We start from the raw sequence: 127,773 nt of genomic DNA, 5'->3' as shown, positions 1-127,773 counted from the left end.
GAGGCAGTATGGATGACCAGGGATGTTCTCTGTTTAGTGAGTCCTCCAGATCAGAGGTAGTAGGGATGACCAGGGATGTTCTCTGTTTAGTGAGTCCACCAGATCAGAGGCAGTAGGGATGACCAGGGATGTTCTCTGTTTAGTGAGTCCTCCAGATCAGAGGCAGCAGGGATGACCAGGGATGTTCTCTGTTTAGTGAGTCCTCCAGATCAGAGGCAGTAGGAATGACCAGGGATGTTCTCTGTTTAGTGAGTCCTCCAGATCAGAGGCAGCAGGGATGACCAGGGATGTTCTCTGTTTAGTGAGTTCACCAGATCAGAGGCAGTAGGGATGACCAGGGATGTTCTCTGTTTAGTGAGTTCACCAGATCAGAGGCAGTAGGGATGACCAGGGATGTGCTCTTGATAAGTGTGAATTGGACTATTTTCCTGTCAAAATGTAACGAGTACTTTTGGATGTCAGGCTAAATGTATGGGGTAAAAAGTACATTGTTTTCTTTAGGAATGTAGTGAAGTAAAAGCAAAAGTTGTCAAAAATATAAATAGTAAAGTAAAGTACAGATACCCCAAAAAACTACTTAAGTAGTACTTTAAAGTATTTATACTTTAAAGTACTTTACACCACTGCTGATAGTATTTTTTATTTCACCTTTATTTAACCAGGTAGGCCAGTTGAGAACACCTTTATTTAACCAGGTGGGCCAGTTGAGAACAAGTTCTCATTTACAACTGCGACCTGGCCAAGATAAAGCAAAGCAGTGCGACACAAACAACAACACAGAGTTACACATAAACAACAACACAGAGTTACACATAAACAACAACACAGAGTTACACATAAACAACAACAGAGTTACACATAAACAACAACACAGAGTTACACATAAACAACAACACAGAGTTACACATAAACAACAACACAGAGTTACACATAAACAACAACACAGAGTTACACATAAACAACAACACAGAGTTACACATAAACAACAACACAGAGTTACACATAAACAACAACACAGAGTTACACATAAACAACAACAGAGTTACACATAAACAACAACAGAGTTACACATAAACAACAACACAGAGTTACACATAAACAACAACAGAGTTACACATAAACAACAACAGAGTTACACATAAACAACAACAGAGTTACACATAAACAACAACACAGAGTTACACAAACAACACAGAGTTACACATAAACAACAACAGAGTTACACATAAACAACAACACATAAACAACAACACATAGTTACACAGGGGATAAATGGGATATGGGATAAACAAGTGTGCAATAGAAACAAAGAAAGTCTATATACAGTGTGTGCAAATGGAGTAAGGAGGTAAAGGCAATATATAGGCCAATAGTAGCCAAGTAATTACAATTTAGCAAATTAACACTGGAGTGATAGATGTGCAGATGATGATGTGCAAGTGGAGATACTGATGTGCAAAAAAGTAAATAAAAACAATATGGGGATGAGCTAGGTATTTGGGTGGGCTATTTACAGATGGGCTGTGTACAGCTGCAGCAAGCAGTTTGCTGCTCAGATAGCTGATGTTTAAAGTTAGTGAGGGAAATGTAAGTCTCCAGCGATCATGACTCCATTTTATTGCTCCCCTGCTATAGGCAAAAACTAAAACAGGAAACGCCTGTGCTCAGGCCCATCCAACGCTGGTCTGAGCAATCGGATTCCAGGCTTCAAGATTGCTCCGAACACACGGACTGGAATATGTTCCGCGTAGCCTCGGACAATAACATTAACGTATACACTGACTTGGTGAGCGAGTTTATCAGGAAGTGCAGCGGAGATGTGGTACCCACTGTGACTATTAAAACATTTCCTAACCAGAAACTGTGGATTGATGGCAGCATTTGCGCTAATCTGAAAGTGCGAACCATCGCTTTTAAACATGGCATAGCAACCGGAAACATGACGAATACATCGAATACAAACAGTGTAGCTATTCCCTCCGCAAGGCAATCAAACAAGCTAAGCGTCAGTATAGAGTCAAAGTCGAGTCGCAATTCAAGGGCTCAAACACGAGATGTATGTGGCAGGGTCTACAGTCAATCACGGATCACAAAAATAATGAAATGGTCCACCCACACAGACAGCTAACCATGTGCTAACCATGTGCTAACCATGTGCTAACCATCTGCTAACCATCTGCTAACCATGTGTATGTGACCAATAACATTTGATTTGATAGTACTAACCCCCTCTATCTCTTGCTATTTCCCCCAGATACCTTTCTTTACCTTAAATATGACCTTACTCTGCTGTTTCCCCCAGACACCTGAGCATACATCTGACCTTACTCTGCTGTTTCCCCCAGACACCTGAGCATACATCTGACCTCACTCTGCTGTTTCCCCCACACACCTGAGCATACATCTGACCTCACTCTGCTGTTTCCCCCAGACACCTGACCATACATCTGACCTTAATCTGCTGTTTCCCCCAGATACCTTTTACATAAATATTACCCTATCCTGAATTTTTCTCTGACCATGGCTCCTTCAAATGCTCAGATACATTTTTTTTGTGCTTCTTACGCCACATATGGATGAAACTAAAAACTCTCCCTGTCTCGTCCCCCTCTCTCGCTCTCTTTCACCCCTCTCCCTCTTTTTCTCTCTCCCCCTCTCCCCCTTTCTCTCTTCCCACTCTCTCTTTCTCTCCCCTCTCTTTCTCCCCCTCTCTCTCTCTATTCCCTCCCTCTCTCTCTCTCTATTCTCTCTCTCTCTCTCTCTATTCCCTCCCTCTCTCTCTCTCGCTCTCTTTCTCCCCCTCTTTCTCTATTTCCCCCCTCACTCTCTCTTTCTCCCCCTCTCTCTCTCTCGCTTTATTTTCTAAATCTAAGATCTCTGAGCTGCATGTGCAAACACATTTAAAGATTGACACACAAAGACGCAAGGACACACGTACCCTAGTCCATGCTGGTCTGATCAGGGCCAACTCAGGGTGTGTGTTTACCTGAATGACACCTGAATCACCACACTTGAGTCCAGACAGGTGTGTACAAGACTGGTGATCACACACACCTGTGGCACACCTTACCTGGCCTTGTGGGGTTTCCAGTGGGTCTGATATTGAACTGAATGGTGTTTGCGCTCTCCCTAAACTCTGTGTGTCAGATAACAGCACAGCCGCTATTCACCCGAGAGTACTCTCTCACACACACACACACACACACACACACACACACACACACACACACACACACACACATTACTTGTTACTGTACAGGAAACTGTGTCAGTGTGAAGGATATGCCAGTGTCAGCAACGAAAGTATTTCACCAAACCAGTCATTCTTCATCACTTCCTCCCCACTCATCCTCAGACAGTTCACAATGTTATTTCACTGTCCGTCTACCTGAGCTGGCATAACCATGACGGTGTTAACACCATCAGGCAAGTAACACGTTAGCAGCCAGTAATGTTACTAGTTTGGAGAGAGGATAAGGATGATAAGTAACACTGCTCTGACTCACCCGGGATGAGTCCCTCTGGAAGACTGTGTTCATCCCTGATTAGATTGAAACTAGAATGATTCAAGGTTGGATGAATTGTGTGCGTGAGAGTGACTGACCAATGTTGCAATAGCAAGACTGACTCATCTATCCCTTTCTCTCTCTGACTCTAGAACAGTGGTCATGTCACGCTCTGGTCTTAGTATTCTGTGTTTTCTTTATTATTGTGGTTAGGCCAGGGTGTGACATGGGTGATTATGTGTTTGTCTTGTCTAGAGGGTTTTGTAGATTGATGGGGTTGTGTTCAGTGTAGTATTCTAGGTAAGTCTATGGTTGCCTAGAGTGGTTCTCAATCAGAGGCAGGTGTTTATCGTTGTCTCTGACTGGGAACCATATTTAGGCAGCCATATTCTTTCGGTATTTCATGGGTGATTGTTTCCTGTCTCTGTGTTTTTCACCAGTTAGGACTGTTTCGGGTTTTTCCACATTTTCTTATTTTGTATATGTACATTGTTCACGTTATCATCTTTATTAAATATGTTCAACCATAACCACGCTGAATTTTGGTCCTCCTCTCCTTCCCAGGAAGAAAACTGTAACAGGTCAGCGACCCACTTCCTGGAAAGCTATCATGTGGCTTTTTCTACTTTTCTAGTATAGAACGCTAGTAACCTGCTGTGCCATGCTAAATTGCGACTTAACTAAATAGAAGATGCAGAAAGGAAAAGAATGAAGCCCGGTGGAGTAAAAGAAAACATGCATTATTTCTAACCCTTAGTTTATATAGGCATGTACTTCATTCACAAAATAGGAACATGAAAACATCAGACAAGAGAAATAGATAGGTGGACATATTCTGAATTTTATTACATTATCAGTATAGTGTAGGCCAGCATCCCGGAGTTGCCTCTTCACTGTTGACGTTGAGACTGGTGTTTTGCGGGTACTATTTAATGAAGCTGCCAGTTGAGGAATTGTGAGGTGTCTGTTTCTCAAATCAAATCAAATTTTATTTGTCACATACACATGGTTAGCAGATGTTAATGCGAGTGTAGCGAAATGCTTGTGCTTCTAGTTCCGACAATGCAGTAATAACCAACAAGTAATCTAACTAACAATTCCAAAACTACTGTCTTATACACAGTGTAAGGGGATAAAGAATATGTACATAAGGATATATGAATGAGTGATGGTACAAAGCAGCATAGGCAAGATACAGTAGATGGTATTGAGTGCAGTATATACATATGAGATGAGTATGTAAACAAAGTGGCATAGTTAAAGTGGCTAGTGATACATGTATTACATAAGGATGCAGTCGATGATATAGAGTACAGTATATACGTATGCATATGAGATGAATAATGTAGGGTATGTAAACATTATATAAGGTAGCATTGTTTAAAGTGGCTAGTGATATATTTACATCATTTCCCATCAATTCCCATTATTAAAGTGGCTGGAGTTGAGTCAGTGTCAGTGTGTTGGCAGCAGCCACTCAATGTTAGTGGTGGCTGTTTAAATCCTGTTAAGCATGTTGAGTCCCAATTGGGAACCAGCCCTCCCACCGTCAGCTGGAATGTGGCGCATGGAACGCAAAAAATATTCTTAAAAATATTTAACCTCCACACATTAACAAGTCCAATAGCTCAAATGAAAGATAAACAACTTGTTTATCTAGCCAGCAAGTCAGATTTCTAAAATGTTTTACGGCGAAAACATAGCACATATTTATGTCAAACCACCACCGAAGACACACCGAAGATTAATTTCCATAGCCAAATTCCACAAAATATGCAATCACCAAACGCAGGATTAAAAGAAAAATAATTGCACTAACCTTTTGAAATCTTCATCAGATGACAGTAATATAACATGTTACACAGTACATTTTTTTTTTCAATAATATGCTATATATATCCATAAATCTGTTTACAATGACGGCATGTTCAAAAAAATGCTACTCAAATGTCCGGAGAAATGACGATAACTCCGCCATATGCCGTCAGCTAACATGGAATACACAACATAAACTTAGACTAAATATGCATGTTCTACATATGTATAGAAAGATACACTTCTTCTAAATGCAATCGCTGTGTTACTTTTATTTTTAACGTTACAGATTTCGTTCACTAGGCTATAATATGAGTCGGCGCTCAGGAATTAGCATTTTTACTCCTCTACTTCGGAGTCCACAGAAACCCATAATAAACACATAAATCTTCCCTTACCTTTGCTGTTCTTCCATCAGTAGACCTGGAAGGGTTTATACTTACCAAAAACAGCTTTAGTTTTGAAGTCTGTGTCTTTCGGTGATCAAACACGACACATTTCGGTTGAAATGCAGCCAAAAGTCAAGTGGGTGCGCACCAAAACGTCGAAATTACATATTATATGTCGACTAAACTTGTAAAACTATGTTCAGAACACAGCATTAGCATGTTATCTAGCTTCACAGCAATTCTCAGGACGAAGAGAAACACACGAGTCGTTTAATCAATCTTGGAACAAAGACAGAGCACGCGTGAGAGTAGCCTGTTTTCTCGCGTGACCGCAAGGTTTCGGCCCGCCAAAACCCTCGTGAGCTTGCGATTCTCGCAATGAGAAGCCCCATTGAAAGCTGACATCGCGCTGAAGAGATAGGAACTGTTCCCAGGACTGTAAGTGCTTGGGAAGGGTGGGGGCGATGACGTCAAAGTTGGGCCAACTTTTATGATGACAAGAGAGAGTTTGGGAGAATGAGTGCCCTGAGAGTTCTGCTTTACATAGAGACATAATTTAAACGGTTTTAGAAGCTTTAGAGTGTTTTCTATTCGATAATTTTTATATGCATATATTAGCAATTTTTGACAGATTTTTTTTCTGTTTACTATGGGCACCCAATCACCCCAAAGGGGGCAGCAATCAGCCCTATCCTTAAGAGGTTGCCTTGAGATAGAAGCTGTTTTTCAGTCTCTCGGTCCCAGCTTTGATGCACCTGTACTGACCTCGCCTTCTGGATGATAGCGGGGTGAACAGGCAGTGGCTCGGGTGGTTGATGTCCTTGATGATCTTTATGGCCTTCCTGTAACATCGGGTGGTGTAGGTGTCCTGGAGGGCAGGTAGTTTGCCCCCGGTGATGCGTTGTGCAGACCTCACTACCCTCTGGAGAGCCTTACGGTTGAGGGCGGAGCAGTTGCCGTACCAGGCGGTGATACAGCCCGCCAGGATGCTCTCGATTGTGCATCTGTAGAAGTTTGTGAGTGCTTTTGGTGACAAGCCGAATTTCTTCAGCCTCCTGAGGTTGAAGAGGCGCTGCTGCGCCTTCTTCACGATGCTGTCTGTGTGAGTGGACCCATTTAGTTTGTCTGTGATGTGTATGCCGAGGAACTTAAAACTTGCTACCCTCTCCACTACTGTTCCATCGATGTGGATAGGGGGGTGTTCCCTCTGCTGTTTCCTGAAGTCCACAATCATCTCCTTAGTTTTGTTGACGTTGAGTGTGAGGTTATTTTCCTGACACCACACTCCGAGGGCCCTCACCTCCTCCCTGTAGGCCGTCTCGTCGTTGTTGGTAATCAAGCCTACCACTGTTGTGTCGTCCGCAAACTTGATGATTGAGTTGGAGGCGTGCGTGGCCACGCAGTCATGGGTGAACAGGGAGTACAGGAGAGGGCTCAGAACGCACCCTTGTGGGGCCCCAGTGTTGAGGATCAGCGGGGAGGAGATGTTGTAGCCTACCCTCACCACCTGGGGGCGGCCCGTCAGGAAGTCCAGTACCCAGTTGCACAGGGCGGGGTCGAGACCCAGGGTCTCGAGCTTGATGACGAGCTTGGAGGGTACTATGGTGTTGAATGCCGAGCTGTAGTCGATGAACAGCATTCTCACATAGGTATTCCTCTTGTCCAGATGGGTTAGCGCAGTGTGCAGTGTGGTTGAGATTGCATCGTCTGTGGACCTATTTGGGCGGTAAGCAAATTGGAGTGGGTCTAGGGTGTCAGGTAGGGTGGAGGTGATATGGTCCTTGACTAGTCTCTCAAAGCACTTCATGATGATGAATGTGAGTGCTACGGGGCGGTAATCGTTTAGCTCAGTTACCTTAGCTTTCTTGGGAACAGGAACAATGGTGGCCCTCTTGAAGCATGTAGGAACAGCAGACTGGTATAGGGATTGATTGAATATGTCCGTAAACACACCGGCCAGCTGGTCTGCGCATGCTCTGAGGGCGCGGATGGGGATGCTGTCTGGGCCTGCAGCCTTGCGAGGGTTAACACGTTTAAATGTCTTACTCACCTCGGCTGCAGTGAAGGAGAGACCGCATGTTTTCATTGCAGGCCGTGTCAGTGGCACTGTATTGTCCTCAAAGCGGGCAAAAAAGTTATTTAGTCTGCCTGGGAGCAAGACATCCTGGTCCGTGATTGACTGTAGACCCTGCCACATGCCTCTTGTGTCTGAGCCGTTGAATTGAGATTCTACTTTGTCTCTGTACTGACGCTTAGCTTGTTTAATAGCCTTGCGGAGGGAATAGCTGCACTGTTTGTATTCAGTCATGTTACCAGACACCTTGCCCTGATTAAAAGCAGTGGTTCGTGCTTTCAGTTTCACACGAATGCTGCCATCAATCCACGGTTTCTGGTTAGGGAATGTTTTAATCGTTGCTATGGGAACGACATCTTCAACGCACGTTCTAATGAACTCGCACACCGAATCAGCGTATTCATCAATGTTGTTATCTGACGCAATACGAAACATCTCCCAGTCCACGTGATGGAAGCAGTCTTGGAGTGTGGAGTCAGCTTGGTCAGACCAGCGTTGAACAGACCTCAGCGTGGGAGCCTCTTGTTTTAGTTTCTGTCTGTAGGCAGGGATCAACAAAATGGAGTCGTGGTCAGCTTTTCCGAAAGGGGGGCGGGGCAGGGCCTTATATGCGTCGCGGAAGTTAGAGTAACAATGATCCAAGGTCTTTCCACCCCTTGTTGCGCAATCGATATGCTGATAAAATTTAGGGAGTCTTGTTTTCAGATTAGCCTTGTTAAAATCCCCAGCTACAATGAATGCAGCCTCCGGATAAATTGTTTCCAGTTTGCAGAGAGTTAAATAAAGTTCGTTCAGAGCCATCGATGTGTCTGCTTGGGGGATATATACGGCTGTGATTATAATCGAGGAGAATTCTCTTGGTAGATAATGCAGTCTACATTTGATTGTGAGGAGTTCTAAATCAGGTGAACAGAAGGATTTGAGTTCCTGTATGTTTCTTTCATCACACCATGTCACGTTAGTCATAAGGCATACGCCCCCGCCCCTCTTCTTACCAGAAAGATGTTTGTTTCTGTCGGCGCGATGCGTGGAGAAACCCGTTGGCTGCACCGCCTCGGATAGCGTCTCTCCAGTGAGCCATGTTTCCGTGAAACAAAGAACGTTACAGTCTCTGATGTCCCTCTGGAATGCTACCCTTGCTCGGATTTCATCAAACTTGTTGTCAAGAGACTGGACATTGGCAAGAAGAATGCTAGGGAGTGGTGCACGGTGTGCCCGTCTCCGGAGTCTGACCAGAAGACCGCCTCGTTTCCCTCTTTTTCGGAGTCGTTTTTTTGGGTTGCTGCATGGAATCCACTCCGTTGTCCTGTTTGTAAGGCAGAACACAGGATCCGCGTCGCGAAAAACATATTCTTGGTCGTACTGATGGTGAGTTGACGCTGATCTTATATTCAGTAGTTCTTCTCGACTGTATGTAATGAAACCTAAGATGACCTGGGGTACTAATGTAAGAAATAACAGGTAAAAAAACAAAAAACTGCATAGTTTCCTAGGAACGCGAAGCGAGGCGGCCATCTCTGTCGGCGCCGGAAGTGAAAACTGCTGAAAACTGTTGTGCTGATTAAAGAAGGGATAAAACAGGCCTTCTTTAGACTAGTTGACTAGACACTCTAATGTACTTGTCCTCTTGCTCAGTTGTGCACCAGGGCCTCCCACTCCCCTTTCTATTCTGGTTAGGGCCAGTTTGCGCTGTTCTGTGAAGGGAGTAGTACACAGCGTTGTACGAGATCTTAAGTTTCTTGGCAATTTCTCACATGGAATTGCCTTCATTTCTCAGAACAAGAATATATTGATGAGTTTCAGAAGAAAGGTCTTTGTTTCTGGCCATTTTGAGCCTGTAATCGAACCGACATGCTGATGCTCCAGATACTCAACTAGTCTAAAGAAGGCCTGTTTTATCCCTTCTTTAATCAGCACAACAGTTTTCAGCTGTGCTACCATAATTGCAAAAGGGTTTTCTAATGATCAATTAGCCTTTTAAAATGTTAAACTGGGATTAGCTAACACAACGGGCCATTGGAACACAAGAGTGATGGTTGCTGATAATGGGCCTCTGTACATCTATGTAGGTATTCCATTAAAAATCAGCCGTTTCCAGCTACAAAAGTAATTTACAGTATTAACAATGTCTACACTGTATTTCTGATCAATTTGAAGTTATTTATATGGACAAAAAAATAACTTTTCTTTCAATTTTTTTTATATTTCTCAGTAACCCCAAACTTTTGAACGGTGTATGTGTATATACAGTTGAAGTCGGAAGCTCACGTACACCTTAGCCAAATACATTGAAACTTTTCACAATTCTTGTATTTAATCCTAGCAAAAATTCCCTGTCTTAGGTCATTTAGGATCACCACTTTATTTTAAGAATGTGAAATGTCAGAATAATAGTAGAGAGATGTCACGCCCTGACTTAAGAGAGCCTTTTTTTATGTCTCTTTTTGGTTTGGTCAGGGTGTGATTTGGGTGGGCATTCTATGTCCTTTATTTCTATGTGTTGGCCGGGTATGGCACCCAATCAGGAACAGCTGTCTATCGTTGTCTCTGATTGGGAATCATACTTAGCCCTTTTTGCCCCTCCTTTCAGTGTGGGTAGTTATCTTTGTTAGCGGGACTAATGCCCCGTTAAGCGTCACGGTCATTTTGTATTGTTTATTGTTGGCGACATTATTCAAAGAAAATGTACACTCACCATGCTGCGCTTTGGTCTACTTCCTACGACCCCCGTGACAAGAGAATTATTAATTTCAGCTCTTATTTCTTTCATCACATTCCCAGTGGGTCAGAAGTTTACATACGCTCAATTAGTATTTGGTATCATTGCCTCAATTGTTTAACTTGGGTCAAACATTTCGGGTAGCCTTCCAGAAGCTTCCCACAACAAGTTGGGTGAATTTTGACCCATTCCTCCTGACAGCTGGTGTAACTGAGTCAGGTTTGTAGGCCTCTTTGCTCGCACATGTTTTTTTCAGTTCTGCCAACAAATTCTCTATGGGATTGAGGTCAGGGCTTTGTGATGGCCACTCCAATACCTTGACTTTGCTGTCCTTAAGCCATTTCTCCACAACTTTGGAAGTATGCTTGTCTATTTGGAAGACCCATTAGCGACCAAGCTTTAACTTCCTGACTGATGTCTTGAGATGTTGCTTTAATATATCCACATAATTTTCCTCCCTCATGACGCCATCTATTTGGTGAGGTGCACCAGTCCCTCTTGCAGCAAAGCACCCCCACAACATGATGCTACCACCCCTGTGCTTCATGGTTGGGATGGTGTACTTCGGCTTGCAAGCCTACCCGTTTTTAGTAGTCAGGCGGGGCGGGGGTGGGGGGTACAGGACGGCAGGCAGGCTCAGTGACAGGCAGAGTAGTCGGGGGGGTACAGGACGGCAGGCAGGCTCAGTGACAGGCAGAGTAGTCAGGGGGTACAGGATGGCAGGCAGGCTCAGTGACAGGCAGAGTAGTCGGGGGGGGGGTGGTACAGGACGGCAGGCAGGCTCAGTGACAGGCAGAGTAGTCGGGCGGGGGATGGTACAGGACGGCAGGCAGGCTCAGTGACAGGCAGAGTAGTCGGGGGGGGGGGTACAGGACGGCAGGCAGAATCAGTGACAGGCAGAGTAGTCGGGCGGGGGGGTACAGGACGGCAGGAAGGCTCAGTGACAGGCAGAGTAGTCAGGCGGGCGGGGTACAGGACGGCAGGCAGGCTCAGTGACAGGCAGAGTAGTCGGGCGGGGGGGGTGGTACAGGACGGCAGGCAGGCTCAGTGACAGGCAGAGTAGTCGGGCGGGGGGTGGTACAGGACGGAAGGCAGGCTCAGTGACAGGCAGAATAGTCAGGCTGGGGGTGGTAGAGGACGGCAGGCAGGCTCAGTGACAGGCAGAGTAGTCGGGCGGGCGGGGGGGTACAGGACGGCAGGCAGGCTCAGTGACAGGCAGAGTAGTCGGGCGGGGGAGGTACAGGACGGCAGGCAGGCTCAGTGACAGGCAGAGTAGTCAGGGGGGGGTACAGGACGGCAGGCAGGCTCAGTGACAGGCAGAGTAGTCAGGCGGGGGGGGTACAGGACAGCAGGCAGGCTCAGTGACAGGCAGAGTAGTCAGGCGGGGGGGTACAGGACGGCAGGCAGGCTCAGTGACAGGCAGAGTAGTCAGGCGGGAGGGGTACAGGACGGCAGGCAGGCTCAGTGGCAGGCAGAGTAGTCAGGCGGGGGGGGATACAGGACGGCAGGCAGGCTCAGTGACAGGCAAAGTAGTCAGGCGGGGGGGGTACAGGACGGCAGGCAGGCTCAGTGACAGGAAGAGTACTCAGGCGGGGGATGGGTTTACAGGACGGCAGGCAGGCTCAGTGACAGGCAGAGTAGTCAGGCGGGGGGGTACAGGACGGCATGCAGGCTCAGTGACAGGAAGAGTACTCAGGCGGGGGGGTACAGGACGGCAGGCAGGCTCTATGACAGCAGAGTAGTCAGGCGGGGGGGTAAAGGACGGCAGGCAGAATCAGTGACAGGCAGAGTAGTCGGGCGGGGGGGTACAGGACGGCAGGCAGGCTCAGTGACAGGCAGAGTAGTCAGGCGGGGGGTGGTACAGGACGGCAGGCAGGCTCAGTGACAGGCAGAGTAGTCGGGCGGGGGGGGTACAGGACGGCAGGCAGGCTCAGTGACAGGCAGAGTAGTCGGGCGGGGGGTGGTACAGGACGGCAGGCAGGCTCAGTGACAGGCAGAGTAGTCAGGCGGGGGGGGTACAGGACGGCAGGCAGAATCAGTGACAGGCAGAGTAGTCGGGCGGGGGGGTACAGGACGGCAGGCAGGCTCAGTGACAGGCAGAGTAGTCGGGCGGGGGTGGTACAGGATGGCAGGCAGGCTCAGTGACAGGCAGAGTAGTCGGGCGGGGGGGTACAGGACGGCAGGCAGGCTCAGTGACAGGCAGAGTAGTCAGGCGGGGGGATACAGGATGGCAGGCAGGCTCAGTGACAGGCAGAGTAGTCAGGCGGGGGGGATACAGGACAGCAGGCAGGCTCAGTGACAGGCAGAGTAGTCAGGCGGGGGGGGATACAGGATGGCAGGCAGGCTCAGTGACAGGCAGAGTAGTCAGGCGGGGGGGGATACAGGACGGCAGGCAGGCTCAGTGACAGGCAGAGTAGTCGGGCGGGGGGGGTAGTACAGGATGGCAGGCAGGCTCAGTGACAGGCAGAGTAGTCGGGCGGGGGGTACAGGACGGCAGGCAGGCTCAGTGACAGGCAGAGTAGTCGGGCGGGGGGGTGGTACAGGACGGCAGGCAGGCTCAGTGACAGGCAGAGTAGTCGGGCGGGGGGGGTACAGGACGGCAGGCAGAATCAGTGACAGGCAGAGTAGTCGGGCGGGGGGGTACAGGACGGCAGGCAGGCTCAGTGACAGGCAGAGTAGTCAGGCGGGGGGTGGTACAGGACGGCAGGCAGGCTCAGTGACAGGCAGAGTAGTCGGGCGTGGGGGGGTACAGGATGGCAGGCAGGCTCAGTGACAGGCAGAGTAGTCGGGCGGGGGGGGTACAGGATGGCAGGCAGGCTCAGTGACAGGCAGAGTAGTCGGGCGGGGGGTGGTACAGGACGGCAGGCAGGCTCAGTGACAGGCAGAGTAGTCGGGGGGGGTACAGGACGGCAGGCAGGCTCAGTGACAGGCAGAGTAGTCAGGCGGGGGTTGGTACAGGACGGCAGGCAGGCTTAGTGACAGGCAGAGTAGTCAGGCGCGGGGGGAACAGGACGGCAGGCAGGCTCAGTGACAGGCAGAGTAGTCAGGCGGGGGGGGGGGTACAGGACGGCAGGCAGGCTCAGTGACAGGCAGAGTAGTCAGTCGGGGGGGAGGGTACAGGACGGCAGGCTCAGTGACAGGGAGAGTAGTCAGGCGGGGGGGTACAGGACGGCAGGCAGGCTAAGTGACAGGCAGAGTAGTCGGGGGGGGTACAGGACGGCAGGCAGGCTCAGTGATGGGCAGAGTAGTCAGGCGGGGCGAGGGTGGGTACAGGTTCAAGACAGGCAAGGGTCAAAAACCAGGAGGATGAGAAAATGAGAGGCTGGGAAAGGTATACAAACACAGGTATAAAGAGGACCCCTGGAGGGGGTGGAGACGAGCACAAGACCAGGTGAAACAGATCAGGAAGGGACACAACCCCTTTCCCCCATACACTCAGATGCTCAACAGTTGTTCCAACCCAGAGGCCATCTCAAGAAAGGCCTTGATTTGGCAAAAATGGGGAGATTTGATTAACCATTGTCACGTCCTAGGTGGTGGAGATCAGAAATACCCCCTTCCTCTGAAACACCCACACGCGGTCCCCCGTTGACCATATTCCCAAGTATCTCTGCAGTCAGACCTTTGATGATTTTTGTGCCACCAGGGCCACAATAATATGCCCCCCCAGAATGTCTGAGTGTGACCCCCCTCCCCATGCGTTACTGCAGCCAGTGTTGCCAGCACTGCCACGGCCTGGGTGAGGGCACCTCACCGGAATCCCCACCCGGCTAGGTACAAGGTCATCAAGGTTCCCATTAGCAGTTTTGAGAATTTCCTTGTATATTATGCTCACCCATTAGGGTGCTTTGGCTTTGTAGGACCAACCCTGCCAGGCAGGCTCAGAATCTTGAGGTGGCCGTGCTGCTTTAGTTGGTCTCTGATCACATTCGTCTTTCTGATTTGGCTGCTTATACTTACAGTAGGCCCATAAAACAGACAAGGACTTCTCCTTAGTGTATGGGTCTTTCAGGTGGGTGTCTAGGGTACTGTGTAGGGTTCGGGGACCATTCCATCATGATAGAACAGTAAATAAATACATATTAATAATGTATTTTCAAATGTATATCCCATATCTGCACACAATTGAAGGCCTTCTCTCATAACCGCTGCTAACAAAGACACATGAGCTCTGGGATTTGCAACCATTATCCTTTCTCATTCACTTAACTTCAAACTTTTCCAAAAACACACACCCCACTTTCCATCCCAATACTGTCTTATTACTGTCTTATTAACTGATGAAATACTATACATGGAAAGCCTAAAAACAAATACTTTTTCAACATTCCCTATTTAGAATGGAATAGTGTAGTTGTAGTGTATTTCTTTAACAATTATTGTATTTTATTGCTTTTCTACATATATTTGTATTACAATCCCTACCATGTCCAGTATTGTGTGTTCTATTATATGACTCCTCTGTGAACTATCAATATACAGTTTATCGACTGCGAGAGCTACACGTTTCCCTTTCAATCTATTTTCCTTGAAGACTGGATTTAGGACTTTGAGCCGTTCTGCAATTACCTTCTGGAACTGATCATTCATGTCTTGTTTTCGTGTTTTTAACCCAGGCTATTAACCAGTATTAAGAAAGCAAATTTGGCAATGACTGGGCTTTCATATCTCTGCCCTCTCTGTCCGAAACGTAGTGTCAACCAATGAGCCAAATATGCGTGAGGGAGGGCCGAGCTAATTCACTTAGTCACACACTTAGCAGCCGTGGAGAGAGAGGAAGGACAGCTGTGAAAACAGCTGGAAAATGAGTCGGAAGCACAGAAGCATTTGGATGCATTTTAATAATGTAGACAATGTTAGAGCACAGTGTAGAATTTGCCAAAACAAAATCTCATATAAAGCCGGTTCTACGGACAACCTACACTGGCATATGCGAACTGTGCACCCAACTGTGAAGCTATCTGTAGGGGAGCTTCGAGAAACTAGCGGGCCTGCTAGTGATGGTGGTGGAGCCAGCACCTCCACACGGGAGATGTACCCACTCAGTCAAGTAGGCCTACTCCGCGACCCACAGCAACGCAGTCTTCTATGGACCAGTTTATGCCAAAGTCTGTCTGTAGCAAAACAAGGCCAAATTGATATTGCATTGGCTAAAATGATTGCCACCTATTTCCAGCCATTTTCGATCATAGGGGACAGAGGTTTTAGAAATTATAGCAATAGTCTAAATCCAATGTACACAATTCCAAGCAGGAAAACACTTTCAAAATCACTTATTCCACAACAGACAGGCTTCAGTCATTTAGTCATTTTAGTAATTTAATTAGAATTGTTTTGACACCAATCATAGTCAAACTATCGCTAAACTGTTTGACTTGAAAAAATACAAAACATTTTTTTTTTTTAAAGAGCCACTTGGGAGCCAAAAGAGCCGGCTCTTTTTGGTGAGCTGAGCCAAATCCCAGTTTCATCCCAACAATAAATCTAAATAAGAACGGTCACATGTGTGTGAGAGGGCAGCAACAACATTTCTAAAATAAGAAACAACTAAATAGGTTCTTAATATTGGGAATGATGATAAAGTTGGAGTCATGTTAAAATTGCCGACAGTTTGTCATTATATACATGATTTGTATGAATGACATATTATAAATTGGTTAACAATTTTGTATCAATACACATGATTGCTATTAATTACATATAATAAATAACATATTTCCTCTGTTTTTGTTCACCCCAAGACAATAACTTCAAACTTGGCCCATATATTTTCATAATCCTTTGACTTTACATTGGTAATAGTTTTCTAAAATTTGACAGTGTTCATTGACAGTTTGAGCCATTCTGCAAATGAGGGTGGCTGCTCCTCCTCCCAACGCCTTAAAATGATCCTTTTAGCAATTAGAGTTAGTGACCTGAGCATGGAAGCATGTGATTTATCTACTGGAAGGTTCATTCCGAACAAGATAAAGACTGCATTTTTGTGTACTCTATTTTCTATTGCTCCTTGAAATGGAGAAATATTATTTTCCAATATGCCTCCAATTTATGACCGTGTGGTGAAGAAGGCTCCACAGCACCTCTTCAATCTGAGGAGGGTGAAGAAATTTGGCTTGGCCCCTAAGACCCCTTCAACGGCATCCAGAAGGCAAGGTCAGTACAGCTACATCAAAGCTGGGACCAAGAAGCTGTTTTTCAGCCTATATCTCAAGGCCATCAGACTCTTTAAATAGCCATCACTTGCCGGCCTCCACCCAGTACCCTGTCCTGAACTTAGTCAGTGTCACGGCTACCACCTGGTTACTCAACCCTACACCTTAGAGGCTGCCCTATGTACATAGACATGGAACACTTTATTAATGAAACACTGGTCACTTTAATAATGTTTAGATACTGTTTCACCTATTTCATATGCATATACTGCATTCTAGTCAAGGACATCCTATTCAACTATTGCTTTACATACACTATTCTATCCTACGTACTCTACATATATGCTATATACTGTCCATAATGTCTATAATGTCTATACATCCCATCACATACAGTATATATTTATACTTCGGACTCTGACATTGCTCATCCTAATATTTCAATATCTCTTAATTCCATTCTTTAACTTTTAGATTTGTGTGTATTTTTAGATATTACTGCACTGTTGGAGCTAGGAACACAAGCATTTCGCTACAACTGCAATAACATCTGCTAAATATGTGCATGTGACCAATGAGATTTGTTTTGATTTGAAGTGTAACCAGTTTTGGATGAATTATGACCTATTTTGCCTGTACCTTTTTATAATAATACAAATAAATGAATAGAACAGGCTTATATATTTTTTGGACTGTTTAAAACTTGACTGTTATTTTTGCAAACACAATTATTTTGGATGTAGCAGTCAGGCTAGCTAGCATACTAGCTAACAATCATAATGGCAAAGACAGTACAGTATGAAGAACTGCTTCTCCAATAGCAATCCCCGATCACACATTTAGGGGATGTCATGGCAACGTTGGCTAGCTAAGCTCTGGTGCAGAAACGGGTCATCGGGTCTAACGGTTGTCTCACGCCAAACTGCGCATGTGCAGGCCGTCAAAGTCAAAGGCATTCTGTCGACATAAAGTTGATTTTGATGAAAAAGTATCATTTTGTCACTCATGTTGTTGTAGTAGCCTAATAACATATTCAACTTCTTATTGAGACATTGGTTCCCAGACGTATTGCGATGTTGCGCCTCTGGGTTTAGAATCTATATGATAATGGGTTTGGTTGGCAAGCTAACTAAGCTAGCTACTGTCGTCAGCCAGATTAGCATCTGAATTTGAATTAGTGTAATGCAGTTGTGTGGAGACAATGGTATGAACATACACTGAGTGTACAAAATATTAGGAACACTCTACTAATATTGAGTTACACCCCCTTTAAATCTCAGAACAGCCTCAATTCGTCGGGCCATGGACTCAAGGTGTTGAAGGCGTTCCACAGGGACGCTGGCCCATGTTGACTCCAATGCTTCCCACATCTGTGTCAAATTGGCTAGATGTCCTTTGGGCAGTGGACCATTCTTGATGGGGAAACTGTTGAGCGTGAAAAACCCAGCAGCATTGTAGTTCTTGACACCCTCAAACCGGTGCGCCTGGCACCTATTACTGTAACCCTTTCAAAGGCACTTAAATATTTTGTCTTGCCCATTCACCCTCTGAATGGCACACATATACAATCCATGTCTCAAGGCTTAAAAATCCTTCAGTAACCTGTCTCCTCCCCTTCATCTACACTGATTGAAGTGGATTTAACAAATGACATCAATAGATGGGTTTGCTGACGACATCACCAAAACGTTGCTCGTGCTTCATTGGGGCAGAAGTCCGTGTGTTGTTGTGATTCTGGATGGCCAGATGGCTAATAACAATTACAAAGGAACTGCCACGTGAGGAAACGTAAGGGGTTCGTTTCAGCTAGTTTCATCTTGTTCTTGATTTTGAGGTGTTTTGACTGATTTCATGTCAATGATAATATGGCTAAAATTCGCTAGCTAGCTAACCAACAACTGTAATTATGTATTTGAGAGACAAGTGCTCATTGTGCAAATGTATTTATGTTTTCAATAAACATTGGAGACAAAATATATGTTGTCAACATTCTAAGCCAACCGTCTTTCTTGCCCCATAGTTGGGCACGTGTAGGTTTTGTTGATAAACAACCAACCAGTCTATCATAGCTTTCACCTGGATTCACCAGGTCATGGAAAAATAATTGGTGTTCCTAATGTTTTGTACACTCAGTTTTGTAATCACGGTGCTTGCTTAGCAAGTACCACTAGTTTTTAATAGCAATAAGGCACCTCGGTGGTTTGTGGTATATGACCAACATACCACATTGTGCCTAAGAACAGCCCTTAGCCGTAGTTTATTGGCCATATACCGCAGCCCCTCATGCTTTATTGCGTAATTATGTGGTGGAAATTTTATTACTTGACCTCAGAATGCAATTAGCTGCTGTATGACGTGAACTCTGTGGTGATATAGCCTGTGTTCCACATACTTCAAAACTAGTTTAGTGTAATTTTCAAAGACTGAGCAGGACATTTTTATTGCTGTATCATAGCCTACTGATTCAATATTTCTATCAAAACGCACACACTAATTATACATTTATTCAATGCGATGCTTAGAGTATTCATTATTATGTATAGCCTATTGAAGGCAATTAGCTATGTTTGTATGATTTGTTGATCAGAAGTAACAAAGGGTAAATTGGCTCATCAGGCTAGGTTCACCAAGTGTCCAGTAGCTACTCCAGGAATCCACTGAGGTGAAGCGTCCTGGCTACACAACTCATGAAGCCAATGCAGTAAATGACACTAATCTGATCCTGTCCATTTTACATCTGTATCAGCAAATATCCCCTAGAAAACAACATATTAACGAAAACATAAACATATTAAGATATAAAATTGATTGTTGCAAAATGTGTCGGTTACACATTAATTTGTCAACTAATGTTGCTAGCATGCTTGTGGTTAGTGGACATTTGGATTGCTAGCTCACTACAGTACTTGTGACAGTGGCAGACATTTTGTGTGTAGCCTATACTGCATGTCTATAGCTAAGAGGCTTGTTGTTAACCTGTTATGTTATGAACTCATTGTGAATTTCATGACCAAATGTAGCTTCATATAGCTATAAGAGCTATTTTGGAGTTTGTAGCTACATTTAGCTAATCATTTTGCTAGCCCAATAATATCTAGCATTACGTCACTACAGGCCGCGCCCACTAGCATTACGTCACCCACTAGCATTACGTCACTGCAGGCCGCGCCCACTAGCATTACGTCACTGCATGCACACTAGCTAGCCCAGCTAGCAATGAGGAATCGGCCCAGAAACGGAACTGATTGAATCGCCCGGAATCGGGTGTCGGACAGGAATCACATTGAATGACTGCCCAGAATAGGTCCAAGTACATCGGTCCGTTTCCATCAACCGGAATTCAGCTGACTTTGCCGACATCTTACAAGAATCCACCCAAAAGTGTCCCGATGCTAATTTAAATAAATGTATACAAAAACGACCTGATTTAGTCATTTTAAATATTACTATTCTACATACAAATTATACGCATCCACAAAAATGTTTTTTTTTTATGTCAGAGGAAACACCATACACCTGGTGACCGTGTCAGTGTGCATGTGCCTGGTCCGCCACAGGAGTCGCTACAGCGCGATGGGACAAAGACATCCCGGCCGGCCAAACCCTCCCCTAACTCGGACAACGCTGGTCCAATTGTGCGTCGCCTCATGGGACTCCTGGTCACGGCCGGCACTGGTCTCGAACCAGCATCTGTAGAAAAGCATTTGCGATACAGTGTCTTACAAACTCAGGACCTCTGCCTTGCTAGCACACGTGACCGCCCTCCTGAGGCATCTTACCAGTCGGTGCCACGCAAAAAGCAAGCTGTTCGCTGGTGCAAGTGGGGACACTTCAGGCTGAGGCGTATGCTACACTAGCTAGCTAGTACACCACTTTATAGCTAGCAACACAACACTGTGCCCCACACCCTAGTCTGCCGGCCACAAATATCCCCTACTCAGCTAGCCTACTTATCTGTATTCCAGTCTGTCTATGTAGCCAGTTGGCACTTTGCTATGTTAAGTGTGTTATTTGTTCTAATGAATATCTCCAATTCATGAATCTTGAATGTCAAAACTTAATCTGATAAAGCACTGAAATGGCAGTTACCCACTCAATTCAACATGTATTTTTCCCTCACTAAAGTGGTTTGTCTTTATGGCTAGCTAGCCCACTATAATAACAACAACAAGCTGCGTGCACTACAGTCCGTGCCCAGTGCCATTGAGGATACTTCTAACAGCCAGACATGTGTTGACTCATACTGCAGTTTTTTTCTCCTTTCCATGGGAGAGCTGGATGAATGGATGAACACACCACTAACTCAAGCTGAAGTGAAAGAGGTGGCTGCAGCTGTGGTCTACAACAGTCTCCGCCATGACAAGAAAAGGCACGCACTGCTGTGAGGGATCCTGCCCAACCTAAATGCTTCTAAAGGCATAATTACACAAGAGGTTGTCTGTTTTGACAGATGTTTATCAAACGGGAATATTAACCCTCACGAGATAGACTAAAAAGTGAATAAAATGTGTTTGATTGAAACTGTTTTATCATAAACTAATGATTCATTACATGTTGGTTACATATTTTGTTTCCTGATATGATTTAATAAATGCTGTCTCCAGGCCAGTCTTGTCAGCCAGTCTTTCCATGCTGTTATATCACGTTTTTATTTTAACTATTGTTTTTTTATATAACCTTTATTTAACTAGGCAAGTCATTATGTATCTCATTCATCATTAACTTAACGTCTGTGTGTGCTACGTTGTCATATGTTTTCCTGTGTTGACAGTTGCAATGGTCCAAATGTTTTTTTCTTTGATTTTGGTCTAGGTGCCAGTTCCATAAGATGTGCACTCTGCAGGGTAGAAATATCGATGTAATATTACTTGATGAAAAGAAAATCATATCATGTAATAAACACACACACACACACACAGACATATATAGTTGTAGAGGGATGTGCTGATGACCTATGTGATCTATGCCAAGTGTGTTGATGATCAATGCCAATGCCACCCCAGGTTTAAACAAGAGATTGGGGAGCTCTGCCTAGTGATACAGCACAATACAGATTATTAGAAGAGATTGGGGAGCTCTGCCTAGTGATACAGCACAATACAGATTATTAGAAGAGATTGGGGAGCTCTGCCTAGTATTACAGCACAATACAGATTATTAGAAGAGATTGGGGAGCTCTGCCTAGTGATACAGCACAATACAGATTATTAGAAGAGATTGGGGAGCTCTGCCTAGTATTACAGCACAATACAGATTATTAGAAGAGATTGGGGAGCTCTGCCTAGTATTACAGCACAATACAGATTATTAGAAGAGATTGGGGAGCTCTGCCTAGTATTACAGCACAATACAGATTATTAGAAGAGATTGGGGAGCTCTGCCTAGTGATACAGATACAGCACAATACAGATTATTAGAAGAGATTGGGGAGCTCTGCCTAGTATTACAGCACAATACAGATTATTAGAAGAGATTGGGGAGCTCTGCCTAGTGATACAGCACAATACAGATTATTAGAAGAGATTGGGGAGCTCTGCCTAGTATTACAGCACAATACAGATTATTAGAAGAGATTGGGGAGCTCTGCCTAGTATTACAGCACAATACAGATTGTTAGAAGAGATTGGGGAGCTCTGCCTAGTGATACAGCACAATACAGATTATTAGAAGAGATTGGGGAGCTCTGCCTAGTGATTACAGCACAATACAGATTATTAGAAGAGATTGGGGAGCTCTGCCTAGTATTACAGCACAATACAGATTATTAGAAGAGATTGGGGAGCTCTGCCTAGTATTACAGCACAATACAGATTATTAGAAGAGATTGGGGAGCTCTGCCTAGTATTACAGCACAATACAGATTATTAGAAGAGATTGGGGAGCAGATTATTAGAAGAGATTGGGGAGCTACTGCCTAGTAGAAGAGATTGGGGAGCTCTGCCTAGTATTACAGCACAATACAGATTATTAGAAGAGATTGGGGAGCTCTGCCTAGTATTACAGCACAATACAGATTATTAGAAGAGATTGGGGAGCTCTGCCTAGTATTACAGCACAATACAGATTATTAGAAGAGATTGGGGAGCTCTGCCTAGTATTACAGCACAATACAGATTATTAGAAGAGATTGGGGAGCTCTGCCTAGTATTACAGCACAATACAGATTATTAGAAGAGATTGGGGAGCTCTGCCTAGTATTACAGCACAATACAGATTATTAGAAGAGATTGGGGAGCTCTGCCTAGTATTACAGCACAATACAGATTATTAGAAGAGATTGGGGAGCTCTGCCTAGTATTACAGCACAATACAGATTATTAGAAGAGATTGGGGAGCTCTGCCTAGTATTACAGCACAATACAGATTATTAGAAGAGATTGGGGAGCTCTGCCTAGTATTACAGCACAATACAGATTATTAGAAGAGATTGGGGAGCTGCCTAGTATTACAGCACAATACTGCCTAGTATTACAGCACAATGCAGATTATTAGAAGAGATTGGGGAGCTCTGCCTAGTATTACAGCACAATACAGATTATTAGAAGAGATTGGGGAGCTCTGCCTAGTATTACAGCACAATACAGATTATTAGAAGAGATTGGGGAGCTCTGCCTAGTATTACAGCACAATACAGATTATTAGAAGGGGCTTCAGTTGGGTAGGGCAGCTAGCTCAAGACCAAAAATGTAAAAGTAGGCTAGAAAAAAATGGACAAAACTCATTCCAATCCCGATTAAAATACAACGGCTCTTTAGTTGTCAATTAGACGTTCAGGCAGTGCGTGTTGCTTTGAATTGATGTTGACATTTGAACTCGGCCTTGTACACCTCACTGCCAGCTATTTTATGCTCTGGTTACCTTAACATTGATGTCGGCATAAGCGGCGAGGAGAAAACAAACTTCACCTAAAGTAAATTGAATTAAATCTGCGCCTCAAAAAGCCTACCAAATAGCTGATTGTTGAGTTGCAGCGGTCTGTGAAAAGCACTTAAATAGGTATTTTGCATTACTTCAAACCACAATCTTTGGAAAAACATAGTTCAGAAAGCAAATGGCTAATGCTGAATAGAGAAGACAAAGAAAATACTCATATGTTTCTAGTTAGCAAAATGCTCAACTCCCAATTAAGCGAACAGTAGACTATTTTATTGGTAACAGAAGAAATCATCGGTCAAATCCCTGGTGAAATTCAATATCTTTCTCATTGGATCAGTTCCACTAACCATGTTTTCATCGACAGTTTGAGTAAAGTCATACCATGTTTAAAATAAATAAATAAATAAAGATTGCTGTGATGGAAACAGGAAGTTATGATATAATTATTTTTTTTGTTCAGATCATATTAATTTGTTCAATTCAAGTCAAATGTTATTGATCGCATACACATATTTAGCAGATGTTATTGTGTGTGTGTGTGTAGCGAATGTTTGTGTTCCTTGCTCCAACAGTGCAGTAGTAGGGTAGTAGGGGGTAGCTAGCCCCCTGGGGTAAGTGATGCTTACCTTCATGTTGATGATTACCTTACACATAAGAAAAGTCACAACCAGGCTGATGGAAACATGAAATGCTGGTGTAATTTTAAATGCCAACAGACACGTTGTTTGTTCAACATGGTGAGATCTTTTTGTGTTTGTTAAAATACATTGTGAGAAATGGCTGTGGAAACATGCAGAAGAGTATTAAGGCCAAGGGATGAGAGACTATAATGGAGGGGTGGTGGTACTTGTGGCAATATTTAGAGAATAAAGTGGCAATATAATAAAGACACCATTTTGACAATGACGTTGCAGTTATATTTCAAGATTGTAGGTTGCAATGTCTCCTTGGCTCCCTGTTACTGAGCCCGCCACTGTTGAAATGTCTGAGTTAGATGACCTGGTGGAAGTACACCTTAGAATTGGCTTTGGTAACAAGGAAATCCTTGCTCTTTTAGCACCTATAAGTATTAGGACCAGGAAGAGGTTGTGCCACAGATCATTTTCAGATAGAGAGACCGTGGTTACATATAGGTAGAGATGGGTGGGTTGTGTGTGTATGCAGGTGTGCGTATGGAGGCGGTAACAAGTTGGGGCAAATCAAAAGAATGGCCATCAATCTAATGATCTGATACACTAGTTCAAACAGGCGTCACTGCGCGGTGCGCACTCACGATTGTCAATCATCTAATCAGGGGCGCAACTTTGGTTTTAGAAGTGGGGGGGACATAACTATTTTATTATAAAAAAAAAAAAAAGCCATTGGATAAACTCTCCAAACAGCCCACTCGACTGCTCGGAGGTGTCCACATGGTCCTAAAGCACACTGTTGCCTCATTTTGTATGACATGACAATGATAAAACTGGATAATGGCATCTATTAACGACCTTATCCATGATGCTTTACTAACAGTAGTGATTCCCCCTTAAAGGAAACTATCCTTCTAACGACTATAGGCTATTAGGCTATGGGAGCACATTGTCTTGGGATCCTTGTGGAGACCTGTGGCTCTGCCCGTGTCTCTCCAACACAACACTGTTCCAGGTCAAGTTGCTCTCCAAATCCGCTACAACACCATGATTTTTCAGTCCATTAGAGACCTATAGCTGCCCACCTGTAGGCTAATTTGCCGTTACAATGGGCAAGTGAAAGTAAACTATTGGCCTATCCCACGGCTGCAGGAGGAATAAACAACGAATCAGGAGGGTTGTAAGCAAACGTCTCTGTTGGAGGATAGGCAACTATAGGACCACTCCTGCATGTGCAAAACAGGGAATCTGAGGCACAGTTTAAATATATTCCCGGATGGATTCTCCCTTTCTTGAAATAATAATTGATCTAGGCCTATTAGATAAATGATGATAGGCTATGTAGGCTATAAAGAAATCATCCCTGATCTGACATGACTTGGTAGCCTGACTTGGTAGCCATAGTATATAATTTCACAATCCATTTATTGGTGATGTCTTCAAGGATGGGATGAATAAAGAAAGCTATTTGTCTCAGCTATGCCGCTAATTTAGGCTACCATTTGTTTACCTTATAGAGAGGCTTGTGGCTAGATCTGTTGGCTTTTAGTAATTTTACATTCAATTATTATAACTTTTCTAAAATGATGCTTTACCCAAACCCCTGCCCCGTGGCAATGCAAGGTCCATGACAGGGATTTCAGGGCAGCCTTTGAGATCGAGAGGGATGAGCAATCCAATCCTTTTCCGCGCAATCCGTGACTTACATTCACAAGATAAGCACATGGCTAGGAGGCTACTTCATAAGAACGGAAGTGTAGTCTATGTAAACAACAATGCCATTACGCTTGAACCGTATGTGTAAGTCCACAAGAATGCTTAAATCTGATTGGGTGAGCCTGTCAGGGCCCAGTCCCCGAGTGGATGGGCCTCTGTCCAACCAGGGCCATCCATGTCTATGCAAACAGCACATGATGTGTGATCATGATCATGCCCACAGTAGCCGATGTGAGTAAGACCTTTAAGCAGGTCAACATTCACAAGGCTACAGGGCCAGACGGACTACCAGGACGTGTACTCCGAGCATGCACTGACCAACTGGCAAGCGTCTTCACTATCATTTTCAACCTGTCCCTGGCCGAGTCTATAATACCAACATGTTTCAAGCAGACCACCATAGTCCCTGTGCCCAAGAACACCAAGGTAACCTTTCTAAATGACTACCGACCCGTAGCACTTACGTCTGTAGCCATGAAGTGCTTTGAAAGGCTGGTCATGGATCATATGAACACCATCATCCCAGAAACCACTCCAATTTGCATACCGCCCCAACAGATCCACAGATGACACAGTGCAATCTCTATAGCACTCAACACTGCTGTTTCCCAGCTTGACGACAGCTTAGCGTTCAACACCATAGTGCCCTCAAAGCTAAGGACCATGGGACTAAACAGCTCCCTCTTCAACTGGATCCTGGACTTCCTGACAGTCCGCCCCCAGGTTGTAAGGGTATGCAACAACACATCCGCCATGCTGATCCTCAACACATGAGCACTTCAGGGGTGCCTGCTCAGTCCCCTCCTGTACTCCCTGTTCACCCATGACTGCGTGGCCAGGCACAACTCCAACACCATCATTAAGTTTGCTGACAACACAGCGGTGGTTGGCCTGATCACCAACAACGATGAGACAGCCTATAGGGAGGAGTCAGAAAAGTGCCAGGACAACAACCTCTCCCTAAATGTGATCAAGACAAAGGAGATGATAGTGGACTAGATGAAAAGGAGGACCGAGCACGTCCCCATTCTCATCGACGGAGCTGCAGTGGAGCAGGTTGAGAGATTCAAGTTCCTTGGTGTCCACATCACCGACAAACTATCATGGTCCAAACACACTAAGACAGTCGTGAAAAGGGCACGACAATGCCTATTCCCCCTCAGTAGACTGAAAAAATGTGTCATGGTCCTCAGATCTTCAAAAAGTTCTACAGCTGCACCATCGAGAGCATCCTGACCAGTTGCATCACCACCTGGTATGGCAACTGCACCAGGCGGTATCAGAGGAAGGCCCTAAAAATTGCCAAAGACTCCAGCCACCCTAGTCATAGACTGTTCTCTCTGCAACCGCACAGCAAGCTGTACTGGTGCGCCAAGTCTAGGTCCAAATGGCTTCTTATCAGCTTCTACCCCCAAGCCAAAAGACTCCCGAACAGCTAATCAAATGGCTACCCGGACTATTTGCATTGACCCTCCCCCCTCTCTTTTTTTCTACGCTGCTGATACTCGCTGTTTATTATCTATGCATAGTCACTTTATCCCTACCTACATGTACAGCTCAATTACCTCGACTAACCTGTACCCAGCACAGTGACTCTACAGGTACCCCCTCTATATAGCCTTCTTATTGTTCTTTTATACTTTAGTTTATTTCGTAAATCTTTTAACTCTTATTTTTCTTAAAACTGCATTGTTGGTTAAGAACTTGTAAGTATGCATTTCACAGTAAGGTCTACATCTGTTGTATTCGGCGCATGTGACAAATCAAATTTGATTTGATGATGGCAATTGCTAACCAACACTTCAGACAAAACTTGGTTCAATACCTGGTTCGTATACCCATTGTTGCCTTAGTTAGCATTTACTGCTAGATATTATCAGTTAAAATGTCTTTGCTACCTACAGGCTAATTATTCTGTGAGCTGATCCATGCCAAAACCAGTTGAGAGCTGCATACTCTTGCTGCCTCTGCTGAAACTAGTCTGTGTGCTGCGCCCATGTGAATATATTTCACATGCTTTGCGATTGTGTAGGCTACTTTGTGTACTTTCTCTATTGTACTACATAACAGATAAATCATATAACTCCACTACACTACTTAGATACGCATCAGTAGGGATTAAGAAGTCAGTAAGCAATGCCCACGGATAAAGTGGGTATACAGCTTATACCTGCCCTACACTCCAGCACTGGCCCTTTGTGTTTAACAGAAAGAGAGAGTGTCTGGTATTCCAGTGGCTGTCCTTTCAGAATCACCAACCTGTCACACACTGAAGGCCTAGAAGTTTGACACTGCGCAAACATGTCTATAAAATATATAAAGGCTTTTAAGATATTGTTTCAAGAAGGAGTGTACTGTATATATTTGGCCTAGCGGTTTTAGGCTCTGACATTCAGTCAGTCAGTGGTTTTAGGTTCTGACATTCAGTCAGTGGTTTTAGGTGCTGATATTCAATCAGTCAGTGGTTTAAGGTGCTGATATTCAATCAGTCAGTGGTTTTAGGCTCTGACATTCAATCAGTCAGTGGTTTTAGGCTCTGACATTCAATCAGTCAGTGGTTTTAGGCTCTGACATTCAGTCAGTCAGTGGTTTTAGGCTCTGACATTCAGTCAGTCAGTGGTTTTAGGCTCTGACATTCAGTCAGTCAGTGGTTTTAGGCTCTGACATTCAGTCAGTCAGTGGTTTTAGGCTCTGACATTCAGTCAGTCAGTGGTTTTAGGCTCTGACATTCAGTCAGTGGTTTTAGGTTCTGACATTCAGTCAGTGGTTTTAGGTTCTGACATTCAGTCAGTGGTTTTAGGTGCTGATATTCAGTCAGTGGTTTTAGGTAATGATATTCAGTCAGTCAGTGGTTTTAGGTGCTGATATTCAGTCAGTCAGTGGTTTTAGGCTCTCACATCGTCAGTCAGTGGTTTTAGGCTCTGACATTCAGTCAGTCAGTGGTTTTAGGCTCTGACATTCAGTCAGTCAGTGGTTTTAGGCTCTGACATTGTCAGTCAGTGGTTTTAGGCTCTGACATTCAGTCAGTCAGTGGTTTTAGGCTCTGACATTCAGTCAGTCAGTGGTTTTAGGCTCTGACATTCAGTCAGTCAGTGGTTTTAGGTGCTGATATTCAGTCAGTCAGTGGTTTTAGGCTCTGACATTCAGTCAGTCAGTGGTTTTAGGCTCTGACATTCAGTCAGTCAGTGGTTTTAGGCTCTGACATTCAGTCAGTCAGTGGTTTTAGGCTCTGACATTCAGTCAGTCAGTGGTTTTAGGCTCTGACATTCAGTCAGTCAGTGGTTTTAGGCTCTGACATTCAGTCAGTCAGTGGTTTTAGGCTCTGACATTCAGTCAGTCAGTGGTTTTAGGCTCTGACATTCAGTCAGTCAGTGGTTTTAGGCTCTGACATTCAGTCAGTCAGTGGTTTTAGGCTCTGACATTCAGTCAGTCAGTGGTTTTAGGCTCTGACATTCAGTCAGTCAGTGGTTTTAGGCTCTGATATTCAGTCAGTCAGTGGTTTTAGGCTCTGACATTCAGTCAGTCAGTGGTTTTAGGCTCTGATATTCAGTCAGTCAGTGGTTTTAGGCGCTGACATTCAGTCAGTCAGTGGTTTTAGGCTCTGACATTCAGTCAGTCAGTGGTTTTAGGTGCTGATATTCAGTCAGTCAGTGGTTTTAGGCTCTGACATTCAGTCAGTCAGTGGTTTTAGGCTCTGACATTCAGTCAGTCAGTGGTTTTAGGCTCTGACATTCAGTCAGTCAGTGGTTTTAGGCTCTGACATTCAGTCAGTCAGTGGTTTTAGGCTCTGACATTCAGTCAGTCAGTGGTTTTAGGCTCTGACATTCAGTCAGTCAGTGGTTTTAGGCTCTGACATTCAGTCAGTCAGTGGTTTTAGGCTCTGACATTCAGTCAATCAGTGGTTTTAGGCTCTGACATTCAGTCAGTCAGTGGTTTTAGGCTCTGACATTCAGTCAGTCAGTGGTTTTAGGCTCTGACATTCAGTCAGTCAGTGGTTTTAGGCTCTGACATTCAGTCAGTCAGTGGTTTTAGGCTCTGACATTCAGTCAGTCAGTGGTTTTAGGCTCTGACATTCAGTCAGTCAGTGGTTTTAGGCTCTGACATTCAGTCAGTGGTTTTAGGTGCTGATATTCAATCAGTGGTTTTAGGCTCTGACATTCAGTCAGTCAGGGGTTTTAGGCTCTGACATTCAGTCAGTCAGTGGTTTTAGGCTCTGACATTCAGTCAGTGGTTTTAGGTTCTGACATTCAGTCAGTCAGTGGTTTTAGGCTCTGACATTCAGTCAGTCAGTGGTTTTAGGCTCTGACATTCAGTCAGTCAGTGGTTTTAGGCTCTGACATTCAGTCAGTCAGTGGTTTTAGGCTCTGACATTCAGTCAGTCAGTGGTTTTAGGCTCTGACATTCAGTCAGTCAGTGGTTTTAGGCTCTGACATTCAGTCAGTCAGTGGTTTTAGGCTCTGATATTCAGTCAGTCAGTGGTTTTAGGCTCTGACATTCAGTCAGTCAGTGGTTTTAGGCTCTGATATTCAGTCAGTCAGTGGTTTTAGGCGCTGACATTCAGTCAGTCAGTGGTTTTAGGCTCTGACATTCAGTCAGTCAGTGGTTTTAGGTGCTGATATTCAGTCAGTCAGTGGTTTTAGGCTCTGACATTCAGTCAGTCAGTGGTTTTAGGCTCTGACATTCAGTCAGTCAGTGGTTTTAGGCTCTGACATTCAGTCAGTCAGTGGTTTTAGGCTCTGACATTCAGTCAGTCAGTGGTTTTAGGCTCTGACATTCAGTCAGTCAGTGGTTTTAGGCTCTGACATTCAGTCAGTCAGTGGTTTTAGGCTCTGACATTCAGTCAGTCAGTGGTTTTAGGCTCTGACATTCAGTCAGTCAGTGGTTTTAGGCTCTGACATTCAGTCAGTCAGTGGTTTTAGGCTCTGACATTCAGTCAGTCAGTGGTTTTAGGCTCTGACATTCAGTCAGTCAGTGGTTTTAGGCTCTGACATTCAGTCAGTCAGTGGTTTTAGGCTCTGACATTCAGTCAGTCAGTGGTTTTAGGCTCTGACATTCAGTCAGTCAGTGGTTTTAGGCTCTGACATTCAGTCAGTCAGTGGTTTTAGGTGCTGATATTCAGTCAGTCAGTGGTTTTAGGCTCTGACATTCAGTCAGTCAGTGGTTTTAGGCTCTGACATTCAGTCAGTCAGTGGTTTTAGGCTCTGACATTCAGTCAGTCAGTGGTTTTAGGCTCTGACTGAATGGAAGCTGATAATTATGAGGTTTAATTATGAGGTTTTTACTCTGCAGGTCTCAGGAAGAAATGAAGAGTCTCACTGTCCGAGACTGATTCAAGACAGAGCACAAATGTATCAGACACCAAGACACTCAATATGTGTTCTCGGTCTCGACTACTACAACACCGGGGCCAGGGCCCCTAGGTACATACCCGTGTAACAGTACAGTATAACTTTAGACCGTCCCCTCGCCCATACCTGGGCGCGAACCAGGGACCCTCTGCACACATCAACAACAGCCACCCTCGAAGCATCGTTACCCATCACTCCACAAAAGCCACGGCTCTTGCAGAGCAAGGGGAACAACTCCTTCAAGGTCTCAGAGCAAGTGACATCACCGATTGAAACACTATTTAGCGCGCACCACCGCTAACTAGCTAGCCGTTTCACATCCGTTACACACGGTCGGTAATTTGGTGATGATTAGGCCTTCCACAAGTTTTAGATAGCTGGCTAAAATACCTTACCTAGCAATCAACATTTTTTTAGCTGACTTGGGCTAATTGAGTGACTGTCAGTGACTGGCATAACAAGTGGATACACTACACTATTCTTTGCTACATATTCGTGGCCTAAGTCTTTGAAAGGTAAAGCTCCGCCTTATCTCAGCTCACTGGTCACCATAACAACTCACACCCATAGCACGCGCTCCAGAAGGTATATCTCATCCCCAAAGCCAACACCCCCTTTGGTTGCCTTTCCTTCCAGTTCTCTGCTGCCAATGACTGGAACAAATTGCAAAAATCGCTGAAGTTGGAGACTTATATCTCCCTCACTAACTTTAAGCATCAGCTGTCAGAGCAGGTTACCGATCGCTGCAGCTGTACACAGCCCATCTGTAAATAGCCCACCCAACTACCTAGCTCATCCCCATATTGTTTTTATTTACTTTTTTGCACACCAGTATCTCCACTTGCACATCATCATCTGCACATCTATCACTCCAGTGTTAATTTGCTAAATTGTAATTACTTGGCTACTATTGGCCTATTTATTGCCTTTACCTCCTTACTCCATTTGCACACACTGTATATAGACTTTCTTTTTTTCTATTGCACACTTGTTTATCCCATATCCCATTTATCCCCTGTGTAACTCTGTTGTTGTTTATGTGTAACTCTGTTGTTGTTTATGTGTAACTCTGTGTTGTTGTTTGTGTCGCACTGCTTTGCTTTATCTTGGCCAGGTCGCAGTTGTAAATGAGAACTTGTTCTCAACTGGCCCACCAGGTTAAATAAAGGTGTTCTCAACTGGCCCACCAGGTTAAATAAAGGTGTTCTCAACTGTCCTACCAGGTTAAATAAAGGTGTTCTCAACTGGCCTACCAGGTTAAATAAAGGTGTTCTCAACTGGCCTACCAGGTTAAATAAAGGTGTTCTCAACTGGCCTACCAGGTTAAATAAAGGTGTTCTCAACTGGCCTACCAGGTTAAATAAAGGTGTTCTCAACTGGCCTACCAGGTTAAATAAAGGTGTTCTCAACTGGCCTACCAGGTTAAATAAAGGTGTTCTCAACTGGCCTACCAGGTTAAATAAAGGTGTTCTCAACTGGCCTACCAGGTTAAATAAAGGTGTTCTCAACTGGCCTACCAGGTTAAATAAAGGTGTTCTCAACTGGCCTACCAGGTTAAATAAAGGTGTTCTCAACTGGCCTACCAGGTTAAATAAAGGTGTTCTCAACTGGCCTACCAGGTTAAATAAAGGTGTTCTCAACTGGCCTACCAGGTTAAATAAAGGTGTTTTCAACTGGCCCACCAGGTTAAATAAAGGTGTTCTCAACTGGCCCACCAGGTTAAATAAAGGTGTTCTCAACTGGCCCACCAGGTTAAATAAAGGTGTTCTCAACTGGCCTACCTGGTTAAATAAAGGTGTTCTCAACTGGCCTACCTGGTTAAATAAAGGTGAAATAAAAAAATAATACAAAATAACACCTCATCATCAAAGGTCACACAAGCTGAGCCCCGCACACTTTTACATCACAGGGAATCCTACTGCATATGACACATACTGGTCCACTATAGACCTTAACTGTGAGGCACCTCATTTTCGAGAAAGAACAAGTACTGTACAACACAAAGAAGGCAGCTAGACAGGCTGGGAGGTTTCACCACCTGCTGGCCAGCACCAGTACTGCAAGGTGGCCCAGACACTTGGAACATGCAGGTAAACCTTAAACATCAAGTCACTTGGTTTCCATGACACTGCCCAATGATGTGAGAGCATTAAGGTATCAGGCATAGAATAAGAATGACTGCAATACTACAAGACATTCCCTTTCAATGGTCTATGATTCAGATTTTATGGGATTGCGCACGTGCTGGAAACACTTCCAGTTCAGAGGTCGGAGCAGCTGATTGGTCAGCCCTTTATTTGGCAACCAACGGTGACCTCAGACTGATCCCAATTGGCACTCTATTCCCCAGCCTGCACACTACTTTAACCCCTAAACCCTATGTGGCTCTGGTAGTGCACTCTATGGAGAAATAGGGTGTATTTTGAGACAACTCTCGTACAAGGTCATGTTCAAGCACAGTTGTGGTCAATTCCATTTCAATTCCAGTCAAATTAAAACAAACATTGATCAACGTGTAATAAACCCCTGACCATGAGGTGGAACTAGTTGAGGAGGAGCTTGAGGCCATACTGTATACTCTCACATGACATGACCTTCAGGGTCGACAAGCAGCTTGTGAATGCATGTAAGCCAAACTATCTAATCACCTTTCACTAAAACGTAAAGCTGGTCCTTGTAGGCTGTCAGGTACAGCAAACACCTGCCTTCCTGCACACTATCTATCTCTCTGTCCAAACAAATCTGCCCATATGCATGCAAGCAAACACACTTTCCCTCTCTTCACAAATCTGAAAACACAAACCTTTAGACAAACTAACTGTACCTGTCTTGAATCTATGTTTTTGGACATCAAGAATGCAGCACCTAATGTGATGGACATTAAAATGTAATATTGAAAGTGCAACCGTGTCATCTTGTGCTATGACATTATCAACCCCCGGTTGGAGTCCCCCCATTTCACTTCAGCAACGGTTTAGTCCGGCTTCCCCTCAATTGGGTCTTCTTTGCATAGTCCACCCATCCACCAATCCAAACACTCTGTTAAATGATGTGTAACACAATAATGTTTCTTCCATGTAGTCTTGGTGATATTTTCCAGATTCATACCATCAATTTGATAAATGTTGGGTGAACAATCTGTACAAAACCATTATGTTCCAGTACCTCCCAGCTCAGATATAGTCATCTTCTCCCAGTTCAGGTCCTTCCTCAGGCCTGGTCCATGTAACACTCAGCTTTTGGCACAGTTAGTCTCCACTCTGTAGTGTAAAGATGGATTACTATTCCTACTATTCCGTGTGATGCTGAGATCTATTAACTGTCCCGGGTGAACACTCAGGGTCACAGTCAACACAAATACATGTACAGAAGGCTGTGTGTGGTTCTTCCGTACAACTGCATGCATGGTTGTGTGTGTAACTTACTGATGATTAAAAAACAAGGCTGTAGGGTGCAACTATGGCGACGAGTGAAAGGAGTGCGTTTCCATGGTTATGCTGTGGGCCGTTTCTATAGCTACAGGTATGCATTGTGATGCTGTTTCTGTGGTGACAAACAAAAGTGTGGCGTTGCTTAAGGCATCATATTAGATGGCTGGTTTCTTCTCCTGAGACAATACGTTTAGTTTATGAAATCTAGTCACATAGAACACAGCTGTAATCAGGTGCAGAAATCTGGTTGGCTCACCTCGTTATGACTCGTTCTCCAACAGAGACCAAGGGTCAGGGGTTAAAGGTGCCTGAGCAGAATGTACATTCTAGATCTTATCAAGGGCTACTTACAGTAGTGAATGGATCTTTTTATTTTATTTTTAATTTAAACTTTTTCTCATACTGGTCCCACGTGGGAATCAAACCCACAACCCTGGTGTTGCAAGCGCCATGCTCTACCCACTGAGCCACTCAAGACGTACCAAATGTCATGGAGCCAAAGATTAACATTGACCAGACCAGATACCTACCAAACTTCAGGGTGTCATTCTCCAGGTGTTCTGTCACGTTGGCGTGTTGTTCGTTGCCTAGGAGACAGTTCTGAGACTCGCTGAGAGGACTGGGACGTCTTCAGTACTGGGAATAAAATAATAGATTTACAAACATCTGATTGATTGTGCATTACTGAACATATTTAGATAATAATATTTGACGTTACACTAGATAAAACAGTTTTAATCTCTCACGTTTCAGTTTATTCATCTACATCTGATAACTGTTTGTTGGTACTGTCACATTGATTGACCTTCTGATCGACTGATCAGTTTTGATGACCTTCTATTGGCCTTTGGCTGCGGGGGGATTGTGGGCTGTTCTGGGTCAATATTGACCAGCCGTGCTGGGAACATCAGTCCTTCTCCCTGACTGTAATACACCACACAGCACACCATTCACAACACATCACACAGTACCACACCACATCCAACACCACACCACAGTACCACACCACATCCAACATCACACCACACCTTAGTACCACACCCCACAGTATCACATCCCACAGTACTACACCACACAGTATCACATCCCACAGTACCACACCACACAGTACCACACCACACAGTACCACATCCCACAGTACCACACCACATCCAACATCACACCACACCACCACAGTACCACACCAGCACAGTACCACACCCACAGTACCACATCCCACAGTACCACACCACATCCAACATCACACCACATCCCACACCACACCACCACAGTACCACACCACACCAGCACAGTACCACACCACACAGTACCACATCCCACAGTACCACACCACATCCAACATCACATCACATCCCACAGTACCACATCCCACAGTACCACACTACACAGTACCACATCCCACAGTACCACATCCCACAGTACCACATCCCACAGTACCACACCACATCACACTACATCCCACATCACAGTACCACACCACACAGTACCACATCCCACAGTACCACACCACCACATCCCACAGTACCACATCCCACAGTTCCACACCACATCCCACACCACAGTATCACGTACCACATCCAACATCACACCACACCACAGAACCACACCACACAGTACCACACCACACAGTACCACATCCCACGGTACCACACCACACAGTACCACATCCCACAGTACCACACCACACCACAGTACCACACCACACAGTAACACGTCCCACAGTACCACACCACATCCAACATCACATCACACACCACCACACCACACAGTACCACACCACATCCCACAGTACCACACCGTACCACATCACATCCAACACCACACCACATCCCACACCACACCACAGTACCACACCACAGTACCACACCACACAGTACCACATCCAACATCACACCACACAGTACCACCCCACACCACAGTACAACAACACAGTACCAGTGTACTGTGGGTTGGCGCCCCCCTTTGGGTTGTGCCGTGGCGGAGATCTTTGTGGGCTATACTCGGCCTTGTCTCAGGATGGTAAGTTGGTGGTTGAAGATATCCCTCTAGTGGTGTGGGGGCTGTGCTTTGGCAAAGTGGGTGGGGCCACAGTGTCTCCTGACCCCTCCTGTCTCAGCCTCCAGTATTTATGCTGCAGTAGTTTATGTGTCGGGGGGCAAGGGTCAGTTTGTTATATCTGGAGTACTTCTCCTGTCCTATCCGGTGTCCTGTGTGAATTTAACTTCTTGGATATAGGGGGCGCTCTTTTAATTTATGGATAAAAAAACGTGCCCGTTTTGAGTGCAATATTTTGTCACGAAAAGATGCTCGACTATGAATATAATTGGCAGCTTTGGAAAGAAAACACTCTAACGTTTCCAAAACTGCAAAGATATTATCTGTGAGTGCCACAGAACTCATGCTACAGGCGAAACCAAGATGAAACTTCAACCAGGAAATGGGCAGAATTTTTGAGGCTCTGTTTTCCATTGTCTCCTTATATGGCTGTGAATGCGCCGGGAATGAGCCTGCCCTTTCTATCGTTTCTCCAAGGTGTCTGCAGCATTGTGACGTATTTGTAGGCATATCATTGGAAGATTGGCCATAAGAGACTACATTTGCCAGGGGTCCGCCCGGTGTCCTTTGTCTAAATTGGTGCGTAAACTTCAACTGGAGGCATTTTCCATTGAGATTCAGAGGAGAACGCACACTTCCACGAACGATATATCATCGAAGAGATATGTGAAAAACACGTTGAGGATTGATTCTAAACAACGTTTACCGTGTTTCAGTCGATATTATGGAGTTAATTTGGAAAAAAATTTGACGTTTTGATGACTGAATTTTCGGGTTTTTTTGGTAGCCAAACGTGACGCACCAAACGGAGCGATTTCTCCTAAACATATAATCTTTCAGGAAAAACTGAACATTTGCTATCTAACTGAGAGTCTCCTCATTGAAAACATCCGAAGTTCTTCAAAGGTAAATGATTTATTTGAATGTTTTTCTGGTTTTTGTGAAAATGTTGCCTGCTGATGCTAATGCTAAATGCTACGCTAGCTGCGCTAGCTATCAATACTGTAACACAAATGCTTGTTTTGCTATGGTTGAGAAGCATATTTTGAAAATCTGAGATGACAGTGTTGTTAACAAAAGGCTAAGCTTGAGAGCTAGCATATTAATTTCATTTCATTTGCGATTTTCATGAATAGTTAACGTTGTGTTATGCTAATGAGCTACGGGGATAATTACACTCCTGGATACAGGTTTTTTTTGTAGCTAAACGTGATGAACAAAACAGAGCGATTTGTCCTAAACAAATAATCTTTTTGGAAAAACTGAACATTTGCTATCTGAGAGTCTCCTCATTGAAAACATCTGAAGTTCTTCAAAGGTAAATGATTTTATTTGAATGCTTTTCTTGTTTGTGTGAAAATGTTGCATGCTGAATGCTACGTTAAATGCTACGCTAGCTATCAATAATCTTACACAAATGCTTGTTTTGCTATGGTTGAAAAGCATATTTTGAAAATCTGAGATGACAGTGTTGTTAACAAAAGGCTAAGCTTGAGAGCTAGCATATTAATTTCAGTTCTTTTGCGATTTTCATGAATAGTTAACGTTGTGTTATGCTAATGAGCTACGGGGATAATTACACTCCTGGATACAGGTTTTTTTTGTAGCTAAACGTGATGAACAAAACAGAGCGATTTGTCCTAAACAAATAATCTTTTTGGAAAAACTGAACATTTTCTATCTGAGAGTCTCCTCATTGAAAACATCTGAAGTTCTTCAAAGGTAAATGATTTTATTTGAATGCTTTTCTTGTTTGTGTGAAAATGTTGCATGCTGAATGCTACGCTAAATGCTACGCTAGCTATCAATAATCTTACACAAATGCTTGTTTTGCTATGGTTGAAAAGCATATTTTGAAAATCTGAGATGACAGTGTTGTTAACAAAAGGCTAAGCTTGAGAGCTAGCATATTAATTTCAGTTCATTTGCGATTTTCATGAATAGTTAACGTTGCGTTATGGTAATGAGCTTGAGGCTGTATTCACGATCCCGGATCCGGGATGGCTAGAATCAAGAGGTTTTTAAGTATGCTCTCTCTAATTCTCTTTTTCTCTCTTTCTTTCTCTCTCTCAGAGGACCTGAGCCCTAGGACCATGCCTCAGGACTACCTGGCATGATGACTCCTTGCTGTCCCCAGTCCACCTGGCCGTGCTGCTGCTCCAGTTTCAACTGTTCTGGCTGCGGCTATGGAATCCTGACCTGTTCACTGGACGTGCTACCTGTCCCTATTATTTGACCATGCTGGTCATTTATGAACATTTTAACATCTAGGCCATGTTCTGTTATAATATCCACCTGGCACAGACAGAAGAGGACTGGCCACCTTTCATAGCCTGGTTCCTCTCTAGGTTTCTTCCTAGGTTTTGGCCTTTCTAGGGAGTTCTTCCTAGCCACCGTGCTTCTACACCTGCATTGCTTGCTGTTTGGGGTTTTAGGCTGGGTTTCTGTACAGCACTTTGAGATCTCAGCTGATGTACGAAGGGCTATATAAATAAATTTGATTTGATTTTGATTTGATACCACACCACACCAAATCCCACACCACACAGTACCACAACACAGTACCACACCACACAGTACCACACCACACCATACAGTACCACACCACACCACACCACACCACACCATACAGTACCACACCACACCACACAGTACCACATCACACCACACAGTTCCACACAACACCACACACTCTGGTCTAGAGACTGGTTGTTACAAGTAGTGCACATCCATACATCTGATTCAGATTTCCTCCTTCCCACCACCTCATCCCTCCCTCCCTCCAACCTGGTGAAGATGGGTAGCTGCTAGAACTTTTTCCTGTGGAGCTTTGAATGCCTCTGAGGAAGGGGGAGAGAGGGGAAGAGAGCGAGAGAGCGAGAGAGAGAGCGAGAGCGAGAGGGGGAGAGCGAGAGGGGGAGAGCGAGAGCGAGAGGGGGGGCGAGATCGAGAGGGGGAGCGAGAGCGAGAGGGGGAGAGAGAGCGAGAGGGGGAGAGAGAGCGAGAGGGGGAGAGAGAGCGAGGGGAGAGAGAGCGAGGGGGAGAGAGAGCGAGGGGGAGAGAGAGCGAGAGGGGGAGAGAGAGCGAGAGGGGGGAGAGAGAGCGAGAGGGGGGAGAGAGAGCGAGAGGGGGAGAGAGAGCGAGAGGGGGGGAGAGAGAGCGAGAGGGGGAGAGAGAGCGAGAGGGGGGAGAGAGAGAGCGAGAGGGGGAGAGAGAGCGAGAGGGGGAGAGAGAGAGCGAGGGGGGAGAGAGAGGGAGAGAGAGAGGGGGGAGAGAGAGAGAGGGGGAGAGAGAGCGAGGGGGAGAGAGAGCGGGGGAGAGAGAGCGAGGGGGAGAGAGAGCGAGAGGGGGAGAGAGAGCGAGAGGGGGGGAGAGAGGGGGAGAGAGGGGGAGAGAGAGCGAGGGGGAGAGAGAGCGAGGGGGAGAGAGCGAGGGGGAGAGAGAGCGAGGGGGAGAGAGAGCGAGGGGGAGAGAGGGAAGGAGGGGGAGAGAGGGAAGGAGGGGGAGAGAGAGCGAGGGGAAGAGAGGGAAGGAGGGGGAGAGAGAGGGGAGGGGGGAGAGAGGGAGGGGGAGAGGAAAGGAGGGGGAGAGAGAGGGAGGGGGAGAGAGAGGGAGGGGGAGAGAGAGGGAGGGGGAGAGGAAAGGAGGGGGAGAGAGAGGGAGGGGGAGAGGAGGGATAGAGAGAGAGAGAGGGGAGAGGAGGGAGGGATGAGAGGGAGAGGAGAGAGGGAGGGACGGTGGTAGGATAGGGGAGAGAGACGTAGGGTAGAGCGAGAGAGCAAACGAATGAGACGGGGAAAGGTTGGAATTTGTTAGATTACTTGTTAGATATTACTGCACGGTCGGAATTAAACGCATAATCATTTCGCTCCACTCGCAATATCATCTGCTAACCATGTGTATGTGAGGGGGTGAAAGAGAGAAAGTGTGTTAACCCTGTCAGTCCCGAGACCCCTGCAAAAAAATCAGATTTTTGTCTGCATGTACAGCCCTTATATTTAGCCTCACAATTAAGTATTTTAAAGAAATGATTACCATTCAGACTCCACATTGGCGATCTGCCCTTGTCTCACAAACACCTCTCTATCTCAGCCCACATTAATTAAACACCGTGTTTAAAAGGGGTTAGACGTCCAAAACCCACTGGCTTCAGGGTGGGACTGTAGGTGAGGAGGACAGAGGAGAACAGAGCAGCAGGGAGGTGGCAAAGTCAGGGGTGGTGAAATGCCACAGACAGGAGGGCATGGTAGAAATGAACAGAGGGGAAGGAAGGGGGGGGACAGGAGGCCATGGTAGAAATGAACAGAGGGGAAGGAAGGGGGGGGACAGGAGGGCATGGTAGAAATGAACAGAGGGGAAGGAAGGGGGGACAGGAGGGCATGGTAGAAATGAACAGAGGGGAAGGAAGGGGGGACAGGAGGGCATGGTAGAAATGAACAGAGGGGAAGGAAGGGGGGACAGGAGGGCATGGTAGAAATGAACAGAGGGGAAGGAAGGGGGGACAGGAGGGCATGGTAGAAATGAACAGAGGGGAAGGAAGGGGGGACAGGAGGGCATGGTAGAAATGAACAGAGGGGAAGGAAGGGGGACAGGAGGGCATGGTAGAAATGAACAGAGGGGAAGGAAGGGGGGACAGGAGGGCATGGTAGAAATGAACAGAGGGGAAGGAAGGGGGGACAGGAGGGCATGGTAGAAATGAACAGAGGGGAAGAAGAGGGGGCAGGAGGGCATGGTAGACATGAACAGAGGGGAAGGAGAGGGGGCAGGAGGGCATGGTAGAAACGAACGGAGAGGAAGGAAGGGGGGACAGGAGGGCATGGATGACATGAACGGAGAAGAAGGAAGGGGGGACAGGAGGGCATGGATGACATGAACGGAGAAGAAGGAAGGGGGGACAGAGGAGGGCATGGTTGACATGAACGGAGAAGAAGGAAGGGGGGACAGGAGGGCATGGTAGAAATGAACAGAGAGGAAGGAGGGGGGACAGGAGGGCATGGTAGACATGAACGGAGAGGAAGGGGGGCAGGGCATGGTAGAAATGAACGGAGAGGAAGGAGGGGGAGGGGGACAGGAGGGCATGGTAGACATGAACGGATAGACCAGGGGACAATAATCATGTCTGTGTGTGATGGAGAGAGAGAGAAAGGGGGGGGGTCAGAGGGGAGGCTAAATGTGAACAGACTGAGGGATGGAGGAGATGGGAAATCATTACTCACTGTCCAGAACTTGATGGAATACTGCAGTACGTGGCTGCAATGAACAAACAGAAATATCCCACACAGTTGTTCACCCTGAAAGAAAGACTTTGATTAATCCAATTTTGATAAACTCTCATATCAATTGGGTGAAATACCACAGTCTGCCATCACAGCAGCAAGATTTGTGACAACCAGTGAAGAACAAACACCACTGTAAATACAACCCATATTTATGTTTACTGTTCATTTCACTTTTGTTTCGAGAGCGCGAGAGAGAGCGAGAGCGAAGTTGAGTTATGACCTTACTTCGTCTGAACATTAGAACAGTACACTTACACATCATTGGAGATGTTTCAGGGCAGGTATCTAAAGGAAAGGTACCTCTTTGGAGAGGTTGGCAGGACTGGTTAAGATGGTGTTCCAGTAGGACCACACAAACATGATGGTCAGGTGGAAGAACACCATGTAGAGGACTGCAAGAGGCACATACAGTCCCAGTCAGAGACACATTGCAGTAAACACAGTCAAAACATCCAGGACAAGTCTACGAAGGGTTGCATTTTGTAGTAGTTTCATAATTGACTCTGAACTGTGTGTGTGTGTTTGTGTGTACCACCGAGGTTCACCGCACTGCAAAAGCTGAATCTCTCCTTTGTTCTCATCCTCCTAGATCTATCCGCTGCCTTGGACATCGTGAACCATCAGATCCTCCTCTCGACCCTCTCAGGGGCATCTCAGGCTCTGCACACTTCTAGGACCTCTCCTCTCTATACACCAAGTCACTCGGATCCGTCATATCCTCACACGGTCTCTAATATCAACATATGACTAGGATGACAAAAACAACAGGTACCCAAGCTAAGCCCTGTTGACAGCATTGCAGTATGTGGGTGGGCGCCATCTTTACTCTCCCATCTGAAGGGTTTCCACTAGATGGCACCAGTGCTTCATTTGAGCTGGATCCTGCCAGAACAGGATCCGGAACATCTCGGATTTGACTTGGTTTGTTCCGGGACCTATTTGCCCAGATCCGGTACCACTCAGATTTGACTTGGTTTGTTCCGGGACCTATTTGCCCAGATCCCGTACCACTCAGATTTGACTTGGTTTGTTCCGGCATCTTGACCTCTCACAGCATGATTGATTAATTATTTCACTGCTCGCACGGTAGACATTCTAATAAAAGCAATCAGTGTTAAGGTCACAACGTAATCACTTCACGTAGCCTAGTCTAGTCATGTCCCTACTGAATCTGAAGCGTGGGAAAGCCAGATAAAAAATGTATAAGAAAAGGCAATCGAGTTTGACATTTTTCAAGCCAAAAATCCAGAGAAAGATGGTGAATTGAATCCAGAACGAGCCAGAGAACTGTCAGTGCCGGAGGAGAGGAGTGAGGGGGCAAACTGTTCCTGAGGTCGATGCTAATCCCGCCAGTTCAGCATGACCACTGGCACCTCCACTAGCTAATAGGCCTGCTAGTGAGTTAGACTCAGTGGGAGAGGGAGACGGGGAGCTGGGAGGAGGGGGGCAGTGCATCCACCTACAAAGCGAAGATTTAACCCCTGGCTTGTCATGGGGTTGGGCTGGACAACATGCAAAAAGGTATGGCGCTTGTGTCTACAAACAACTGGAGGGATTCCACTAGCAGAAGAGTGGGTGGAGTGTACAGTAAATGACTGTCCTATGCATCAGACTTACAAACAACTGGAGGGATTCCACTAGCAGAAGAGTGGGTGGAGTGTACAGTAAATGACTGTCCTATGCATCAGACTTACAAACAACAACAACAAAGAGCCCTCAGTAAAAAGATTTTGGAACATGCCTGAACCAAGGCGCATTTTGTGGCAGCAAGCCTTGTAGACAAGGCTAAAGAGGACACCCAGGTTAACACTCAAGACGAAGAAGAAGGAACAAAAGATAGAAACTACAGCCAAAGTCTTCAGAACAGCCTTAGAAGGAGGTTAAACATCAGCCACAGGCCCAGACAGTCTTCAGAACAGCCTTAGAAGGAGGTTAAACATCACAGCCACAGGCCCAGACAGTCTTCAGAACAGCCTTAGAAGGAGGTTAAACATCAGCCACAGGCCCAGACAGTCTTCAGAACAGCCTTAGAAGGAGGTTAAACATCACAGCCACAGGCCCAGACAGTCTTCAGAACAGCCTTAGAAGGAGGTTAAACATCACAGCCACAGGCCCAGACAGTCTTCAGAACAGCCTTAGAAGGAGATTAAACATCACAGCCACATGCCCGCTCATGGCTTTGAGCAAGAAGTTGACTCTCAGGAGTTAAATGGACTTGCAACGGGGAGAGTAATTGTGGGTGGTTTTGAAAACTAAGGCAGGACATTATTCCCTGTAACTTGTAATCTTGATGTGCTTCATATTACCACAGAGGCAGCAGGCCTATATATTCTCATGTGTGTGTTCTGCTGTAGCCTACATTGATTTATTTCATTTGAAGTTATATTCCGATATTGCGCTATATGTTTTACTGCTACATCGATGTCTTGAAAATGATATGAAATTCGGGTCTTGTGAACCCCACAGCGGGTGTTCTGCAGCGTCTTCTTAACAGTTTGTTGTACATTGATGTCTAGAAAATTGGGCTACATGAAATTCGGACTTGTGTAAACACCGCTATACTCAAGTATGTGGGCATACTGCAGTGAATTCTAAAATACTTTGAATAAATTAGCACCTTGGAGTGCTGTCCGTTTCACCTCCATAGATAGTAGGCTACTTGGAGAGTGCTGTCTACTATCTATGGAGGTGAAACGGACAGCACTCTCCAAGTAGCCTACTATCTATGGAGGTGAAACAGGACAGCACTCTTCAAGTAGGTAGTAGGCTACTTGGCTGCCATGGTGTTTTGGACACTTTTTTCCTCATTGTGTTCCGGTACCTCTGAGCCCCCGGATACCCCCACCCACCCCATCTCGCTCCGCTCACTGTGTTCCAGGCCTTGAGGTACAAATTAGCACTACTATAACGTAAAAATACATGTATATATATTTTTTGGGTGGTCTCAATTTAAGGTTAGCAGTGAGGTTAAAGTTAGGTTTAAAATCAAATTTTAAAGACATAAATAGTAGAAATGTGCGGCGATTATAACTTTGTAGCTGTGGTATCTGGTGACGATCCCACCCCATGGGAGAGTTTGCGTGACGTCACCGACCACACTCCCCTGTGCATTTCCCTTCGTCTCCCGGTAGAGTGTGCAAGTGTCCCACACTTATATATATAGTATATATGTAAGGTTTACATCCTGTTGTATTCGGCGCTAGTTCATCTGGGGTGTATTCATTACGCCGATTCTGTTGCAAAATATCCTCTCTGTTGCGCAACCGATTACATGCAATTGTAGGTCCCTTTCTGTTTGCTTCCGTCTGGTTGTTAAACGGTAACGAATAAGCCCTGGCCCGGAAATAAAATAAAAGGAGAAGCTTTGGAGTTCTGTTTTGCATGCTTTTGTTAATCTCTTGATTTCTAGTTTCGATTTTGGATGCCTTTGTTAAATTAACCTTAATCAGGTCCCTAGACATATTCTACTAATCTAGGCGTCTCTTTAATTAGGATTGTATATTGTATGAGTTTTAGACCTGGACCTACAATACCTGCTTGCTTTATTAGCGTTCAGTCTGCTTGGACTATTCTTTCCAAATCACTAATGATTGGTGTGTCCGCCAGGAGGCAGCACGTCCGCTTACCAGGGTAATATATAACCTTTGGCAGGACTGAAAGCAGACTGAAAGGAATATCCTACACACCACAGGAACTGCAGATTTCGCCTAATCTATTTTCAAAATCCCAGGCATAGCATATCTTCCCATCGACATTGTTATTAAAGATACATCGTATTTTGTATAAAGTGAACGAAATATTTTACTTTTTAAAAAACATTTTCGATTAGGAAGTTCTCGATTAGAAATGGATGTTCAGAAGTATTTTCTACGCATTGGGTATGAGGGACCAGCGTTGCCAACGCCGACCTTGGACGCGCTCCAGCGTGTACACCGCTGTCATCTGAGGACTCCCTTTCGAGAATCTCACCATCCACAGCGGGGGGCGCGTACGACTCGAACTCCCGCACCTCTATGATAAAATCGTTAACCACCGCCGCGGAGGGTTCTGCTTCGAGAACAACGGTCTGTTCTCCTGGCTTCTGTCGGAAATGGGATTCGAGGTCACCATCCTAGCGAGCCAAGTGAGAGACGCCATCACAGGGTGGTACGGCCCGCCGTTCGGCCACTTCATCTCCATGGTGATGCTCGAGGGGCATCGGTGGCTGTGCGACGTGGCATTTGGTGGATCAGGGTTCGAGCTCCCCATGTCCTTAGAGACGGAAGAACCTCAGAAGCAGGGCCACAGAGTGTACAGGATCAGACGAGCGGGAGAGATGCACTTTCTGGAGTGGCAAGATGAAGAGAGAGAAACTGGGCTCTGGACTGAGCTATACAAGTTCACTCTGGACACAAGACACAGAGGAGACTTCATAGAGATGTGTGACTACCATCAGAGCTCCCCTAGCTCCATCTTCTTCTGCAAGTCTCTCTGCTCCATGCTGAAGCCTACCGGGAGGCTCACCTACATGGGCCATAAACTCATCACCACCCAGTTTCCCTCAGATGAAGCTGGGACTGTGACTAAAGCCAGCAGAGAGCTGACTGATGAAGAGATACCTGACATACTAAAAGAGGAGTTTGGAATAATACTGGAATCTCAACTTGTCCCAAAGGATGAAACTATGACACCACCCCTCAACATTTTTTAAAATGTTTTTCTCTTCTTCTTCATGATAAACAAGACAGAAACAAATTGTGAGTTTGATTTAATAAATTAATATACATACACTTAAGATGTACAATGGTCATTGCATTAATCCAAATCTGTCCAATTTCAGACAAGTCTGCATCCAAAGTATTTACATATGTACAATCCTCAGGCTGCACTTAACACTTAGCAAGGCATGAACATGACAGGGAGAGGGGGGGAAGGAGAGAGAGGGAAAGGGAGGGGAGAGGAAGGGAGAGAGGGGGAGAGAGAGAGAGGAAGGGGAGAGGGGGAGAGAGAGAGGAAGGGAGAGGGGGGGGAGAGAGAGAGAGGAAGGGGAGGGGGGGAGAGAGAGAGGAAGGGAGAGAGGGGGAGAGAGAGAGGAAGGGAGAGAGAGAGAGAGGAAGGAGGAGAGAGGAGAGGAGGAGAGGGGGAGAGAGAGAGAGGAAGGGAGAGGGGAGAGAGAGAGGAAGGGAGAGAGGGGAGAGAGAGAGAAGGGAGAGAGGGAGAGAGAGAGAGGAAGGGAGAGAGAGAGGAGAGAGAGAGAGGAAGGAGAGAGGGAGAGAGAGAGGAAGGGGAGAGGGGGAGAGAGAGGAAGGGAGAGGAGAGAGAGAGAGGAAGGAGAGAGAGAGAGAGAGGGAGAGAGGAAGGGGAGAGGAGGGAGAGGGGGAGAGGGGGGAGGGAGGGGGAGAGAGGGGGAGAGAGGGGGAGGGGTGGAAGGAGGGTGAGGGAGGGATGGAGGGAGAGAGAGAGAGGGGGAGGGAGAGAGAGAGAGGGGGAGGGAGGACACGAGATGGGTGGTTTCCAAAAGCAAACTTGACTACTCTGGGATAGAGTTAGGGGGAGGAACAGAGCTGGTTCCCCTAGCCTTGCGTTCGTAGTTGACAAGCCGCTGGCCAACCAGGTACCTGCAGGAAGGCAAAGAGGACACGGGGTTAAAAAAACACAGTCACATGTCAATCACAATACTAGAGCATTTACCTAGTTTGTGTCAGCTGCAGATCAAGACCTTGAATAGTTAAAATCAGATGTGGAAGTGCTGGGCTGGAACAAAAGCCTGCATATCCTGAAACTCCCTGGGACCAGGGTTGTACTATCCCTATACAAGGAGCTGTTAAGGAACAGGCCAGGTATGGAGATAGGGGTGGGTGCTTACTTGTCGTTCTTGATGTGTTCGTAAAGACGCTTGAACTGTCGTATCTGGAAGGAGAGGATGCCGATGATGGACACCACCATCAGGAGGAACGGGTAGATCCTCCTCTGAATCAGAATCTGCATCTCTGGAGTCACACCTGACACACCTGACAGACCTGCCACACCAGGAGGGGAACAGATCTATTAGTAGTTATATCTGGAGTTACACCAGGAGGGGTACAGATCTATTAGTAGAGTTATATCTGGAGTCACACCAGGAGGGGTACAGATCTATTAGTAGAGTTATATCTGGAGTCACACCAGGAGGGGTACAGATCTATTAGTAGAGTTATATCTGGAGTCACACCAGGAGGGGTACAGATCTATTAGTAGAGTTATATCTGGAGTCACAGGAGGGGTACAGATCTATTAGTAGAGTTATATCTGGAGTCACACCAGGAGGGGTACAGATCTATTAGTAGAGTTATATCTGGAGTCACACCAGGAGGGGTACAGATCTATTAGTAGAGTTATATCTGGAGTCACACCAGGAGGGGTACAGATCTATTAGTAGAGTTATATCTGGAGTCACACCAGGAGGGGTACAGATCTATTAGTAGAGTTATATCTGGAGTCACACCAGGAGGGGTACAGATCTATTAGTAGAGTTAGAGCTGAACACTTCATACTCACCCACAAGTGTGTCACTTCCCATGAACATGCAAACAAACAAACACACACACACACACACACACACACACACACACACACACACCACACACTGATCTATTAGTGACTGACCACACAGTCACACCCCGGCTGATCTATTACACACACACACACACACACACACACACACACACTGTTGACTGACCACGGCATACTCACCCCGGCTGCTATGACGTAGGGGACACACACACACACACACACTGTTGACTGACCTACGGCAGGTACGACCCCGGCTGCTATGACGTAGGGGACACACACACACACACACACTGTTGACTGACCTACGGCAGGTACGACCCCGGCTGCTATGACGTAGGGGGGACACACACACACACACACTGTTGACTGACCTACGGCAGGTACGGCCCGGCTGCTATGACGTAGGGGACACACACACACACACTGTTGACTGACCTACGGCAGGTACGACCCCGGCTGCTATGACGTAGGGGACACACACACACACACACACACTGTTGACTGACCTACGGCAGGTACGACCCCGGCTGCTATGACGTAGGGGACACACACACACACTGTTGACTGACCTACGGCAGGTACGACCCCGGCTGCTATGACGTAGGGGACACACACACACTGTTGACTGACCTACGGCAGGTACGACCCCGGCTGCTATGACGTAGGGGACACACACACACTGTTGACTGACCTACGGCAGGTACGACCCCGGCTGCTATGACGTAGGGGACACACACACACACACACTGTTGACTGACCTACGGCAGGTACGACCCGGCTGCTATGACGTAGGGGACACACACACACACACTGTTGACTGACCTACGGCAGGTACGACCCGGCTGCTATGACGTAGGGGACACACACACACACACTGTTGACTGACCTACGGCAGGTACGACCCCGGCTGCTATGACGTAGGGGACACACACACACACTGTTGACTGACCTACGGCAGGTACGACCCGGCTGCTATGACGTAGGGGACACACACACACACACTGTTGACTGACCTACGGCAGGTACGACCCCGGCCGCTATGACGTAGGGGACACACACACACACACACACACACACTGTTGACTGACAGACGGCAGGTACGACCCCGGCTGCTATGACGTAGGGGACACACACACACACACTGTTGACTGACCTACGGCAGGTACGACCCCGGCTGCTATGACGTAGGGGACACACACACACACACTGTTGACTGACCTACGGCAGGTACGACCCCGGCTGCTATGACGTAGGGGGGACACACACACACTGTTGACTGACCTACGGCAGGTACGACCCCGGCTGCTATGACGTAGGGACACACACACACACTGTTGACTGACCTACGGCAGGTACGACCCCGGCTGCTATGACGTAGGACACACACACACACACACACTGTTGACTGACCTACGGCAGGTACGACCCGGCTGCTATGACGTAGGACACACACACACACACACACTGTTGACTGACCTGACGGCAGGTACGGCACCCCGGCTGCTATGACGTAGGACACACACACACACACTGTTGACTGACCTACGGCAGGTACGACCCCGGCTGCTATGACGTAGGGGACACACACACACACACTGTTGACTGACCTACGGCAGGTACGACCCCGGCTGCTATGACGTAGGGGACACACACACACACACACACTGTTGACTGACCTACGGCAGGTACGACCCGGCTGCTATGACGTAGGACACACACACACACACACTGTTGACTGACCTACGGCAGGTACGACCCCGGCTGCTATGACGTAGGACACACACACACACACTGTTGACTGACCTACGGCAGGTACGACCCCGGCTGCTATGACGTAGGGGACACACAGGGACAGCAGCAGCACCGAGATGACAGGGGCAGCCAGCTTACAGATGATGAAATGGAGGTCGATGTTCCTGATGCCGTTAGCATACACCTGACAGGAGGAGAGGTGGCAATGTTACCCCCTCGCCGGTCACTTTACACAGGGTCGAAATCTATTGTTCACGTAGGGGGAAAGTTATGTCACAAGCGCCGAATACAACAGGTGTAGTAGAGCTTACCGTGAAATGCCGAATACAACAGGTGTAGTAGACCTTACAGTGAAATACTGAATACAACAGGTGTAGTAGAGCTTACCGTGAAATGCCGAATACAACAGGTGTAGTAGACCTTACAGTGAAATGCTGAATACAACAGGTGTAGTAGACCTTACAGTGAAATGCTGAATACAACAGGTGTAGTAGACCTTACAGTGAAATGCTGAATACAACAGGTGTAGTAGAGCTTACCGTGAAATGCCGAATACAACAGGTGTAGTAGACCTTACAGTGAAATGCTGAATACAACAGGTGTAGTAGACCTTACAGTGAAATGCTGAATACAACAGGTGTAGTAGACCTTACAGTGAAATGCTGAATACAACAGGTGTAGTAGACCTTACAGTGAAATGCTGAATACAACAGGTGTAGACCTCACAGTGAAATGCTGAATACAACAGGTGTAGACCTCACAGTGAAATGCCGAATACAACAGGTGTAGTAGACCTTACAGTGAAATGCTGAATTACAACAGGTGTAGTAGACCTTACAGTGAAATGCTGAATTACAACAGGTGTAGTAGACCTTACAGTGAAATGCTGAATACAACAGGTGTAGTAGACCTTACAGTGAAATGCTGAATACAACAGGTGTAGTAGACCTTACAGTGAAATGCTGAATACAACAGGTGTAGTAGACCTTATAGTGAAATGCTGAATACAACAGGTGTAGTAGACCTTACAGTGAAATGCTGAATACAACAGGTGTAGTAGACCTTACAGTGAAATGATGAATTACAACAGGTGTAGTAGACCTTACAGTGAAATGCTGAATACAACAGGTGTAGGTAGACCTTACAGTGAAATGCTGAATACAACAGGTGTAGTAGAGCTTACAGTGAAATGCTGAATACAACAGGTGTAGTAGACCTTACAGTGAAATGCTGAATACAACAGGTGTAGACCTTACAGTGAAATGCTGAATACAACAGGTGTAGACCTTACAGTGAAATGCTGAATACAACAGGTGTAGTAGAGCTTACAGTGAAATGCTGAATTACAACAGGTGTAGTAGACCTTACAGTGAAATGCTGAATACAACAGGTGTAGTAGACCTTACAGTAAAATGCTGAATACAACAGGTGTAGTAGAGCTTACAGTGAAATGCTGAATACAACAGGTGTAGTAGACCTTACAGTGAAATGCTGAATACAACAGGTGTAGTAGACCTTACAGTGAAATGCTGAATACAACAGGTGTAGTAGACCTTACAGTGAAATGCTGACTTACAAGCCCTTAACCAACAATGCAGTTCAAGAAATAGAGTTAAGAAAATATTTACAAAACTAAACTAAAAGTGAAAACAATAAGTAACAGAAGAAAATGACATAACAATAACGAGGTTATATACAGGGGGCACCGGTACCGAGTCAGTGTGCAGGGGACAGGTTTGTCAGGGTCATTTGTAAAGTGACTATGCATAGATAATAAACAGTGAGTAGCAGCAGTGTAAAAACAAATGGAAATAGTCCGGGTGGCCATTTGACTAATTGTTCAGCAGTCTCATGGCTTGGGGGTAGAAGCTGTTAAGGAGTCTTTTGGTCCGAGACTTGGCACTCCGGTACCGCTTGCCGTGTGGTAGCAGAGAGAACAGTCTATGACTTGGGTAACTGGAGCCTTCGACTATTGTTTGGGCTTTCCTCTGACATCGCTTGGTATAGGAGGTCCTGGATGTCAGGAAGTTTGGCCCCAGTGATGAACTGAGCCCTATGCACTATCCACTAGCCTTACGGTCGGATGCCGAGCAGTTTAATTAGTAACAACGGAAAGAGTTGGTCAAACTTGGTGTGAGATTGATCATTGTATAAGTGATAGCGACGTGGTGCAGGGTAACACACCTGTTCTATGACCGTCTTCAGCCACCACTGTGGACCCATGAGGGTGATGGCAGCGATGATTTTGGCATGGAGCACCCCCAGAGCCCAGTCCTACACACACCAGATAAAACAGTGACCTTTACTATTACACACAAGATACCATAAAAAACCAGTGATGTTTACTACCACACACACGATACCATATAAAAACCAGTGATGTTTACTACTACACACACAGTACCTGCCAGGGGTAGAAGAGAGGCGTCTGGTCCAGAGGAACGCGTAGGGGAGCAACGATGACCAGCTCAAACAGCAGGCCCAATAGTAGAGGGATAACACCAGCCACCAGCAACGCTACGACCAGAGTCTTCAGAATCTACACACACACACACACACACACAACATTAAAGGTAAGACATGATTGGATGTTGAAATATAAATCATAATGGCATGAAGATATTAACCCTGGACATACAGCCATCTCCATAACTAGTACAACCTACTATACACACTTCCAGAAAAGTGGATTTGGTCATTATTAGGATCCCAATTAGCCCCTGCAAAAGCATTAGCTACTCTTCCTGGGGTCCACATGAAACATGACACATAGTACAGAATACAGTTAAGGACTGAAACACACATCTAAAAACATCAGTCTATACATCAGTACATACAAACAACATCTAGCTGTAACACATACAGCACTACAGCACAAATTACAATATAAGATACATAAAATGTATGTCTCTTCACAGTCCCTTTTGTGCAGTAAGGTGTTCTTTTGTCTGTGTTTTGAAACTGGTTTTATTGCTAGTTTGAGTTACCTGGGTTACCAGGGAGTTCCATGTAGTCATGGCTCTATTTAATACTGTGTGTTTCCCAGCCTCTGTTCTGGACCTGGGTACTGTAAAGAGACCTCTGGTTGCATGTCTTGTGTTGTACCGATGAGGGTCCGAACTGTGTTGCCAACTGCATGAACAGACCGTTCGGTACCTTCAACACATTAACACCAAGACCAAAAGTGATGCAGTCAATCTCTCCTCAACTTTGAGCCAGTAGAAACTGACATGCACGTTACTGACACATTCCCTCCGTGTACGTCTGTGAGATACGTGCTGTTTTGTTCTGGACCAACTGCAATTGACCTTTGTCCTTCTCTGCCGCACATGACCCCACAGCTGGGCAGTAGTCCAGGTGAAACTACACATGACCCCACAGCTGGGCAGTAGTCCAGGTGAAACTACACATGACCCCACAGCTGGGCAGTAGTCAAGGTGTGACAAAACTTAGGCCTGTTGGACATGTCTGGTCAACTGAGATGTCAAGGCAGAGCAACACCCTATCATGGACAGACCTCTTCCCATTTTTAGCAACCATTGAGTCGTTATGTTTTGACGATGAAAGCTTGCTATCTAGGGTTACACCTAGCAGTCGTCTCCTTAACTTGCTCAAATAGCCACATTATTCAACAATAGGTGTAAGCAAGGTTTAGCGTTGAGCGAGTGATTTGTCTCCAAAATGATGCTTTTAGTTGAGATACTTAGTGGCAGCCTATTGCTAGTTACCCATTCTAAAAGTGACTGGAGCTCTGTTTTATTTGACTGTTGAGTCGTCAGCGTACATAGACCCATTCTAAAAGTGACTGGAGCTGTTTTATTTGACTGTTGAGTCGTCAGCGTACATAGACCCATTCTAAAAGTGACTGGAGCTCTGTTTTATTTGACTGTTGAGTCGTCAGCGTACATAGACCCATTCTAAAAGTGACTGGAGCTCTGTTTTATTTGACTGTTGAGTCGTCAGCGTACATAGACCCATTCTAAAAGTGACTGGAGCTCTGTTTTATTTGACTGTTGAGTCGTCAGCGTACATAGACCCATTCTAAAAGTGACTGGAGCTCTGTTTTATTTGACTGTTGAGTCGTCAGCGTACATAGACCCATTCTAAAAGTGACTGGAGCTCTCTGTTTTATTTGACTGTTGAGTCGTCAGCGTACAGACACAACAGGATTCATTCAAGGCCGGCTGCCACACTTAACTGAATTTGCACGAGAGAGGCTTCCATTAAGGAAAACCCTCTGATTCTTACCATGAGGCTCCACTCCTGGACTTTGACCATGATGATGGTGGGTCCCTGGGGCATCCAGGCCAACAGCACGGTGGCACCGCGGATGGACAGCCAGCACACGTACAGACCACACGCTGCTGTATACAGCTCATGGATCTTCGAGCTGCCTGTCCAGAATGACATCAGCCAACGGCCCGCAAACACTTCAACACACACATTAAAAACAGAACCATGGCTTTTAGTGTCCTTTCGAAACATTCAGGTTAGTCATTCCAGGTGAGATTCCTGAAGAAGTTACTCCAGTATTGAGATGAAATAATAATAATTAGATTTAAAACAATACTAAGGTGTGTCGATAGATGAGAGGTCAGTTGGGGAAGCTACTCTGAAAATATAGTTTACCAAGCTACCAATTACTGACCACTGGAAGAAGTCTAGCTACCCTTAAGAAACATATAGTTTTACTGAACTAAATGTGAGAGTTCAGTGACCAGCCGGAGGAAGACGATGCGACAGCACCCTCCTCAGGGGACAGGTACTCAGTGTAAAGCCAATTAGTACACACCTGGGCCCACTAATTGCTTTGCGTCTTCCTCTATATCGGTATGCCAGGAGAGGAGCTGGGTGAGGATGGGGAGTAGAGGCGGGGACCTGTGAGAACGTCAAGTTTTTCCTACCTCAAAGAAAGCTTCTGTGACTGGTCTGTCTCTCTGTCAATCAAGGCAGGCTTTAGGTAGAGAGAAGTGTTCCCCCTGTAGCTGTTGTCTAGACGACAGTCTAAAGACAGGAGTAGCCATTGCGTTCCCTTTTCGGCCACGGCCTTTTGGTCAACGGATTAGTTTATGGGTTTTGTTACGCTGGTGTTTCAGCGTTGGACGTTGCCTGTACTGGAGTTATTTACTCGGGTGAAACAAGACCCGTTTAGTAAAGCATACAAAAGAAAAGGAACCCCAACCACTGCCTCTGGTCTGTTTCTGTTATACCTCGCACCGGTGTTAGGGTGCGTCAGACAAGTTCATTTGAAAACAAACTACTTTGTGATAAATCATCCTATCACTACGGAGTCAGATGTTAACAGAATGTGTAATTTAACCTATTGAAAAACAAAAACAAAAAAAATTCAAGTGAGAATTAGGCTAGGACATTCTTGACTATTTTACCCATATTTAATTTTTGCAAAAAAAAATCAACTTGTGTGTAGTTCCAGTAGTTAGCTACATGTAAAAAAAAAAGAAGAAAATAAGTAATTAAATTACTGAAAACACTACCAAGATTTTCGTGGAGGCTCGTGGGAGGAGCTATAGGAGGACGGGGTCATTGTAAAGGCTCCATATCTTTGCGGTTTGATACCGTTCCATTCCAGCCATTAGTGACCGCGTCCTCCTATAGCTCCTCCCACCAGCCTCTACTGTAAGATTTGAATTTAGTTCAACTTCCCACTGAGCTACTGCAAAATATAGTTAAATTACTCGTGGAACTACATGTTGTTCACGACTCCCCCAACAATGACTTAAGGTTGATGTCTCACCTGGTAACGTCAGACACACCAGACTGGAAACCAGCAGGGTGATACACATGAACCCTATCAGCAAGACGATCTACAGACAGGAGAGAGAGACATTCAAGTGGTACATTCAAGCTTCCTGAAGGGGAAGTGGAAGGATCGGTGATAGTGTGTAGTGTAACTGACCCTGAGGGAGAAGTGTAGGGGCCGATGGTAGTGTGTAGTATAACTGACCCTGAAGGGGAAGCGTAGGGGCCGATGGTAGTGTGTAGTGTGACTGACCCTGAAGGGGAAGCGTAGGGGCCGATGGTAGGGTTGGAAACCTATTGGTCCTCCCTGCTGTAGTATGGCCTGATGGGCTGCATGAAGCCCCTCCCCCACAGCAGGGGCGGGGTTAGCGTTGTTGTTGTTTTGGTGACCGGGAGCATGGTTGTTGTTGACAGGCTGGTTAGCATCGTCTTCCTGTTCTCCGAGCAAGTAAGAGTGGAGGTCTCTGAAAGGGGGGAGAGGAGGTGAAAAGGAGAAGGTAGAGAAAGTGAGCTAACAAATATATACTTCATGTTACGGGTCTGTAGCTATAATGAAAGACCACTTTGGGAGTGTGGGTATAAGTGTATAGGTGTAGTGTGTATAGGTGTAGTGTGTATAGGTGTAGTGTATAGTGTGTATAGGTGTAGTGTATATAGGTGTAGTGTATATAGGTGTAGTGTATAGGTGTAGTGTATAGTGTGTATAGGTGTAGTGTATAGTGTGTATAGGTGTAGTGTATAGTGTGTATAGGTGTAGTGTATAGTGTGTATAGGTGTAGTGTGTATAGGTGTAGTGTATAGTGTGTATAGGTGTAGTGTGTATAAGTGTAGTGTGTATAGGTGTAGTGTATATAGGTGTAGTGTATATAGGTGTAGTGTGTATAGGTGTAGTGTATATAGGTGTAGTGTATATAGGTGTAGTGTGTATAGGTGTAGTGTATAGTGTGTATAGGTGTAGTGTATAGTGTGTATAGGTGTAGTGTGTATAGGTGTAGTGTATAGTGTGTATAGGTGTAGTGTGTATAAGTGTAGTGTGTATAGGTGTAGTGTGTATAGGTGTAGTGTATATAGGTGTAGTGTATATAGGTGTAGTGTATATAGGTGTAGTGTATATAGGTGTAGTGTGTATAGGTGTAGTGTATATAGGTGTAGTGTGTATAGGTGTAGTGTGTATAAGTGTAGTGTGTATAGGTGTAGTGTGTATAGGTGTAGTGTGTATAGGTGTAGTGTATATAGGTGTAGTGTGTATAGGTGTAGTGTATAGTGTATATAGGTGTAGTGTATAGGTGTAGTGTATAGTGTGTATAGGTGTAGTGTATAGGTGTAGTGTATATAGGTGTAGTGTATAGTGTGTATAGGTGTAGTGTGTATAGGTGTAGTGTGTATAGGTGTAGTGTATAGTGTGTATAGGTGTAGTGTATAGTGTGTATAGGTGTAGTGTATAGGTGTAGTGTATATAGGTGTAGTGTATATAGGTGTATATAGGTGTAGTGTATAGTGTGTATAGGTGTAGTGTATATGTGTAGTGTATATAGGTGTAGTGTATAGTGTATATAGGTGTAGTGTATAGGTGTAGTATATAGGTGTAGTGTATAGGTGTAGTGTATATAGGTGTAGTGTATAGGTGTAGTGTATATAGGTGTAGTGTATATAGGTGTAGTGTATAGGTGTAGTGTATAGGTGTAGTGTATAGTGTGTATAGGTGTAGTGGATAGGTGTAGTGTATAGTGTGTATAGGTGTAGTGTATAGGTGTAGTGTATAGTGTGTATAGGTGTATAGTGTGTATAGGTGTAGTGTATAGTGTGTATAGGTGTAGTGTATAGTGTGTATAGGTATAGGTGTAGTGTGTATAAGTGTATAGGTGTGTGTATAGGTGTAGTGTATATAGGTGTAGTGTATAGTGTGTATAGGTGTAGTGTATAGTGTGTATAGGTGTAGTGTATAGTGTGTATAGGTGTAGTGTGTATAAGTGTAGTGTGTATAGGTGTAGTGTATATAGGTGTAGTGTATATAGGTGTAGTGTGTATAGGTGTAGTGTATAGTGTATATAGGTGTAGTGTATAGGTGTAGTGTATATAGGTGTAGTGTAGTGTGTATAGGTGTAGTGTGTATAGGTGTAGTGTGTATAGGTGTTGTGTGTATAGGTGTAGTGTGTATAGGTGTAGTGTATAGTGTGTATAGGTGTAGTGTATAGGTGTAGTGTATATAGGTGTAGTGTATATGTGTAGTGTATAGTGTATATAGGTGTAGTGTGTATAGTGTGTATAGGTGTAGTGTATATGTGTAGTGTATATAGGTGTAGTGTATAGTGTATATAGGTGTAGTGTATAGGTGTAGTAGGTATAGTGTATAGTGTGTATAGTGTGTATAGGTGTAGTGTATAGGTGTAGTAGTGTATAGTGTGTATAGGTGTAGTGTATAGTGTGTATAGGTGTAGTGTATAGTGTGTATAGGTGTAGTGTAGTGTGTATAGGTGTAGTGTATATAGGTGTAGTGTATAGTGTGTATATAGGTGTAGTGTGTATAGGTGTAGTGTATAGGTGTGTGTATAGGTGTAGTGTATAGGTGTAGTGTATAGTGTGTATAGGTGTAGTGTGTATAGGTGTAGTGTATATGTGTAGTGTATAGTGTGTATAGGTGTAGTGTGTATAGGTGTAGTGTATATAGGTAGTGTATATAGGTGTAGTGTATAGTGTATATAGGTGTAGTGTGTATAGGTGTAGTGTATAGGTGTAGTGTATAGTGTGTATAGGTGTAGGTGTATATAGGTGTAGTGTATAGTGTGTATATAGGTGTAGTGTATAGGTATAGTGTATATAGGTGTAGTGTGTATAGGTGTAGTGTATAGGTGTAGTGTATAGGTGTAGTGTGTATATAGTGTGTGTAGTGTATATAGGTGTAGTGTGTATAGGTGTAGTGTGTAGTAGGTGTAGTGTATAGTGTGTATAGGTGTAGTGTATATAGGTGTAGTGTATAGTGTGTAGTGTGTATAGTGTGTATAGGTGTAGTGTATAGTGTGTATAGGTGTAGTGTATATAGGTGTAGTGTATATAGGTGTAGTGTATAGGTGTAGTGTATAGGTGTAGTGTATAGGTGTAGTGTATAGTGTGTATAGGTGTAGTGTATAGGTGTAGTGTATAGTGTGTAGGTGTAGTGTATAGGTATAGTGTGTATAGGTGTAGTGTGTATAGGTGTAGTGTATAGGTGTAGTGTATAGTGTGTAGTGTATATAGGTGCAGTGTATATAGGTGTAGTGTGTATAGGTGTAGTGTATGTGTATAGGTGTAGTGTGTATAGTGTGTATAGTGTGTATAGGTGTAGTGTATATAGGTGTAGTGTATAGTGTGTATAGGTGTAGTGTATAGTGTGTATAGGTGTAGTGTATAGTGTGTATAGTGTGTATAGGTGTAGTGTATATAGTGTGTATAGGTGTAGTGTATATAGGTGTAGTGTATAGTGTGTATAGTGTGTATAGTGTGTATAGGTGTAGTGTGTATAGGTGTAGTGTATATAGGTGTAGTGTGTAGTGTATATAGGTGGTGTGTAAAGGTGTAATGTATATAGGTGTAGTGTATATAGGTGCAGTGTATATAGGTGGTGTGTAAAGGTGTAATGTATATAGGTGTAGTGTATATAGGTGCAGTGTATATAGGTGCAGTGTATAGGTGGAGTGTATATAGGTGTAGTGTATATAGGTGTAGTTTATAGTGTGTATAGGTATAGTGTGTATAGGTGTAGTGTATATAGGTGTATAGTGTATATAGGTGTAGTGTATATAGGTGTAGTGTATATAGGTGTAGTGTGTATAGGTGTAGTGTGTATAGGTGTAGTGTGTATAGGTGTAGTGTATATAGGTGTAGTGTATATAGGTGTAGTGTATAGGTGTAGTGTGTATAGTGTATATAGGTGTAGTGTGTATAGGTGTAGTGTATAGGTGTAGTGTGTATAGGTGTAGTGTGTATAGTGTGTATAGGTGTAGTGTATATAGGTGTAGTGTATAGGTGTAGTGTGTATAGGTGTAGTGTGTATAGGTGTAGTGTATATAGTGTGTATAGTGTATATAGGTGTAGTGTATATAGGTGTATAGGTGTAGTGTGTATAGGTGTAGTGTATATAGGTGTGTGTATAGGTGTAGTGTATATAGGTAGTGTATATAGGTGTAGTATGTATAGGTGTAGTGTATATAGGTGTAGTGTGTATAGGTGTAGTGTGTATAGGTGTAGTGTATATAGGTGTAGTGTGTATAGGTGTAGTGTATATAGGTGTAGTGTGTAGTGTATATAGGTGTAGTGTGTAAAGGTGTAATGTATATAGGTGTAGTGTATATAGGTGCAGTGTATATAGGTGTAGTGTATATAGGTGTAGTGTATATAGGTGTAGTGTATATAGGTGTAGTGTATATAGGTGTAGTGTATATAGGTGTAGTTTATAGTGTGTATAGGTATAGTGTGTATAGGTGTAGTGTATATAGGTGTAGTGTGTATAGGTGTAGTGTGTATAGGTGTAGTGTATATAGGTGCAGTGTATATAGGTGCAGTGTATATAGGTGCAGTGTATATAGGTGCAGTGTATATAGGTGCAGTGTATATAGGTGCAGTGTATATAGGTGCAGTGTATAGGTGGAGTGTATAGGTGGAGTGTATATAGGTGTAGGCTATATAGGTGTAGTGTATATTGTGTATAGGTGTAGTGTGTATAGGTGTAGTGTGTATAGGTGTAGTGTGTATAGGTGTAGTGTGTATAGGTGTAGTGTGTATAGGTGTAGTGTGTATAGGTGTAGTGTGTATAGGTGTAGTGTGTATAGGTGTAGTGTGTATAGGTGTAGTGTGTATAGGTGTAGTGTGTATAGGTGTAGTGTATATAGGTGTAGTGTGTATAGGTGTAGTGTATATAGGTGTAGTGTGTAGTGTATATAGGTGTAGTGTGTAAAGGTGTAATGTATATAGGTGTAGTGTATATAGGTGCAGTGTATATAGGTGTAGTGTATAGTGTGTATAGGTGTAGTGTATAGTGTAGTGTATATAGGTGTAGTGTATAGGTGTAGTGTGTATAGGTGTAGTGTGTATAGGTGTAGTGTATATAGGTGTAGTGTGTATAGGTGCAGTGTGTATAGGTGTAGTGTATATAGGTGCAGTGTGTATATAGGTGCAGTGTATAGGTGTATAGGTGTAGTGTAGGTAGGTGTAGTGTGTAGTGTATATAGGTGTAGTGTGTATAAGGTGTAATGTATATAGGTGTAGTGTGTATAGGTGTAGGTGCAGTGTATATAGGTGCAGTGTATAGGTGTAGTGTATATAGGTGTAGTGTATATAGGTGTAGTTTATAGTGTGTATAGGTATAGTGTGTATAGGTGTAGTGTATATAGGTAGTGTGTATAGGTGTAGTGTATATAGGTGTGCAGTGTATATAGGTGTAGTGTATATAGGTGCAGTGTATATAGGTGTAAAGTGTATATAGGTGCAGTGTATATAGGTGCAGTGTATATAGGTGTAGTGTGTGTATAGGTGTAGTATATAGGTGTAGTGTATATAGGTGTAGTGTATAGGTGTAGTGTGTATAGGTGTAGTGTGTATAGGTGTAGTGTGTATAGGTGTAGTGTGTATAGGTGTAGTGTGTATAGGTGTAGTGTGTATAGGTGTAGTGTGTATAGGTGTAGTGTGTATAGGTGTAGTGTGTATAGGTGTAGTGTGTATAGGTGTAGTGTATAGTGTATATAGGTGTAGTGTATAGTGTGTGTAGGTGTAGTGTGTATAGGTGTAGTGTATATAGGTGTAGTGTATATAGGTGTAGTGTATATTGTGTATAGGTATAGTGTGTATAGGTGCAGTGTATATAGGTGTAGTGTATATAGGTGTAGTGTATATAGGTGTAGTGTATATTGTGTATAGGTATAGTGTGTATAGGTGTAGTGTATATAGGTGTAGTGTGTATAGGTGTAGTGTATATAGGTGTAGTGTATATAGGTGTAGTGTATATAGGTGTAGTGTTTTTAGGTGTAGTGTATATAGGTGTAGTGTATATAGGTGTAGTGTATATAGGTGTAGTGTATATAGGTGTAGTGTATATAGGTGTAGTGTGTATAGGTATAGTGTGTATAGGTGTAGTGTGTATAGGTGTAGTGTGTATAGGTGTAGTGTGTATAGGTGTAGTGTGTATAGGTGTAGTGTGTATAGGTGGTGTATAGTGTGTATAGGTGTAGTGTATAGGTGTGTGTATAGGTGTAGTGTGTATAGGTGTAGTGTATATAGGTGTAGTGTATATAGGTGTAGTGTATAGTGTGTATAGGTGTAGTGTGTATAGGTGTAGTGTATATAGGTGTAGTGTATATAGGTGTAGTGTATATAGGTGTAGTGTATATTGTGTATAGGTATAGTGTGTATAGGTGTAGTGTATATAGGTGTAGTGTGTATAGGTGTAGTGTATATAGGTGTAGTGTATATAGGTGTAGTGTATATAGGTGTGTGTTTATAGGTGTAGTGTATATAGGTGTAGTGTATATAGGTGTAGTATATATAGGTGTAGTGTATATAGGTGTAGTGTATATAGGTGTAGTGTGTATGTATAGTAGGTATAGTGTAGTGTAGGTGTAGTGTATATAGGTGTAGTGTGTATAGGTGGTGTAGTGTATATAGGTGTAGTGTATATAGGTGTAGTGTGTATAGGTGTAGTGTGTATAGGTGTAGTGTATATAGGTGTAGTGTATATAGGTGTAGTGTATATAGGTGTAGTGTATAGTGTATATAGGTGTAGTGTATATAGGTGTAGTGTATATAGGTGTAGTGTATAGTGTATATAGGTGTAGTGTATAGTGTATATAGGTGTAGTGTATAGTGTGTGTAGGTGTAGTGTATATAGGTGTAGTGTATAGTGCATATAGGTGTAGTGTGTATAGGTGTAGTGTATAGGTGTAGTGTATATAGGTGTAGTGTATAGTGTATATAGGTGTAGTGTATAGTGTATATAGGTGTAGTGTATATAGGTGTAGTGTATATAGGTGTAGTGTATAGTGTGTATAGGTGTAGTGTATATAGGTGTAGTGTATATAGGTGTAGTGTAGTGTATAGGTGTAGTGTATAGTGTGTATAGGTGTAGTGTATAGGTATAGGTGTAGTGTATATAGGTATAGTGTGTATAGTGTGTATAGGTGTAGTGTATAGTGCATATAGGTGTAGTGTGTATAGGTGTAGTGTGTATAGGTGTAGTGTATATAGGTGTAGTGTATATAGGTGTAGTGTATAGTGTATATAGGTGTAGTGTATAGTGTATATAGGTGTAGTGTATAGTGTGTGTAGGTGTAGTGTATATAGGTGTAGTGTATATAGGTGTAGTGTATAGTGTATATAGGTGTAGTGTGTATAGGTGTAGTGTATAGTGCATATAGGTGTAGTGTATATAGGTGTAGTGTATATAGGTGTAGTGTATATAGGTGTAGTGTATATAGGTGTAGTGTATATAGGTGTAGTGTATATAGGTGTAGTGTGTATAGGTGTAGTGTGTATAGGTGTAGTGTGTATAGGTGTAGTGTATATAGGTGTAGTGTATAGTGTATATAGGTGTAGTGTATAGTTTGTATAGGTGTAGTGTATAGTGTATATAGGTGTAGTGTGTATAGGTGGTGTATAAGTGTAGTGTGTATAGGTGTAGTGTATAGTGTATATAGGTGTAGTGTATAGTTTGTATAGGTGTAGTGTATAGTGTATATAGGTGTAGTGTATATAGGTGTAGTGTATAGTTTGTATAGGTGTAGTGTATAGTTTGTATAGGTATAGTGTGTAGGTATAGTGTGTATAGGTGTAGTGTATAGGTAAAGGTGTAGTGTATATAGGTATAGTGTGTATAGTGTGTATAGGTGTAGTGTAGAGTGTGTATAGGTGTAGTGTATAGTGTGGATAGACCCACAGTAGGTATCCAGCGCTGACAGTCCAGGCCCTGACCAGACCTTTCAGCCACTGGCGTGTGTGACCTTGTTCCAGGAGAGCTGGCAGAACCACCTGCAGTAACAACAGCTCCAGAGACAGCTCACTGACTGGAGCATCACTGGAGGAGAGGAGAGAGGAGGGGGAAAGAGAGGATAGAGGAGGGGGATATAGGAGGGGAGAGAGGATAGAGGATGAGGGAAAGAGAGGATAGAGGAGGGGAAAGAGAGGATAGAGGAGGGGGAAACAGAGGATAGAGAGGGGAAGGGGATATAGGAGGGGAAGGGGGATATAGGAGGGGAAGGGGGATAGAGGATGAGGGGAGAGAGGATAGAGGAGGAGGAAGAGAGGATAGAGGAGGGGGAAGAGAGGATAGAGGAGGGGGAAGAGAGGAGAGGAGGGGGAAGAGAGGATAGAGGAGGGAGGAAAGAGGATAGAGGAGGGGGAAAGAGGATAGAGGAGGGGGAAGAGAGGAGAGAGGAGGGGGAAAGAGAGGATGAGGAGGAGAAAGAGAGGATAGAGGAGGGAGAAAGAGAGGATAGAGGAGGGGGGAAAGAGAGGATAGAGGAGGGGAAAGAGAGGATAGAGGAGGGGGGAAAGAGAGGATAGAGGAGGGGGAAAGAGAGGATAGAGGAGGGGGAAAGAGAGGATAGAGGAGGGGAAAGAGAGGATAGAGGAGGGGGAAAGAGGGATAGAGGGAGGGGGAAAGAGGGGATAGAGGAGGGGGAAAGAGAGGATAGAGGAGGGGGAAAGAGAGGATAGAGGAGGGGGAAAAAGAGAGGATAGGGGAGAGAGGGGGAAAGAGGGATGGGAAAGAGAGGAGAGGGGGAAAGAGAGGATAGAGAGGGGAGGGAAAGAGGATAGAGGAGGGGAAAGAGAGGATAGAGGAGGGGGGAAAAAGAGGATAGAGGAGGGGAAAAGAGAGGATAGAGGAGGGGGAAAGAGGATAGAGGAGGGGGAAAGAGGATAGAGGAGGGGGAAAGAGAGGATAGAGGAGGGGAAAGAGGATAGGAGGGGGGGAGAGAGGATAGAGGAGGGGAAAGAGAGGATAGAGGAGGGGAAAGAGAGGATAGAGGAGGGGAAAGAGAGGATAGAGGAGGGAAAGAGAGGATAGAGAGGGGGAAGAGAGGATAGAGGAGGGGGGAAGAGAGGATAGAGGGGGGGGAAGGATAGAGGAGGATAGAGGAGGGGGAAGAGAGAGGAAAGAGAGGAGGGGAAAGAGAGGATAGAGGAGGGGGAAAGAGGATAGAGGAGGGGGAAAGAGAGGATAGAGGAGGGGGAAAGAGAGGATAGAGGAGGGGCGGAAGAGAGGATAGAGGAGGGGGAAGAGAGGATAGAGGGGGAGGAGAGAGGATAGAGGAGGGGGAAAGAGAGGATAGAGGAGGGGGGAAAAAGAGAGGATAGAGGGGGAAAGAGAGGATAGAGAGGGGGAAAAGAGGATAGAGGAGGGGGATAGAGGAGGGTGGGGAGAGAGGAGGGGAGAGAGGAGGGCGGAAGAGAGGATAGAGGGGGGATAGAGGATAGAGGAGGGGGAAAGAGAGGACAGAGAGGATAGAGGAGGGGAAAAAGAGGATAGAGGAGGAAAAGGGAAGAGAGGAATAGAGGAAGAGGGGGGAAAGAGAGGATAGAGGAGGGAAAGAGAGGATAGGGGAGGGATAGAGAGGACAGAGGAAAGAGGATAGAGGAGGGGAAAAAGAGGATAGAGGAGGGGGAAAAAGAGGATAGAGGAGGGGGAAAAGAGGACAGAGGAGAGGGAAAAGAGGACAGAGAGGGGAAAAAAGAGGACAGAGGAGGGGGAAAGAGAGGACAGAGGAGGGGGAAAGAGAGGACAGAGGAGGGGGAAAGAGAGGACAGAGAAGAGGGGGAAAGAGAGGACAGAGAAGGGGGAAAGAGAGGATAGAGAAGGGGGAAAGAGAGGATAGAAGGGGGAAAGAGAGGATAGAGGAGGGGGAAAGAGAGGATAGAGTAGGGGGAAGGGGGATATAGGAGGGGGGATAGAGGAGGGCGGGATAGAGGAGGGGGAGAGAGGAGGGGAAGAGAGGATAGAGGGGGATAGAGGATAGAGGAGGGGGAAGAGGAGGGCGGGATAGAGGAGGGGAGGAGAGGATAGAGGGGAGAAGAGAGGATAGAGGAGGGATAGAGGAGGAAGAGAGGGATAGAGGAGGGGGGAAGAGAGGATAGAGGAGGCGGAAGAGAGAGGATAGAGGAGGGGGAAGAGAGGATAGAGAGGGGGAAAGAGAGGATAGAGGAGGGAAGAGAGGATAGAGGAGGGGGAAGAGAGGATAGAGGAGGGGGAAGAGAGGATAGAGAGGGGGAAGAGAGGATAGAGGGGGAAGAGAGGATAGAGGAGGGGAAGAGAGGATAGAGGGGGGGAAGAGAGGATAGAGGGGGAAGAGAGGATAGAGGGGGAAGAGAGGATAGAGGGGGAAAGAGGAGAGAGGGGGAAGAGAGGATAGAGGAAAGAAGGATAGAGGGGGGAAGAGAGAGGATAGAGGGGGAAGAGAGGATATAGAGGGGGAAGAGAGGATAGAGGGGAAGAGAGGATAGAGGAAGGGGAGAGAGAGGATAGAGGGGAAGAGGATAGAGGGGAGAGAGGATAGAGAGGGGAAGAGAGGATAGAGAGGGGAGAGGGGGGAGAGAGGATAGAGGAGGGGAAGAGAGGAGGGGGGAGAGAGGTGGGTGAAGGTACATCACTTACCGAGCATACATCTATATCTAGGCATTTTGATGCTGGGCTGGAACAAAAACCTGCACACACAGCAGTTCTCCAGGACCAGGGTTGCTGACCATTGCTGGCCACAATTGAGCCATGTGAGTGTCCCTGTAAAGCATGACGTTGTAGGGGAGGAAGGAGTGTACCTGTAAAGCATGACGTTGTAGGGGAGGAAGGAGTGTACCTGTAAAGCATGACGTTGTAGGGGAGGAAGGAGTGTACCTGTAAAGCATGACGTTGTAGGGGAGGAAGGAGTGTACCTGTAAAGCATGACGTTGTAGGGGAGGAAGGAGTGTACCTGTAAAGCATGACGTTGTAGGGGGAGGAAGGAGTGTACCTGTAAAGCATGACGTTGTAGGGGAGGAAGGAGGTACCTGTAAAGCACCGTTGTAGGGGAGGAAGCATACCTGTAAAGCATGACGTTGTAGGGGAGGAAGGAGTGTACCTGTAAAGCATGACGTTGTAGGGGAGGAAGGAGTGTACCTGTAAAGCATGACGTTGTAGGGGAGGAAGGAGTGTACCTGTAAAGCATGACGTTGTAGGGGAGGAAGGAGTGTACCTGTAAAGCATGACGTTGTAGGGGAGGAAGGAGTGTACCTGTAAAGCATGACGTTGTAGGGGAGGAAGGAGTGTACCTGTAAAGCATGATGTTGTAGGGGAGGAAGGAGTGTCCCTGTAAAGCATGATGTTGTAGGGGAGGAAGGAGTGTACCTGTAAAGCATGATGTTGTAGGGGAGGAAGGAGTGTCCCTGTAAAGCATGATGTTGTAGGGGAGGAAGGAGTGTCCCTGTAAAGCATGACGTTGTAGGGGAGGAAGGAGTGTACCTGTAAAGCATGACGTTGTAGGGGAGGAAGGAGTGTACCTGTAAAGCATGACGTTGTAGGGGAGGAAGGAGTGTACCTGTAAAGCATGACGTTGTAGGGGAGGAAGGAGTGTACCTGTAAAGCATGACGTTGTAGGGGAGGAAGGAGTGTACCTGTAAAGCATGACGTTGTAGGGGAGGAAGGAGTGTACCTGTAAAGCATGACGTTGTAGGGGAGAAGGAGTGTACCTGTAAAGCATGACGTTGTAGGGGAGGAAGGAGTGTACCTGTAAAGCATGACGTTGTAGGGGAAGAAGGAGTGTCCCTGTAAAGCATGACGTTGTAGGGGAGGAAGGAGTGTCCCTGTAAAGCATGACGTTGTAGGGGAAGAAGGAGTGTCCCTGTAAAGCATGACGTTGTAGGGGAGGAAGGAGTGTACCTGTAAAGCATGACGTTGTAGGGGAGGAAGGAGTGTACCTGTAAAGCATGACGTTATAGGGGAGGAAGGAGTGTCCCTGTAAAGCATGACGTTGTAGGGGAGGAAGGAGTGTCCCTGTAAAGCATGACGTTGTAGGGGAGGAAGGAGTGTCCCTGTAAAGCATGACGTTGTAGGGGAGGAAGGAGTGTCCCTGTAAAGCATGACGTTGTAGGGGAGGAAGGAGTGTACCTGTAAAGCATGACGTTGTAGGGGAGGAAGGAGTGTACCTGTAAAGCATGACGTTGTAGGGGAGGAAGGAGTGTACCTGTAAAGCATGACGTTGTAGGGGAGGAAGGAGTGTCCCTGTAAAGCATGACGTTGTAGGGGAGGAAGGAGTGTCCCTGTAAAGCATGACGTTGTAGGGGAGGAAGGAGTGTCCCTGTAAAGCATGACGTTGTAGGGGAGGAAGGAGTGTACCTGTAAAGCATGACGTTGTAGGGGAGGAAGGAGTGTCCCTGTAAAGCATGACGTTGTAGGGGAGGAAGGAGTGTACCTGTAAAGCATGATGTTGTAGGGGAGGAAGGAGTGTACCTGTAAAGCATGACGTTGTAGGGCAGGAAGGCAGGGAGGAGGAGCTTGATCATCCTGATGGGCAGCCACAACATCAGGAGAACGATAGAGCCAAACACCACCTAGGAGAGGACATACATCATACACCTTTAATGATCAGCACACAATCAAAGCAGAACCATAGCTGTATGTGACTACTTTCTACCAACAAATCTGTCTGTACATGGACAGAGCACAGACAGGGTGAACCTGCGGAGGCAGCATTTGGATTTGCTGGACAATTAAGAAATATACAGGAGCCATATGCATTGTTTGCGTAGCCTGATTAGGGCGGTCCACCCACGGTTCTCAGAATGACAGAAATCACATTTAGTTTATGGTAATTCATCTTCACAGAACATGCCAGTCGGATGCAACGGCGTGCATCATTCTTACCGAGTTCCGATGAGCCAATAGAATATATAGGTGGTGTATCCATAAGGCTCGGGGAAGCTGTCCTTAAAGTAGATTTCGTTCAAATTGCCAAAATTATATAGCCTAATTAGCTTATTCCTGTCTATACAGATTTTTGTATTTATTTTTAAATTCAAAATAGCCTACTACACCAAACAGCATGTTTTGGCCACAGAATATCATTAACTTGTATAATATGTAGATTGTTTTAAATCGCATAGCCCAGTCCGAAGGGCCTGCAATTTAAGCAGAGCGTGTGGTAAATACCAAAAAGATGTGTGATGAGTTTTGACAGTCAGTGAAAAGCAGAGAGACCCAGCCAGGCATATCGTAATATTTAAAAATACAATCGCGGAAAAACAGTTTAGAAAACAATTGGCTATTGCTGTAAAGAGAAGTCTCCAATCTGTCTTTTAGTTATCAAAATGATCAACTTAATTGAGCGAAAAGTAGCCTATCCTATTGGCACCAGTGGAGAACATGGGCCAGAAGCCCAGTGAGTGACTGTGCATATTAACTGTCTTTATCATTGGGTCACTGCCACTTGTGTTTGGACAATCATTTCCTCCTCCAGGTTAGATGGGACGTCATATTGAATTTGTATCTCCCCTTCTCATTGGCCTAATATATAGATCAGACAACGTTGTCTTTGTGTCAGCAGAGTAGGCTTCTCTGTCATATAAAAAAATATTTTTCTAATGTCTCCAGTCATATAAAGTGTAGCAGAATTGCATAAAATGTTTGTTTTTTTTTTTTTTAAAAGGCCAATATTTTCCTGTACAAAAGCAGATATGTAGCCTAGACCCACTAAGTCACTACACCCTGCATTCAACAGTATTTTTGCACACGGTGATTTAGTTATATTATTAGCCTAAATTATGACTATCCAATCTACTCTTCACATTATGAATAGTAGAATATCTTACACAAGTCTGCAAATGGAGGATGCATGAAATGCATTTTTATGGAGAAAATTAGCTTCCCCAAACTTGAAACCCACTTGCTGCATATGTTAGAATAACTGCCCACATTTACTTTTCCTCATCCAACAGGTAACGAACAGCAAAATTACTAGCCTACGTCAATCTACTATCCGCCATAGTAGAACAGTTGACCTATTCTATTGGTCAGCTTATCGTTCTGTGCGAGAAAGAAATAACCTGTCCAAAACAGACTCTGGGACAGTTGTGGGACGATAGATCCATAATTCATCCAACCAGTAGTCTTAGGCCACACCCCAAAATGTAAAAAAGCTCATGCAACAGATCAGAATGTTTAGCATAACACTTTGATAAGCTATTATTTCTTCACATTATACGCGTGGCAATGCACACAAGGCAGTAAGCTATGCACGAATGTTCGCCCCATAATGCAATTAGAGGAAAACACATTTTGACCAGTTTCATGTGGCGGCAGGTAGCCTAGTGGTTAGAAATGTAGAAAGAAGAGATCTAAAGATGCAACGACTAGCATTGGTTGCTAATATGACTATTGATGTAACAACTAGCATTGGTTGCTAATATGACTATTGATGTAACAACTAGCATTGGTTGCTAATATGACTAGGATTGTGCCTTTGGCTAAGCTACTTTAAGCAAGGTAAGATATGCCTCATAATATGTCGTAAAACGTTCAGGTTTCAAACAACTAAGTACGTTTTCAAAATGCATACTGCCTCCAGCTTATTGTAAAGTGCTGTGACACGCCGAAGCCTGTTAAGTTGCCTTTGTACTTGAATGGCAAATGGGAAATGCATTTTAATTACCAGTTCAGAAATACAAATCGCAGCTCTAATCTTGGTCATTGGTTAAAAAATAAAAATGTAAATTGAATTGTATTTTTTTTTTTTTTTACTACACATGTGATTGCTTGGTATTTCAATCATGGAATATGCTTTTCGGCCAAAAGTCGGCAATTACCGGCCAACGGAAACCCTGCTGCCGGAGGTGTCTGTAGATTCTCTAGACTGATGAAACCAAAATGAAACACTTTGGACTGAATGCCAAGCATCCCATCCGGAGGAAACCTGGCATTATCCCTATGTTGAAGCATGGGGGTGGCAGCATCATGCTGTGGGGATGTTTTTCAGAGGCAGGGACTGGGAGACTAGTCAGGATCAAGGGAAAGTACAGAGAGGTCCTTGATGCAAACCTGCTCCAGAGTGCTCAGGTCCCCAGACTGGGGCGAAGGTTTACCTTCCAACAGGACAACAACCCTAAGCATACAGCCAAGACAACACAGGAGTGGCTTCAGGACAAGACTTTGAATGTCCTTGAGTTGCCTAGCCAGAGCCCGGACTTGAACCCGATTGAACATCTCTGGAGAGACCTGAAAATAGCTGTGCAGCGACTCTCCCCATCCAACCTGACAGAGCTTGAGAGGATCTGCAGAGGAAAATGGGAGAAACTCCCCAAATACAGGTGTGCAAAGCTTGTAGCGTCATACCAAAGAAGACTCGAGGATGTGATGGCTGCCAAAGGTGCTTCAACAAAGTACTGAGTAAAGGGTCTGAATACTTATGGAAATGTGATATTGTAGTTGAAAAAATAATATTAACTAAATGTTCTCTACCTGTTTTTGCTTCGTCAATATGGGGTATTGTGATGTCATTATGGGGTATTGTGATGTCATTATGGGGTATTGTCTGTAGATACATTTTTGGTTTATTTAATCCATTTTAGAATAAGGCTGTAATGTAACAAAATGTGGAAAAAGTCAAGGGGTCGGAATACTTTCCGAATGCACTATATGTACCACAGACAGGATGAACCTGCGGAGGTGTCTGTAGATGTACGTACCACAGACAGGATGAACCTGCGGAGGTGTCTGTAGATAGGTAGGTGGATCATTTCCTGGACTGGGTTGAAGTCTGGATCGTTCAGGTTTCTCAGAAACCACAGGACCCCAGGCCTCAGCACCTGATTCAACACAGCACCACACTATAGTCAGGAATTAATCAATAGTACACTACAACAAACCAGTCAATGGCTACGCTTCCATCCAATTGGTAACAGATTTAAGTGAATATTCTAGAATCCGCATAAAGAAAGTATGCACATTTTCCGGGTAATAAGCAGTGCGTAATGACGTAGTGCACTGCACATAAGTTACTTTACCGCATACATTTTCATGTACCGAATAAAAGCCTAAAGTTTAATGCATTTTCCATCGCATTTCAAATAAAACTGTTACATCTCATTCCAAAATTCTGGGCATTAATATGGAGTTGGCCCCCCCCTTTCCTGCTGTAACAGCCTCCACTCATCTGGGAAGGCTTTAATATGGAGTTGGTCCCTCCTTTGCTGCTGTAACAGCCTCCACTCTTCTGGGAAGGCTTTCCACTACATGTTGGAACATTGCTGCAGGGATTTGCTTCCATTCAGCCACAAGAGCATTAGTGAGGTCGGGCACTGATGTTGGACGATTAGGCCTGGCTCGCAGTCGGCGTTCCAATTCATCCCAAAGGGGTTAGATGGGGTTGAGGTCAGTGCTCTGTTCAGGCCAGTCAAGTTCCTCCACACTGATCTCGACAAACCATTTGTGTATGGACCTTGCTTTGTGCACGGGGGCGTTGTCATGCTGAAACAGGAAAGGACCTTCCCCAAACTGTTGCTATAAAGTTGGAAGCACCGTATCGTCTAGAACATCATTGTTTGCTGTAGTGTTAAGATTTCCCATCACTGGAACTAAGGGGCCTGAACCATGAAAAACAGCCCCAGACAATTATCTTTGCAGTTGGCACTATGCAGTCGGGAAGGTAGCGTTCTCCTGACATCTGCCAAACACAGATTCATCGGTCGTACTGCCAGATGGTGAAACGTGATTCATCATTCCAGAGAACGCGTTTCCACTGCTCCAGAGTCTAATGGCGGCAAGCTTTACACCACTCCAGCCGACGCATGGCATTGCAGATGGTGATCATAGGCTTGTGTGAGGCTGCTCGGCCATGGAAACCCATTTCATGAAGCTCCCGACAAACTGTTCTTGTGCTGACGTTGCTTCCAGAGGCAGTTTGGAACTTGGTAGCTTCAGCACTCGGCGGTCCCGTTCTGTGAGCTTGTGTGGCCTACCACTTCGCGGCTGAGCCGTTGTTGCTCCTAGATGTTTCCACATCACAATAACAGAACTTACAGTTGACCGGGGCAGCTTACTAGCACCTACAACGGTGCCACGTTGAAAGTCACTGAGCATCTTCAGTAAGGCCATTCTACTGCCAATATTTGTCTATGGAGATTGCATGGCTGTGCGCTCGATTTATACACCTGTCAGCAACAGATGAGGCTGAAATAGCTGAATCCACTAATTTGAAGGGGTGTCAACATACTTTTTGTGTGTGTATATTAGAGGTTGACCGATTAATCGGAATGGCCGATTAACTAGGGCAGCTTTCAAGTTTTCATAACAATTGGAAATCGGTATTTTTGGACACCGAGTTGGCCATTTTTTTTACACCTTTATTTAAGTAGGCAAGTCAGTTAAGAACACATTCTTATTTTCAATGACGGCCTAGGAACGGTGGGTTAACTGCCTTGTTCAGGCTCGGGGATTCAATCTTGCAACCTTACGGTTAACTAGTCCAACGCTCTAACCACCTGATTACATTGCACTCCAAGAGGAGCCTGCCTGTTACGCGAATGCAGTAAGCCAAGGTAAGTTGCTAGCTAGCATTAAACGTATCTTATAAAAAACAATCAATCAAAATCACTAGTTAACTACACATGGTTGATGATGGTCCCTATATAGTGCACTACTTTTGACCAGGGTCCATAGGTTTCTGGTTAAAAAGTAGTGCACTATAAAGGGAATAGTGTGCCATTTGGGATGTAGAGTAAATGTAGTGCACTATATGAGGTGTCATTTGGGACATGCTCTATAACCAGGTTTCCATACAGCCAATTCATGCGGGTGAATGAACAGAAGCATAAGAAAAGGCGGGACCGAGCTGATGGAAACAGGAAATGTCGGCACAATTTCATAAATGTCAACAGACAATTTGTTTGTTCAATATGGTGGGATCTTTTCGTGTCCGTCAAATTGATGATGTGAGAAATGGCGTTAACTGCTTTATTCGCAAATATTGATAAAATAACCATCATATGGAAATAGACATGGAGTCACGATCCCTGTCCCCTACCTCTCTCAGTAGGAGGATGAAGGATGCGAAGTAGAAGACGTAGACCATTCCCACCAGCCAGTGCAGGAACATGGTGGTGCCTGGAGCAGATTTAAAACTCAGCTCTCTGTCCTTCAGAGACGCATCAAACATCTCCTGCAGAACGGACGGAAGAAGAGGTGGGAACGGTTAAAGAAAGAGACGGGTGGGGGGAAATGGGGGCAAGGTTGGAAGAGAAAAGGGGGAGAGAGAGAAAGAGGGATAGATATAAACGTCTGTACGTACTAAAGAGCAGATGTCGAGCCACCAGCCACAGATGAGGGGGAAGACTCCTATCTCCACGACAACAAGAAGTGAGACCTGGAACACATACCAGGTTAAACACCATGGACAGACACATGACCTCAGGGACTATGAAGCCCCAGGGGAAACTCAGGCAATTCCCAAAATCATGCATTGATGTCAATGGGAGATTTACATTTTTTTAATTTTTTTAAAGTTGACCTTCCGTCATTCATATAGATTTCATTTTATAGTCAAGTCGTTCCTCGGGTTTACCGTAATATGAAAAGCCTAGATTTAAAACCGAAATGTTACCTTGACAACGATGTAGCAGACCCCTAGTAGACGGCGGGACCGCTGGAACCTGACCAGAGCAGCGAACCCCTGAGAAACACAAGTTAAGGACAAACACACACTTTTGTACACAAAAACAGTGGAAAGGTCACCATGGAAACACCGGGTGGTCACAGGAAGGGATCCCAGTCAGTAGGCGGAAGGATACATGACAGAGGATGAGCGTCATGGCCAACAGGATGTACCCTACGATGGTTGTGATCAGGCCCTCGAATTGGGAGGCTTGGACCTAGAGGACAAGACAAGAGCATTCAACCATATTTGCCATGTTGGTGAGGCCAACTTTGTTGAATGCAGAAAGTAAAACAGACCAGTCTTGACTATATCGATTAAATAATGCAATCATCTTTGTAAATACAATATCTTTGTACTGGATAACATTATGTTTTGCACAGAGTCAGGAGTGGTGTATTAGAGAATGGTTCTTACATATTCCTCAAAGCCAAGGCCCATGACAGAGAAGTGACCAATGTGGTATGGACAGAACGCTGGAAGAGAACAGTGATGCATCAAACCCCACTGCCTTCTACCGGGCCCAACCACCATACCTGGCTAGTTCATTGTAAGAAGGGTGCTACTTTAGGGGGAGTTAGTGTTAATTTGTGTACTCACCGAAGACCAGGATGAAGAGAGTGTTCAGAGACACAACCCAGAACACATGCTCCTGGAAGAAGAGACACAAAGCAAAACGTCACCTCACTACATACTAGTGCTACTGCTTATAGACCAGACAACCCCTTCAATGCAAATACTACGTGGGAACTCAGCGTGCAAATACCACTCCATACTGTGTGCTAATACCACTCCATACTGTGTGCTAATACCACTCCATACTAGGTGTGCTAATACCACTCCATTCTAGGTGTTAATACCACTCCATTCTAGGTGTGTGCTAATACCACTCCATACTAGGTGTGTTAATACCACTCCATACTAGGTGTGTTAATACCACTCCATACTAGGTGTTAATACCACTCCATACTAGGTGTGTGCTAATACCACTCCATACTAGGTGTGTTAATACCACTCCATACTAGGTGTGTTAATACCACTCCATACTGTGTGCTAATACCACTCCATACTGTGTGCTAATACCACTCCATACTGTGTGCTAATACCACTCCATACTGTGTGCTAATACCACTCCATACTGTGTGCTAATACCACTCCATACTGTGTGCTAATACCACTCCATACTGTGTGCTAATACCACTCCATACTGTGTGCTAATACCACTCCATACTGTGTGCTAATACCACTCCATACTGTGTGCTAATACCACTCCATACTGTGTGCTAATACCACTCCATACTGTGTGCTAATACCACTCCATACTGTGTGTCCATACTGTGTGCTAATACCACTCCATACTGTGTGCTAATACCACTCCATACTAGGTGTGTTAATACCACTCCATACTGTGTGCTAATACCACTCCATACTGTGTGCTAATACCACTCCATACTAGGTGTTAATACCACTCCATACTAGGTGTGTTAATACCACTCCATACTAGGTGTGTTAATACCACTCCATACTAGGTGTGTTAATACCACTCCATACTAGGTGTGTTAATACCACTCCATACTAGGTGTGTTAATACCACTCCATACTAGGTGTGTTAATACCACTCCATACTGTGTGCTAATACCACTCCATACTAGGTGTTAATACCACTCCATTCTAGGTGTGTGCTAATACCACTCCATACTAGGTGTGTTAATACCACTCCATACTAGGTGTTAATACCACTCCATTCTAGGTGTTAATACCACTCCATTCTAGGTGTGTGCTAATACCACTCCATACTAGGTGTGTTAATACCACTCCATACTAGGTGTGTTAATACCACTCCATTCTAGGTGTGTGCTAATACCACTCCATTCTAGGTGTGTGCTAATACCACTCCATACTAGGTGTGTTAATACCACTCCATACTAGGTGTGTGTTAATACCACTCCATTCTAGGTGTGCTAATACCACTCCATACTAGGTGTGTTAATACCACTCCATACTAGGTGTGCTAAATACCACTCCATACTGTGTGCTAATACCACTCCATACTGTGTGTTAATACCACTCCATACTAGGTGTGCTAAATACCACTCCATACTAGGTGTGCTAATACCACTCCATACTGTGTGCTAATACCACTCCATACTAGGTGTGCTATACCACTCCATTCTAGGTGTTAATCCATTCTAGGGTGTGCTAATACCACTCCATACTGTGTGCTAATACCACTCCATTCTAGGTGTGTTAATACCACTCCATACTGTGTGCTAATACCACTCCATACTGTGTGCTAATACCACTCCATACTAGGTGTTAATACCACTCCATTCTAGGTGTTAATACCACTCCATTCTAGGTGTGTGCTAATACCACTCCATACTGTGTGCTAATACCACTCCATTCTAGGTGTGTTAATACCACTCCATTCTAGGTGTTAATACCACTCCATTCTAGGTGTGTGCTAATACCACTCCATTCTAGGTGTGTGCTAATACCACTCCATACTAGGTGTGTGCTAATACCACTCCATACTAGGTGTGCTAATACCACTCCATACTAGGTGTGCTAATACCACTCCATACTGTGTGCTAATACCACTCCATACTGTGTGCTAATACCACTCCATACTGTGTGCTAATACCACTCCATACTAGGTGTGTAAATAGGTACGTACTAAGAACACCAAGGAGCCATCGAGTCCAAGCATCTGAGAGGTAAAGAGAGAGACATTAAGAGGTGATGATATAATCATGGACAGTGCGGTGTCATGTGTTTGATTCAGGACAGATGTGTTGGAGAAACTAAACCAGTCTTACCCTCTCCCATGTGAGCTCCTCTGCTGCCCTGTCCCATTCTAGAGCATTCCAGTTCATATCATCTACAGACAGAGAAAGAGACAGAGGGAGAGAGAGAGAGGGAAATAAGAGAGATGTAGAGACAGAAAAATAGTAAGAGAGGAGAAATAAGAGGGAGAGACAGATCTCATACTATAACTTTTAGTATTGCTGTTGCCATGTTAGTCATCTGATGAGTGCTGGCCCTAGTCTCCTACCTTGAGCCCCGTTGTTGGCATCCACATCTTCGGCAGCAGCCCCCTCCTCTTCCTCATTGTCTAGTTCTGGCTCCTCCCCCTGTTCTGGCGGGCCATCCGGGGGCTCTGGCTCTGCCTCGTGAGCTGGGGGGTTGGCAGGGGCAGGGGGTTCATCAGCTGCTCCTTGACCGGCAGCCTGCAGGGGAGCAATGTGGATGGAGGGGCTGTAAATGTGTGTGTGTGTGTGTGTGTGTGTATATGTGTGTGTGTGATGAATGTGTGTTACCTCGTTGGGCTGTTGTCCGGCTGCGTTGGGCTGGGGCTGCTGGTGGTGCTCCAGCCACAGGGGGGGACCACCATGGACTATCTGCTCCCTGAGCCACACCAGACTGATGAACGCACACAGTGTACACGTCACCACGAAGCAGCCCTGCAGACAGTCTGCCAGCAGGTTATCTCTACAGGGAGACCGGATGTGAAAATGTCAAAGATCTACAAAAAAGCACTCGCACATCTTGTTGCATGTGTGTGGGAAACTGGGAATAAAGCAATAACATCTGTAAGCTCTGACCAACGCGAAGCGGCCGACACATAAGCTTGAATAAACAATGACGTGATCTGATACAGGAAGGAGGTGAGGAGGTAGAGTCTGATTGGCGAAGGAGGAGGATATGACGTCATGACTCACGTGGAGAGCATGTCCAAAGGCAGCGTCAGGAGCGAGGTCACAGAGCCGGTAAACAGACACTTGTAGATTCGACCTGAAGAGAGAGAGAGAGACAGAGGAGTGAGAGAGAGACAGAGAGAGAGGAGAGAGGAGAGTGAGAGACAGGAGAGTGAGAGAGTGAGTGAGAGAGAGAGAGGAGTGAGACAGAGGGGAGATATGGGCATCATCTCACCAAGGGAGAACATGCTGAAGAAAGAGGTAGTCCTTCGTTAAGGAAGATCTTGGTTAGGACTGAGGACAAATGTGTTTAGGCAGGGGCAGTAACTGTATACTTAATGCTGGTATTGTAATCCACCCTATCCTAAGAGTGTAGGCAGTGGACACACAAACCAACACACCAGTAGGATTAACAAAACTGGGAAAATCCCAAAATCCCACTTCTGATCCTATTAAACCATGGACACAGCACTAGCGTACAGGTCCTTATGTGAGTGATACTGTACTTAAGAGTAAAGTGTTGACTCATTAGTGTGTGTGTATCAGTCTACTCACATGCAGTGAGGGGGACCACCCCCAGCCATGCGAAGGCCACCAGTGTGTAGTGAAACCAGTATCGTATGGCTGTGCCCACACTGGTCAGCAGGCCAGCACAGATGTCCTGGATGGGCAGGCGGGGGGGCATGTCTGGGGAGTAGACTGGAGCAGAGCAGATAGAGGGATGAGACAATCATTTATAAATAACGGAGCAAAAATAGGAGGTTGAGACGTTTTGAAGAACCCCTTTTGGGTTCCAGGTAGAACCCCTTTTGGGTTCCAGGTAGAACCCCTTTTGGGTTCCAGGTAGAACCCCTTTTGGGTTCCAGGTAGAACCCCTTTTGGGTTCCAGGTAGAACCCCTTTTGGGTTCCAGGTAGAACCCCGTTTGGGTTCCAGGTAGAACCCCTTTGCGTTCCAGGTAGAACCCCTTTCCCCTTTGCGTTCCAGGTAGAACCCCTTTGCGTTCCAGGTAGAACCCTTTTTTTCCAAGAGTGTATTCAATGACAGAGCATCGCAGTCTGAAGTCAACCTCTTGCAACAGCGCACATTTCTGAGACTGACAGGTCAATGCCACGGACGGGTACTTACTTGGTGTGAAAGCAAATCTGTGCTTGCATAATTCACAGTACTCCTTCCTGCTGTGCTTCAGCCACTGGACCAAACTGTAAACAACAACAAAAGGTAAGAGCGGTGAATGTTAGGTGAGGAACTAACAATAGTGAGAACAACCCACACTGAACACCCTAAAAGACTTGTTCATACCACACAGCAGTCGACTCATTCAGAAGTTTAACACTTCGTAATGCTTTCTTTAATACGCAGTACAACGCTTGCTACTGCAGCCCTGAGCTGTCTAGCATTGGTGATTATGTGCTCCTAGTTTGCAATATATTAAGAATGAGATAATTCTGTCTCACACACACCTGGTGAATGAGAACTGGTCCACACAGAGGATCCTAAAACACTGATTTGAATCCTCATGATATTGTTATTACTGCCAGTCAGGAATATATGTTAATAACACCAAGACAACCCAAGTTACATATGGTTTTATTATTTAAATAGGCAAGTCAGCTAAGAACAAATTCTTATTTACAATGACGGCCTACCCCGGCCAAACCCAAACCACGCTTGGCCAATTGTGCGCCACCCTGTGGGACTCTCAATCACGGCCAGTTATGATACGGCCTGGAATCGAACCAGGATCTGTAGTGACGCATCTAGCACTAAGATGCAGTGCCTTAAGACCGCTGGGCCACTCGGGAGCCCCAAGTTCCATGTAACTAACTACGCCGTGGTTACCTTCCTGTACATCTGGATGAATCGTGTGAACCAACGGGGCCCTCTGGAGATCACTGACATTATGCCAGAGCAGACGGTACCAGAAATGGAATGATGACACAGTGCTCCAATGCACTTCTGAACCCTGCTCAGCAGACCACAAATGTGTAACCACGCCTGTAGTAACTGTGTAACCACATCCGAAGGCTTTTATTATGTTTCTGCAGTAGTAAACCACGGCAGTAAACCACATTATAGTAGTTCAATAGTGTCCCGACTGCTTTTCATCACTAGTGCTAGCACAGTAAATGACAGATCAGAAACTTTCACAGTCCGTTATCCTTTGCTTTATTGTTAATTGTTTTTCCTTTGTTAGATCCACATGGCAGAGAAAACAGCTGCGATTGCAGCAACATAAGTGGGATGATCACTTGGGACACACGTCAACATAATGGCCTCAGGACAGTCTTAGGCAATAGCGAGGCCCTATGCTGTGTCTATATCAACATTACCTCATCCTACTGGCTCAAATGTGATTCTCCTATGGCCATTATATCAGAGGAGTGAGTAGGTCTCTCTATGGCTAGTACTGGAAGCTGGTGTGGGGGCTAGATTATAGTTTGATTATAAATACTAGTACAGTATATAATACAGTATAGGTATAAAAAAATTTTTTTAAAACAGTATATAGTTGAGTCCTGATAGTAAGTGCACTTAAGTGTAAAACAATCTTGAGGTTGCAATTCAATGACAATGTTTGTAATTGTTCCTGATAACTGCATGTTCCCAAGCCGTGTCAATCATTCATCAGGACAGGAGTTGACAGTGATTGAGTCAGAGAGAGAGAGGTAGAGAGAGAGGTAGAGAGAGGTAGAGAGATACAGAGAGACACTCACCATTCCTGGTGGATGAACTTGATGCTGCCAGTACAAACACAGGGGTGGTACAAGGGTTTGTCTGGGGTCCCCTCTGAACGACACACGCGACATATATCCCCTACACAGAGAAGATGTTTGTCCATTGGTTCAGAGAGACAGACAAGACGACACATAGGAAGAACAGCCTTCTGTAGTAGCAATCGATTTGAAGCTACCTAATGAATTGTTCCAGTGCTTAATCAAACAATATTGTCGTTAGCTTTACACTGACAAGATAAAATGGTAACACCAGCCATGAGAGCAGACATCAGCTAATAAATAGCTAGCTTGCTATGGAGTTAGCTACGTGTCATTGATTACCTCGCTACTGTAGCTAGCTACATTACGTTAGCTTAACCGACTAACATGCCAGTGTTAGCAGCCGCATCAATTATCTGTCCTGGAGAAATGTGCTAGGTTATATAACTAACTAGTCCCGGTCTAGCTAGCTACTGGTAGCCCATTGATGATTGCTCCTAGCCAGGCCTGGTGTCACTGTGTGGGTGTCAGTGGACGGACACTGTGCTGAAAACTGACGTTGGAAAGGTAACGTTAGAGACCACCTTTGCCTTGGAGACCGAGTACAGAGTAACTAGCTAGTTTCACTAAGCTAACTTAGCTAGCCAACGTTAGTGGACTGTAATTTTTTTATTTTTTTTTACCTTCATCTGCAATGTCCATCTTCATAGAAGAGGCTCTGCCCCTCTTTTTTTGGAGTTATACAGTAACGTTAGTTCGCTATCGCGCACCCATCCACAACGCGAACGGCACTGTTTTCAGCCGATCTGGATCAGACTATCCTTGAAGAACCGATACATTGACTATCCATAAAATGGTGTCCACTTTGAACACCAGAATCCCTCCTGTTTCGTGACACGCTCGGACCATGTATGTTGGACCGAGATCGCTAGCAGACCTCTTCCTTGCAAATTCAACACGGTTAGAGGCGACGAATAAGAAATGTACCCGACACAAGTGATACCTTGCGACAGTGTGCGCCGTTTTACGTCAGCGGTCATCCGGAAACTGCGTCACATGGTACCATTTTGTGGTTTCTGGCCCGTGTAGATAGTGACATCCTGCGGTATTTAGCCGGTACTACATCATATCGATATATCTGTGACTGATATCGCATTTCTTTAAATTGATGCCTGCACCACCGCTTTACCCCGTTATGGTATTTACTGTTAATCTCGGAATGTAATTGCAAACTGCATAATACAGCTGACTTTACAACAAATGCTCACATTACCAAAGCCAGGTCAAGAATTGTTAATATCTCTAACGCACATGGCATCAGTGGCGCTGTGGCTTAGTTGGTTAAAGCGCCTGTCTAGTAAACAGGAGATCCTGAGTTCGAATCTCAGCAGTGCCTTTTTGAGACGGTAGGTTTGTACAGTTCGAAATTGTCCCAGTTAAAACTCAACTAAGGCGAATTGAATGATTATTACACGTTTGCATTTTCTACACTCAAAATGCAGATTATAAAATGATCAATTTTGGTGGGTTCGGACTTCGGACTGGGAACGACGCTCACGCTATCGAAGAGGGCGTTCCTTGCAGTCAGCCATTCACATACTTGTTTTCACTTTTCCACCGCGGAAGAAAACTAAACTCTAACGGGAAGGGGAGAAATATACTCTTTTTTAGAGTCAGTGCGCGGGGGTACCGGTTAGTTGAGGTAATGTGTACATGTAGGTAGGGGTGAAGTGAATATGCATAGATAATAAACAGCGAGTAGCAGCAGTGTACAAAACAAATGGAGGGGGGTGTCAATGTAAATAGTCCGGTGGCCATTTGATTAGTTGTTCAGCTTTCTCATGGCTTGGAGGTGGAAGCTGTTAAGAAGCCTTTTGGTCCTTAGACGTGGTGCTCCGGTACCGCTTGCCGTGCGGTAACAGAGAAAACAGTCTATGACTTGGGTGACTGGAGTCTCTGACGATTTTATGGGCTTTCCATTGTATGTGGAAGTAACTGAGGCTTGTAGGCTATGTTGCCCTCTAGAGCATAGTCAGCATGACGCACTCAGTAATGAGTGGGAACATTTTAATGACCTACTTATGTCAAAGGATTCCGTATCCCTGTATCGATTAATAAAATCCATGTGTTTCTATACATGTTTGTATGGTTATGTGGGGTGATTCTCAATGTTATCGCTTTCCAGATGGCCAATGAGGCGAAGCCGTGTCCATGTGACATGGGATACATGATGGAGTATGGAGGTGTTGGCCAGGAGGTCCAGATAGAACACATCAAGGCCTACCTGGTCAAGCCTCCCTCTGATTCAGACAAGGCCATCATCATCATCCAGGACATCTATGGCTGGCAGCTACCCAACACCAGATATATGGCTGACATGCTGGCCTCCAATGGATACATGTACGTAACAAGGCATACTTAACAATGTTGTTACTTACCGTATACCAAATCAAATCAAATCGTACCCTCCAAGGGTACTGGCATTTACTGGCGAATTACAGTACAAGTATTACCAGTATTGTCATGCTGGCTGTCTATCTCCTCTCAGTGCAGTGTGTCCTGACTTCTACATTGGAAAGGAGCCATGGAGTCCATCACAAGATTGGTCTACCTTTCAGCAGTGGCTGGAGGACAAGAAGCCCACCAATATCAACAAGTAATGCAAACATTCCCATTGGCCAGAGAGTAGTCTCAGAAAGCAGACTCCACTCCCTTATGCCAGAGAGTTGTCGCAGAAAGCCAGACTCTATTCCATTGGCCAGAAAGTAGTCCCAGAGAGCCAGTCTTCACTCCATAATTTCACATCTGTATATAGTATTAATCTCTATCAGCACACATCCACTGTTGGCCAGCAGAGGGTACCATCACGAAGCCAGACTTGTTAGTCTTATATTCTGTCAATAGAATATAACTTTATTAGAAAATAACTTTATCCCTCTGTTAACTTGCAACTGAAATGTGTGTGCCCTGTGCTCCCCTAGTAACCCAACCCCTTCCTCCCCTCTCTCCCTGCTGTCTGTCCGTCCAGGGAGGTGGACGCAGTCCTGAGGTTTCTGAAGAGCCAGTGTGGGGCCCTGCGTATTGGGGCAGTGGGCTTCTGCTGGGGGGGGGTGGCCACCCACTACCTGGCTCTGCAGTACCCTGAGGTCAGGGCAGGGGTATCTGTCTATGGTAAGGGTAGGGGTCAGAGGCCTGTCCAATCAGAATACAGTAATAACCATGAGGTAGAGTGTCTACCAACGGTCGCAATCTAGGCTGATTAGATTGCAGGCGCCGGCCAGATCTCGTGAGGTGTAGCCAACCACATCATATGATGTGGTCCCGTGTAGCTCAGTTGGCAGAGCATGGTGTTTGTACCGCAATACGAAAAAGGTATGAAAATGTATGCGCTCACTACTGTAAGTCACTCTGGATAAGAGCATCTGCTAAAGGACAAAAATGTCGTTTTTTATTTTTATTTTTTTAAATATATGATTTAGCAGCCTGATTCCCGACTGCACATTCGATAATATGAAACACAACCATTGGTTGATGCAGTGCAACAGCTGCAATGTAGTCAGTCTGGAACGCAACCATTGTGCTTGCCTAGTAGACTAGTAATGCTAATGCTATGCTGTTTGGATGTGACTGCGTGTCTGCAGGAATCATCAGAGAGAGGGAGGACAGGTATGAACTGAAGAGCCCGACGCTGTTTATCTTCGGAGAGAAGGATGACGTCATCCCACTGGACCAGGTCTGTTATTATTAAATACTACACAGTACTACATTTTTTTTAAAGAATAAAGTCAATGTAGATCATTCATATATTGAAAACTATATTGAGCACCATTTATTGCAAGCCAGAGTCATCTCTTGAGTGAAATGAACCGTCATCATCAGCATCTCATTCGGTTACTGACCTTACACCACCATTTAGTGTCATCCAATCAAATGCTTTGAGTTGTGTTTCAACCATCCTATCACCATTTAATTCATTCCCTGTTGTTTGCTTCCAGGTGAGTGTCCTGGAGAAGAACCTGCAGGAGAAGTGTACAGGTGTAGACTACCATGTGAAGGTCTTCCCAGGTCAGACTCATGGCTTTGTACACCGGAAGAGAGAGGACATCAATACCACAGACCAGCCCTGCATCCAGGAGGCCAGGACAGACATACTCAACTGGTTGCAGAAATACATGTAGAATATCTACAGTGCAGTTGTCAATCATCTGCCGTCCATGGTAGAGTGAACAGAAAGGATAAAAATCCAAATCCAATTTCACGACACCACTAACCTTATTAAAAAGAAATAGCTAATGTAATTGATCATCAGTTCTGAGGTCATTTCCACGTAAGGCTGCTATTCAGAAAGGACAATCTGGTGATTATCATGTCCTTGATTTATCATGATCAAATTCAAGCTGACGGGGTGTTTTAATGTGGAATCTGTAGTTGCCATATTTGTAGTAGACTTTAGTTTTGTACCTTTTTCTTGCAGTACATTGTACACATCTCTTCCTTGTACACATGATCTCTTCCTTGTACACATGATCTCTTCCTTGTACACATGATCTCTTCCTTGTACACATGATCTCTTCCTTGTACACATGATCTCTTCCTTGAATACATGATCTCTTCCTTGAATACATGATCTCTTCATTGTATACATTCTGTATTTTTGCATACATTATCTGTTCATTTTGTATGCATTGTACACATTACCTCTTCATTGTATACATTATAAAAACAAGGAATTACTTTTAACTGCAAAGTTTAATGTCATTATATAAATGCAAGTATATTTTATTTCAGATTTGATGTTTGTGTATAATATCATGTAATACCCAAAGATATCAATAAAGATATTACGCTTCATGTTAATGTAGCATTGTAATCTCATTTGCACATCTTATCCTGGATTCAGAGTGGCTCAGTCTGCTCTCCAGCCACAGCTGTTGTAGAGGTGTTTACTTTGGCTGACCACAAACGACAACACAGGCTGAGCAGGAAGGGACAGACCTTTAACTAATGCACAGGTTCACTTCTCCCACGGTCTGAGAGAATATCAGATAGTAACCTGCTATGACAATCTTTGGCACTTGATGTCTTTTTGTCAGAAACATATGTTAAATGTCCATCTAATTAGGGCTGACCACATTTAGTCGACTGGACGATTGTTTGGTCGGTAGGCTGTTGGTTGACCGATCATTTTTTAGTAGGGCAGTTGCAAAAAAAATGCAAAATAATGATGGCACGTCTTGATTGACACCAGTAGTACATTTACCATTAATTCCCATAATTTCTAATCTACCAGTGGAGGCTCCTCAGAGGAGGAAGGGGAGGACCATTCTGCTCAGTTAATTTAATAAAAATAAAAATTGTAAAACATTAAAAAGTTATTTTTAGATAAAACTATACTAAATATAATCACATCACCAAACAATTGATAAAACACTACTTTGTAAAGGTCTACAGTAGCCTCAATAGAACTCTGTAGGGTAGCACCATGGTGTAGCCAGAGGACAGCTAGCTTCCGACCTCCTCTGGGTACATTGACTTCAATACAAAACCTAGGAGGTTCATGGTTCTCACCCCCTTCCATAGACTTACACAGTCATTATTAAAACATCCGGAGGACATCCTCCCGCCTATCAGAGCTCTTGCAGCATGAACTGACATGCATAAGCTACAGCTAGCTAGCACTGCAGTGTATAAAATGTGGTGAGTAGTTGGGAGAAAATAGTTTAACAGTTTTAACCAAATACATTTCTTCCAAAATGAAGGAGAAGCAAGAGAGAAATAGAGTGTCTTTTTTAAAAACTTTGAGTTTCACTTACTTAGCTAGCAAATGCAGCTAGCTAGATTAGCCAACTGAAACACCCTTCTCAAACAGAGGGAGGCTGCAGTGGCTTGGGAAAGTATTCACCCCCCTCGCATGTTTCCTATTTTGTTGCCTTACAACCTGGAATTGAAATATATTTTTGGGGAGGGGGGGTGTATCATTTGATTTACACAACATGCCTACCACTTTGAAGATGCAAAATATATTTTATTGAGAAACAAACAAGAACAAAAAACATTCAACTTGAGCGTGCGTAACTACTCACCCCCCCAAAGTTAATAGTTTGTAGAATCACCTTTTGCAGCTGCAAGTCTCTTGGGGAATGTTTCTATAAGCTTGGCACATCTGGCCACTGGGATTGTTGCCCATTCTTCAAGGCAAAACTGCTCCAGCTCCTTCAAGTTGGATGGGTTCTGCCGGTGTACAGCAATATTTAATTCATACCACAGATTCTCAATTGGATTGAGGTCTGGGCTTTGACTAGGCCATTCCAAGACATTTAAATGTTTCCCCTTAAACCACTCAAGTGTTGCTTTAGCAGTATGCTTAGGGTCATTGTCCTGCTGGAAGGAGAACCTTCATCCCAGTCTCAAATCTATGGAAGACTGAAACAGGTTTCCCTCAAGAATTTCCCTGTATTTAGCGCATCCATCATTCCTTCCGTTCTGACCAGTTTCCCAGTCCCTGCCGATGAAAAATATCGCCACAGCATGATGCTGCCACCACCATGATTCACTGTGGGGATGACGTTCTCTGGGTGATGAGAGGTGTTGGGTTTGCGCCAGACATAGCATTTTCCTTGATGGCCAAAAAGCTCAATTGTAGTCTCATCTGACCAGAGTACCTTCTTCCATATGTTTGTGGAATCTCCCACATGCCTTTTGGCAAACACCATACACAAATTCTTATTTTTTTCTTTAAGCAATGGATTTTTTCTGGCCTCTCTTCCGTAAAGCCCAGCTCTGTGGAGTGTGCGGCTTAAAGTGGTCCTATGGACAGACACTCCAATCTCCACTGTGGAGCTTTGCAGCTTCTTCAGGGTTATCTTTGGTCTCTTTGTTGCCTTTCTGATTCATGCCCCCCTTAAGTGGTCCATGAGTTTTGGTGGGCAGCCCTCTTTTGGCAGGTTTGTTGTGGTGCCATATTCTTAATTTTTTTTAAAATAATGGATTTAAATGGTGCTCTGTGGGATGTTCAAAGTTTCAGATATTTTTTTATAACCCAACCCTGGTCTGTACTTTTACACAACTTCACCTGGTCACATACAGCTGATGTGTTGTGCATTGACATCCACAAGAGAAGGGACAAGGTGAGAGTAGGAGAGCGCATAGAAGGCATACAACGTGGATGATATGAAAGTTACCTGTGTTTCCGCTTGATCAGGGGTGTATTCCTTCCACCCATTCTGTTGAAAAACATTAATTCTTTTAAACGGAAGCAAACGGAACAAAAACGGGGATAAATATACCTGAATTTGTCCAATGGAAACTCTAGTTTGCAACTGTTGTACTAATGATTACACCCAATATCAGCTAGATGCAGTCAATAGTGTGCAAGGCGGTATTGAATGTCACTGTCCACGTGTCACTGTCTGCCGCCTCAAATTGGTCTCTCGACCTGTGTGCACCTACGTTGTAAACTTTCATTCGTAGGTTAGGTTGTAGCAACCTCATGATGGGTACAGGGAAAATTAGAGTATCATGTAGTAGCCCTAAACCTATCGCTGTTAATTCTTTTTTTCAAGAGCATGGCCTTATTTCTATTACAGCATATTGGATGACTCATTCATATGCCATTCATCTAGTTCAATGTGTCTTCATCTTAAACGGCACTGACCACCTCTGTAATCTACAATGTTTGTTTGGTTGACGTCATTTCTGTTAATTCATTCAATACATTATTATTAGTAGTATTTTACAGTTCTTGTTTTACAGTTGTTTTCAGAGCACACAACCTAGTCTATACTTGTGAGAAACAAGTTTTAGTTTTTTCATTCCATGTACGATTTGTCAATATATTCATTGTGTTTTGTTTGGAGCGCTCCTGTCAATGTTGAGTAAGGACACGCACCTGATTATGGATAGAAGTAGAAGCCTATAGGCTACCTGGCCTTTGTGCAAATGTAGGCTTCTAAATGTGTCCATTTGGGAGTCTGATAGTATTTATGATTGTCTTAACTCGCCACTAATGAGCTGTGGAGCTTCTCAAAGTCATTTTTTCTACACCTCAAACAGTAAATTAAGTCTGTTTTTACATCCATTGAGAATGAATATAGTTCCTCAATGTAGCCTATTTGAACATTCTTTCCAGCTCTCTCCCTTTTGATAACCACTTAGCATGAAAGGGGGAAAAAATGTCATGCTCTGACCTACAGTTGAAGTCAGAGGTTTACACTTAGGTTGGAGTCATTAAAACTCGTTTTTCAACCATTCCACAAATTTCTTGTTAAAAAACTATAGTTATGGCAAGTCGTTTAGGACATCTACTTTGTGCATGACACAAGTCATTTTTCCAAAAATTGTTTATACAGATTATTTCACTTATAATTCACTGTATCACAATTCCAGTGGGTCAGAAGTTTACATACACTAAGTCGACTGTGCCTTTAAACAGCTTGAAAATTCCAGAAAATGATGTCATGGCTTTAGAAGCTTCTGATAGGCTAAATGACGTCAATTGGAGGAGTACCTGTGGATGTATTTCAAGGCCTACCTTCAAACTCTGTGCCTCTTTGCTTGACATCATGGGAATATCAAAAGAAATCAGCCAAGACCTCAGAAAAAAAATTGTAAACCTCCACAAGTCTGGTTCATCCTTGGGAGCAATTTCCAAACGCCTGAAAGAAGCACGTTTATCTGTACAAACAATTGTACACAAGTATAAACACCATGGGATCACGCAGCCGTCATACCGCTCAGGAAGGAGACGCGTTCTGTCTCCTTGAGATGAACGTACTTTGGTACGAAAAGTGCAAATCAATCCCAGAACAGCAGCAAAGGACCTTGTGAAGACGCTGGAGGAAACAGGTACAAAAGTATTTTTATCCACAGTAAAATGAGTCCTATATCGACATAACCTGAAAGGCTGCTCAGCAAGGAAGAAACCACTGCTCCAAAACCACCATAAAAAAGCCAGACTACAGTTTGCAACTGCACATGGGGACAAAGATCATACTTTTTGGAGAAATATCCTCTGGTCTGATGAAACAAAAATAGAATTGTTTGTCCATAATGACCATCGTTATGTTTGGAGGGAAAAGGGGGAGGCTTGCAAGCCGATGAACACCGTCCCAACCATGAATCACAGGGGTGGCAGCATCATGTTGTGGGGGTGCTTTGCTGCAGGAGGGACTGGTTCACAAAATAAATGGGATCATGAGGGAGGAAAATTATGTGGATATATTGAAGCAACATCTCAAGACATCTGTCAAGTTAAAGCTTGGTCGCAAATGGGTCTTCCAAATGGACAATGACCCCAAGCATACTTCCAAAGTTGTGGCAAAATGCCTTAAGGACAACAAAGTCAAGGTACTGGAGAGGCCATCACAAAGCCCTGCCCTCAATCCTATAGAAAAGTTGTGGGCAGAACTGAAAAAGCGTGTGCGAGCAAGGCCTACAAACCTGACTCAGTTACACCAGCGGTCAGGAGGAATGGGCCAAAATTCACCCAACTTATTGTGGGAAGCTTGTGGAAGGCTACCCGAAACATTTGACCCAAGTTAAACATTTTAAAGGCAATGCTACCAAGTACTAATTGAGTGCATGCATTTTTCTGACCCACTGGGAATGTGATGAAAGAAATAAAAGCTGAAATAAATAAATAATTCTCTCTACTATTATTCTGACATTTCACATTCTTAAAATAAAGTGGTGATCCTAACTGACCTAAGACAGGGAATTTTTTACTAGGATTAAATATCAGGAATTGTGAAGAACTGAGTTGAAATGTAGTTGGCCAAGCTGTATGTAAACTTCCGACTTCAACTGTAGGTCATAAAATAGGCACACCCGATTACTTCTCATCCCTTGCACAAATAGCCTAGAGCTGTGTCTGTCCGTAGCTCACTGGTGCAGGAAACATGCAAGTTTGATAGTGCAACCTTCAGACTGAACAAAGTTGATATAATGTTTAAAGTTCCTTGCAGACAAGCCATACATAGACAACGTGATTTATTTTTAAATCAGGATATTTTCTACCTGCAATGTTTTTATTTGTTGGCTTTCTGTTCGGCAATTTTTTACAAACAGTAGTTGGCAATGGAAGTTACTTTTAGATTTCTGCACAATTTTTCTTTTGGTTTAGACATCATTTTGAGATGAGTAGATTTTATTATAAAATACATGAAACTGTTCCATGAAAATGTGCATATAAAAATCATAACTGGCATGCAGATCGATAGAACTGGTCATTGAAATTGGCATTCCAAATGGAAAAGGTTGCTGACTCCTGGCGGAGCCTATTACTGGGAACTTCGGGAGCTTAATGGCAGAATGTCCAAAGGCCATCAGAAGGTGGTGGTTCAGGAAGAATTTATTTTCTTCTGGTTAGGCTATGTTGATCTCTGCCTCCCTCGAGTCATTTGTGTTTTAATTATTTAAAATCACAGTGTTCTTAAAGCATCAGACAAGCTCAGTAGCCAACATAATTGTTTTTATAAAAATACAAAAAACACGTTTTAAAATTTCTAATCAGTCGATCGATTGGTCGAAAGAACAGAAGACTCTTGGTCACCAAGACTTCAAGCTCACTACTTTCTGAGTGTACAGTATATACTGTAGAGAAGGGATTGAGCCTCATAATTTCTGAAGAGGTTCCATTTCAGAATGAGGGGTGCTGAAACTGTGCCGGTGTTGCTGTTCTGTCTTTCTGGGACATGGGCTCAGGGAGAGAGTGGAAGGGTCAGAGAAAATGACATCACTCAATAGGGTCACAGTGGAGGAGACCACCACCACCCCTGACATCTGGACAGAGCTGAAGAAGCTGAGAGACCTGGTGGTGGAACAGTGAGTGGAGCGTGCTGTCACTGAACTGCAGCTCCAGAAGAACAAGGTGGAGACAGAACGCATGTTATGTTAACAACAGAACAATTTATTCTTAGCTATATTCTATATTTTAAAACAGCCAGTGAGAGTGAGGTGAAGGAGCTGGAAAGAGAGAACAGTATTTACTGTGTGATCAACCTCTAGTTGTTCTGTGTTGAGCTAAAATGAAGAGTCAGGAAGTTAGGGCTTCCTGATGTGCAAATCTACTTCTCACAACCGCTTAGAACCACCCATCCCGGATCCGGTATATTTGTAGTCAGCAACGCTGAATAGCATAGCGCAACAGTCAAATAATAGTGCTAGAAAATATTCATAGTCATGAAATCACAAGTGAAATATAGTGAAACACAGCTTAGCCTTTTGTTAATCACCCTGTCGTCTCAGATTTTGAAATTATGCTTTACAGCGAAAGCAATACAAGCGTTTGTGTAAGTTTATCGATAACACAGCAAAACAATAAGTACATCTAGCGGCAGGTAACTTGGTCACGAAAATCAGAAAAGCAATCAAATTAATCGTTTACCTTTGATGACCTTCGGATGTTTTCACTCACGAGACTCCCAGTTAGACAACAAATGTTCCTTTTGTTCAATAAAGATATTTTTTATATCCAAATACCTCCGTTAGTTTGGTGCGTTATGCCCAGGAATCCACCGGAAAGAGCGGTAAACGACAACGCAGACATATTCCAAATTATATCCGTAATGTCCACAGAAACATGTCAAACGTTTTTTATAATCAAACCTCAAGGTGTTTTTCAAATATCTATTTGATAATATATCAACCGGGACAGTTGGCTTTCCACTAGGACCGGGAGTAACAATGGCCGCCTCGCTCTTTTGCGCACAAAATCACTCTGAGAGCCCCCACCTGTCCACTTACACAATGTGGTCGTACACACTCATTCTTCAAAATAAAAGCCTGAAACTATGTCTAAAGGCTGTTGACACCTTAGGGAAGCCATAGAAAAAGGAATCTGGTTGATATCCCTTTCAATGGGCAATAGGGATGCATAGAAACACAGGAGTTTCAAAATAAGAGTCACTTCCTGATTGGATTTTTCTCAGGCTTTCGCCTGCAATATCAGTTCTGTTATACTCACAGACAATATGTTTACAGTTTTGGAAACTTTAGAGTGTTTTCTATCATAAGCTGTCAATTATATGCATATTCTAGCATCTGGTCCTGAGAAATAGGCCGTTTACTTTGGGAAAGTTATTTTTCCAAACATAAAAATAGTGCCCCCTAGCTTCAAGACGTAAGGCATAACAAAGGCTTAATGTCTGTCGGTCATTGACTCCCTTTTCACATGCAGATGCTAGTATTAAACAACAGTAACTATTACAGCTGCATCCTGATAAAGGTTGAGCGGATATCACACTGCTAGGTCTTATCCAATCAGTTGTAACCAGGGGTAACTCCTGCACGTCTGCTAGCTGGAGAGGCATGGTGCAAAATAATGTCATTGGCATTATTCCAGAACTTTCACTGGGACTCAGCCTCATAAAAATTACATCCTTTCTGAAGAGTTGTCATTTCACAATGAAGGTTGCTGCAGCTCCATAGAAACAAGGTGGGGGACCTGGAGAGAGGTAACACAGGTAATAAACCAATCAGATAGGTAACACAGGGCCAATTTCAAGTTTTCATAACAATCGGAAATCTGTATTTTTGGGCGCCAATTTATTTATTTACACCTTTATTTAATCTTTATTTAACTAGGCAAGTCAATTAAGAACACATTCTTATTTTCAATGACGGCCAAGGAACGTTGGGTTAACTGCCTTGTTCAGGGGCAGAACGACAGATTTTTACCTTGTCAGCTCGGGGGATCCAAACTTGCAACCTTACAGTTAACTAGTCCAACGCTCTAATCACCTGCCTCATGAGGAGGCTGCCTGTTACGCGAATGCAGTGAGCCAAGGTAAGTTGCTAGCTAGCATGAAACTTATCTTATAAAAAACAATCAACGACTGTCGTTGCTCCAATGTGTACTTAACCATAAAAATCAATGCCTTAAAATCGTCGTTATTTTACTGTCCATGTCTTCCATAGAGAATGTCTTGATCTACTTCAAATAAGGTCTGTGTTTCATGCAGGCTTAAACCGCCTCAGCGTTTTGATACCCGTGTAAATCTCACTAGGATAAGGTAACGTTTGTCAAAATATTTTCATAAATCCACTCTACAAAAAAAATGATCTTCGCTTATATTGAGCCAATATTGATCAGAGTTAACCTTGTCCTATGGATATCTACACAGTTATAAAATTGGCAAGGTGGTGTAAGCCTACACGAAACACAGACCTTATTTTAAGTGAATCTAAAAAATATCCTATGGAAAAAATGAATGAAGGAACCGCTTTTCAGATTTTGCTAGGTGTCATGGGAATTATGACTCATACTTTGGTAGTCAATTTTTACCATGTCCATTATTAAAATAGGATTTCCTGCATATAGAAATTACAGTTGTTTTCTACATTCATCACAGGCAACTTAAACTCTATTTTTATTCAAACAGTTGAGAGTATTTGTCTCCCAAGCAGACTCTTCAGTATCATTGTCACTTCAGAGCTGTGTGTGTGTTTTACAGATGGCAGAGAAAAGCAGAGCACCATTGTGGGACTATTATATGGAATTGGCACCAGGGAAAGCCAGGTGTCTTATTTGTGATAAAGATGTAAGCATGGGGTCAGCAACGGCTAAATCAAAAAATACCACCAACCTGTGGAATCACCTTAAGAACACCCATCCAAAAGCCCATATGTATTATATTAAGTTAAAATAAAAGTGTTCATTCAGTATTGTTGCAATTGTCATTATTACAAAAAAAATAATATATATATATATATATATATATATATATAAGTATTTAGTCAGCCATCAATTGTGCATGTTCTCCCACTTGAAAAGATGAGAGGCCTGTAATTTTCATCATAGGTACACTTCAACTATGACAGACAAAGTGAAAAAAAAAAAACAGAAATCACATTGTAGGATTTTTTATGAATTTATTTGCAAATTATGGTGGAAAATAAGTATTTGGTCACCTACAAACAAGCAAGATTTCTGGCTCTCACAGACCTGTAACTTCTTCTTTAAGAGGCTCCTCTGTCCTCCACTCGTTACCTGTATTAAAGGCACCTGTTTGAACTTGTTATCAGTATAAAAGACACCTGTCCACAACCTCAAACAGTCACACTCCAAACTCCACTATGGCCAAGACCAAAGAGCTGTCAAAGAACACCAGAAACAAAATTGTAGACCTGCACCAGGCTGGGAAGACTGAATCTGCAATAGGTAAGCAGCTTGGTTTGACGAAATCAACTGTGAGAGCAATTATTAGGAAATGGAAGACATACAAGATCACTGATAATCTCCCTCAATCTGGGGCTCCACACAAGATCTCACCCCGTGGGGTCAAAATGATCACAAGAACAGTGAGCAAAAATCCCAGAACCCACACGGGGGGACCTAGTGAATGACCTGCAAAGAGCTGGGACCAAAGTAACAAAGCCTACCATCAGTAACACACTATGCCGCCAGGGACTCAAATCCTGCAGTGCCAGACGTGTCCCCCTGCTTAAGCCAGTACATGGCCAGGCCCATCTGAAGTTTGCTAGAGAGCATTTGGATGATCCAGAAGAAGATTGGGAGAATGTCATATGGTCAGATGACACCAAAATATAATTTATTGGTAAAAACTCAACTCGTCGTGTTTGGAGGACAAAGAATGCTGAGTTGCATCCAAAGAACACCATACCTACTGTGAAGCATGGGGGTGGAAACATCATGCTTTGGGGCTGTTTTTCTGCAAATGGACCAGGACGACTGATCCGTGTAAAGGAAAGAATGAATGGGGCCATGTATCGTGAGATTTTTAGTGAAGATGAAACGTGGCTGGGTCTTTCAGCATGACAATGATCCCAAACACACCGCCCAGGCAACGAAGGAGTGGCTTCGTAAGAATCAAATCAAATCAAATGTATTTATATAGCCCTTCGTACATCAGCTGATATCTCAAAGTGCTGTACAGAAACCCAGCCTAAAACCCCAAACAGCAAGCAATGCAGGTGTAGAAGCACGGTGGCTAGGAAAAACTCCCTAGAAAGGCCAAAACCTAGGAAGAAACCTAGAGAGGAACCAGGCTATGTGGGGTGGCCAGTCCTCTTCTGGCTGTGCCGGGTGGAGATAACAGAACATGGCCAAGATGTTCAAAAGAAGCATTTCAAAGTCCTGGAGTGGCCTAGCCAGTCTCCAGATCTCAACCCCATAGAAAATCTTGAGGGAGTTGAAAGTCCGTGTTGCCCAGCAACAGCCCCAAAACATCACTGCTCTATAGGAGAGCTGCATGGAGGAATGGGCCAAAATACCAGCAACAGTGTGTGAAAACCTTGTGAAGACTTACAGAAAACATTTGACCTCTGTCATTGCCAACAAAGGGTATATAACAAAGTACTGAGATAAACTTTTGTTATTGACCAAATACTTATTTCCCACCATAATTTGCAAATAAATAAATAAAAAATCCTACAATGTGATTTTCTGGATTTTTTTTCTAATTTTGTCTGTCATAGTTGAAGTGTACCTATGATGAAAATTACAGGCCTCTCTCATCTTTAAGTGGGAGAACTTGCACAATTGGTGGCTGACTAAATACTTTTTTGCCCCACAGTATATATACACACACACATTTATAAAAAAATAAAATAAAAAAAATAAATAAATAAAAAAAAAAAAAAAAAAAAAAATCGGCCAATTAATCGGTATCGGCTTTTTTTTGTCCTCCAATAATTGGTATCGGCGTTGAAAAATCATAATCGGTCAGCCTCTAATTCATAGTCACTTCTCAACAATTCATAGTCGCTTCTCAACGAGTCAGATTCACTTCTCAACGAGTCATAGTCACTTCTCAACGAGTCACTTCAACGATTCATAATCACTTCTCAACAATTCATAGTCACTTCTCAATTATGGTCTTTATTTGTATATCCAAAACAAACAAATCAACAAATGGCCTGCAGCCAGCATGTCAGTCTCACCATCAAAACTAGTGCTCTTGTTAAGTTAATAAATAAATACATATGGAAAACACTAAATGTAGAGTTCATACAGCTAGTAGGCTTTCATTATAAACAGCATTGGACTGTACCACTAGGATTGGACTGTACCACTAGGATTGGACTGTGCCATGTAGCATTTAGGCCCGGTTTCATTATTCAAGAATATCTGACCAACTTTGATTTTGGGGTGAAGTATCCCTCTAAGCATCCTTTACTGAAAATGGATGAATAACTCATTTGATAGAACACAGACAAAAAGACATCACTCATTATACCTGGTGCAGTGAGTGAGACATCAGGACATGACCATGGGACAGCACATACATGCTGATCAGCCACACACTGGAGGGGACATCAGTTAGCAGACCACATAAGAAACAACCGGTTGGAGACTAGCAAAACAGTGCAGTGAAATTAACGGCCAAGTTTCAGCGTCAGTGTCTCCAATTATCATATCATGGCAATATATATATCTATATATATCTATATGATGTTTTAGTTTCCAACAGCCTAAATTGCCAGGTCTCTGGTAAAATAGATTCTCAATCTCAGGATATCTCCTAGTTAAATGAAGGTTCAATCATTTAGAGAGTAAAAGGGGGTTGTTGTTCCTGTAAGGATGTCCACATGATTGACAGGGGGCCCGGGCCAATGGCATCAGGGCAGAGAAGAAAGAGCAGGAGTCCGTGTCCAACCACTGTTCATTGTTCCGAGCGACAGTCCTGTGTTAAGGATGGTAACCATAGTGAATCCCCAAGGGTGGTTAGGGATGTTCCACTTCCACTGTTGAAAACTTCTTTGGCCATGTACAAATCACCTTAATTGGCAAACTTTCCTCATTTTCTTTCCTTTAGGAAGGGCCACTGAAGGGTCAATGGACTAGGTAGGATACTACCATATTGCTTCATCAGCCACACCATATTAATCCAACTCTGTTTTTCCCATGAATTTCGTTCCTTCCACTATATAAACTTCAGGGAGAAAGAGCAGAATCGGAATGAGCTTGTTTTAATTTCAGCTTCTGTTGTTTAGAAGGAAAGGAGGCAAGGAAAGGAAGCTTTTTAAGACTGTTGGGAGGAGGACCAGCACAGAGGACTCGGCGTGCTGTGAGTTGGGAAGCTCTACTGGTAGAAGGTCTACAGTTCACAGATCAGTAGCTTGGATAAAGAGCAGGGGTTTTGGTCCAGGTCTAGATCGTCTGCTAGCTCCCCAACTCTTTACCTCCCTCTTCTGGTGTGGATGAAGACTCCGACAGGGTCTTGCTCTTTTCAGCATCCTCTCTTTCACCTGAGAGAGAGAGGAGAGAGCAGAAGGGCAGTTGAGTCTGTGTGTGTGTGCGTGCGCATGTCAATGCGTGTGTGTGCGTGCGCATGTCTACGTGTGTGCCGGTGTGAATATGTGCGTGTGTGTCCAATGCTCTGACCTGACTTGTTGATGTTGAGCTGTGCCAGGTCCTGTGATAGGTCGCTGGGTCCCTGTGCCTCAGGGGATTGTGGGATATCGTGTACGGCGTTCCGTCGGCCGGTCCGCCGCGAAGCGATGAAGTCTTCATATGTCGCCTCCACATCAGTCATAGCTGACACACCTCAACATAGCAGGACCTGGGAGACAGGGGAACACACAGTATAAATACAAACACACCCTCTCAGTGTGTGTGTGTGTGTGTCACTTTAAAATGGAAGCCAAACAAAAAACATTGATTTAAAATTTTAATGACTACTTCGAACAATTTACACAGATAGTAAGAAAACATTAAAAAACATTTCCTGCAGATGCAAAGTTCGTTAACAGAATTAAAGTAAAAATCTCTGTTCTATTCTGCTACCAAACTTTGTATCTGCTTAGTTTTTCATGTAAATGTGTTTTTGTACAATTGTCAATGGACATTCTTAAAGTCGTCCTTGTGCATAGAGTTGTATGCTTGTTTAAGTTGTTTTTTGTTTGGTATACAAAACTGAGTATCAGTGTAATTCCGTTACCATGGAGTCATCCTAGACCAGGGATCAACAACTAGATTCGGCCCCGGACAATTTTTTCTTGAGTGGATGGTTGGGTGTTTTTTAGTCTTATGTCCAACAAATAAATAAAACATTTGGGGGGCTTAGAAAACTTGGACGTGGGGGGAATAAAAACACCAGCGGGCCGCCAGTTGGTGAATCCTGCCCTACAACAGCCATCTGCTGAGGGGAGCCAGACAGTGGGGAATCCTGCCCTACAACAGCCATCTGCTGAGGGGAGCCAGACAGTGGTGAATCCTGCCCTACAACAGCCATCTGCTGAGGGGAGCCAGACAGTGAGGAATCCTGCCCTACAACAGCCATCTGCTGAGGGGAGCCAGACAGTGGGGAATCCTGCCCTACAACAGCCATCTGCTGAGGGAGCCAGACAGTGAGGAATCCTGCCCTACAACAGCCATCTGCTGAGGGAGCCAGACAGTGGGGAATCCTGCCCTACAACAGCCATCTGCTGAGGGGAGCCAGACAGTGGTGAATCCTGCCCTACAACAGCCATCTGCTGAGGGGAGCCAGACAGTGGGGAATCCTGCCCTACAACAGCCATCTGCTGAGGGGAGCCAGACAGTGGTGAATCCTGCCCTACAACAGCCATCTGCTGAGGGGAGCCAGACAGTGAGGAATCCTGCCCTACAACAGCCATCTGCTGAGGGGAGCCAGACAGTGGGGAATCCTGCCCTACAACAGCCATCTGCTGAGGGGAGCCAGACAGTGGGGAATCCTGCCCTACAACAGCCATCTGCTGAGGGGAGCCAGACAGTGAGGAATCCTGCCCTACAACAGCCATCTGCTGAGGGGAGCCAGACAGTGGGGAATCCTGCCCTACAACAGCCATCTGCTGAGGGGAGCCAGACAGTGGGGAATCCTGCCCTACAACAGCCATCTGCTGAGGGGAGCCAGACAGTGAGGGGGGAATCCTGCCCTACAGCCACAGCCATCTGCTGATCTGGGGAGCCAGACAGTGGTGAATCCTGCCCTACAACAGCCATCTGCTGAGGGGAGCCAGAGAGTGAGGAATCCTGCCCTACAACAGCCATCTGCTGAGGGGAGCCAGACAGTGGTGAATCCTGCCCTACAACAGCCATCTCTGAGGGGAGCCAGCTGAATCCTGCCCTACAACAGCCATCTGGAGCCAGACAGTGGTGAATCCTGCCCTACAACAGCCATCTGCTGAGGGGAGCCAGACAGTGGTGAATCCTGCCCTACAACAGCCATCTGCTGAGGGGAGCCAGACAGTGGGGAATCCTGCCCTACAACAGCCATCTGCTGAGGGGAGCCAGACAGTGGTGAATTCTGCCCTACAACAGCCATCTGCTGAGGGGAGCCAGACAGTGAGGAATCCTGCCCTACAACAGCCATCTGCTGAGGGGAGCCAGACAGTGGTGAGTATTCATGGATGCCGAGGGAAACCAGGCTCCCCCCCCCCCAAAAAAAATGACCAAGAAAACAAAAATATATACAAAATAATGAATGTATCATACGTCTCTCTGTGTTTTATAAATGTCCTTCAATTCGCAAGAGGCTGAATGTATCTCACCAGAGAAAGCAGCCAAGTGAACGAAAACAACACCCCTCTGTCTCTGTATGTGGAGCCCATACATGCTTTCTGGTCAAAAAGAGTACGACATTGTTGCCACCCATAGTATTGAATGCAAGGGAAGCCAGTGAGCAGTTGGCCTCCCTTGATAACAATATATATGTTTTAAATGTATAAAATAATAGTCAATCAGCGTTGAGCGAAACAGTGAGCTCAGCTGTGAATGGTCCTGGCACACCAAAAAAAAAAAAAGTGTCAAGGGAAACTAGTTTGGATTTGGCTTCACACCAATCACATCACAGTAAACAAAACCAAAAAAATCATTGACAGAAAAAAAAAATGGTTGTGTCATTGTCCTCCGGTGGCTTAGCTAGCTAAAAATCATCCCTTTCCTATATTAGCCATGAATGGAGATAGGGATTTGGACTTGAGGTTTTACCTAATACTCCATACTGGTCAATGATTATAATGGCGATTCTGAACCAACCATAAATTCATACATTGTGCCCCTGGCCTGAGAGGATGGAAGTTCAACATGTAGTTGGCTGGCTAATGTTAACTAGCTGGCCTGGCACATTGCGTTGCCCATGAAAGGAAGTTAGGCTAGCGAGCAAGCATTTTAGCCAGGTAGCCTAGGACAACAAAAACTAAAAGCGTGTCAGACTGTTCAGGCAACATGAATTGAGGATGGCATTGGCTATTCGCTACAAGTAGGGTGAGTCACCATGTTTTTTCTACTTGCGCACACACAGAAATCAGTACCTTGGACAGACAGCATATTTAGCTTACGTTGAATGGAATTAAAAGGACCACAATGGAAGTAAGTCCCAGACGGTGCGTTATCCATGATTTTAGTGCATCTTTTAGGTGTCACTGTATTAGACTAAGTATAGGTGAAATGAAATGTTGAAATGTTGACTTTGAATCAATAGTTGTTTAGTAGTCCGAAAAGGTGGGAAACATTAACTGTTTGTTACATGCTATATGCTTTGTGTCACCAGACAGATGTTGCTCTCCGGTTTGTGATGAAACATAAAAGGTGTGGTTGAATTTATTCTGCCACTGTGTCTTCTTATTTTCTCGAGCTTTAGTTCTATATACCACAGTCGCAAGGCATATGAACTAACAGGTTATAGAGAAAATAACAATTATCACAACACACAGGTTGTAAGATGGCTTTTTACTCTGGTTGGCTTCCCCAGGGATTTTACCCATGCACCACTGCTGCAGCCAGAGGAAAAGCCTCACTGGTCTTTTGGTTAGCACTCAGAGAACCCAGTCCCTACAAACACACTCAATCAGTGATATCATCATCTTCCCTTTTGAACAGCTTTACATGTTTTTCTGCATTCAAAACCGTCACTGTATCTAGAGTTGAAGGTGGAAGTTTACATACACCTTAGCCAAATACATTTAAACTCAGTTTTTGACATCACAATTCCTGACATTTAATCCTAGTAAAGATTCCATGTCTTAGGTCAGTTAGGATCACCACTTTATTTTAAGAATGTGAAATGTCAGAATAATAGTAGAGATAATCATTTATTTCAGATTTGATTTCTTTCATCACATTCCCAGTGGGTCAGAAGTTTACATATACTCAATTAGTATTTAGTAGCATTGCCATTCAATTGTTTAACTTGGGTCAAACATTTCGGGTAGCCTTCCACAAGCTTCCCACAATAAGTTGGGTGAATTTTGGCCCATTCCTTCTGACAGAGCTGGTGTAAAGGTTTGTAGGCCTCCTTGCTCGCACATGCTTTTTCAGTTCTGCCCACAATGTATCTATAGGATTGAGGTCAGGGCTTTGTGATGGCCACTCCAATACCTGGACTTTGTTGTCCTTAAGCCATTTTGCCACAACTTTGGAAGTATTCTTGGAAGACCCATTTGCGACCAAGCTTTAACTTCCTGACTGATGTCTTGAGATGTTGCTTCAATATATCCACATAATTTTCTTTTCTCATGATGCCATCTATTTTGTGAAGTGCACCAGCTCCTCCTGGAGCAAAGCACCCCCACAACATGATGCTGCCACCCCCATGCTTCACGGTTGGGATGGTGTTCTTCGGCTTGCAAGCTTCCCCCTTTTTCCTCCAAACATAACTATGGTCTTTATGGCCAAACAGTTCTATTTTTGTTTCATCAGACCAGAGGACATTTCTCCAAAAAGTACGACCTTTGTCACCATGTACAGTTGCAAACCAGTCTGGCTTTTTTATGGCGGTTTTGGAGCAGTGGCTTCTTCCTTGCTGAGCTGTTTTTCAGGTTATGTTGACTTAATTTATTGTGGATATAGATAGTTTCCTCCAGCATATTCACAAGGTCTTTTGCTGTTGTTCTGGGATACATTTTCACTTTTCACACTAATGTATGTTCATCTCCAGGATTCAGAACGCGTCTCCTTCCTGAGCGTTATGACAGCTGTGAGGTCCCATGGTGTTTATACTTGCATGCAATTGTTTGTACAGATGAACGTGGTACCTTCAGGCGTGTGGAAATTGCTCCCAAGGATGAACCAGACTTGTGGAGGTCTACAATTGAGGTCTTGGCTGATTTCCCCATGATGTCAAGCAAAGAGGCACCAAGTTTGAAGGTAGACCTTGAAATACATCCACAGGTACACCTCCAATTGACTCAAATTATGTCAATTAGCCTATCAGAAGCTTCTAAAGCCAAGACATAATTTTCTGGAAATTTCCAAGTTGTTTAAAAGCACAGTCAACTTAGTGTATGTAAACTTCTGACCCACTGGAATTGTGATACAGTGAATTATAGGGGAATAATCTGTCTGTAAATAATTGTTGTAAAAATTACTTGTCATGCACAAAGTAGATGTCCTAACCGACTTGCCAAGTCGGGTGTTTAAAAACCAGTTTTAATGACTCCAACCTAAGTGTATGGAAACTTCCAACTTCAAATGTATGTTACACACAAACTGCTGCCCCTTTGGGTAAGAAATGCAATGCATTTACGTCTTTGTTGTCTCTCTGTTGAAGCCAATCGATCCTTCTATGGGTAATGACTCCAACCTAAGTGTATGTAAACTTCCGACTTCAACTGTATATACTCCGACAGGGCTCGTCCTAATATTTATACATTAATTAATTCCATTATTTTACTTTTAGATGTGTGTGTATTGTTGTGAATTGTTAGATACTACTGCAGTGCTTGAGCAAGGAACACAAGCATTTTGCTACACCCGTAATAACATCTGCATGTAACCAATAAAATTAGATTTGACTATGAGCTTTCTTTGTATATGTGGGTTTTCCCCATTTACTGACTGACAAATGTGTTGTTATTACCACAACACATGCCATTTGCAAGATGCCAGAGCATGTCTCTGTACTGTGACTTATGTGTCAACCGTCCGTAGGCCAACAGCCATGTGGTTGTGTGTGCGAACAGCATGCCAAAGCATGTCTCTGTACTGTGACTTGTGTCAACCGTCCGTAGGCCAACAGCCATGTGGTTGTGTGTGCGAACAGCATGCCAAAGCATGTCTCTGTACTGTGACTTGTGTCAACCGTCCGTAGGCCAACAGCCATGTGGTTGTGTGTGTGTGTGTGTGTGCGAACAGCATGCCAAAGCATGTCCCTATGCTGAAGCATGTGCCAACCCTTCCACATTAAGGGCAACAGCCTTCCTAACATAGCCTTCAGACAAACTGTCAATAGCTAAATAATTTAACAATTGAATTGTGTCAAACACAAATCCTTCAAAATGTATATCTTAAAATGGCCATAACTGATAAACATGAGCTATTCACCATTTAGCTTTGAATGTGACACAATATGAAGGAACAGATTGGTTCCATCCAGTGAAAGTCTTTAAGGACATATCTAGCTGGATATGAAACATGAGCCGGCCCCCTCATTAGCCGGCCCCCTCATTAGCCGGCCCCCTCATTAGCCGGCCCCCTCATTAGCCGGCCCCCTCATTAGCCGGCCCCCTCATTAGCCGGCCCCCTCATTAGCCGGCCCCCTCATTAGCCGGCAGATTGACAGGGGCGGCATTTTCTAAGCTTAACTGGCCAACACGCACCTCCAACAACACATCAAACCTCACATATTTCTGCCCCAAAACAATGACAACTTCTCTCAACCAGTGGCATATGGGCTTTTTAGGTGAGCGCTGATGCTGCCCTGTGATAAGCAGTGCCCACTTTGTCAAAGACAGGGTCGCTAAATATTTGTCTTGTCCAATCCCAGCAGCAGCTCTCCAGGGTGCTGTTGGAGAGACGGATGGCTGCGGCACTCGACCCCACCCCCCCCCCAAAAAAATCAAACATAAATCATGTAGCAGATATGGAATAAAGAGGGTGAGGCCTTTTCTGTAGCCTACAGGCTGGAGATAAAAATGTAATGAGACAGAAACTTTTAGGATATATCATGCAGGTTTCTCTGATCAAATAGCCTTTACCTAAACGGCGCGCTATCAACAACAACAACAAAAAACGCACTGTCATGTTAACAAAACAACATAAAAACAGGACAGGTTAAAGGACAATATGGAATGGACCAATCACAACCGTTGTCCAGGAGTTCCACCCCATTGTCATGATCAGCGGCTTCAAGTTTGTATCTATATCTATATATATATATATATATATATATATATATATATATATATATATATATATATCCATATATATATATATATATATATATATATATATATATATATATATACACATCCATCCATCCATCCATCCATAATATATATATATATATATATATGACAAGCTGATCATAGCGGAGAAAAGAAAATACTTCTGCATTTCCCGTTGTGCAAACACATTGCAAATAGGCTCAGGATAACTCCTGATGAAGTTGTGCAAACACATTGCAAATAGGCTCAGGATAACTCCTGATGAAGTTGTGCAAACACATTGCAAATAGGCTCAGGATAACTCCTGATGAAGTTGTGCAAACACATTGCAAATAGGCTCAGGATAACTCCTGATGAAGTTGTGCAAACACATTGCAAATAGGCTCAGGATAACTCCTGATGAAGTTGTGCAAACACATTGCAAATAGGCTCAGGATAACTCCTGATGAAGTTGTGCAAACACATTGCAAATAGGCTCAGGATAACTCCTGATGAAGTTGGGTAGCTGATATGTAGCACTTAAATAGACTAATTGATTAGTCACAGGAATCAGCAGCAATAAAGCCAATGCAACGGTCTATTTGACAAATTGTGGGCCCACCACATGGATGGACATTCATTAATGTCATTGGGGGTGCGACATGGTAGGCTACACCCTAGTAAGCACTGTCCCACGTCTTTTGGATATCCTTATTTGGTCCTGTCCTGTCCGGCCATCTTTTTGGGGGTGTTTTACAGGTGCCACTGTAGGCCAGGGTGCCACTGTAGGCCAGGGATGCACAACTCCAGTCCTCTGGGTCCTGATTGGTGTCACATCTGACAGCAACAGTGAACTAATAATGATCCTCAGTTTAGAATGCAATTAGGCTCATCAGCTGTGTTGATTAGGGAAGGGGGAAAAGTGTGACACCACTCTGTGACACCACCATTTTTTGTCTCACCTAGGGTAGCAGAAAGGCCAGGACCGGCCATGATGAAAGGCTTGGAAATCCCCCCCCATTTCGATATTTCTCTAATTCAATTTGAACGAATGTGGACTAGAGCGCGACAGTGAGTGTATTTTGTTGTTACAACGTTTACATGCACACACATAATTAAATATTAAACGGAATAAGGCAGTAGGTAGATTAAACAAATCATGTAAACACCATACTCTGTTTATCTTAATCGGCACAAGGTCAATATTGCCGATTAAAAACAACTGGTTTTCTGAGCAATCTAACTATTAGAACATGTAAACACCTTAATCGGCGTTCCAGTGTTGCATTCTACCTGCGAATGTGCAGCAGCCGAGCGAGCCTCCCTCTAACGCGAGTGAATTGTGTTCTGAACAACTGAATGTATGCGTCTTTTAGAAGTAGTTTTCACATATGAACTTTAATGTCCGAACATGTTCGCTGTGGTAGAAAGAGCGTTTATTTTGATTGGCGATGTTTTACATTTTAGAGAGCCATTATGTAGCCTGATTTAATCTGCAAACAGGATTATTATGGAGATCGTTCTTGCAAAGAATGTATACGTTTTAATCGAACTATTATTAATCTGCCTATCCACAATCGCATTATTGTGTGCATGTAACCGTACTAATTAATGTTTCAACTCTAATAGCATTAACGTCCGCTGTATGGCAACATTGTAATCACATTTGTGGCGATGTATCATTTGCAAAACAAGGGGACGAGTTTCAACCGGCCTAAATCAAAACACCAGAAAATATCGGTAAATATTGACAAATAATTCTCTGCAATCTGTAGTTTGACAGCCTTTGAGGCTGTCGAAAGCGGCACCATTTAAACCGATTACATACACCGAAACTTGACAGGTTATTAAATCTTACCCTGTGTGTGTTGAGGACTTCCAAACAAGCTGCTTTGCACGGTTAATCACACAGCGACATAAGCGTTCATTTGTTTTCTGTCGCATCTACAGATGCAACTGGACCTCTTCTGGCGCACGTGGGCATGACGTCTGAGCGCTAGGCGTTTGGGCACGGCTCGTGCACTGGCTCGCGTGTTCAATTAGACTACTAATGCAATATGTATTTTAATAAATGTCATTCAATTGCGTTATTTTTTATTTCTTAGCCTAATAATTGTTCCAACACGACTCAATATCAGATTAAAAAAATATCTTATAGGCCTACTATTAGGAATGAAAAACTACAGATTGTGTGTGTCAAAGAAAGCGCGCCTGAGCAGTCAGTGTAATGCTTACTGTTCTTTTTTAAAATGGTTTATTTCACATTTGTTTATTATCCATTTCACTTGCTTTGGCAATGTTAACATATGTTTCCCGTGTCAATAAAGGCCATAAATTGACATTTAATTGATACTGACCGGCACAGCCAAGAAGCAGGACCGAGTTTGGGAAAGCCAAAGTCTGTTGTTACCTACCTCAATTTCATGCAACAGCAGCAACCGACACAGACAAGCGAGATGGTGGGTTTTAAGGGTAAGACGTTTAACGCTGGTAATTAATCAATTGAGGACTTAACCTGTTATCGACTTTACTGTTTAATAAATGTCGTTTTTTTGTGTTGTTTTTCAGGAATTCTCTTTACCGAAAACGTTCTTTGCTGTGTCAAGCCAAAACAGGGCGGACTAGTCTATGACTAGCTAGGGTGTTATGATAACATTCGTGGCACTGGTTGTTCGTAAAGAAGGCATTTACATTAATTTGAATAGTTGATTGCTATTTGATAGCCTTACATGTTGGCTACAGCGCTTGAGCAAAGGACGTAATGTATGCTTAGAATGGCAGCCTCATGCTAAACTTCAAGCTAACATTGATCTACTGGTAGGTTATTTATTTATTTTTTCACCTTTATTTAATAACCAGGTAGGCCAGTTGAGAACAAGTTTTCATTTACAACTGCGACCTGGCCAAGATAAAAGGTTATTCCATCTCACGACCAAAACAAGAGCCTAAAAATGGGCCTGTTTTAACCTACATGTATAAAGGTGCTCAATGTTGACCTATTTTTCAGACCACGAGACATCCATGTCATCATCATAGGAAAAGATAAACAGTTTAGTTTGATATACTTTAAAAGCTTACAAACGGGATTGCAAAACTATTTTATAATTTCTTGAAAAAAAGCTTTAAAATGTTTGACTTTAATAACCTTTAATCTCAATTCTCAAAACATTTTTTTTTCATATAAGCATAAGTTGTAGCTTAGTTGTAGCTTAGAACCTCATCTAATGTGTTTGTTGTGCCTGCCTTCGGTTGAAACACAACAAGCTCTTGAATACAGGGTAGGTGTCATTTTAATCATTGAAACAGATTTCATAAAATGGACCTATCCCTTCCAACCACTGCAGTTTAGCTGCAGTGGCATGAAATTTAAATTTAACTGAAATTGTCACTTCTAATTACTACCACAAAGATAGCTGCCGGTCCACCCACCTTCGAATGCCTTCTTCTATGGTGTCATAGTGATCCGCATGCTCAATCATGATCTGCCCAATTCTGTACTATCATGAAAATAAAATTCTAAACCAAATGAATCCCTAACTTCTTAGTTTTTAGATAATTGATGTTTAATAGGTTAAAAAAAGTCAAGATTTATTAAACATTTTAAAATATTTAAGCTTTAATATGTTGTCCATCTCAACCGTTAATATTTTCCAATGATGAAGACATGGATGTCTCATTGTATGGTGGGGTATGCAAAATAGGTCAACTTTGAGCACCTGTATTATCTTTGAGAACCTTTTATCTATCTTTTATCTATTTTGACATTGAGGTCCAAAAAGTCACTTTTTGAGCACTTCTACCACAGGAGGTTGGTGGTACCTTTTTATTTGGGAGGACGTGCTCGTGGTAATGGCTGGAGAGGAATATGTGGAATGGTATCAAATACAACAAACTGAAGATTTCCATGTATTTCCCCTATATAGTCAACTATTTTATGCAGTTATTTATGCTGTTTTGAACCAGTGCATTATAGTGTTTGTTACTTGAGTACATTTCGCTTGTGATGTTGCAGACTGAGAATTTATAATAGAATTAGATACAAATACATTTCACATAAACCGACAAATGACATTGCGATGTACAGAAGGCGAAACAGCCCATCCATTCCTTCCTGTACAGATGTGGAGGAGGCTCTGCACTCCAATGGAGAGCTGATCCCTTGTAAGATCTATGGAAGGACCTTCTACACTACAGTCCAGAGAAGACACAAACACACAGATTTGTGTACAGATTCATGTTGCTTTCTCTGATGAGCCACAGCTGTCTCACTGATATACACCCCCCGCCCCCCCCAGGCTTCATAATTACACCCTTCCCTCTGCAGCAGAGTAGAACATTGATTATGTTTTGATATGCTTACCAAACACTGGTGAGGTTAAGTAGCCATGTTTACAGTAGCTAAAAAAAAAGGGAGGCGGTGATGAAATAATGACCACTATCTGTGTTCTGGTGCCAATTTCCACAGCAGTTGTCATCAGATGGAGGACAGAGTCAGCAGCAGCTGCTAGTCATTGTGTTGCTGTATTGCTGACTGAGTTAAGGTGTGACTCCCTCCACAGATTAGTCAGGGGTATTTTGTACTGTATCAACGTACACACACGCAGCTCTATTTTTGTGAAATTACACCACTTTTTGGGGAGTAAAAACATTTGACCATTAAAAATGGTATTTTCCCTACACCTAACCATTACCTTAACCCTAAACATAACCCTTGAGCTTGAAATAGCATTTGAACAAATTCAGGACATTAAAATAAGTCCTGACTTTTCAAAAAAAGTTGTTGTTTTCCTAACTTGTCAAGATATTCGGGTGAATTTGTTTGGACACTGGGGCCCTGATAAGGTAGAAAAACAAGTACATACACACACACTGTAGCAGTTGCATGCTTGTATTCAGGTTTAAACCTCCTTGCCACTTTCCTTGTCCCCCTGTTGATGAAACATACCCCCCCATCTGTCAGAAAGTACTAGCTAAGAAGAGGAAGGTGTTTGACTTTGGCAAGCAGAAGGCTGAGGGAACAGAGATCTACATGACCAAACGTGAGACAACACAACATCACACGGTTCATAGTAGGAGAACAGCTCCAATAACCATGCCAAAGCTTGCCCCAGACTACTGTGAAAGAGGCTGTGGAAGGGACCTAGTGATGAATTGAATGAAGACAAAGACCCACTCTACTGTAAAACAAGCCCACATTTATTAGCTAAATGTGACCTACACTATATATGCAAAAGTATGTGGACACCCATTCAAATTAGTGGATTCTGTCATTTCAGCCACACCCGTTGCTGACAGGTGTATAAAATCAAGAAATAAAAAATTGGGAGTTTACAGATTTTTAGAAATTGATGCTTAATAGGTTAAACAACATTTTAAAATAGTTCAGCTTTAATATGTTGTCCATCTCAACCGTTAATATTTTCCAATGATGAAGACATGGATGTCTCATTGTATGGTGGGGTATGCAAAATAGGTCAACTTTGAGCACCTGTATTATCTTTGAGAACCTTTTATCTAGTTTGACATTGAGGTCCAAAAAGTCACTTTTTGAGCACTTCTACCACAGGAGGTTGGTGGTACCTTTTTATTTGGGAGGATGGGCTCGTGGTAATGGCTGGAGAGGAATAGGTGGAATGGTATCAAATACATCAAACGGAAGATTTCCATGTATTTCCCCTATATAGTCAACTATTTTATGCAGTTTTTTATGCAGTTATTTATGCTATCTCTACTGTAAAACAAGCTCACGGAATGGGACCGCAGAGTACTAAAGCGTGTAGCAGGTAAAAACGCCTGTCCTCGGTTGCAACACTCACTACCGGGTTCCAACCTGCCTCTGGAAGCAACGTCGGCACAATAACTGTTCGTCGGGAGCTTCATAAAAGTGGTTTCCATGGCGGAGCAGCAGCACACAAGCCTAAGATCACCATGAGCAATGCCAAGCGTCGGCTGGAGTGGTGTAAAGCTCACTGCCATTGTACTCTGGAGCAGTGGAAACACATTATCTGGAATGAGGAATTACCATCTGGCAGTCCGACGGAAGAATCTGGGTTTGGCAGATGCCAGGAGAACGCCAATGCGTCGTGCCAACTATAAAGTTTCATGGAGGAGGAATAATGGTCTGGGGCTGTTTTTCATGGTTCGGGCCCCTTAGTTCCAGTGATGGGAAATCTTAACACTACAGCAAACAATGACGTTCTAGACGATACGGTGCTTCCAACTTTATAGCAACAGTTTGGGGAAGACCCTTTCCTGTTTCAGCATGACAACGCCCCCGTGCACAAAGCAAGGTCCATACACAAATGGTTTGTTGAGATCGGTGTGGAAGATCTTGACTGTCCTGCACAGATCCCTGACGTCAACCGCATCAAACACCTTTGGGATGAATTGTAACGCAGACTGTGAGCCAGGGCTAATCGCCCAACATCAGTGCACAACTTCATTAATGCTCTAGTGGCAGAGTCACTGCAGCAAAGGGGAGACCCAAATCCATATTAATGCCCATGATTTTGTTCAACGAGCAGGTGTCCACATTATTTTGGTCATATAGTGTATAATTTCTGTTTCCAGATTTGTTATAATTTAGCACAAACAACTACCTCTTTCCCTACTGTATTTTATTTATTTATTTTGCTCCTTTGCACCCCATTATTTTTATTTCTACTTTGCACATTCTTCCATTGCAAATCTACCATTCCAGTGTTTTACTTGCTATATTGTATTTACTTTGCCACCATGGCCTTTTTTTGCCTTTACCTCCCTTCTCACCTCATTTGCTCACATCGTATACAGACTTGTTTATACTGTATTGTTGACTGTATGTTTGTTTTACTCCATGTGTAACTCTGTGTCGTTGTATCTGTCGAACTGCTTTGCTTTATCTTGGCCAGGTCGCAATTGTAAATGAGAACTTGTTCTCAACTTGCCTACCTGGTTAAATAAAGGTTAAATAAAAATAAAAATAAATATACCTTAATAAACCACTTATGTATTTCAGTCAAAACTTCTACCACCACTAGGGCTGTGAAAGTAAGTTGAATAGTCTTTATTGTACGTATGTTTGTATGGTTATGAAACACATCATTGCTGTGTGTATTAGCTAGAGTATTCAAATGTGTATTGGCCTTTGGGCACTGCATCTTGCTCTATTGTGTCAGAAGCATAATTAGAAACAGTAGCCTGACATCCAAGTTGTTTGAAGGTACATAGGTCAATTTAGTGTATGTAAACTTCTGACCCACTGGAATTGTGTAACAGTGATTTACAAGTGAAATAATCTGTCTGTAAACAATTGTTGGAAAAATGATTTGGGTCATGCACAAAGTAGATGTCCTAACCGACTTGCCAAAACTATAGTTTGTTAACAAGAAATTTGTGGAGTGGTTGAAAAACGAGTTTTAATGACTCCAACATAAGTTTATGTACATTTCCGACTTGAACTGTACATGACCCTCTCTCCCTCAGTGACATTGTTAGTTTCTAGATCTCCACCCCTCCCCTCATCAATGCCTTCCACATGTAATCCCTTCCATGCACTCAACACATTACAATATTAGTTGCACACACTATATATCTTCCTCCTATAACCCTTAACTTCTGGTAGACCCGCTATGCTAACCTGACAGCTAACTGAGCTAGCCACGCTGCCTGACAACTAACTAAGCTAGCCACGCTGCCTGACAACTAACTGAGCTAGCCACGCTGCCTGACATCTAACTGAGCTAGCCACGCTGCCTGACATCTAACTGAGCTAGCCACGCTGACATCAACTAAGCTAGCCACGCTGCCTGACAGCTAACTGAGCTAGCCACGACAGCTAACTGCTGCCTGACAGCTAACTGAGCTAGCCACGCTGCCTGACAGCTAGCCACGCTGCCTGACAGCTAACTGAGCTAGCCACGCTGCCTGACAGCTAACTGAGCTAGCCACGCTGCCTGACATCTGTGAATTGTTAGATGTACTGCACTGTTGGAGCTTGGAACACAAGCATTTCGCTACAATAACAATAACATCTACCAAATATGTGTATGTGTCCAATAACATTTGATTTGATTTTGACATCTGACTGATCTAGCCTGCCTGACATGCATTTTAATAGCAACTGAAAAGGAAAACAATGCTGTGTTATGTCTTGGATTGCTGTCCCCTCTCCGCTGGCTACCAGAATAATAATTGGTTAGGATGAATCCCAAATTACACCCCATTACACCCCAATACTTTTGGGACAGAACTAGGTGTGTTCTCCTGTAGTAACGTTTTCATGGGAGAAATCCTATGTAGGTAGACTCTGTGTGTAAGAGGTAGGCATGCAGTTTGGTACCTATAACATTAATTCACATTTAGGAATCTAATTCACTGTCACTATTCTCCAGGCTTGAAAAAATGTATTCTTTGGCTTGCAGGTGCTTAAACATTATGGTAAATGCAATGTCTTGGTACTGTCCTTTTTAATGACCGTACTAAACCCGGATAATGCAGATATCTAGAGGAGATAATGTGTTTGAATTGGGACTGGTGAACTGCACTGCACTTTAAAGGGAGTATCCACTTATTTAATGTGCATATACAGTGTAGTCTGTATTAAACCCAGTTTAATCACTGAGGGATACAAGCGTGTGATCTGAGCTGTAACCAGATATGAGTTGACTGCGAGTGTCATGTGACCAACCGTGAAGTGGTATGATGCCAAACCACTTCTGTCACTAGTCGTAAATCTCAGCTTCCAGGAAGACCTAAAGTACTGGTAAAGAGGACTCCCCATCCAACCTGACAGAGCTTGACAGGTTCTGCAGAGACGAATGGGAGAAACTCCCCAAATACAGGTGTTCAACGCTTGTAGCGTCATACCCAAGAAGACTCAAGGCTGTAATCACTGCCAAAGGTGCTTCAACAATGTACAGAGTAAATGGTCTGAATACTTATGTAAATGTGATGTTTCATTTTATATGTATGGATACATATATTCCTCTCCATATAAAATTAGCAAAAATGTCTACCTATTTTTGCTTTGTCATTATGGGGTATTGTGTGTAGATTGATGAGGGATGAAAAAAATGAAATCATTAAGACCGTAACCTAACAAAATGTGGGAAAAGTAAAGGGGTCTGAATATTTTCCGAAGGCTCTGTAGGTGGGGTAAAGTGACATGGCAACAGGATCAGGGCTGTAACCAGGGTTTTAGTGCTTTTCTATACAATGAAAAATAAATAAACATTAATGTGCTATTTGGAGAACAGCAAAAACAAGCCAAAATGACCACAGCCATTGTCACCGTGGCTGCTGTAGGTTCATTCATCTCTGTCCATCAACAAACACATAGCCTATTAGCTTTACAATTGTAATGTTTTACCCCTGAAAGAGGGGAAATATGATTCACACTGACACTTAGCATTAGCGATAAAACAAGTGTTTTGCATTTTAATATAGGCCTGTAGGTTTATAGGAGGCCTAGGCCCATGTGGAGATCTTCATATTGATTGGTAACTTTTTTCATAAGATTAGTAAAGATTTTCTCATGGGACCCCAACCCCAAGGGCCACTACTAACCTCTCTCTGTCTCCACTGCTTCCTCTCTCTGTCTCCACTGCTTCCTCTCTCTGTCTCCACTGCTTCCTCTCTCTGTCTCCACTGCTTTCTCTGTCTCCACTGCTTCTCTGTCTCCACTGCTTCCTCTCTCTGTCTCCACTGCTTCCTCTCTCTGTCTCTCTGTCTCCACTGCTTCCTCTCTGTCTCCTCTCTGTAGGTGTCTGACATGGCAACAGCTTCTCTGTAACCAGGGTCTCCCACTGCTTCCTCTCTCTCTTGCTTCCTCTCTCTGTCTCCACTAAACATTCCTCTATCTGGAGAACAGCAAAACCTCTCTGTCTCCAGCTGCTGTCTCTGCCTCTCTGTCTCCATCTCACTTCCTCTCTCCGTCTCCACTGGCCTCTCCGTCTCCACTGCTTTCCGTTCCACTGCTTCCTCTCTGTCTCCAGGGCTTCCTCTCTCCTGTAGCTTCCATAAAACAAGTGTTTTCCACTAATATAGGCCTCTGTCTCCACTGCTTCCTCTGTCTCTTCATATTGCTTCCTCTCTCTGTCTCCACTGCTTCCTCTCTCTGTCTCCACTGCTTCCTCTCTCCGTCTCCACTGCTTCCTCTCTCTGTCTCCACTGCTTCCTCTCTCTGTCTCCACTGCTTCCTCTCTCTGTCTCCACTGCTTCCTCTCTCTGTCTCCACTGCTTCCTCTCTCCGTCTCCACTGCTTCCTCTCTCCGTCTCCACTGCTTCCTCTCTCTGTCTCCACTGCTTCCTCTCTCTGCTTGCTTCCTCTCTCTGTCTCCACTGCTTCCTCTCTCTGTCTCACTGCTTCCTCTCTCGTCTCCACTGCTTCCTCTCTCTGTCTCCACTGCTTCCTCTCTCTGTCTCCGCTTCCTCTCTCTGTCTCCACTGCTTCCTCTCTCCGTCTCCACTGCTTCCTCTCTCCGTCTCCACTGCTTCCTCTCCGTCTGCTTCCTCTCTCTGTCTGTCCTCTCTCTGTCTCCCTGCTTCCTCTCTCTGTCTCCACTGCTTCCTCTCTCTGTCTCCACTGCTTCCTCTCTGTCTCCACTGCTTCCTCTCTTGCTTTCTCCTCTCTCTGTCTCCACTGCTTCCTCCTCAGTCTCTGTCTCCACTGCTTCCTCTCTGTCTCCACTGCTTCTCTCTCTGTCTCCACAACTTCCTCTCTGTCTCACTGCTTCCTCTCTCTGTCTCCACTGCTTCCTCTCTCTGCTTCCTCTCTCTGTCTCCACTGCTTCTCTCTCTGTCTCCACTGCTTCCTCTCTCTGTCTCCACTGCTTCCTCTCTGTCTCCACTGCTTCCTCTCTGTCTCCACTGCTTCTCTCTCTCTGCTTGCTTCTCTCTCTGTCTCCACTGCTTCCTCTCTCTGTCTCCACTGCTTCTCTCTGTCTCCACTGCTTCCTCTCTCCGTCTCCACTGCTTCCTCTCTCTTGCTTCCTCTCGTCTCCACTGCTTCCTCTCTCTCTCACTGCTTCCTCTCTCCTGTCTCCACTGCTTCCTCTCTCTCTGTCTTCCCTCTCTTCTCCTGCTCTCTGTCTCCACTGCTTCCTCTCTCACTGCTTCCTCTCTCTCCACTGCTTCCTCTTCTGTCTCTCTTCCTCTCTCTGTCTCCACTGCTTCCTCTCTCTGTCTCCCTGCTTCTCTCCGTCTCTCACTGCTTCCTCTCTCTGTCTCCACTGCTTCCTCTCTCTGCTTGCTTCCTCTCTCTGTCTCCACTGCTTCCTCTCTCTGTCTCCACTGCTTCCCTCTCCGTCTCCACTGCTTCCTCTCTCCTGTCTCTTCCTCTCTCCGTCTCCACTGCTTCCTCTCTCTGTCTCCACTGCTTCCTCTCTCTGTCTCTGCTTCCTCTCTCTGTCTTGCTTCCTCTCTCTGTCTCCACTGCTTCCTCTCTCTGTCTCCACTGCTTCCTCTCTCTGTCTCCACTGGCTTCCTCTCTCTGTCTCCACCTCTGCTCTCCTGTCTCCACTGCTTCTCTCCTCTCTGTCTCCGTCTGCTTCCTCTCTCGTTCCTCTCCGTCTCTGTCTCCACTGCTTCCTCTCTCCGTCTCCACTGCTTCCTCTCTCCGTCTCTGCTTCCTCTCTCTGTCTCCACTGCTTCCTCTCTCTGTTTGCTTCCTCTCTCGTCTCCTGCTTCCTCTCTCTGTCTCCACTGCTTCCTCTCTCTGTCTCCACTGCTTCCTCTCTCCGTCTCCACTGCTTCCTCTCTCTGTCTCCACTGCTTCCTCTCTCTGTCTCCACTGCTTCCTCTCTCTGTCTCCACTGCTTCCTCTCTCTGCTTGCTTCCTCTCTCTGTCTCCACTGCTTCCTCTCTCTGTCTCCACTACTTCCTCCTGCATGCATTGCAGCTTGCCTCAGCCTCACCGCTGAGCGCTGTAAAGCAAAGTTAGTCTGAGTGTCCATCCTGCCAGCGGCGGTTCAGTGAGAACGCAGCAGACACATTAAATTCTGTAAGGAGCTGCACGCACACAGATAGGAAGGACAGCACTGACCCATGGGTATGAGTGAAGGACAGCACTGACCCATGGGTATGAGTGAAGGACAGCACTGACTCATGGGTATGAGTGAAGGACAGCACTGACTCATGGGTATGAGTGAAGGACAGCACTGACTCATGGGTATGAGTGAAGGACAGCACTGACTCATGGGTATGAGTGAAGGACAGCACTGACTCATGGGTATGAGTGAAGGACAGCACTGACTCATGGGTATGAGTGTTTAATAGTTCTTTTAAGTGTGTGAGCCATGCACAGCATAGAACAGTGTGGGTGTGGGCACACATGCAATCTCCACAGTTCTTCTGTGAAGAAGGCCAACTCTCCTGCTGTGTCCTACTCTTCCTCCTGTTTACCCCAGAGATCTGGCCTGGCCCAGCACTCCGGTAACACACACACAAGCACACACACGCTGGTCCTCACAGTAAGATGATGGTAGAGATATTTGTGTAACCCAGGGGTTATTTCACATGCTTGTCTCTTTCTGCTCAGTCTCTTTTACAAAACTGTCTCTGTCTTCTAGAGGACATCTCAAAATAGACCCAGTCTTTTCTGTGCTAGGCCACACTGACTGAAACTAACACCGGGACTAGCACTCTAGTACTAAACTAACACTGGAGCTAGCACTCTGTAGTACCAAACTAACACTGGAGCTAGCACTCTGTAGTACCAAACTAACACTGGAGCTAGCACTCTGTAGTACCAAACTAACACTGGAGCTAGCACTCTGTAGTACCAAACTAACACTGGAGCTAGCACTCTGTAGTACCAAACTAACACTGGAGCTAGCACTCTGTAGTACCAAACTAACACTGGAGCTAGCACTCTGTAGTACTAAACTAACACTGGAGCTAGCACTCTGTAGTACTAAACTAACAGATTCAGATACAACGTCACTGACCTAAAGCCACTTTGCTGGAGAGATAGGACTGTCATGCTTCATGTCTACACCCTGTATTCCTCTCCCCTCTTCGCCTCCTCATCTCCTCTCTCCCCATCTTCTCTCCACTCCTCCTCACATCTTCTCTCCGCACGTCTTCTCTCCTCTCCCCTCTCTTCCTTTCCTCTCTCCTCACCTCCTCTCTCCCCTCATCTCCTCACCTCCTATCTCCCCTCGTCTCCTCCTCTCGTCTCCTCCCCTCTTCTCGCCGCTCCTCAAAAAAAAAAAGTCACACATGGATAGCAGATGTTAATGCGAGTGTAGCAAAATGCTTGTGCTTCTAGTTCTGACCAGGCAGTAATATCTAACAAGTAATCCTCCTGTCTCCTCTCCGCTCTCCTCCTTTCCTGTCCTCATCCCCCATCTTCTCTCCTCTCTCCCCTCATCTCCTCCCCTCTCATCTCCCCTCATCTCCTCCCCTCTCCTCTCATCTCCCTTCCACTCTCCGCTCTCCTCTCATCTCCCTTCCTCTCTCCTCTCATCTCCCTTCCTCTCTCATCTCCCTTCCTCTCTCCGCTCTCCTCTCATCTCCCTTCCTTTCTCCGCTCTCCTCTCCCTTCCTCTCTCATCTCCCTTCCTCTCTCCGCTCTCCGCTCATCTCCCTTCCTCTCTCCCCTCTCCGCTCATCTCCCTTCCTCTCTCTGCTCTCCGTTCTCCTCTCTCATTCCTCTCTCCCTTCCTCTCTCATCTCCTCTCATCTCCTTCCTCTCTCATCTCTCCTCTCTCTCTCTCCTTCCTCTCTCTGCTCTTTCTCTCCTCTCTTCCTCTCTCATCTCCCTTCCTCCTCTCTCCTCTCATCTCCCTCTCATCTCCCTCTCTCATCTCCCTTCTCCTCCTCTCCTCATCTCCTTCCTTTCCCTCCTCTCATCTCCCTTCCCTTCCTCTCTCCGCTCTCCTCATCTCCCTTCTCCTCCTCTCTCCTCTCCTCTCATCTCCTTCCTCTCTCATCTCCCTTCCTTTCTCTCTATCTCTCTCCTTCTCTCTCATCTCCCTTCCTTTCTATCTCTCCTCTCCCTTCCTCTCTCATCTCCTTCCTCTCTCAAGCTCTCCTCTCATCTCCCTTCCTCTCTCCGCTCTCCTCTCATCTCCTTCCTCTCTCCGCTCTCCTCTCATCTCCTTCCTCCTCCTCTCATCTCCCTTCCTCTCTCCGCTCTCCTCTCATCTCATCTTCCTCTCTCCGCTCTCCTCTCATCTCCCTTCCTCTCTAAGCTCTCCTCTCATCTCCGCTCTCCTCTCTCCGCTCTCCTCTCTCATCTCCCTTCCTCTCTCCGCTCTCCTCTCCGCTCTCCTCTCATCTCACCTCTCTCTCTCCTCTCTGCTCTCCTCTCATCTCCCTTCCTCTCTCCGCTCTCCTCTCATCTCCTTCCTCTCTCCGCTCTCTCTCATTCCTTCCTCTCCCGCTCTCCTCTCATCCCCCTTCCTCTCTCCGCTCTCCTCTCATCCCCTTCCTCTCTCCGCTCTCCTCTCATCTCTCTTCCTCTCTCCGCTCTCCTCTCATCTCCCTTCTCTCTCGCTCTCCCTTCCTTTCTACTCTCTCGCTCTCCCTTCCTCTCTCAAGCTCTCCTCTCATCTCACTTCCTCTCTCGGCTCTCCTCTCATCCGCTCTCCTTCCTCTCTCCGCTCTCTCTCCCTTCCTCTCTCCGCTCTCCTCTCATCTCCTTCTCTCTCTCATCTCCCTTCCTCTCTCCGCTCTCCCTCTCATCTCCCTTCCTCTCCGCTCTCCTTCCTCTCTCCTCTCTCCATCTCCCTTCCTCTCTCCGCTCTCCTCTCATCCCCCTTCCTCCCCTCCGCTCTCCTCTCATCTCCCTTCCTCTCTCTCCTCTCCTCTCATCTCCTTCCTCTCTCCAATTTCCTCTCATCTCCTTCCTCTATCCGCTCTCCTCATTTCCGCTAATAAAATCTCTCCCGCTCCTCTCTCAGAATAATCCTCTCCGGCTCTCCTCTCATCTCCGTCTCCTCTCTGCTCTCCCTCTCATCATCTCCCTTCCCCTCTCCTCTCATCTCCCTTCCTTCTCTCCCTCTCTCTCATCTCTCCTTCTCTCCTCTCATCTCCCTTCCTCTCTCCGCTCTCCTCTCATCCCCCTTCCTCTCTCGCTCTCCTCTCATCCCCCTTCCTCTCTCCGCTCTCCTCTCATCCCCTTCCTCTCTCCGCTCTCCTCCATCTCTCCCTTCCCTTCCTCTCTCTCTCTGCTCTCAAATTCTCAACAATAATATCCTCTCCCTTCCTCTCTAATATCTCCTTCCTCTCTCCGCTCTCCTCTCATCTCCTTCCTCTCTCCGCTCCTTCATCTCTCCTCATCTCCCTTCCTCTCATCTGCTCTCCTCTCATCTCTCCTTCCTCTCTCGCTCCTCTCCATCTCATCTCCTCTCTCCTCCTCTCATCTCCCTTCCTCTCTCCGCTCTCTCTCATCTCTCCTCTCATCTCCCTTCCTCTCTCCGCTCTCCTCATCTCATCTCCCTTCCTCTCTCTCATCTCCTTCCTTTCTCAAGCTCTCCGGCTCCCTTCTCTCTCCGCTCTCCTCTCATCTCCCTTCCTTCTCTCTCTCCTCTCATCTCCCTTCCTCTCTCCGCTCTCCTCTCATCTCCCTTCCTCTCTCGCTCTCCTCTCATCTCCTTCCTCTCTCCGCTCTCTCCTCTCATCTCCTTCCTCTCTCGCTCTCCTCTCATCTCCCTTCCTCTCTCCTCTCATCCCCCCTCTCTCCGCTCTCCTCTCATCTCCTTCCTCTCTCCGCTCTCCTCTCATCCCCTTCCTCTCTCCGCTCTCCTCTCTCTCTCCTCTCTCCCTTCCCCTCTCTCCGCTCTCCTCTCATCTCCTTCCTCTCTCCGCTCTCCTCTCATCTCCTTCCTCTCTCATCTCTCCCTCCTTCATCTCTCCCTTCCTCTCTTCCTTTCCTCTCATCTCCTTCCTTTCTCCTCTCTCCTCTCCCTCTCTCTCATCTCCTCTCTCCGCTCTCCTCTCATCTCCCTTCCTCTCTCTGCTCTCCTCTCCCTTCCTTTCTCCGCTCTCCTCTCATCTCCCTTCCTCTCTCATCTCCCTTCCTCTCTCCGCTCCTCATCTCCCTTCCTCTCTCCTCTCTCCGCTCTCCTCTCATCTCCCTTCCTCTCTCATCTCCCTTCCTCTCTCATCTCCCTTCCTCTCTCATCTCCCTTCCTCTCTCCTCTCCCTTCCTCTCTCATCTCCCTTCCTCTCTCTCCTTCCTCTCTCATCTCCCTTCCTCTCTCCTCTCATCCCCTTCCTCTCTCCGCTCTCCTCTCATCCCCTTCCTCTCTCCGCTCCTCTCTCCCTTCCTCTCTCCGCTCTCCTTCCTCGTCTCCGCTCTCCTCATCTGTAAACTTCCTCTCTCCGCTCTCCTCTCATCTCCCTTCCTCTCTCCGCTCTCCTCTCATCTAAATTAATAATCTCCGCTCTCGAATCATCTCCCTTCCTCTCTCCGCTCTCCTTCCTCTCCGCTCTCCGCTCTCCTCTCATCTCCTTCCTCTCTCCAGCTCATCTCCTTCCTCTCTCCGCTATAAAATCTCATCTCCCTTCCTCTCTCCGCTCCTCTCATCTCCCTTCCTCTCTCCGCTCTCCTCTCATCCCCCTTCCTCTCTCCGCTCTCCTCTCATCCCCCTCTCTCTCCGCTCTCCTCTCATCTCCCTTCCTTTCTCCGCTCTCCTCTCCCTTCCTTCCTCTCTCCTCTCTCCTTCTCTCTGCTCATCTCCTTCCTCTCTCCCCTCTCCTCTCATCTCCCTTCCTCTCTCTGCTCTCCGCTCTCCTCTCATCTCCCTTCCTTACTCCCATCTCTTCTTTCTGCTCTCCTCTCCCTTCCTCTCTCCATCTCCCTTCCTTTCTCCTCTCTCTCCTTTCTCTCTCAAGCTCTCCTCTCATCTCCTTCCTCTCTCTGCTCCTCATCTCCCTTCTGCTCTCCTCTCATCTCCCTTCCTTTCTCCGCTCTCCCTCATCTCCCTTCCTCTCTCATCTCCTTCCTCTCCGCTCTCCTCTCATCCCCTTCCTCTCTCCTCTCTCCGCTCTCCTCTCATCTCCTTCTCTCTCATCTCCTTCTTTCTCGCTCTCCTCTCTTCCTCTCTCATCTCAATTCCTTTCTCCTCTCTCCTCTCCTTCCTAAATCATCTCCTTCCTCTATACTCTCCTCATCTCCCTTCCTCTCTCCGCTCTCCTCTCATCTCCCCTTCCTCTCTTAAATAATCTCCCTCTCCTCTCTCCCTCTCCTCTCTCTCGCTCTCCCTCTCCCTCCTCTCCTCTCCTCTCCTCTCCTCTCTCCGCTCTCCTCTCATCTCCCTTCCTCTCTCCGCTCTCCTCTCCTCTCCCCTCCCTCTCCTCTCCTCTCATCTCCCTCTCCTCTCTCCTCTCTCCCCTCCCTCTCCCCTCCCCTCTCCTCTCCTCTCCCTCTCCCTCTCCTCTCCTCTCGCTCTCCTCTCTCTCTCTCCTCTCCTCTCCTCTCCCTCTCCTCTCCTCTCCTCTCCCTTCCTCTCTCCGCTCCCCTCCTCTCCCCTTCCTCCCTCTCCTCTCCTCTCTCTCTCCTCCCATCTCCTCTCCTCTCTCCCTCCTCTCCTCTCATCTCCCCTTCCTCTCTCCGCTCTCCTCTCATCTCCTCTCCCTCTCCGCTCTCCTCTCTCCCCTCTCCTCTCTCCGCTCTCCCTCTCCTCTCCCTCTCCTCTCTCCGCTCCCTCTCATCTCCCTCTCCTCTCTCTCGCTCTCCTCTCATCTCCCCTTCCTCTCTCTCGCTCTCCTCTCCTCTCTCCGCTCTCCTCTCCCCTCCCTCTCCGCTCTCCTCTCACTCTCCCTCTCTCTCTCCGCTCTCCTCTCATCTCCCTTCCTCTCTCGCTCTCCTCTCCTCTCTCCCTCTCTCTCTCCTCTCCCTCTCCTCTCTCCTCTCCTCCCTCTCCTTCCTCTCTCCGCTCTCCTCTCATCTCCCTCTCCTCTCCTCTCGCTCTCCTCTCTCTCTCCGCTCTCCTCTCCTCTCCCTTCCTCTCTCCGCTCTCCTCTCATCTCCCCTTCCTCTCTCCGCTCTCCTCTCATCTCCCCTTCCTCTCTCCGCTCTCTCTCTCTCTCCCTTCCCTCTCCCTCTCCTCTCATCTCTCTTCCTCTCTCACTCTCCCCTTCCTCTCTCCTCCTCTCTCTCCTCTCCTCTCTCCGCTCTCCTCTCATCTCTCTTCCTCTCCTCTCATCTCCCCTTCCTCTCCTCTCCCTCTCATCTCCTCTTCCTCTCTCCGCTCTCTCCCTCTCCCTCTCCTCTCCTCTCTCTCCTCTCCTCTCATCTCCCCTTCCTCTCTCCGCTCTCCTCTCATCTCCCTTCCTCTCTCCGCTCTCCTCTCATCTCCCCTTCCCTCTCTCCCTCTCCTCTCTCTCCCCTTCCTCTCTCCGCTCTCTCTCTCATCTCCCTTCCTCTCTCGCTCTCCTCTCACTCTCCCCTCTCCTCTCTCTCCCTTCCCTCTCTCTCCCCTCCTCTCTCGCTCTCCTCTCATCTCCTTCCTCTCTCCGCTCTCCTCTCATCTCCCTTCCTCTCTCCGCTCTCCTCTCCTCTCCTCTCTCCTCTCTCCCTCTCTCCTCTCTCCCTCTCCCCTCCTCTCCTCTCCTCTCCTCTCTCCTCTCTCCTCTCCTCTCTTCTCTCTCAGCTCTCCTCTCATCTCCCTTCCTCTCTCTCTCTCCTCTCCCTCTCCCTCTCCCCTCTCCTCTCTCTCCCTCTCCTCTCTCGCTCTCATTTCCTTCCTCTCTCCGCTCTCCTCTCATCCCCCTTCCTCTCCGCTCTCCTCTCATCCTTCCTCTCTCCGCTCTACTCATTCTCCCTTCCTCTCCGCTCTCCTCTCATCTCCTTCCTCTCTCATCTCCCTTCCTCAAATAATATCCCGCTCTCCTCTCATCTCCCTTCCTCTCTCTCCTCTCTCCTCTCATCTCCCTTCCTCTCTCATCTCCTTCCTTTCTCCGCTCTCCTCTCCCATCTCCTCTCCTCTCTCCGGCTCTCCTCATCCCCCTTCCTCTCTCCAATAATCTCATCTCCCTTTTCTCTCCGCTATCCCTTCCTCTGATCCGCTCTCCTCTCATCCCCCTTCCTCTCTCCACTCTCTCCTCTGTGACAATATGTCGTGCCGAAATAAGGTGTAAAACAAACAATAGGAATGTCATTTAAATATAAGACAATAAATGATGTAGTGTAATATGTAAACTCTCCTCTCTCTCATCTCCCTTCCTCTCTCCGCTCTCCTCTCATCTCCCTTCTCTCTCTCCGCTCTCCCTCTCCTCTCTCTCCTCTCCTCTCTCCTCTCCTCTCTCTCCTCTCCTCCTCTCCCTCTCTCCTTCCTCTCATCTCCTCTCCTCCTCCCTCTCCTCTCCTCCCTCTCCTCTCCTCTCTCCGCTCTCCTCTCATCTCCCTCTTCCTCTCTCCGCTCTCCTCCTCATCTCCCTTCCTCTCTCTCTCCTCATCTCTCCTCTCCTCTCACTTCCGCTCTCCTCATCTCCTCTCCTCTCTCCCTCTCTCCTCTCATCTCCCCTTCCTCTCTCCGCTCTCCTCTCATCTCCCTTCCTCTCTCCGCTCTCCTCTCATCTCCCTTCCTCTCTCCGCTCTCCCTCTCATCTCCTTCCTCTCTCCTCTCCTCATCTCCCTTCCTCTCTCCGCTCTCCTCTCATCTCTCCTCTCCTCTCTCCCCTCTCCTCTCATCTCCTTCCCTCTCCTCTCCTCTCCTCTCTCCTCTCTCTCTCCGCTCTCCTCTCATCTCCCCTCTTCCTCTCCTCTCCCTCTCCCTCTCCTCTCTCCTCTCTCCTCTCATCTCCCTTCCTCTCTCCCGCTCTCCTCTCATCTCCCCTCTCCTCTCTCCTGCTCTCCCTCTCATCTCCTCTCTCCTCTCTCCGCTCTCCTCTCCTCTCCCTCTCCTCTCTCCCCTCTCCTCTCATCTCCCCTTCCTCTCTCCTCCTCTCCTCTCCTCTCCTCTCCTCTCCTCTCTCCCTCTCCTCTCTCTCGCTCTCCTCTCATCTCCTCTTCCTCTCTCCGCTCTCCTCTCTCTCCTCTCCTCTCTCTCCCTTCCTCTCTCCGCTCTCCTCTCTTCTCCCTTCCTCTCTCCTCTCTCCCTTCCTCATCTCTCTCCTCTCCTCTCTCCGCTCTCCTCTCATCTCCCTTCCTCTCTCTCGCTCTCCTCTCATCTCCCTTCCTCTCTCCGCTCTCCTCTCATCTCCCTCTCCTCTCTCTCCTCTCCCCTTCCTCTCTCCGCTCTCCTCTCATCTCCTCTTCCTCTCTCTCCCTCCTCTCTCCGCTCTCCCTCATCTCCCTTCCTCTCTCCCGCTCTCCCTCTTCCTCTCTCCGCTCTCCTCTCCTCTCCTCTCTCTGCTCTCCTCTCCTCTCTCCTCTCCCTCTCCTCTCTCTCGCTCTCCTCTCATCTCCCTTCCTCTCTCCTGCTCTCCTCTCCTCTCTCTCCTCTCCCTCTCCCTTCCTCTCTCGCTCTCCTCTCCTCTCCCTCTCCTCTCCTCCCTCTCCCCTCTCCTCCTCCTCTCATCTCTCCTCTCCTCTCCCCTCCTCTCCCCTCCCTCTCTCCCTCTCTCCTCTCCTCTTCTCCGCTCTCCTCTCATCTCCTTCCTCTCTCTCCCTCTCCTCTCCTTCCTCTCTCCGCTCTCCTCTCATCCCCCTTCCTCTCTCCTCTCCTCTCCCTCTCCTCTCCCTCTCCTTCCTCTCCTCTCCCTCCTCTCTCGCTCTCCTCTCATCTCCCTTCCTCTCTCACTCTCCCTTCCTCTCTCCGCTCTCCCTCTCCTCCTCTCTCATCTCTCCTCTCCTCTCTCCTCTCTCCTCTCATTCCCTTCCTCTCTCCGTCTCTCCTCTCATCTCCCTTCCTCTCTCCGCTCTCCTCTCATCTCCCCTTCCTCTCTCCGCTCTCCTCTCATCCCCCTTCCTCTCTCCGCTCTCCTCTCATCTCCCCTTCCTCTCTCCGCTCTCCTCTCATCTCCCTTCTCTCTCCGCTCTCCTCCCATCTCCCCTTCCTCTCTCTCGCTCTCCTCTCCTCTCCCCTCCTCTCTCCTCTCCTCATCTCCCTTCCTCTCTCGCTCTCCTCTCATCTCCCTTCCTCTCTCGCTCTCCTCTCTCCTCTCTCCCTCTCCTCTCCTTCCTCTCTCCGCTCTCCTCTCATCTCCCTTCCTCTCTCCCTCTCATCTCCCTTCCTCTCTCCGCTCTCCTCTCATCTCCTCTCCTCTCTCCGCTCTCCTCTCATCTCCTTCCTCTCTCCGCTCTCCTCTCCTCTCCCTTCCGCTCTCCTCTCCCTTCCTCTCTCGCTCTCCTCTCATCTCCTCTCCTCTCTCCGCTCTCCTCTCATCTCCCTTCCTCTCTCCGCTCTCCTCTCATCTCCCTTCCTCTCCGCTCTCCTCTCATCTCCCTTCCTCTCTCTGCTCTCCTCTCATCTCCCTTCCTCTCTCTCGCTCTCCTCTCATCTCCCCTTCCTCTCTCCGCTCTCTCTCTCATCTCCTCTCTCCCACTCTCTCTCTCATCTCCCTCTCCTCTCATCTCCCTTCCTCTCTCCGCTCTCCTCTCATCTCCCTTCCTCTCTCCGCTCTCCTCTCATCTCCCTTCCTCTCTCCGCTCTCCTCTCATCTCCCTTCCTCTCTCCGCTCTCCTCTCATCTCCCTTCCTCTCTCCGCTCTCCTCTCATCTCCCTTCCTCTCTCCGCTCTCCTCTCATCTCCCTTCCTCTCTCCGCTCTCCTCTCATCCCCTCTCCTCTCTCCGCTCTCCCTTCCTCTCTCCGCTCTCCTCTCATCTCCCTTCCTCTCTCCGCTCTCCTCTCATCTCCCTTCCTCTCTCCTCTCCCTCTCCTCTCTCCGCTCTCCTCTCCTCTCCCTTCCTCTCTCCGCTCTCCTCTCATCTCCCTTCCTCTCTCATCTCCCTTCCTCTCTCCGCTCTCCTCTCCTCTCATCTCCCTTCCTCTCTCCGCTCTCCCTCTCATCTCCCTCTCCTCTCTCCCTCTCTCCTCTCTCATCTCCGCTCTCCCTTCCTCTCTCCGCTCTCCTCTCATCTCCCTTCCTCTCTCCGCTCTCCTCTCATCTCCCCTTCCTCTCTCCGCTCTCCCTCTCATCTCTCCTCTCTCCTCTCCCTCCTCCCTCTCCCTCTCTCCTCTCTCATCTCCTCCTCTCTCTGCTCTCCCTTCTCATCTCTCTGCCTCTCTCATCTCCTTCCTCTCTCCGCTCTCCTCTCTCTCTCTCCATCTCTCTTCCTCTCTCATCTCCCTTCCTCTCTCCGCTCTCCTCTCATCTCCCTCCTCTCTCGCTCTCCTCTCATCTCCCTTCCTCTCTCCGCTCTCCTCTCCCTCCCTCTCCTCTCTCGCTCTCCTCTCTCTCCCTCTCCTCTCTCCTCTCCCTCTCCTCTCTCCTCTCTCCTCTCTCTCCCTCTCCCTCTCTCCTCTCATCTCCCCTTCCTCTCTCCGCTCTCCTCTCCTCTCCCTCTCCCTCTCTCTCTCCCTCTCTCTCATCTCCCTTCCTCTCCGCTCTCCTCTCATCTCCCCTTCCTCTCCCTCTCTCCTCTCATCTCCCTTCCTCTCTCCGCTCTCCCTTCCTCTCTCCGCTCTCCCTTCCTCTCTCCGCTCTCCTCTCTCTCTCCCTCTCTCCGCTCTCCTCTCATCTCCCCTTCCTCTCTCCGCTCTCCTCTCATCTCCCTTCCTCTCTCCGCTCTCCCTCTCATCTCCGCTCTCCTCTCT

At 45.3% G+C, this 127,773-nt stretch overlaps 2 protein-coding genes, 1 non-coding gene and 1 pseudogene across 5 annotated transcripts; 3 read left to right on the top strand and 1 right to left on the bottom strand.

The window, feature by feature from the left end:
• The first annotated feature begins 45,331 nt into the window (after positions 1-45,331).
• On the top strand, positions 45,332-46,763 carry LOC112227651 (annotated as a pseudogene).
• Positions 46,764-47,375: 612 nt separating this feature from the next.
• On the bottom strand, positions 47,376-82,102 carry LOC112227652 (E3 ubiquitin-protein ligase MARCHF6-like). Of its 2 annotated transcripts, none has more exons than XM_042308447.1 (26): positions 81,765-82,102; positions 81,082-81,181; positions 79,493-79,566; positions 78,921-79,064; positions 78,390-78,462; positions 77,988-78,159; positions 77,723-77,897; positions 77,487-77,548; positions 77,345-77,377; positions 75,268-75,319; positions 75,085-75,143; positions 74,804-74,884; positions 74,617-74,685; positions 74,305-74,379; positions 74,041-74,175; positions 71,705-71,824; positions 68,475-68,575; positions 63,933-64,070; positions 56,238-56,496; positions 56,028-56,097; positions 54,521-54,702; positions 52,677-52,811; positions 52,457-52,546; positions 50,324-50,456; positions 47,835-47,988; positions 47,376-47,586 (listed from the first exon to the last, which is right to left on the bottom strand). In XM_042308447.1, exons 1-26 carry the CDS (start codon positions 81,787-81,789, stop codon positions 47,499-47,501), a joined length of 2,799 nt encoding a protein of 932 aa, XP_042164381.1. In that variant the 5' UTR covers positions 81,790-82,102; the 3' UTR covers positions 47,376-47,498. The 2 variants fall into 2 exon arrangements, with proteins under 2 accessions (XP_042164381.1, XP_042164382.1); XM_042308448.1 differs by having other exon boundaries at positions 56,286-56,496; positions 81,765-82,101.
• A 279-nt stretch (positions 82,103-82,381) lies between these two features.
• cmbl (carboxymethylenebutenolidase homolog (Pseudomonas)) lies at positions 82,382-85,932 on the top strand. Of its 2 annotated transcripts, none has more exons than XM_024392451.2 (6): positions 82,382-82,487; positions 83,267-83,481; positions 83,630-83,737; positions 84,110-84,252; positions 84,723-84,814; positions 85,077-85,932. In XM_024392451.2, exons 2-6 carry the CDS (start codon positions 83,267-83,269, stop codon positions 85,257-85,259), a joined length of 741 nt encoding a protein of 246 aa, XP_024248219.1. In that variant the 5' UTR covers positions 82,382-82,487; the 3' UTR covers positions 85,260-85,932. The 2 variants fall into 2 exon arrangements, with proteins under 2 accessions (XP_024248219.1, XP_024248218.1); XM_024392450.2 differs by lacking the exon at positions 82,382-82,487 and adding an exon at positions 82,641-82,783.
• On the top strand, positions 82,404-82,477 carry trnat-agu. The gene has a single exon. It is a non-coding gene; the product is annotated as a tRNA-Thr (tRNA).
• Positions 85,933-127,773: the final 41,841 nt, after the last annotated feature.

Source organism: Oncorhynchus tshawytscha, linkage group LG29, assembly GCF_018296145.1.
Source record: "Oncorhynchus tshawytscha isolate Ot180627B linkage group LG29, Otsh_v2.0, whole genome shotgun sequence".
Classification (NCBI taxonomy): domain Eukaryota; kingdom Metazoa; phylum Chordata; class Actinopteri; order Salmoniformes; family Salmonidae; genus Oncorhynchus; species Oncorhynchus tshawytscha.
This window is presented reverse-complemented; position numbering and strand designations above follow the sequence as displayed.

Excerpts from the sequence above, each read along its gene's own strand:
- LOC112227652 (XM_042308447.1), bottom strand. The coding sequence starts at position 81,789 with ATGAAGATGGACATTGCAGATGAAG. Across the intron at positions 74,686-74,803 it reads TGACGCTCATCCTCTGTCAT|GGGTTCGCTGCTCTGGTCAG; the intron begins GTATCCTTCCGC and ends TGTGTTTCTCAG. Across the intron at positions 52,812-54,520 it reads TCCAGGAGTGGAGCCTCATG|ATTCTGAAGACTCTGGTCGT; the intron begins GTAAGAATCAGA and ends GTGTGTGTGTAG.
- cmbl (XM_024392451.2), top strand. The coding sequence starts at position 83,267 with ATGGCCAATGAGGCGAAGCCGTGTCCATGTGACATGGGATACATGATG. Across the intron at positions 83,738-84,109 it reads AAGCCCACCAATATCAACAA|GGAGGTGGACGCAGTCCTGA; the intron begins GTAATGCAAACA and ends CTGTCCGTCCAG. Across the intron at positions 84,253-84,722 it reads GGCAGGGGTATCTGTCTATG|GAATCATCAGAGAGAGGGAG; the intron begins GTAAGGGTAGGG and ends GCGTGTCTGCAG.